At 43.1% G+C, this 144179-nt stretch overlaps 1 protein-coding gene and 1 pseudogene across 2 annotated transcripts; both read right to left on the bottom strand.

The window, feature by feature from the left end:
• Positions 1-14297: 14297 nt before the first annotated feature.
• On the bottom strand, positions 14298-15259 carry LOC147437865 (uncharacterized; annotated as a pseudogene).
• A 39990-nt stretch (positions 15260-55249) lies between these two features.
• LOC147437864 (DExH-box ATP-dependent RNA helicase DExH6-like) lies at positions 55250-121941 on the bottom strand. 2 transcript variants are annotated; one of them, XM_086487300.1, is made up of 16 exons: positions 121552-121941; positions 83953-84043; positions 82061-82364; positions 81907-81981; positions 81598-81642; positions 81024-81114; positions 80886-80944; positions 80692-80820; positions 59243-59295; positions 59101-59134; positions 58887-58976; positions 57750-58784; positions 56611-57669; positions 56127-56516; positions 55891-55928; positions 55250-55731 (listed from the first exon to the last, which is right to left on the bottom strand). In XM_086487300.1, the coding sequence occupies exons 1-14, from the start codon at positions 121877-121879 to the stop codon at positions 56202-56204; spliced, it is 3708 nt and encodes a 1235-aa protein (XP_086343426.1). In that variant the 5' UTR covers positions 121880-121941; the 3' UTR covers positions 55250-55731; positions 55891-55928; positions 56127-56201. The 2 variants fall into 2 exon arrangements, with proteins under 2 accessions (XP_086343426.1, XP_086343425.1); XM_086487299.1 differs by having other exon boundaries at positions 55250-55928.
• Positions 121942-144179: the final 22238 nt, after the last annotated feature.

The following is a 144179-nucleotide window of genomic DNA, read 5'->3' as shown; positions in this document are numbered from 1 at the left end:
TGTAAAACTAAACCTTTCATTTAGGTTTTCAAGTGCAATGTAAGTAACATGTGAACTTTTTAAGTGGTTCATAGAGTTTTGGGATATTACCTGACAAATACAACTCTCAAGATTCAACACCTAACTCTGATTATGTTTTGCATGGTACTTTCACAAGTCCCAATGGAGTTTTTTTGGTACTTAACAAGGCACAAGTAGATAGAACTACACAAACACCACCATTTAACAAGGATTAAATATGTCACGGTATTTTATATAAATACCAATGGATCTGTATGGGTGCTTCACAAAGCCTAGGGATGGTAAAAACGAGGCAGACCTCTTAGATTCCACCATTTGATTTTGATTATATACACCATGGTACTTTTTGTAGTTACCAATGAGGCATTGTTGGTGCTTCATAGAGCTTATAAATGGTAGCAAATAGGTAGAACTCTCAAAATCCAACACTTGACTATGATTGAGTAAATCATGGTACTTTTTGTAAGTACCAATGCAGGTTTATTGACCAGGTACAAATCTTAGTGATGGTGGTGGAGATCACAAAGTCCTCCATTAGACTAGGATTAAAGGTACTTTGTGAGGCTAAGTAATATAGTATCTTTTTATATGGTAGTTCAAATTCAAGGTACAACCAAGAGTACCCACATAGGCACTTTGTACATATTTTTGTATAACTTGGTAGATTTTATAGTACCTATCATAGGTACATTGACAAATTATATGCCTTTATCTTTCAAGGTACCTTTCATAGGTCAATACTTTGAAAGTACATATGCCCTATTTCCAAAGTACCATGCATGTATTTGTACATTGTGAAAGTACATGTCTTTTTTTCCTGAGTACCATGCATTTGTACCATGGGAAAGTACATATGTCTTTGTTGCAAAGTGCCTTTCATATATGCTCAGTAAGTTCTTATGATTGGTACTTTGAGCTTGTCCTTGGAACTCTCATAGGTACTTAGAGTGTATCCTTGGTACTTTTTTGACATGGACTAATATTTACTTGTTAAGTATGGTGCAGAAAGAACTAATTGAGCTGGCAACATCAGAAGTTACATGTGTTGCTCAAGTCACATATTGTGAGATCTTGCTCGCTCAAGTGAAGAGAGGTGACTCAATGTTGCTATGATTGATAGTTGGCGAGCATGGGAGTCACCGACAGGCCAAAGTGATTTTTCCAGGAGCATGTGTTGCTTGTGTTTTAGGTTTTGTGGCTTCCAAAGTAGTGTGTGTGTATACACTAGCATGTGGTGATGCATACCATGCTTTGTGTTTTGTTGGATGTGTTGGGTCAGAGAAAGAATGTGCCAACCCTTCCTATAAGCAGAGTATTCTGGAATTGACAAAGTCGATGCATGTGCATAATGGTTGGTTTTCTATTCTCCATGTCTATTAAGATTAATAGAATTTGTTAAAAATGTAAGAAACTTTTTCTGATTACACAAGCTACAACTTTTGTGGTGTAGTTGTGCAGGTTCCAATCATATGCCATATGTGGCAACATTACCAGCTGAGTGCCAAACCTGAATGTTGATTTAACTCCGGACACCCACACCATAGACATAGACATGCAATTTGATGATCAGTCACCTCCAGGTGGCAAGGAAGGCTCATCCTTCGCAAGTGACAAAACTCTGGCTTGCGAGGAAGGCTCGCATGTGGAAATTGACAAAACCCCACCTGCTGAGGTGGAGCCCTCTCAACAGACAATAGGTGAACCAAAATCAAAGGAAACTGAACCAATGGAGATGTTGATGGTAAGATGACAGATTCTATAGCGCAAGAGGGGTGGAAGCGGTGCAATGCATTGGTTCATGGTGATGCAGATCCAGATTCCCTTGTCTCCCTTAGTGATATGGTGAACAAGTCAAGGAAGCGAAAGAAACATGCTGATGGTAAGTTGTTTTGGTTGTCTAGGACTTGGCTCCCTACAGGCAATAAATGATTTTTATTCATGTGTCTCTTTATGGTGCAGCTGGACAGTCCAAAAATATGCGAGCATCAAAGATGAACCACTCAAAGCAGCAAAGTAACAAGGCTGAGGAAGAGAATGATGGTGAGACCTCTTTTACTCATGGCTTGTTCAGGGAAAGCATCTCAGCATGTAGAGGAAGTTTGTAGGGTCAACCTCATTGATGGTTTTATCTCTATAGCTTATGTTCATGCTCATCAGCGTGTAAGTTGCTTGGGTTTTGGTTTCAGGTGGAAATGGAAAATCGATGAGCAAGTAAGTTCCGAAGTCGCTGCCTCCTGCAAAGAAGTCCCCCAAAAAAGTGTTGGGGTATAAAGCCCAATGTGGTCGCCCAGGTAAGTGGGCGGGCCGCCAGGTATGTACACATGTTCTTTTGTAAAAACCTAATAAGAACTCACTATACTCTACACATTACAGTAGAGCGATTTCACCATATCGTCGTGCTCTTCTTCTCGCACTCTCTCTCGCGTCGCACTTCCGCTCGTACTCCTTCAACTGGTATTAGAGCTCAGATCGAGGCTCGGGGCAGCACTGCAGGAGGCTAGAGTCACTAGCTCAGATTGGAGTGAAATTCGACAGGCGAAGACACGGACCCAAATCCTATGGGTGAGGCCGAAGGGCTTGGTGTTCTCAAAATTTCATTCTAAGGTCATCTCGGCCACCGTTCGGCTTCGACAAAGGTCTGCGCAGGCCATTTTCGACTACGTGGTCTCGACGGGTGCAGATCCGACTCTGCAAATTTGGGGTTTTTGGCCTACGACTGCAGGTGCTGAGGATATCGACACTCCCAGAGTGTTGATTTGTGGCTGTCTACACATCGAAGGACGGCTCACAGTTCTTGGAGGCGTGTCACATACGACACGGGCGCATCTACACACAGACTGTAGGCGACATCCACTAGTTCATCAGGTAGCTTGTGTTTGCTGCTTGATATTCCAGATTTCATCCTGACATTGCAGGTACTTCCACATGGGATGTATTGTCAGAGATGATGTATGTCTGTTGAGGGTTTGTTGGCTGTGAGTCACGCAGCAAACAACCGCCGCAGCGGTTACAGCATACAGTGGGAAATTTGTGGATGTATGACTTTGTGGGAAGTCTATGTACTGTCAGATTTACTGCACCCTTTGTTGAGGGTCGAGTGAGGTTTTATTGAGCTGGGGGATTCTCGAATGTTGAGATCCTTTCGGTGATACAGGTCTTGGAGCAATCCCTCGAGCACCCTTAGATAGGCAGCTAGGATGTATTGACTGTGAGTTAGACAGCTGGGATTGCATCTTTGCTTTACTGCCATTGAGGCATTGTCGCAGTCTATGCTTACAGGACAGTGACAGGACAGTCAGAGACAGTACAAGTGCAGGACAGGTTTACCTTTGCTTACAGTGTCAGAGAGACAGTGTTTTTTGAGCTGTTTTTTGGTCTGTTTTTGAGTACACCAGAGCCATTTTACAAAGGAGACTCTGCCAAAATTTATGCAGAATCTAAAGCTTTCTTGGTTCATTTGACAGGTTGATATTGGTTCAGAGGTCAGTTTACAGGGGAAACTCTGCCGAATTTTTCCCAGGAAAGTAAACTACTGTGAAGCGTAGCTATGGCTGGATCACAGGACACTGCTCTTTACAATATCAAGAAGCTGGATGGAACCAATTTCCCATTGTGGAAGAAGCAGATTTGACACGTGTTGGTACAAAAGAAGCAGATAAAACCTATAAAGCTCAAGGGGATAAAACCAGAAGATATGGATGAAGATGAATGGAGAGAAATGGATGAATTGGCACTTTCTACCATTATGCTGACTTTGGCAGAAAGCGTTTACTTCAATGTAGTAGACGAGATGTCGGCTTATCAAGCATGGTTAAAGCTGAGTGATCTTTATGAGAAGCAGAGTGCAGCTTCACAGGTATACTGACTTAAGAATCTTGTTGACTTGAAGATGAAAGAAGGGACACCTATGTCCAATCATCTGAATGAATTCAACACAATCTATAGTCAGTTGTGAGCTCAAGGTGTCAAGTTTGATGAACCTGTTAGAGCTATGTTCCTGTTGATCACATTGCCAGAAAGTTGGGACACTTTTCGCACAGCTTTGAGTAATTCTGCACCTCCAGATGGTTTGAACATAGAAGGTGTAGAAGGAAGTCTGCTTACTAAAGAAACCAATAGAAAGACAATGGACAAAGGCAAAGGAACAGCCTTAGTTGTCAGGGGAAGGACCAAAGAAAAGTACAAAGATGGAAAGAGGAATCAGTCTCGTAGCAAGTCCCGCAGTGCTAAAGGCAAGAGTGACATAGAATGCTACCATTGTGGCAAGAAGGGTCACATGAAAAGAGACTGCAGAGAATGGAAAGCAGAAAAAGGCAAAGAGAAAGCTGAAGACCATAGTGAGAAGAACAAGTCCTCAGTGAAGATTCAAGAAATAAATGTGACAAACACTGTTGCAGAGGATGACAGTCTAGTATCAGGAGACATCTACTTCTTGAAGAATACAATGGACTCAGCTCTTCTTACAGCATCTGATGGAAATGCACTGAGTGACTGGATTATAGACTCAAGGGCATCACTTCATGTGTCTCCAAACAAGGAGTGGTTTACCTCTTATGTGACAACTAAAGATCATGTTCGGCTAGGCAATGGGCAGACATGTGAGATCTTAGGTGTTGGAGATGTTCAATTGAAGTTTCAGAATGGCTCTTCTTTCACGCTGAAGAATGTGAGACATGTTCCCGCAATTACAAAGAGCTTGATCAGCACAGGTTTACTTGATGATGCTGGCTACGTCACCACTTTTGGACAGAACATGTGGAAGATATCCAAGGGTTCTATGACAGTAGCACATGGAGTAAAGTCTGGAGGACTTTACATGATTTATGTATCAAATGTCTCTAAAAATGTAATCAATGTAACTGAGCAGCCGAACGTTTGTTTGTGGCATAGCCGGTTAGGACATATGTCCAAGAAGGGAATGGAAATCTTGTCTCGTTCTGGTTATTTGCCTGGCTTTTCATTTAATGATTTTGAATTCTGTGAACATTGTCAGTATGGTAAGCAAACACAGTAGCCACATAAGCATAGAAGCAGTAGAAGAGATACACAGTTGGCACTTGTTCATAGTGATTTGTGTGGACCTATGCCTAACCTATCTCTAGGGGGAGCTTCTTAATTTATGACATTTATAGATGATTACTCGAGGAAAGTATGGGTTTACTTTCTCAAGCACAAGGATGAAGCGTTTAGTGTTTTCAAAACGTTTGTGACACTTGTGGAGAATCAGAGTGGCAAGAAGCTTAAATGCTTACGCACTGACAATGGTGGAGAGTATGTTTCGAAGGCCTTTCAGGACTTTTGTGAGTCAAAAGGTATAAAACGTGAACTTACTGCTCCTTACAATCCTCCTCAAAATGGTGTTGCTGAGAGGATGAATAGGACCATACAAGAGAAGGTCAGAAGTATGTTGTCTAATGCACAGCTGCCAAATGGGTTTTGGGCTGAAGCTGTATCAACAGCTGTTCATCTTATAAATAGATCTCCTAGCAAGGTTTTGCAGAAGGATTCAGTGCCAGAGATGGTATGGTCAGGCAAAATGCCCTCATACAAGCATCTCAGAGTCTTTGGCTATGAGGCATATACTCACGTTCCAAAGGAATTTAGGAACAAACTTGAGCCAAAGAGTAGAAAGTGCATCTTTCTAGGCTATGGTAATTCTGGTGAGATGGGGTACAGACTTTGGGATCCCGAATCCAGAAAGGTTGTCCGCAGCAATGATGTTCACTTTAATGAATCCAAATATCATTCTAAACCAGAGAGGGTTGAGGAGATTAGAAGAGTTGTCTTCCAAGAAGATGGACCTGCACGTGCAAGACATAATGTCAGGGCTCAAGAGGAGCAAGGACAGGATAGAGTGGAACCACAGGTTGTGGCTGAGCCTGAGCCACCTATTGTGTGTAGATCTGGACGTGTCACGCGACCTCCTGATAGGTTTATTCCATCTATGAACTATGGCATGTTGACTGATTGCAATGAGCCTTCATGTTACAAGGAAGCAGTGCAAATGAAGGACTCCGGGAATTGGCAATTGGCCATGCAGTCAGAGATGACAGCTCTGCATAAAAACTAGACATGGAAGCTAGTTAAATTACCACGGGGCAAAAAGGCTCTACCTTGTAAATGGGTTTACAGGTATAAGATCACCGCTCATGATAGTCAGCCAAAGTACAAAGCAAGGCTTGTTGCCAAGGGCTTTAAGCAAGAACAAGGCATTGACTTTGATGAAGTCTTCTCTCCGGTGGTCAAGATGACTACATTGAGATGCTTTCTTGCATTGGTTGCCATGTTAGATTTTGTGTTGCACCAAATGGATGTCAAGACAGCGTTCTTGCATGGTGATTTAGATGTGGAAATTTACATGCAGCAGCCAGAAGGGTTTGTTGAGAAAGGCAAGGAAGATTGGGTATGCCAGTTGTTAAAGAGTCTTTATGGCTTAAAACAATCACCGAGGGCATGGTACCATAAATTCCACAAGTTTATGCTTTCTCAAGGCTACAAACGTAGTGAGTTCGATCACTGTCTATATACAAAGAAGGCTAAGGATGGCAGTTGGCTGATCCTTATTTTGTATGTGGATGACATGTTGATTGCTGGCAAGCACTTGGAAGAAATTTCAGCTTTGAAGTCAAAGATGGAAAAACCGTTTGACATGAAAGACATGGGTGAGGCAAGTCATATACTTGGTATGCGCATTGAGAGTGACAGATCAAAGAAGTTGATTTGGTTATCTCAAACAGAGTATATTGACAAGGTTTTGCAACGTTTCAATATGGAGAAGGGAAAGGCATTGAGTGTTCCATTGCCACCATATGTGAAACTTAGCAAACAAGATTGTCCTGTGTCTAAGGAAGAACAGGCTGAAATGGATAAGATTCCATATGCGTCTGCAGTGGGTAGTTTGATGTATGCAATGATTGCTACTCGCCCAGACATTGCATTTGCAGTGGGAATAGTAAGTCGATACATGTCAAACCCAAGCAAGAAACATTGGGAGGCAGTGAAAGGAATATTGAGATACCTGAAAGCTACAAAGAGTATGCGTATATGCTATGGGAGTCAGGAGCTAAGTGTAAAGGGTTTTACAGACTCAGATTATGCAGGTGACTTAGACAACCGAAGGTCTACGTCAGGGTATGTCTTTACATTGGCTGGTGGAGCAGTATCATGGCGTTCTAGATTACAATATTGTGTTACTCAGTCTACTACAGAGGCTGAATATGTTGCAGCATCAGAGGCATGCAAAGAATCAATTTGGCTTAATCGACTAGTAACATATTTGGGAATCAAAGAAGAGATGCCTGTGTTATATTGTGATAGTCAAAGTGCTATACAATTGGCTCGCAATCCAGTTTATCACTCAAAGACAAAGCATGTGGATGTGAAGTATCATTTCATCAGGGAAATGCTCGAGGATAAGCAACTTCAGCTTGTCAAAGTTCACACCACAGAAAATCCTGCTGATCTACTGACAAAAGGACTCCCCTCAGAGAGCTTTGCGCATTTTCGCAAGCAGTTAGGTGTAGGGTAGTACATCACTTCTCTACATCTCTTGTATATTAGCTTGTATAGTAGCTTCTCTCACACTTAAAGTACCACATTGGACTTTAAGTGGGAGGTTGTTGGGGTATAAAGCCCAATGTGGTCGCCCAGGTAAGTGGGCGGGCCGCCAGGTATGTACACATGTTCTTTTGTAAAAACCTAATAAGAACTCACTATGCTCTACACATTACAGTAGAGCGAGTTCACCATATCGTCGTGCTCTTCTTCTCGCACTCTCTCTCGCGTCGCACTTCCGCTCGTACTCCTTCAAAAAGTACTCCCCTCCAACATCCCAATATTATTTCCCACCCCCCAAAGCCTCGTGTTTGCAAAAACTGTGACACTGAAGACACTTTGTGTCTGCACTCTCTTGTAATGAAAAAATATTTGATTCTTCCTTTTGAATAGAAATGAGAATTTTATGTTGGCCTCCATTCCTCTATCTCTCAATTTATTTCAATCGTCACTCTTGTTTGGTTAAAAAGTGGTTAGTCTACTCCTTGAAGTATGTAAACCCATGTCTTTTACAGAGATACCAAAAGAAAAGGGGACTCTCAAATTGCCTGTCGAAGAAATGATAATTATTAGAGATCCACCCCCCTAGATTCCAAAAACCATCGATCACTGCCATTTGATATCTCCTCACGACCAGCATTAGTGTTTGATCTTAACAATATCCTCTATACTTCATGGATTGAAGATCCTTATAACCCGGTTGCTCAGCCACCTGATCTTGAAACTGCTAGGTTCGGCCTCATCATCGAAAAGGATGACAGGTTTGGCTGAGGCTTTGAAGTATTTTTGTTGTAAGTATGATTTGTGCATGCCCACAGAGCGGGAATTGTTGTTCTTCAGGTACCTCTTTGTTCCCAAGGATGCAAAACAATTCTTAGCTTGGACTATGGTTTGGAAAATATTTACTCTGGAGTTCAGCAATGCTGAACAAAGTGGACAAAATAATCAAGGCAGCTTTTGGGGGGGCTTTGTGACTACTTCAACAGATGGACTGGACGATAGTTATATGATGTAGACACATTCAAAATGGTAGGTGGAAAACCAGTCTTTTTCAAGAATCTGCGAAATTTTCTAAAGCTGGTTCCGCGATACGTTTTGAGAAATATGTGATCAACAACGGTCTTTATAAATGCCATTATAATTTTCTTGGTTTCTACATCATTGTACCTGGCCTAGAGGATTGGAGTATTGAATTCTTATCCAAGGATTTGCAAGAGGTTCTTGCCAATTGGTGTGATGCTACGGGTTAGTTAGCCGAGGCTTTCACCTTCAATGTGAAGCCTACATCAGAGGACAACTATGTTAAAGCTGCACTCAAGCGAGGTGGAAAGACAACCAGTTTTGGAGAATACTTGACGGGGGCCACATTTGATGCCAATGAAATCTTAGCCCTAGTATCTCATCCTTAAAAAGCTCATGTAATTTTAGGAAGCCAAGCTTTGTAGAAAACCCATGTATTACTATGTTTTGTCATCACAACTTAACGCTCTCTACTAACCCATGTATATGCCTACTTCCCATGAGGGATGGTTTTTTGGATAACATTTTGAATACCTCTATACTGAGTGATTAACATGTAACTTATCGGCCTCCATACCAACCATGATCACAAATAAAGACCTCATTAGCATACAAACTGGAATCCACCAAATATAAGTGCACTACTGGCTTCCTCTCATACGGGGGCCTTATAAACTGTGCATCATATATGGTGGGAAAATCTAATAGGTGGGGGTTGTAGGTATACTAACACCCCTCTCATGAACACCGGAAGATGCTTTATGTTGCCGTGCATCCATTAGGAAAAGTTAGACTCAAAATTTGGGCCTTGTAAGGAATGCCACATCATCATAGAGAAAGATAAGGGAAATTTTATTTTCTTCTTTTTCATATATGTTTTCTAAAATTTTGAATATCACCCTCATTACAAGGTACGTTAATAAAACCCAAAAAATAATCCAGTCATGATAGCACTTCATTGTCGAATATCAATATCGTATATCTCAATCTTCTGCATTTGAAAAAACTAGACACTGCTTTCTCAATTCATTCTTTCCCCCCATTTCCTTTTGCATGCTCTAGCATGTGAATATTGAATGTTCTTTCCTCCATTTCTCTCACCTCCCCCTGCAACAACCAATTTTGATTAATCATATTGCACTCGATGCTTATAGGCTCTCCACATAGAATTTGTATGAGGAATCAGAGAAATGTGTACCATATTCATATAGAGATGTGTACCATATTCATATAGAGGTCTCATGAGAGTATGAGCCCCTCTACAAGAAAAACAAACAATACACCATTCATGAAGCTTTGAAGGAGAACTTTAGATCACAAGGCATAAAACATGTGTATGTTTGGATGAATAGCAAAATGTATCCTAAGAATCCCATCACAAAATCTACTCCACCTTTCAAGGATATAACCTGTTTGGCAAACTATGAGGGAGATGGTCACAATGGCTTGTATGGCTACCAAGTAGTTGTTGGCAAAAAAATTGATGTTTTGGAGTGAGAGAGAGACATTGCATGTAACGAGAATGTGCGCTTATGCTAGAGAGTCGTGCAATGTTCTCAGCAAGTTGAAGGAAGCAAGGAGACCATCAATGAGCTTACACAATAACTCATAGGAAAAAAAACAGCGCTAGGTCTTTAACAAAGAGAAAGAAGATGACGAGACACCGAGGACTTGAAGATTGGCTTGGGAGGAATTAAGAAAAGAGTGCAAGCTGTCAAGTAAGTCCATCTATCCTTTTTAAGTTTGAAATCATAAGCTTTCATACATATCTCTTATTTTTTATATGCATTCCCAGATCTTTATTGCACCCCGACAAGGAAGTGGAGTGCATCGCAACCACCTTCTCGATTCTTTACGAGCTCATATTGAATCGGAAAATTTTTGTTGTCCTCTTGGATGACAAGTGATATGGTAAGATCGTTGCCAAACAACTTGACAATATTTTAAGGGAGAACCAACTCCATGCACGGGACGTTCAATCAATTTTGGATAAGGTCGATATTTTGACTAAAGGATATGCTATCATTTACAAGTACGTAGCATCATTTCCAGTTCTCTTTCACTAGGGGAGGGTTTGGCTTTCTAACTCCTCCTACTTAGGTCTGTTAAAAAATAAGTAAAAAAGATTCACATCAAGCACACACTACTTCTAAACGCTTTTTCTACTAAAAAAATTAGACGGAAAGTGAATGAGGAGGTGCTTCAAATGCTAGGAAGTTCTTTTCACATTGAATTGAGATACCGATCGCCAAAAGTGGAGGAAGTGGTATATGACAAGTATAAAAAAAATTTTAATGATTTTATTGCCTTGCAAACATACATTTTGCAGTTGTTCGATGTTACTGTGAAGAGTGCAACGGTGTCCTAAAATTTGTCATCAAGGTAGATGAGTGAGAGCTTGTAAAAGAATTGAAGGTTGAGTGAGTCACAATCACACTCATGAATTGAGCCATGATGCAAGCATTGGATTAGATGCCCCTAGAAACTATAGTGTACAATGTGAGCACAACATTTTTCTTCTTGCTACCTTCAAGGTGAACTGGCATTATGTCTAAGGCGAGCTGACGTTATGTTTGAGTAGTATGCTTTTGAATGTGCATTATAAAAAACTTAAAATTACCTTTTCAGGTAATGGCTAAGAACTTTGATATATTGAATTAAGTTATCAAACTAGTATCTAGGAAATAATAACTAAACAAAAAAATGGAAAGAAAATTGGATGGGAGGGCATGGGCTCCTACACAGTTGAGTGGCATATGGCTGGAGACCTAAAGACTTTGAAATGCATGGACAATGTTTCCAAAGGAGCAACGAGAAAAAGCCCTTGCTTGTATTGCATGGTAGGGGGTTCATATCTTGGGCAAACCTTATTGGAGAAGAGCCCTGTATAGGCATCTTTTTCGCTCAAACTTTTGACACATTCTAGATATCCCACTATCTAAGTACACATATGCACGATGCATGCATTGTCTAGAATAATAAAAGAACAATTTCTTCTCTACATTTGTTTTGCATGGACCACTTGACCTCTCTCTACAAATCAAAGGGCAATCTCAGCCTTAGAGAAAGTGTTCTTAGAGATGGATTTTCTTGAAGAACGTGTTACAATAGAGCAAGATGAAAAAAGGTCTAAGAATGGTCAAGATGTTTCAAAGAAGCTATCTATTGGTGGTATGAAAGCCCAACTCTTCCTATCAATTCCTACAAATGGAAGACAACGTAAAAGCCAAAGTGCACAAGAAATACAAGCATTGAGATTCAATAAGTGAGAAAATTTTCACAATATTGCAGTTGATCATGTAGATAATGGTGCAATCAGGACTTGCAAGTCAAGCTACGAAAAACCTTGGATGTAATACTGAATTTTTGTGAATTGAACTCATGGAAACTTATCAGTGCCTAGACAAATTAGCATATCATTCACTACATGGTAATGTAATTGGTTTGATGATATGCTAATATTTTGAATTACAAACATGTTTTCTTGTAATGCTTGTGATTGATTTGTGTGCATTACATTATATGTAAACATATGCCTTGGTTTGCAAGGCATTGGACTAGATGACTCTATAAACTTTAGTGTGCAATATGAACAAACATTTTTCTTCTTGCAACCTTCAAGATGAGTTGACATTATTTTTGAGTAGTATGATTTTGAATGCGCGTTACAAACAACTTAAGTTACCTTTTCAGATGCCAGCTAATAAATTTGATATATTGAATTGGGATCAAACTAGCATCTAAGAAATAAAAATCAAACAAAGAAATATAAAGAAATTGGATGTGGAGAGGATGGGATCCTACAGAGTTGAGTGGCACATGGCTGGAGACCTAAAGACCTTGAAATGCATGTACAAGGTTTTCAAAGGAGCAACAAGAAAAAGCCCTTGCTTGTATCTCATGGGAGGGGTTCACATCTTGGACAAACCTTATTGGAGAAGAGCCCCAGATAGGCATCTTTGCGGCTTAAACTTTCGACCCATTCTGGATATCCCCCCGAGGGATTCACTTATACTTAAGGGGGATGTCACCCTGGTGCAACCATATGGGAAAAACCCTCTATCTACGGACCCCATAGCACTAGCCCAACCCCCTATATACATATTCTAAAGAACCCATATACCCCCATTTCTATGGTGCTTCTATAGTCAACTTGACCCCCTAAGTAATCTATCTACAGTTTGCAGATATTGTCATTTTTAAAAAATTTGCTAGTTTCCTTTGTACATTGACATTAATTATAAAATACTGTTATTTTTAGAAATTTTGATAGTTTCCTTTACACAGACACTAAGTTCAAAATCTCATGCAGTGTGAAAAGGGAAAAATGGTCCCCCTATGGCTAGAAAAACTTCCATTTTTTTATAGCAAATGTTCTCTATTGATAGCATTGCAATAATTTTTAAAATCTCATCATTGCAACCAAATTACAAGCTAACAAGAAATATTTTTTAAAAAGGAGGCTCCAAAAAAATAATCTTCATTCCCAACTTGTCGTGGTGAGAAATGCAACAAGCAGTTGCAACCCCTAGCATTCTACAACTGTTGGCTAGGCTAGGAAGCCAAAGATTTTGCATCTTGCTGATAGACTGAATCTATGTTTTTTTGCCCACACGCAACTTGTAAAAACACCATCACATGCTTGATATTCGACATATCAATCTCTCAATGTTGTTGGTATCATCATGAGAAAATATCGAGGCTAAGAAAGTAAGCAAGCGCATGATAGAGAGGGGCAAAGGGGCATGCTTTCTTGGTTTCGGCTCCTAAGTGATTGAGTTACAATGCAAGGACAATTACTTCATGCATCTGCACGTTCTTCACCTAGTAGCAAGACAAAGTGTAGCCAATGCTTACACCAACTTCAAAGTGTTGCACATAATGCAGCTTCTTGCTAGGCTTCCACAAACAAGCAATTGGAGTAGAGTGATAAAGCACATCAATTTTTGTTGCTAATTTCTATCCAAACGCATTCAATAGAATAGCTTATGAGGACATAAGAGATGTTTTCGACATCATCACATATGCTAAAAGGTCATATATTCAATCAAGTGTCCACATATCCTACTCTTAATGGCCTCCTTTAGAGAATGATTACACCTAAAGAGCACTAAAAGCAAATATTGGATCTCGACATGCATGACTAAGAATTTCAGTGTTGTCATAGAACTTCCAAAGAAACATACAAACACTATGTGATAATTCAAAAGATTTGGAAAAAATGCATCCACCAATATGTCTTTGAAATATCACCTGGAATGGGAACAAGATTGACAAGGCCATCAAAGATGAAAATGGCTTGCTCATTTCACTTGAATGGTTTCAAAATGGCTTTGTATAGGTATATTGTGTATAAAACATTTGAAACTCCCCAAAGCAATGGCAAATAAAAAACAAGAAATGAGGGAATTTGGAAACGGAGTTTTTGATCCAATAGGCCCTGAAGTGGAGTTTCCTTGTAACTATGATATCAAGAGGGACACAAATCATATCAATGCATCAATACAGATCACTCGACTAGCCCATGAACTAAAAAAATTTGAAATTTCCACAACCATGGAGTGAATGATGGGCGAAGGAGTGAGCACATTCCCAAATACAAAAGATAAAAATGTAGTAAAGCAACATCCAATGCTAAACAAGTTACAATTCCGCCTCTAAATTTTTTGTTGCATCCTTATAAACCAAAAGATTTCAAGCATCTAATAGAAAGTATCCCTACATGTTACACAAAGAGGAATGCATTCCGCATTTAAATTGCTAACTTTTCTCTGGTTTGAGGCCGAGAAGAAGTCTGCTATCTTTCTTGTTGGATCAAGCAACAGCTTCTTCCTTGGCTTCAACTTCTTATTGGAATGCCCCGTGGAGTTCACATTCTCATCAGGAGTAGCATTTGCACCATCATTGCTATCAGAGTAGTCCTCCTTAACCTAATGTAGCACATCATTGAGGTCCTCTGCAAGGAATTCATCAATGCGTGGTTCTCTTTTGACATCATTCTTTACATCTTTAATTCATATTGTTTTGTGATTTTTCTTAAGCATAAAGGCATGGGCAGCCATCACTAGATGCTCAAGGAATAGCTGTGAAGCATGTGCTATCAGATTGCTTGCTTCGGCTACAAACCACATGAGTATCCTTGTCTAGCTTAAGGATTGGTTTTACTCTGGCAAGAGGGAAGGACAACCCCCCATTCTCTACCAATCCATTACCTTCATCTTTCTCATTGTCGTGGGCATCTTTAGCTTCATCTGTTGCCATGCATTGTTCCTCAACCTCAGCATTCTCTGGCTCAATTACCTCCACATGTGAAGAAAAGCTTGGTGTTGCACACTCCTTGTCTCCATTTCTATCGGGACTTCCCCTAGCCTGAAATTTCTTCATGCGAGTATGGTCTGCTTGAAAGCTTGAGCGTCAAGCCCACCACTACCATAAGGTAGAGGGGGAGCCACACGTGAGGTGCAAGGAGAAGAGGGATCCTTATATATTTGATTCTTTTCATGAGAAAGAATCTCCATAGCACTCTAAGGGATTTGGTGAGGGCATGGACCGAGACAAATTGCCCAACATCTTTAAGGCAAGCTTCGGTTAGCTCTATGTGTTCCTTGCAAAAAGAGAAATAAGTAGAGGTCTTCTTGGATTTGGGGGCTTCGACAGACGCCATAGCTTAAAATCTTGTACTATTAGAGGCAAGAGTTTAAGCGGGATGCATTGGCGGCAATGGTTTTCAAACTTCGGCACTCACACATGGCCATGTTTGGGCAATGGGAAGGGGTCCCATAGATAACACGATCCCATCCATAAGGGATCAATGGTCCACTTTACAAGGTGCCAACAAGGGGTAATCTCAATTCTCTAGGGTTTGTGAACTAGGAGTAAAATGTGCACATCATGGCTATTATTGCGACTATTGTGAGTTGCATGTCATGTGAATGTGAGCTCAACAGACATTATGAAAAGGGTGCATTGCAGATTTTGTGAGTTTATGTGATGCCCGTGTGGACTAAATGTGGACTCACTAGACATTGCGAGCTATGTGTTCATGAGTGAACTAAGTGAGCTCATATGTGAACAATTTGTGAACTTTGTTGGCAAGAGGCCACAACATCCAATTTATGGTGTAACTTTCCTATATGAAATCATAAGAGCAAACCCATGCCAAATGGTAAATCGATTGCCTTGGAAAGGGTATATTATGTAACAGAAGCCCTTTATTCCAGCATTTTTCCCCTGCCCCTAGCAATAGCACAATTAAATATCCCTTCCAATCTTGAGAAAAGTTTTGGTTGAAAGGTATCATTTCATGTCAAGGGCAATGTCTGGACAAGGCTAAGACTAAGGGGGGGCATGGTCAGCTAGTTGGCGTGCTAAGAATAGAGGTTTCCTAAAGATATATATGGAGTCTATAAAAGGGAGTGGTTGGGTAGCGAATAGCCATGCAGAATTCCCCTTCTCCTTTCAGTGGTACAGAGAAAGCTCAATTTCTAGGAAAAAGAACCTTTGGCCACCTCTTTTAGCACTATTGGAAAAGTTTATGGCTTAAGGGGATTACCACAAGGGGCCATGAGTTTTGGGCAAGTTTTGAAAGGCCTAGAGAAGTCGCTCGATGAAGTAGAAAAGAGAGGTGAGAGATGCTCAAAGAAGCGTTTACAATAGAAGGGGTTTAATGACAAAAGACAGGTTACTTGTAACTCCATGAGTACGTATTGCAGCCTTGGCAAATCAAATTTACAGATCAATGAGGGTGTTGAGAGCCGTTGAAGAAGGCCAAGATGGTATGTTGCTATTGCTTCACAAGGAGGTTGGTGCTTGTTATTGCTTGGCCAAAGGTAATGCCTAGATCAATGAGGGTGTTCAAAGCTGCTGAAGGAGACCAACATGTTAACTTGTTATTGCTTCACAAGGAGGTTGGTGCTTTGTTATTTCTTGGCAAGGTGTGGTGCTATTGTTTACTTGTCAGCAAGGTGAAATGGGCCACATTTAGCACGAGAATTTGCCATGTTTGTGGTCATTGCAAATATTCCTTATCGTAACTCCGTGGTGAGTTTTCATAAGCCCAACCTGCTATATTGATTGTGTAAAGGCATGTAAACACACATCAATTGTGTTTACCGTAGGGAAAATCAGGCCGACTATGGCTAGCATCTATAGCATGAGCTTGTATGCCTTGGAGAGGAGGGCGTTTGTCTCCAGATGATTGGGTGAAAAGCTGTTTATATAGGAGTGCAAGGGGGCATATACAATGGCTACGGATGAGTTGTAGTAATGAGAGATAAGAGCAACAAAAGGGAAAGCACAAGGGGTCTTGGGGTTGTAGGTGGACAAGTAAGTAGGATGAGTTGTAGGCGAGGAGTGTGGTGTTTTCACACAAAACATAGGAGAGGATGCTAGCTGATGAGATGTAGGTGTGAGAATGTTAACTGAGCCGACGTCAGTTAACAGGAGCTGCTAAAGATCGAAGCCTTATGAATGCACATCAAAGATGAATATGAAGAAGCAGTGAAGATTGGAGTTACACACTTTTCATATTTTTCCAAAATGGCCATGTATTGTAATTTCCCAATTTATTTAGCCACTGTGATAATTGTAACATGTTACGGGTTCAATAAGAGTTATAAGATGTAAAGAATAGGTCAGCTAGTGTACCTAGGTTGCAGATACAGTAAGTTATGGAGACTCAAAGGTCTTGGACACTGAGACATTACAAATTTTAAACCTTGGCTAAGGTATAAAAGCCAACTTTGTAAAGTTTTGATTAAGTTTTTGGATAAGAAATACACAACGTGAGCTAACAACGCTCACTTCTCTGCTTCTTCTAATGCTTTCTTCTCCCTTGTCGGTTGTCACATTGCAGTGCCATTTGTTGTGTTGCAACCACAGGTAAGAGCTCTATGCACTGACGTAAACATATCATGGTAAATCATATCTTTTGGCATCGCCAACCTGCGGCCTAATTTCATCATAAGTAAGAATTTAAGCTAGGAAATCACAAAGTAAGCATAGGTGAGGTATTGGGGCATCATTGTTAAACATTTAGATGCATTTGGAGTCAAAAACGACCAGGTCAAAATCTCACTGCTGTTAATAAGCCCATTTTTTGCACTTCATCAAAAGTGAGATTTGAGACCATAAGCATGTGTGCTTAGGTCTTTTATACTTGTCCTAGAAGTTTTGCAACATTCAGATGTCATTTGATGCTGTAACGATCATGTTTTGTTTGTCGATTAGTGACTAGCTTTTGATGACTTAGGTCATTTGAGTGTAGCTTGTGTTAGATGCGAGTTGCCTGTTGTTTTTCAAGAAATCGACACCCTCTTGTAGCCTCTATGCACTAGTCGAGTCAGATTTGTACCATGGATTGACAATTATATTTGTGGTTCTCGCTATGTTTGCAATAAGATAAGAGTGAGGTTAGGACACCCACCCACATTTGGCGCCGTTGTCGGGGACGAATAGACCTAAAATAGGGAAAAGAAGAGCGTCTTGCGTAGTTGTCCTTAACTTCTTCTAGGTTCACCTAGAGTTAAACTTTCTCTTTAAAACCACATAGCTTAAGAGTGTCGTCTTTTGCTGTGTAGAGGTAGCTTGAAAGTAGATTATACTTGCTAAGTACCTTGTAGGATTGTAGAATTAGGTTAGGATTTTGAGAATGATTGACGGACAAGACAAGTCTTAAGATCAATGCTTAGGAAACCTTAAAAAACAAAAAAACAAGTGTTTGTGGACACCTTTCACAACCCAATTGTACTAAAACCTAGGATTAGGGTAAGTAGAATCCAAGGTAGGATCTCAAATCATTGCTCACTCCAAAAGAATCATCTGTGAGTTGTTTATGTGAAGTTGCAAAATTTCAAGTCTACGGCTTGAAACAGCATGAAAAGACCGAATCCGGCTGGAGATTATGTTCATAAAAGTTGTATGAACCAGTGGGTAAGCATAAGGATGCATTTGAGGTAAATTTTCAAAGCTTGCAAAAACTCAAATTAGTTACATTTTATTGAGAATTTAGGCCAAATTAAGTTTTGACTTGACTTAGAGGCTTAAAACATGTCACAAAAAGATTGACCAGTGAAAAATTTGCAAAAATTGTTCATTTTAGGTCAAAAGTAACTAAGTATTTTTTTTGCTTTTCAGTCAAAATGGATCAAGGTTGATACCAAAGACTCTTTGCATGATTACAAACATCTTTTGTGAAGGCTGATCACAAAACAGACTAAAAACTTTAAAAAATCTATACTAATTGTCGAGAAATTGATTTTGACTTGATAATCTTATTCAAATTTGGTGAAACGTGACACAAAGGCTTAAAACATGTCACAAAAAGATTGAGTATTGAAAAAATTACAAACATTATTCATTTTAAGTCAAAAGTAAATAATCACATTTTTTGCTTTTGGGTCAAAATGGATCAAGGTTGATATCAAAGACTCTATGCATGATTACAAACATCTTTTGTGAAGGCTCATAGAGTTTGGATCACAAAACATGCCAAAAACTTGATAAACACTGAAATCTATACTGATTGTCGAGAAATTGAGTTTGACTTGATAAATCTTGTTCAAATTTGGTGAAACTTGACTCAGAGGCTTAAAACATGTTACAAAAAGACTAAGTATTGAAAAAATTACAAAAAATATATATTTTAGGTCAAAAGTAAATAATCGTGTTTTTTTCTTTTGAGTCAAAATGGATCAAGGTTGATACCAAAGACTCTATGCATGATTGCAAACATCTTTTGTTAAGGCTCTGGATCGCAAAACAGACCAAAAACTTGATAAAAACTGAAATTTGTACTGATTGTCGACAAATTGAGTTGAACTTGATAAATCTTGTTCAAATTTGGTGAGACTTGATTCAGAGGCTTCGTTTAGAGTGTAGAACATGTGTGTATGCTTAGGTGACAAAAAATATACTAAAATTTGCCAGAAGAATCGTGATTATTTACTTTTGCTTAGTTTTCAAGTGTCTTTTGCCAACAAAGCATACCACAAGTTCTATCATATTGTATTGAGCACTCACATCAAATTGGGTAAAATTTGGATCTGTAAAGTATAAATTGTGGCCAATTTTGTAAAGACAGTCTATAGACACAAAACTGCCGACACATTGAGCACAAATTGAGCAGGGTTTATCCAAACTTGGTGAAACTTTGCTAGGGAGCTTAAATTGAGTTTCTTTACCTGTTTGCATCAACATCTTGGCAAAAAATAAATAAAAATCCAGAAGTAAATAATCGTGATTATTTACAACTACCCCAGATTTGAGACTTTTTGCACAACTGAGTATACCACAAGGTCAAGCATAACAGGTAGACTCCACATATCAAATTTGGAGAAATTTGGATCACAAAAGTGAGACTTAAGTTAGATTCTTGAAAACTAAGTCTGCGGACACTAAACAGTTGATAACTTGGATAAATCTTGTCCAAATTCAATAAAACTTAATTAAAGATTATAAAAATGTGTCTATATGGAAAAACAAGCCTAAAAAGTGAGAAAAATTGAGAAAAGTAGATAATCAAATTATTTACTTTTGAGCTCCAGAGACAAGATTTTGGACTTTTGAGTTTGTACCGTGTTAGAACAACATAATACAAGGCCACTGATCAAGTTTGAATTCCATCGGGTCCAAATTGATACATGTTAACTCAGTTCTTAGGTTGCAGATTAGTCCTTTAGCTCTTTGCAAGGATAGAATTTGGAAATCTCATTTGTAGACTCACTTAGCTCGGATTGAAGTGATATACACAAACCAATCACAATAGTTAGCAAAAATTGAGCAGTTTGAGCGAACGATCAAAACTCTATCGAAATGGGATTGAGCATATAAAAGTTGCAGTTCAAAACGGATTTTTAGTAAAATCAAGCCATTAGGGTAGTTTCATGCATGGAACTTGCAAATGGGGCACAAATCACATTGGATTGCAGGTTAGGTTATTCAAGACCTAGATTTTTTTCATTTCAAAGGCTGCAATCAATTCTCACACTTTTGAGCTAGAATTAATCAACTCTTGTGAGTCTAAGAGCAATCAACTTCCAAAAGTAATTTGGCAAAAGTAGTCTTATCAAACTCGAGCATGAGTAATTTTGGTAATCAACACCAAGATCTGCTAAGAGATAGTTCTTAGAGACCAAGATGACATGGAGTCGAGTCGAGCAGAGAGTTCGAATGCACGAGAACCAAAGCTAACCAGTAGCAGTAGTAACACATGCACAAGTGCAACATAGTGAATTTTACAGCAGCTATATCGCTACAATGGAGATAAAGTTTTGTATATAGATTCGGAAGGCCATAGGTAACTTATGACTAGCAAAAGCATCACAGGAGCCACGATCCTATTGATCAAAGTAAAGCTAAATTCAGAGAACTCCTATATGTTCACATTTCAATGGAGCTAGGTATTGCAAGCTCAAAGACGAGGTGCATATAGAAGTGCAAAAGATGGAAATCCAAGTGGTTAGCTAGAAACCTGCACAAGTCCGCAAAGCATCCATTTAGTGCATATGCAATCAGGATCGTTGTACATGGATTACATTGGTCAAATCTAGTCAAGAGCCAGTAATGGAAGATACAACAGATCAGCCAATTGAAGCCAATCTAATTGGACAACCGAGTCAAAGACAGTATAAAGGTCAAGATGGAGCAGTCTACAACCTGATGCTCGGTGTTTTAAAAGAAGTGCCGACAACTTGGCGAGTATAGAAGCTGAAACTTCTCAGCTAGATCTTGACATGATAGAACCAAATGAAATACCACCAGTCTTGGCATATTGCTTAGATTGTGGAAGAAAAAGTTGACATTTTCATTAAGATTGTCCAAGAAATCTAGACAACAGGGACACATCAATTGCCAAGCAAAGCATGGAGGAAAATTGGAAACATGAATTGCAATTTATCACCGAAGGTCAAAATGTGTGTAAGGTTTGAAAATGATTATTCATCCACTGTCAAAAGTGTGCAATCATTCACGAGTCTGACAGATCAAAGCGAATGATGTTAGCTTTGTATGGCACACATAATTCATATTCACACTATGTAGCCCAAAAAGGGCAACTGTACAAAAAGGATCAACCAATGTTTGAACGACCCACATCCTAGATCACAGAAGTGCGTCCAATGATAGATCAGATTGGATGGTTCATTTCAAAGGATAGAAACTATCATAGCCCATCCTCTCTAGAGCTGAACCCGAGTGAAACTAGAAATCTGTTCAGAGCCAAACTCTCCTCCATCGAAAATCATACTTTGATGTTATGACCAAACGAGCATATACTTTGACCAAAATAGTCATAGATATAGACGAGATTTTAAGATCTATGATGACTTGGTTCCTTAAACCACAGAAGCTCATATCATAGGAGACCCATGGGATAGATAATATCAAGGCAAAGATAATGCTATCTATAGATTGACTTGGGGAATAATTTGTCATGTTTCACGGAGATACATAGGAAACTATGCAGAAGGTTTACAAATACCATACATCAATAATGCTACCCAAAGTGTTCCTTAATGCCAAAAGGTGAGACTAAACCATAACCAAACAGTTTTGAGATCTCGTAATGGAGCACGCTATAGTGATCACCCTAGGAAGGGGGGAGCTACAAATCGATCAAGCTCAGCTCTAGTACCAGAAAATGCTACACCAAAAAGAAGCCCTAGAAATTCTAGCCAACACATCCCGTCAAAGCAAAAACCATTGAAAGATCATATGATTGTTGGAAGTTTCCCATTGACCCAAAACCCATCAAAATCTCCAGAAAAATGCCGGTATGAAGATCATGAGGGACAAAAGTTTCAGTTGATCTCCATAAGTTAAAGCCAAAAGCTTACAAATTCCATAGTGTTCAAGCAAGTGCATGTGACCAAGCTCACATATGCATATCGAGATACAGACAATAATGAATACCAACTGGTTCATGACCTTGTACAAGCCCCTATGGATGCTAAACCTGAAGTCAAGGACTATCTGAAGATGATGCAAAGCCTCAAGCTGCCAGAACAGGTGACTTAAAAATCAAAATCAATGAAAGCTAAAGTCCAAAAGGCTACACAAAGGTACCACCAAAATCTCCTCCAAAGAGATAGATTCTACCAGAAAGTACAGTGGATCTTCTAAGATCAATAGTTACTCAAATGCATGCAAACGATGCTCAACAATTGCAAGAAAAAGGTGCAGTATCACAGTCATACGAGTCAACATCTAGCTGAATTAAATGGTCAAAGAAAATAATATGTAGAAAAATCTCAACCCAAGGACACTGCCACAAAAAAATCAATCAGTACAAAAAGAAATGTTGAGATGATCAAGTGCAACATTGTTGGTGAGAATGAAGAAAAACTCTCAAGCAAAGTAAAGCTAGATTTCTAGTTAAACAAGAACCTCATGTCTTTTTGTACTTAGAAAAATGTGGCCAACCACAGTTGGAAGATGCTCTTGAATTTGTGAGCATATTTGGAGACAAACGAGCACAATGTTGGGGAATCGTCTCCATCGTCATTCAAATAGGTTCATAGATCATCATTGCCCAACTCCATGTGATCACAATGAAAGATCTTATAGATAACATCATAGTAGGACTGCCAATGGCCCGGAAGATGTAAGAGATATGGAGTTCAAACATGACGGAGTCATCACAGACAACAAAATGAAGACCAAGAATGGTCACTTGTGGATGATAGCACAAAGTCCTCAAGCACATTTGAAATAGAGAATGATATCAAAGCAGATCTTATTGAAGATGATTCATCTCCATCTGACATAACCTCAAAAGAGCTTAAAGTAGATTAGGCATCAAGAAGTGTAGATCAATTTGAGCAAAGAGCAGCCACAAAATATATTAAGCAGAGAATGCCACAAAGACAAGAAGTAAAGAAGATCAAAATTGCAGACACCCAGGAAGCAATGGGAAGTCCAAAGATCGAGTCATTGCCAGCTAAATCAGCTGATGAAAGTCAGATTGGAAAACAGAGTCTCAAGCCACCCTCCATAGAGAAACATTTAAATCAAGATGAGATCATGACAAAAGTAGGACAAAAATATTCAAGAGCACCTCTAATGAGAATAGTTATAGTCCTCGGTAGTGTAAATGGAGCAAGTGTTAGATGCAATGCTCTATTGGATAAGAAGCAAAGTGAAATATGGTTGTACATAGCATCCAAAGGATCCTCCAACTCACTCCATGCAAACATGATAGCAGAACAATGCTAGGTATGCATACAGGTCAAGAAGACATGGTTGCTATTCTTAGCATCCAAAAGAATGAAGAGTAGGTAAAGTTTCAAATAAAGCCTTCAAAAGAAATTCTTGTAGATGTCATCCTTGGACATCCTCTCTTTCCCAAGTGTTAGCAATCAACAAATATAGATACCATTAATGCTAGATTCAAATTTGCAAAAGTCACAAGAATCAACGACAAATCTTGCAGACAAAGGGAAAGCCAAAGTGGACCTTCCATCGATTAGCACAAAAGGTGTGACAACATATGCCTCTACATCAAAGAATTCTCGTGGATCAGCTTCTTCAAGCAAGTCAGGCTTTCAAAACTTCAAGTCAATTGCTAACCCAACTGAAACCTCTATGAAGACACCCAGAAAAACAAAGATATTTTAGCCAAAGTACTCAAGAAAGAAAATGACTGTCAAGTGAGTGTTTGTTTCGAGTAGTTTAGTCAAAGTCAATGATCCGGTTTGGATTAAAGACAAGAAATCAACACAAAAAAGCAAACGCATGAGATGGATAGCATCACAATGGAGCTTAAAAGAATAAGAGTACTATAGAGGTAATAGACATATATGGATACCAAAACAATAGGTAAGGGCATATGAAGTAACATCAAGACCCTCCCAAGAAAGAAGACCCACAAGGTATCAACCTCGACAATATCGTAGGATATCTAAGAAGCAAGTATACAAAAGAAAAACATCGAAAGATGCTAAAGTCTACCACAACTCTCAAGAGGATACAAAACAAAGATGGATCTCAAATAATCTTTCTCTTGGACAAGGATTCTACACAAGTTATACAAAGATTTGGCTACCAGTCAACCACAAGCCAGCTGCGACTACATCAAACCTGCATGAAGATCTCAAGAGCTCAACAAGACCTAGAGCTAAGCAAAGTCAACAAAGGAGTTACAAAGGTCCTCAAGAGATTTGGATTCTTAAGTCTTCTAATGAACCAAGTCAAAATCCAAATGTCGATAGTGAACAGAGTCCTACAACAACATCAAAGACTCCTATCGACATGCCTAATTGGAGAATCAATCAGATAATGGATTCTTCACAGTCAAAGAAGGACAACCCAACCAACAAAGCCTTTGATTCAAAGATGATAAAATAGGTATCGAAAAAGAAACCTTAAATTCCAACTTGGTCCTTCACTAATCCTCTTTTTGAGGATCAAGCTTACTTTTACCTAAAGAAATGTTTGTAGCAAGCACAAGAATGTAAAAAGTCAAGTCGCCAAGGTGCAAAAAATACTCTTTGGCATAGTCAGAGTGGCTGTTGAGCCAAAAAAGAGCAAAGAGTTAGTCCCAAAGCTTTATGTCTTAATAAACTTTGTACTAAGAGTCGTAGTTATTATGCTTACGCTCAAGCTAGAAGAGTTGAGAATATCTAAGTCGTTTTACTCATGTTGGATGATGAGCATAAGAGTCGAAGTCTATTAGCTTATAATTGGTGGAGTGTCGTAGAGTCCAACACTCACACACGGTGCACAGTAGGATGAGAGCACATATCCTCGACAACGAAAAAATTCTTAAAGGGGTGCTAGTTTGCAAATCCATGTCATATGCTTTTATAGCTACACCATCGTTCTGAAAAACCCCTCAACATCTTTCATGCACAACATATTGTTTCCCATGCATTTCTATGTATGCATATAGAATGTCCCATCATTGGACATATGCATTAGACACTCTTTTTTGCTTCCACCTATGCACCTTGAGTGGACTACAGTAGGCAAACCAATGTTCTATCATGCTACCTTCATATACTTACTATCCTCTTATTTTAATATCTATCAGCAAATAACCCCTTCAATACTTTATTAATATTTTCCATGTTAATCAGTACTTCATAATACGCGTATCCCAATGGTACTTTTTTCCCACTGGGTTTATTCCATTTGGTCATCCATGTATTAGACCCTAATTTAGATCCTCATTGTTCTACTTCCCTTGTACATACTTTTCATAAATAAACAACAGCCTCATCATTATGCTATTACAATGGACAAATGCGACATCATCTCTCACACCAATGAAGATGCTACATCAAATTAAACCTCATCAACAAATTCAATGACAAATGAAGACAATCAGCCCATCAACAACCAATCAAAACCTTTCATTGCCTCCACGGACACTTCTCGACAGTGCCCGAGGACGGGCACTAAAATCGAAAGGGGGGAATGTTAACTGAGCCGGCATCAATTAATGGGAGCTGCTAAATATCGAAGCCTTATGAATGCACATCAAAGATGAATATGAAGAAGCAATGAAGATTGGAGTTACACACTTTTTACATTTTTTCCAAAATGGCCATGTATTGTAATTTCCCGATTTATTTAGCCATTGTGATAATTGGAATGTGTTACGAGCTCAATGAGAGCTACAAGATGTAAAGAATAGGTTAGCTAGTGTACCTAGGTTGCAGATACAACAAGTTGTGGAGACTCAAAGGTCTTGGTGGGCGTCGGGACATTACACATTTTAAACCTTGGCTAAGGTATAAAAGCCAACTTTGGAAAGTTTTGATTAAGGTTTTGGATAAGAAATACATAGCGTGAGCTAACGACGCTCAGTTCTCTCCTTCTCATGCTTCTTTCTCCCGTGTCGGTTGTCACATTGCATTGCCGTCTGTTGTGTTGCAACCACAAGTAAGAGATCTACGCATTGATGTAAACATATCATGGTAAATTGTAGCTTTTAGCGTCACCAACCAACGGCCTAATTTCATCATAAGTAGTAATTTAAGCTAGGAAATCACAAAGTAAGCATAGGTGGGGTATTGGGACATCATTGCTAAGCATTTAGATGCATTCGGGGTCAAAAACGATTAGGTCAAAATCTCACTTTGTTAATAATTGCGTTTTTTGCACTTCATCAAAAGTGAGACATGAGACTATAAGCATGTGTGCTTAGGTCTTATATACTTGTCCTAGAAGTTTCGTAACATTCAAATGTCATTTGATGTTGTAACATTCATGTTTTGTTTGTCGATTAGTGACTAGCTTTTGATGACTCAGGTCATTTGAGTGTAGCTTGTGTTAGATGCAAGTTTTTTGTTGTTTTCCAAGAGATTGACACCCTCTTGTAGCCTCTATGCACTAGTCGAGTTAGCTTCGTCTGATGGATTGACAATGATATTTGTGGTTCTCACTATGTCTGCAATAAGATAAGAGTGAGGGTTAGGAAACCCATCCATAGAGAAAGAAGAACATCAAGATGGAAGCACAAGGGGGGTTGGGGTTGTAGGCGGTATGAAGAATGAGTTGCAGGTAGCATGGAAGCTAGCAGACCAAATGTACGAGAAAATGATGGCGGGTGGAAGTGTGGTGCTGATTAAAAATGGCACGAAGGATTGTAGGTGAGCGAGAAATGGAAGGAGCAAGAGGAAGCAAAGGTGCCGATGAGAATAGTTGGACCTGTAAGAGGAGGAGATGGAAAGAGATGGTGGTTAGCAGTTAGAGAGAGAGCGTGAGAGACACAATGTGAGAGAGAAAGAGAGAGAGACATGCTAAAACTTGTTCATTCATTGAGATGCTCAATTACACCATAAGACCTCTCTTTTATAACTTTCCCATGCCCCTTGGCACTTCCCTCAAGGTGACTCTTCATTCCTCCCATAGACCTTAGTCTAAATCCTAGAGAATAGTGCATTGTATACATTAGGTTTTAACACCTGGCACAGTCCGGTGGTGAAACGTTTTTTCAAAGACCATACTTATGAGTCGATACCCAAAATCCCTTCTTTCAAAAACTCAATGCTCATAGAATACTATGATGTAAAGTGTAGTGCCTGGAGTCTACTCCAAGGTACACATATACACCACAATAGTCCATGAAACACCGCCCTATTTCCCCCCAAGCATTTAGAAAATGTAAAACACAGTGCCTGGAACTTAATCCAAGATGCACAAATACACTTTCTAAAGCTATATATTGCATTACAATCACCAAACCGGGTATAGTGTGCCTTCCCACCAAAAGTGTGAATACAAGTGCACCATTTATTGGCAACATGCTAGGGCTGGAAACCCATCAAATAGAGATACATCCATTTGAACTCATACAAGAGAAACTTGTAGATCCATAAAGTAATTAGAAAATCTCCACTCCATTGAGTAGATTCCAGCTTTGAGCCAATCACTTCAAAATAAGCTTCATTGTTTTGTAAATAAGGATCCAAATTCATCAATGAAAAAGCCTTTGCTTTGACAAACACTTCTTCGAAAATATTGTGAGCTTTGGCTGCAAATGGTAAAGTTATGCTTTCAACAAGCACATTGAAATCCAAAAACATTAGCTCCATGTTATTTGTGCAAAGAGAAACTCCATTCCTTGATGAAATTTTGACTTCAAGACACCAAACATGATCTCCTTCTAGGCTTACAATGAGAAAAAGCCATAAGATCTTTGCATCATCATGCACAAAAATAAGCATTAGTTTTCTTAAAATCACATTTCCTAGCATGGATAAGCATACAAGCCCCATCATACTTTACATAGGTACCAATTGTGTGGATAAATACACATATCCCATCACACAACATTGCCTCAAGAAAACATTCATTTAGCATAGCATCAGTTTGTGAAATAGGTTGCTTCAAACACATCACAATTTGTTTCTCATGTTTGGACATTTCATCAAGAAGAAATTCATTTTGGTTAGTTTCCATTTCAACATCATGAGCAACACAAAAATCTTCTTCCAATGTGAGAGAATTCACAAAAGCATCGATGACATCATTTTTGTCATCAACAAGAAATGAGAGATCATTTCATCTTGATTTTTCTTCAATGTTCCTTCACAAATTTCAACAAAGCATTCATTTTTAGAGTTGCAATCATTAATTTCTTGAGCCACCTCATGGTGCTCAATAAACAAATCCATGTCATCGTCATCGTTTAAAACATCAAAATTATGCAATTCTCCATCAAAAACCGATGAAATCTGACCCACAATGCTTTGGTTGATGGTGCAAGATGTGAGTATAGAGCTACTCGGGGACTCTCCTTGGCTTTTTTTTCTTATAGGGTCCTCTCTCTTCACTCCACTATCCATCCCATTCCTATTATTCCCATGTTCATCATGGTTATCATCATCATCAAATACCCCCTCATCTGCTAGGGTATGCCATGCTCTCAATAATTTTTTTTAAAATTTCCTTGTATGAAGCAACCCATGCAAAATTTTAGCTCTCTCTTTCAAATCTTTGATGAGATCCAAATGCAAGTATTTATGGTACAAGTTTTTACCATTAACACAAAACCAATTGAATGCTCTCTCCAATGATACTTCAAAGTCATCCACCCATGACTTTGACTTATACAATTTATTGTGTATAATATCATGCTCGAGAACATAATTTCTCCAACAATGTCAATGAGCAATGTCGGGCTTTATGGTCATCATGACTGCATTGCGAAGAAGGTTTTTGTTTACATCGTTTCCAATTATGGTCATCTTGGCCGCAAAAAATACAAGAATGCTTACATTTGTTTACCATGATGCCTTCATTTTACGTCTATGATGTTCTTTAGATTATGTAACATGCACCTTCAAATCTCCCATCATCATGTTGATGACGAGCTTTGCAGCGAAAAAAAATTCGGGCATATATATTCTATCGACCACTTTTACACACATATATGTTTTCTTTTATCATTTATGAGCCTTTGTTAAGAGCATGAGAATTGCCTCTTAAAATTAAAAAATATTAATTATCTTTCAAGGCATCAAGACCTGCTGGCTGCAAGCACAAACCGGTTTGCTAACATCACCATTTTTTGGTTGCTTTGGTGTCATGGCTGCACAAAGGGATGTTTCCTCAATCGATTGCCGCTCTTAAGAGAAACCATTATGCTGCTAGTAGGGTACACATGAAGACCGGTTCCATCTTGTCGATTCTTCCTTGCAGCAGGCCGTTATGTGACAGTACTCAGAGAAAACACACAAATTGTTAAATACACAGTCATGTAGATGTGCTAGTGTTTGTTGCACCTCTTGGCATCCCAGTGAACATCGCGTCTTGCTCGAGAGTTGTTGGAATTGATTGGTCTCTTGCAAATGGCACGATTAAGATACCCTCACAATTAAAAGTAATGGTAAGGTTAGATTAATGAGAGCTGTGAACAACAAGAACCGTTACCCTAACGGTTCCACCTCTGTGTAGCACTCCATTATCGCAGGTTCAAATCTTGATAATGTTGGAGAGGTGTAATTGTTTTGCCTGTGTAAGAACTTAGCAAAACTTGCAGTCAGAACGGAACTTGAACTCACGTCATGTGCAAGGAGCACTCTTGACAAACTGATGTAACCGACTCACCATCCTCCTTACATTGCAAGCAAGTTTGTTTCGCCTACATATAGTCAAGCACCACTGCAGGATCGCCAAGTGTAAGAGGAGGAGATGGAAAGAGATGGTGGTTAGCAGTTAGAGAGAGAGCGTGAGAGACACGACATGAGAGAGAAAGAGAGAGAGACATGGTAAAACCTATTCATTCATTGAGATGCTCAATTACAACATAAGATCTCTCTTTTATAACTTTCCCATGCCCCTTGGCACTTCCCTCAAGGTGACTCTTCATTCCTCCCATAGACCTTAGTCTAAAGCCTAGGGAATAATGCATCGTATACATTAGGTTTTAACAGGACCTTTAAGAAGCCAAGTCACTCATTGAGCATGTGTAAGGCATGGCTATGGCAACACCAAGGCTACAAGAGGATGGAAAGTTGCAAAGGAAGAGAGTTGTAGGAAGTTGTAGAAGAACTTGACAATACATCATATCTCCCAGACTCCCTTTGACAAAAGGTCCAACAAAATAGTCTAAACATTGAAAGGGATTAGGGAGGGTTCACCTAGTCTGAAACAAGAACTAAAGAAACATTGTAGCCAAAAGTGGTAAAAAGATAGTAAGGATGGTGAAACAATGAAGAAAAAGGAGGAGAAATGTAGTTGCTAAAGAAGAACAAAAAATTCGGGAGGTAATCATTGGAAAAGTGAAAGTAATAGTGACAAGTGCTATGATGACATCTACGGGTATTTTAAAAACCCTAAGAAACTTATTACTAAAGAAAAAATATCTACACAATAATGTCTTGCCAAAACATGGTGGAAAAATGTGTGTACATTGTTTTGGGGGGGAAGAGAGAGAGAGAGAGAGAGAGAGAGAGAGAGAGAGAGAGAGATGTAGCCAAATATTTACACCAAACTCATTTTTCTTAATAGGTCATCATTGGTGTAAACCATACAAAAGGAAGGGATATGGTTTAAATAGAAAAGATGAGGAATGAGTTTCCATTCCCAAAATGGTACAAAATTTAAGAGGGATAGAGACTCTTTTGGGAGGGAGAATTTTATACAATCTAAGGGGTTGGTGGTGTCTTTAAGAGAAGAATGTGATGCAATCAAGGATGTACTCTTCCATAAAGATGGAGGAAAAACATGGGTAAAGGGGAAGTAAAGAAAGAAAAATAGGACTACTCCAACACAAGGACCTCTAGGACTTTAATTACAAAACATAGGTATAGGAGAAGGGGTGTCGATGGAAGTGAAAAATGTACCCTTCCATAAAGATGGAGGAAAATCATGGGTAAAGGGGAACTAAAGAAAGAAAAGATAGGACTACTCCAACACAAGGAGAGCCTATAGGACATTATTACAAAAAATAGGTATATGAGAAGGGGTGTCCATGTAAGTGTGGTAATACCTCATTCAACCGGAGTCAGGAGGATGCCTGGTTATGACTGTCTGAAGGGTGTCGAAAAAAAGAAAGGGTGGAGGTTGTCCATGGAAAGGAATTTGTTGAGTCTGGATGAGTTCAACCAACAAATTACCCGTTTGGGAGATGTGAAAGTTTGAGATTAATGGATAGCCATTTGAAGAGGTGTTTATTGATGGAATGGGCTAAGTTGAGCCAACGTCTTTGGGGTGAAAAGGGTACTTTGACAAGAGTGGGGGGGGGGGGGGGGGGGGGGGTGTGTTAGATTTATTTTCAAGGAGCAATGATCTAGAATTTTAAGAAATGTAGAGAAAGCATGCCATCAAAAGAGGGGAGGGATATCCTTTCCCTCTTGGTCTAAAGAAGAACAAGTTGTGAATAGACATCGACCCTGAAAGTGAACTCTTTAATCATGTATCTTTTAAGATAAAAAAGGATAAAGGAAATTTTTTGATGCGTGGGGTGCTAGGATTGCCTCGCCCCCCACCTACGCTAGATATAAAGAATTAAGAGGGGTTTACCCCTATTTTATATGCTTATGGTACCCTTATAAAAAACCCCTCTTCCTTACACTCATGTGATACCATATGGAACCACATAGTGAATCCCTTGAGGATATTCCACTATCCAAGGTACACATATGCACGATGCATGCATTTTCTAGAATAATACGAAAACTAATTTTTCTCTACATTTTTTTTTGCATGGACCACTTGATCTCTTCCTACAAAGCAAAGGGAAATCTCAGCCTTAGAGATAGTGTTCTTAGAGATGGATTTTCTTGAAGGACATGTTACACGATAGAGCAAGATGAAAAAATGTTTAAGAATGGTTGGGATGTTCCAAAGAAGTTGTTTATTGGTGGTATGAAAGCCCAACTCTTCTTATCAATACCTAAGAATGGAAGACAACATAAATGCCAAAGTGCACAAGAAAGATAAGCATTAAGATACAATAGGTGAGAAAATTTGCACAATATTATAGTTGATTATGTGGACAATGGTCCACTCAAAAGGTATGGAAAACCTTAGATGTAATATTCCAGTTTTGTGAATTGAACTCATGGACTGATGCCAACTATACTGATTTCCAAGCGATTGTGGATACTTCCCACAAGAAATTTATCAGTGCATGGACATATTTTGAATTGAAAATATGTTTTCTTGTAATGTTTTTTATTGATTTGTGTGCAATACATTATATATATTCATATGTCTTGGTTCACAAGGAAATATGGCAGCTTGGGTATCTGATCTACACAAGGCATGGAAAAAATCCACTACTACCAAGCTTGTACTAGTTATTTCAACCACACTCAACACGAAGGTGGTGTAGACAAAGCCACTAGCTTAGAGGAGCTACATAAATGGACATATCAAAAACTTATGTACTAATCACACCTAAAGAAACAAGTGACAGACAATCAAAATGGCCATGCAATGGGATTAGCCAAAAATCGACGAAGGAAGAAGATATGGGAGTTATCCTCTGGCAAGATGACATATTGATTGGTGGCTACAGAAAGAATCTGTGGTGAGGGTTTTGACAACATCGCTGCAAGTTGTGCTATAGCTCTTAGCTATAGAAAGATCCAAACACAAACCTTGATGTACGAAGAATTCTTGACGTAATTCAACTTTCCATAGTGTGAAAGATGTTACAACAAAATACAACAATTTGCAAGGTATCATAACAAAATGTGTCACAATTTGATTCATAAAACAAATACATTCTGATTGTTTTTAGTCATCAAAAAACATTACAAAATTCTTTGACCTCTGGGCCTTAATCAAAGGTCACTCTTCCTCATGCCTTGGTCTCTTCAAAAAACATGTCTCATCATCAACATCTGTCGCGACATATTGAAGTCAAGAAATTGTCTCTCCTTATCCATCTCAATATGTGGGACATATTCTATAAGTTGAAGTGGAAAGATAGATAGCCCTAGAGTGATGGGCATAAAACAAAGCACGGGAAAAAACCTCCTAGTGAGGGAAAAATGCCCCGGTGGTCCTAAGTGTGTTCACACACATCACTACCACATGTATATGGTAACAAATCCCCCCTAAGAGTGATGCGGTGAATGAGAGTCGGCACATAAAGTATAGGAAAGTGCCATGCCTTGAGGACATGATCAGTCCACAAAGGGGAGTAAGCCCTAAGCTTTGCGGAAAGATTTGAACTTCTCACAAGACAATGCCTTTGTGAAAAGATTTGCAAGGTTGTCCTGTGTTTGGCACATATAAGCCAAGCTGATCTCTCTTGCTGAGAGCCTCTCCCTGACATAGTGGTAATGCAACTCAATGTGCTTTGTGCGAGCATGAAAATTTGGGTTCCTTGAAACTACCAATGCGGTTTGACTCTCAGTGTAGATGGTGTTGGCACTGTTGTGTCCAACAACCAAATCAGCCATAAGGCGTATGATCCATACACATTCAACCATACCTGTGAAGACTGCCATGTACTCAGCCTCACAATTAGAAGTGGCCACAATAGGTTTCTTCTTGCTCAACCATGAGATACATGAACTGTCAAGGATGAAACAAAACCCACTTGTGGACAATGGGAATGGCAATATGTTTGCAATCCTCAAGTCCAAATTTACATAGCAATGTAAATGTGCTTTCTATTGGAATGTTACAAAAGCCTCATTTGACCAAATGAGTGTCTGCCTTCTCATTACCAAGCATGAGGAGATTGCTTCAACCCATACAAAGCTTTCTTACATTTGCACGCTTTATCTTTGTGCCCTTTAATGACAAAACGGCGAGGCTGCATTACGTAAACTTCCTCAATAAGTCACCATTCAAGAAAGTTGTAACAATGTCTGACTGATGTACATCTCAACCAAAATGAGCTGCCAATGCACATAGAAAATGCACAGTAGTCATACAACAAGTGGGAGCAAAGGTCTCTTCATAATCTATGCCTTTTTGTTGTGCATAATTGTTTGCAACAAGTCGAACCTTACAGAGATCAATCTCACCATTCGGCTAGCATTTCAACTTGTAAACCCACTGTGTACCAATGGACTTTTTGCTAGGAGGCAAATCACAAAAGTCTGTGTGTCATTTTCTATAAGTGCATCATATTCTGATTGCATGGCAGCCATCCATTTTTTTGAATTTTGTGCTTCATCAAAAGACAGAGGCTCCTCAACATCACATAAACTAGACACAACCAAAGCATAACAATGTGATGCATAAGATGCATGGTGAGAACTTGAATGAGTACAACTAGACAAAGGTGCATCCAATTTATTGTCATACGAAATATGCTCCAGTCATTTTGGCATACATCTAGCTTGCTCATTCTCAACCTTTTCCTCATCAAGTTCATCATGTACATCTGCATCAGTAATAAGATGATATTTAACATTTTTAGAAACCCCCATAGGTGTACATTTGCCTCATTGGAATTTACGTTCAAACTTCCACCACTCAAAAGAGGCAACAATGTGTCATAAATGTCCTATGAGCTTACATTATTGTCTCTAGTACATGACAGCAATGATTGACCATAATCTTCCACAAACATAGCATCCCGTGAGACCAAGATACACTTTTTTGGCAGATGATACAACCTGTAACCTTCATAACCAACAAAAATGCATTTGATAGCCTTATCATCCAATTTTTTGCGTTGCGTTTGTGGCACCAAAGCATAAGCCAAACAACCAAAAACGCGCATGTGCTCAATAGAAGGCTTTCTATTATGCCATGCTTCATACGAGTCATAGACTATAAAGATTTTGTAGGACACCTGCTAAGTCCATAATAGCCTCAACTCAAAAGGAATGTGGTAAAGCTTGACTTTTGACCATGCAACGTGCCATTTCTGTAAGAGATCTATTTTTCCTCTTAGCAACACCATTTTGTTGAAGTGTATACGTGTAAGGTCTCTGACCCCGATCAAAAGAGCACCATTGTACCTTGAAATGAATATAATGGAAACAGTTACTATGTTTAGCAGTTTTTTGAATTCTGTCAGTGCCATGATGTTTAGAATGTTTTAAAGCTTCGAAATGTGAATTAAAATAATTTTTGTAAAAAATTTTCCAAAAATAGTAAGTTTTTGGTCACCCGACCCGTCTAGTTTTAACCGTCTCGAAAAACTGCACCCGTACCCCGAATTTGAAAAAATGCATTTTCAGACCCGGGGGCTGCTAAATATGGCAGGTACTCGGGCCGGTATGCCTTAGTTAGAGCTTGATATAGCAATTTTCGGCATCAAAATTTGACTCGTATGATTCGTTTTAGCCTAGAACCAAATTTTCCCAAAATTGTCCGGGGAGGCTCCAGGGACCCGAGGCTGTGTGGGAACAGGTTCCAGCCCACTCCAGATCAGCTTTAGCAGCTAGGGGGCACCCTCTTGCCTTGTGGGAGTCTTGGGAGAGTTTCTAAGCTTGCTACTAAGTGTGAGAGTCAGTTAACCAAGCCAACTAGACACTTGGTGGGTAGGCAACTGGACTTGCCATGCTTAACTAGAGAGGCTCCCATATGCAAATAGCGACCCAGATCGATTTTCAGCTTGAGGAGGCCTATTTAAAGGTGTGCTCACACACACACACACACACACACACACACACACACACACACACACACACACACACACACACACACACACATGCTCACACACACACCCAGTATACACCCACACACCTACACACACCTTGGGGAGGTGCTACCGTTACGCACACAGTTTTTGAAGGAGAAGCAAGGAGGGAGATGCTGCCGAAATTCTCATCTTGAGGATTCATTGGATCAGAAAAACTAGAGGATTCTCAGTCCCTAATCACAGTAATTATGGTTTAATTCCGTCTCTTCTTAATTCTCATCATTATTCTCCCAAATTGTTCGTCTACTATGCCTACTTTTAGCTATAATTCCCAATAGTTGCTTTCTAAGTTTACATAGCTATACTCCATTACATAATCATCATTTAATTAGCTAAATTATGCAGCCATTCATCATCCTTAATCAAGGATTAATACATGATTAGGAAAGATTCTCTCTCTAGGCAGCATAGTTAATAAATTGTCTGCTGCCGGTAATAAAGTAGATTTGATGGAATTCATTCTTTTATCATTCAATAGTATTGCAATTAAATTAGACTCAAGATTTTCTCACATTAAAATGTGATTAAGGCTGAAAATTAAACCATCATTAGGCAATTAAGAAGAGAATTTTCTATCACACATGCCTGCGGTAATTCTGCATCTTCAAATTTCTCTGGGAAAGTGATTGAACTCGCTTATTTCATCTCTCTTGTAAATCAATTAGTAAAATTCTGAATTTCTTAATCATCTAAGCCAAGTGATTAACTTAGAGCTAGTTCCCATAGGGCAAGTAAAGAACTACCCATAAAAATTGCTAGGTCTCGAAGGAAAAATCAAATCTCTTGCATAAGGTGGATTCATTAATGATTCTAATATGCCAATTGGTTTGTTATGATGCTCTCGGACTTTAGCTCTTTTTCAAGTTTATCATTTAAAGTAGTGAGTAAAATGGCTCCGGTTAAGAGAACTCGCTTAGGTGGTGCCCACGACCACGAGGCGGGAACAAGCAATGTCAATGGAAAGGGAAAAGCTCCCATGGACGAACCAATACCGGCCATCTCACGGGCCATTGACGAAGAAATGGAAGAGGTAGGTCATAATTTTATTCAAGTCGTTTGAATTAACATTGCACACATTTAGTTAGGAATGAACATATCCCCCAAACATGTTGGAGAAATCCGATAGAAACCTCGGCACTGAACTCATTTGTACATTAAAGTCTAAAGTAGGAAAGAAATGATTGATGGGTATGTTGTTTGCAATAGGAAAGAATGTTTGCTAGGGAAAATTTAGCTCGACATGTTCATTTTATTTCCAATGTTGAATCAGTCATGACCCCCCTACTGATCACAGGGGACAGAGTTCCTCGTTAAGGGCTCTTGAATCCACGACTTGCTTTCTATGCGGTGGATACCCACGACTTGCTTTCTATGCGGTGGGAGTGTCCATGTCGTGCTTTCTATGCGGTGGACATACCTAGTTGTATGGGTAGCTAGGCGACAATGGGAGGAGTAAACTCTCACTGGAGGGGGGATGTTGTACCTCCAGAACATTGAAATTTTAATGAATAAGTTTGAGTAGAATTTTTACTAGAATACTGTCTTGGTGTTGTTTGCAATACTGGTTAAAGGGTTGTCTTAACGAACAATGTGATTCGGAACTAATCAAGGAATGTTTATGTTGATCAATCATTGTGGTAGTAATTAGGTCACACAAGGAAGTGTGAGTGTGGGGGTGGAAAGTGGGGGCTTGGCTCAGGTTGCCAATGCCTATGAGATGGGTGGTCCCGATTGGTCGGGAACTCTCTGTCCCCATAGTGTTCAATTCAATATAAGTAATACTCATTGCCCCTAGAGCGGTGAAATCTCGAGAGTACGTACCTCTGAAACATGGGGAAAAAGGCACTCGGGGTTTCTCTCCTCTTGGAAGGTGGGTCTTAGGATCGCTAGATAGCTTAAGTACGCTTCCCCTGCGAGGTGGAGCTAGATCTCATTGCTAGTAGGCTCGAGCTCCACTCACTTTGTGATGAGAGATCGTCCGCTAGCTGAACCCTGAACCACTTTGTTTGCTTCCGCTATAGATCTAGTGGCCACCAGGTTCACCATCAGATCCGCTATTTGATATGGCGAGGTGGGGACCTCACACCTGGTATCAGAGCCTAGGTTAGGACGGGAAATGAAATCGTATTGTTTGAATATTTAAAAAGGAACTGAAAGTATATAGGTAGCTGATCCAAATTCCTTGCATTGGTGTTGCAAGAAGACCCCATGCTAGAATATCAGAAGTTCCAAGTGTTTGAGCTTATTTATGAGCAAGCTCGAAGATCCCCAGTTTACCAGTTCAGGCGAGATGTCATGGAGATACTGATGAAGGCTCATACGCCACACTCCACTCGCATTGATAGAGGATGGGAACTTGATTGGACATTTCCAGGAGAGGTTTACTACATCAACGCTCGGAAGCTAGGATGCCTGGCTACCGATTTGAAGAAGATACGTTGGGGAGAAGAGTTGAGGGTAGTGGAGTTATTCTACTTGCTACCTACCCGATTAGACCTGACTGTTTCGGGCGACTCCAATTAAACCATCAACGACTGACTCTTGATAAAGGTCACTGAGGTGATCCCAGCAAACGGAGAAAACTTTTGGAGTATCAAAAGGGGAATTCCGGCTTGATATCTTAGTTTATTATCCACTCAAGGATGAGTACAGAAACTATTTCACGAACAAAGTAGTGCATCATGTGAATACCATCTCCTAGGCGTATTTTATACGCAATCCAAAAAGCCATGTAATAAGTTGAACATCAATTATCCTACAGAAATAAGTTGCTCATTGATATCCTTCACACCAGTAAGGAAAGTGTATATCTCATCTTCCTCATGCATAATCTTTGAATCCAGCTCTTTACGCAGCAATGCAATTTTAGCCTCATTGTGACTTGCATAAAGACCAGCTAGAATATCCCAAGTCTGTTTTGCACATTTTGCTGAATGAATATGAGGAGTAATAGTGCGCTTCATAGACAACACAATCAATATCTTTTACATCCCAACAAGCTTGCTCAGCCGTAGGTAAAATAGCTATGGCAACAGTAATCCTACAACCAAAACCTGCAACATCGCTTACATCCTCATAACCAGGATGTACTTCAATGACCTACAAATATTCCACATTCCCTTTGACACAAGGACATGTTGCATTATATAAGCCCACATTGGGTAATTGTCCCCATCCAATCTATCCTCATCATCATGAACACATCTGTGTTGTTTTCAACCAAGGAAAATGTTGCACCTGATCTGAAAACTGCCCAAAAAAGAGGAGAAACGAAGCACAAAAAACACATGCTATATAGCACAAATCATAGAAGACTGTAAGGGGTCTATTATGCAAAAAATGGCACTTACAAAAATTCTACACAAAATGATGAAATAGTATGTGCAGTACTGCTTTTATTGGAAACGGAAGCCAAAATGAGACCAAAAATTTGAGCAGACCTAGCCATTCAAGCTTTCTCAAAGTATTTGTTGACCTGCTGACACTTGCCAAAGCTCACAACAATTGGAAAAACTGAGCAGGCGTATGTTGGAGCTGCTAGCGACTAAGCCCGGGAGGATGTAACCTACTGTGATACCAATTGTTGAGATTAGGGTTACAAAAAAACATACACAGCTTGGAGAAGACAAAGGAAGCTCAAGGCACACAATAGAGAGTGTATTACTTAGTGTGCAATGGAAAGATGGAATAGCCCTAGAGTGATGGGCGTATATACAATGCACGGGAAAAAAAACCTCCTAGTGAGGGAAAAAATACCCCGGTGGTCCTAAGTGTGCTCACACACATCATTACCACATGTATATGGTAACATGATGATCATACCTCTTCTATGGTGGCCCATAGTTCAAGTTGTGCCTCGACATTTTTGGTGCTCTTTCCTCCAAGAAGCTTTCATGTTATTGTTCTTCTCATCTTCTTTCTTCATTCTTTAGTTTTTAACAACATGCCCTTTCTTGTCACAATAAAACCACTTACCTATAAATGTCTTCTTCTTGGGATCTATTGTAGAGTCATTTGGCGTGATCTCCTCATGTCTACAAGAAGGAGATGAGGGGTGCATGAAACATGCAAGGAAGGTCGTGCATATGTGGAGCAAGTTTGTTGTTGGAGAGATTCAAGGCACGACTGTGTGTAATTTCATCTACAAAGTTGATAATTGAAGTCATGTGGGAAAGTACGCCTAGCCGGGAGGAGGCTGTTTGTCAAACATAGTGAAATTGTATCTTTGTGGGCTCGTTGAACTCGCTCTGGCAAGTAGGCAATAATTTGTCACATTGGTGGCATCGTCTTTTGTGAGATGTGGTGAGCATGGTGACTACATTTTCTCATGTACATGCAGCCCGCCATCATTGATTCTTGCAAAGAAGGTGGTTCCCATTTGGGCACCCAAACGGTCAAGGTTGGGGCCACTTGAGTTAGCTTAGTGGTGCATGCACACCCCATGAACCCAAAGATTTTCGCTATGGATTCGATTCTGAAAACTCGAGAGGTTCTTTTGCTCTCTCCATTTGTAGCAGGCCAGTAGATCTATTGTGCAACCTACAGATGGACGAGCCATGCAAGCCAAAGTCTTGAAGAAAAACTATGTAAGTGCATGATAGAAGCACACAATGGCCATAAAATAAAGAAAATCTATGCAAATTCATTGATCCATTGGTCCATTATGCATGGCAAGCAGTGGCTTTGGGCACACCAAGCATGGAAGCAAGTCTTTCATGCTAGCCTTGGCTCATTACGGATCGTATAATGTTGGGGTAAAGGCACTGTACGTGGGGCTGGACATTCGGTGTCCAACCGCCCACGTGTGTAAACTTCCTTATTCTTTCTAGACATAAGAATAAGGATTATATCACTTAGTACTCCCTGAGGTTGCTCCACCCACACCATCTTGTGCGCGTGAGCTGCAAGCAGTGAAATCTGAAGGGGATCGGGGAGCACCACAGATGGAGAGTGAGAGAGAGACAAGGAGACACACACACAATGTGGGTGGGGATACTGTGAAGTGGCAGCTCCCCCTATACAGTATACTCACTATAAGTATAGGGTAACAGTGGGCGGGCGCCCATGACCTGGGCGACCGGTCAAGGCACATAGGCCTTAACCCCAACAACCTCCCACTTAAAGGCCAATGTGCCTTTAAGCAAGATCTACTAGTGTACAACTAATAGAAGGTGAGATATTCTCTCAACCTATGCCCACTGACTCTCGATGAGCTAGTGCATCCGGCTCTACCGATAGACAAACATCCCGCTGTGGAAGCCACACAGAGCTAGTTCCAAGCTCTGCAAAGAGTCTATAAGAGCTCATGCACTCCTGCAAGTATCGGTCCAATACCTGCAAACCTCCCCTATGCTCTATGCCGAGATCAGTCATCGAACAACTAATCAACCCTGCTGCAAATGCTCCCACTGCAGCTGCTATGTCGGGCCTCGAGATCAGCATCTCGTACATGAGGACACCGAATGTTGATGCAACCCTGGCAACCTCTGCCACCTCCAACTCAGAACTCAACTCATGGCAATCTTGTCCCCTATCATAGAGACCATGGCACTCTGACTCCGAGCTCTGGAGTGACTCCTCGTGCCCACCACATATCACATGTGTACCAAGAGTATCCATCTGTCCTGAATCTGCATCAAGCTCTGGCATAAGCATATCAAGAAATGACGCCACAATAGCCAACATCTCAGCATCCATGTGAGTCATCTCTGTCATCACCTCTGATGACTGATCCTGTTGTGACTCACTAGAGCTATCCCGCTCTACCTGTGCGTCCGTAGACGCAACCTACACAACAAGGTCACTGCTCTGCACTCCATGCAAAGCATCCTGCAACCCACAAGCAAAGGAGACTCGCCTGCTCTTTCGCTCTCTACCTGGCTGCATGATAACAGAGACAACACCGTCTCTCCCGTGATCCACATGCAATGGGTAACCTGTACCACTCCTGGCACCTCTCGCAATCACTAGCGAACCCAAATGCATCACAAAATCTCGCTCTCGTAGCAAAATTTGACATCCACAATCTCTAAGCTGACCAATCGAGATCAAACTCACTGTCAAATCTGGTACATAGCGCACATGTCGTAACAAGTAAGATGCACCACTCGGTAATGACAGTCTCACATCTCCTGCACCTGCTATCGCATGCACCAATCCATCGGTCAAACGTACACTGCCAAGCATCCCGCTAGAATAGCTACAAAACCATTCACAATGCGGCGTGACATGGAACATAGCATCTGTGTCTAGCAACCACTGCGAAGGGAGTGCACTATCCACATGTATAGCATCTCCTGCATAGCTCGAGGTAAAAGTGACATCCCCGTCACTAGTATACTCCGACACTACATCTGCCTCAACTGTCAAAGCAACTGAGTCCATGGCATCACAACATACATCTCTGAGACTGCCATGTCTCCTACGATGTCGCATACGACGAAAACAGCGTCGTCTAACGTGTCCAGAATGACCACAATACCAACATGTCACCTGTCGAAGTACTCGTGAATGTACATGTCTCACACGAGTCCTTGATGACTCAGATCTATCATACATATCATGTAATTTGCGCCAAAGTGCTCTCGAAGTAGTCTCATACATAACAAGAGCATATACAGATTCCGCAAGGTGCAAAGAGAGTGTAGATGGTGCCATCTCCTCTAGCTCCTGCCACTGATCGTCAAACATGGTCGAAGGTCTACCTGCATCACCACTCAATGGTCGATGCAACCCTCGTTGTGTCAATGCATCAAGCATATACTCTCTCCATGCTGCAAAGTTTGACCCATCAAACATGCACATTTCGGAGAGATTATAATCTGAGCGATCACTTGTCTCTGCCATGAGCACAATGTAGCAAACTAGAAAGCAAAACCACCTCACCAACAACACCTGGAAATTGTCTACAAATATGGCCAGAAACACAATGTAAAACCTGTGAGACACACTCCAAAATAGAGCTCCCGCAATGTCAATACAAGCCTCGCATGCTCTAGTATCACACTGCAATCTGTGAGCTAAATCACCAAGCCCACACTGTGCGGTATCGATGCATACACACGCACAAATCTCCCACCTGCAGAGAACACCGCACGGAAATGCTGAGTGCAACCTGCAATCTCTACCTAGATCGCATAAATGATACGCATAAAACTCCTGGGAAAATTTCGCCAGAGTTTCGACGCACAATGGCTATCAACACAAAATAACCATTGTCCTGCAAGCTCAATACAATGAGCAATCAATGCGCATCAAACTACACTCAACATACATGCATAAGCTCTCCAAAACTATGGCAAACAATGCTCGAGATCACAAGACTCTCCCACCCGAGAGCAAACCACTGTCTCAAGCAAAGAAAGATACACAACTCCTCACTCTTGCGAGAGTGGATACAAAAACACAAAACTGTGTCCAAACTGACAAAACCTGTCAAAGTGAGAGTAAACACTCGATCACAAACTATGGCGAGAATCTGGAAAAAATCCGACAGAATTTCCCCTGAAAACTGAGCAAAAAACTCAAGTACAATCTCTACCATAAACCATAACACTACTCAATGCCAATGAGTAGAAATGCCAAAATGGCTCCACATTTTCACATACAATGGCAATCCGCACTCAACGTACATCAACGGAGTGACCGCGCATAAGCAAGCGCCAAAAGATTTGCAATCCGGAAACTTATTCAATGCGAAAACAATGCTCTCAAGAGGGCTCACCGGCACTTGAAAGTGCTCGTCAAAATGCATGTATAAAATGCATCAACCATGCGCCATAACCATATGCAAACCATCCGCAAAGACCATGAATCCAAGCACAAAATCACTGCCAAAGTATCCTGTGAAAACCAGTGAAAGAAGCTCCACCTGTGTGCTCCAAAAAACTGCGTCTCTCAAGAGCCGCCTCGATGGTGTGTAAACGCCTCCGTACTTCGTTGCCCAAGTCTACCAAAAACCCTCAAACCACAAGCTTAACACAAGCTGCAATTGCATCTTCAGCTCAGAATTTATGCACTCAATTTCAAGCATCTCGCGTGCTTCCAAAAGTGCATCAAACTCGCACACAATGCGACAACAGAAAATCTGGAATTTTCTGTATACAGTCAGTCTGAGCTGAATATCAGCAAAACGGTGAGAAATTTGCAAAAAGTTCTTCTGCAAAGATGTAGACCACGTCGAAACGGATGGGCAACGCAAACAGAATTCTCATATCTGCATTCTAGAAGGAGAAAAACGAATCTGAAAACAGTGCTGTTGCGCACACAGTTTTAGGGCAGCACCTTCACTTACACACAATCTTCCACACTCCTTTCTGAGCTTCCACAAGAGCATACATCACTCTCAACTGAGCTCACAAGCTCCCATTGCATTCTCACAGCAAGTCTTCTGCTTTCTTAATCTCTCTACCGTCGAGAGAGAGCGAGCTATCGCCTCGAAGTTCTCAAAGCCGTCGTGCTCTTCGCTGTCACCATAGCTCTGATACCAATTGAAGGGGATCGGGGAGCACCACAAACGGAGAGTGAGAGAGAGAGAGAGAGAGAGAGAAGGAGACACACACACGATGTGGGTGGGGAGACTGTGAAGTGGCAGCTCCCCCTATACAGTATACTCACTATAAGTATAGGGTAACAGTAGGCGGGCGCCCATGACCTGGGCGACCGATCAAGGCACATAGGCCTTAACCCCAACAAAATCAAGGTCTGACAATGCTTGGGAATTGATCAGGAGCGCACACACACACACACACACTCCCCCTCCCACATTCATTAAAGCTAGCAAAGCCTGCATCTCGTCAGACTGTAGTGTTTTTGCCATTTTTGTGGCAGTCAATGGAATTTCATATATTTTTTTTAATTTCAATCTTACCCCTTTTGTGCAAGAGCCCACTCCCACGGGGCCCTTGACAAACCCGGCCCCTTGGCTCTCACACACCTGGCTCACACACATGCTCGAGAACGAGAGAGAGAGAGAGAGAGAGAGAGAGAGAGAGAGAGAGAGAGAGAGAGAGAGAGAGAGAGAAAGTTGTGAGAGAGAGCAAGCGAGTGGAGAGAGAGCGAGCAAGTGGAGAGAGAGCGAGAGCAAGGATTTGCAGTTTCAAGATCGTGACTTCAGCGAGTAAGCCTAGGCATCGTCCGGCATTGGCCCAATTTCCTCGACGTTCTCCTCCGCATTCAAGACTCCCGTCCAGGGCAGGAGGCGTCCTCGACATCGGTTTCAACATCGATTTGGCGTTTCTTTGACATCGACGACTAGATGATTCGCATTGGCTTGGCATTGGCGATTTGCAGTAGCTCTCGGCATATCAGAGAGCTAGGACATCCCGGTTGAGAGAATTTCTCCTGGAGAGCTTCAACGATTTTCTCGGCATTCCTCCTCTACGGCTTCGAGCAGCAGCTATTGGCATCAAATTTTTCCATTGATTTGGCGGATCAAATTTGGCAACACTCTTTATAGCCTCAACGGCTCAACATCGGATTTGAGCATTGATGGCTTGGGGAATTAGTGTCAACACCATCAGGCGGCTATTCAGCTAGCGTACTTTTGCACGCAGTGGAAGACGGCATTGACGACATTTTCCTTGGCTTCAACTCAGCAAGAGCAATTCAACTTTCCTCTAGCCCCCATCCGGAGTGGCCCAGCTCCGACATACTCTCCACGGAATTTCTCAACATTTTCTCAAGTTTTTGGCTTCGATGGTACATACCGACACATACGGCTCTAACGGCCCATTCCGGAGTTGGTTTTCCCTCGAGCGCGCTCAGCTCTTGGATGATGTACATCCTAGTTCTGAGGATGTAGACAATGTTGAGGATGTTGCAGATCTTGCTTTGTTGTAAGGGTTGTTGCTGTTAGAGTTGTTTTGCCTACAACAGAACAAGCTTGTTGGGCTATAAAAGATGGGAAGGCTCATACATTGATTGCATTGTCTGTGAAGTGCACTATTACTTCTCACATTCATTCAGCTAAATCTGCAAAACAGGCTTGGGATATTCTGGCTGGTCTTTATGCAAGTTGCAATGAGGCAAAAATTGCATTGCTGTGTAAAGAGCTGGAGTCGAAGATTATGCATGAGGAAGATGATATGGACACTTTCCTTGTTGGTGTCAAGGATATCAATCAGCAACTTATTTCATCAGGTGAAGTCATTTCAGACAGTTCCCTTGTGCAGACTGTTCTTGATGCCTTACCAGATTCTTACCAGAATTTTGCTAGTACTTGGAGACTTATAACCCAAGGAAATCGTGAAGTTGTCAAGTTTGATGCATTATGCATATTGTTGTTGCAAGAGTTACTTTCCAAAAAAAAACAGGACTAAAGAGCGTGCAGTTGAACAGACCTTTATTGTTGCTCAAAGAAAAGGTTGTAATAGTAATGCAACCACTTCTCATGGTTCTTCTGCAAGTGAAAAATCACATGTTCCTAATGCTTCTGATGGCAGCAATTCCTTTGGTAATTCTGGTGATAAGGGCAAAAAGAAGATGTGTTGCCATTATTGTAAAGCTAATGATCACTTGATCAAGCAGTTTTCTAAGTTGAAGTCCAAAGAGGCTAAGAAAAAAGAGGTTGGTTTCACTACAAATGTAGTTATTGTAAAGCTAACGATCACTTGATCAAGCAGTGTCCTAAGTTGAAGTCCAAAGAGGCTAAGAAGAAAGAGGCCGGTTCCACTACAAATGCAGTTATTGTTGAGTCTTCTATGAAAGGAGACTGTGATATTGATGTTGGTACAAAATGGGCTTTTAGTGCAGAGTGCACTTATAATCCTGTTGTTCATGATGCATGCATGTCAGTTGTTGCAGATTCACATGTGTGGTATTTTGAGGGTGGTGCTACAAAGCACATTACATCAAATTGTAATTTTTTCACCTCTCTTGAGTATGTCCCTCACGGGAATTCAGTTACTTGTGCCAACAATGCCTCTTATCCGGTTCAAGGAGTTGGAAATATTGTGCTTACTGCTGCAAATGGCAGTTCTTTCACACTTGTTGATGCACTTTATGTACTTGGATCAAGAAGAATCTTTTGTCTGTATATGCACTTGCTAGACTTGGTCTTGTAGTCAAATTTGTGGATGACAGATGTACAATACATGATCTCAGTTTTGTGATGAAATTGTTGCCATCTGGAATTTTATGACATGGGCCGTATAAGCTCACTTTGTATGGCAAGTGTGGGTAGAATTTTTCAAATGCAGTTGTGGATTCTAAGGCTATTTTAGATGAAAAACTTTGGCATCCACATTTTGGTCATCTGAATTTTGCAAGTTTGTAGAAAATATGATAGGGTTGCTTCTTTGTCACCTCTTGAAGCACCTATCAAACATGTTTGTGAAGGCTATATTTTGGGTAAGATGCAGCATTCTAAGTTTCCAAAGGATGGTTCAGTTAGGGCCACATGCAGGCTGCAGCTTGTGCATAGTGATGTTTGTGGGCCCATGCAAACTTCTTCCTTGGGAAATTACCTTTACTTCGCGATTTTTATTGATGATTACTCCAGGCATGCATGGGTATATCCACTTAAGCGAAGTCCAAAATATTTATGTGCTTCAAACTATTGTTGGCTGTGACTGAAAATGTCTCGAAATGTACTATGGACACCCTCCGTTCCAAACAACACGAAAGTTGAAGTTATAGTTATTCCATTATGTCAGTTTAACATGCTTTGGAATCTAGTTTTTGTGCTTTGGACTCAATTTATGTTGTGGGTAGTGTGTGTGTTTGGTTGTGGCTGTGGATGGTGCCAGACACGTAAGTTAAGTGTTTTTGAGGCCATGTTGTGTAGTCATTAGAGACCTCTATTCATTACAATCATGTGTTTTAGCATTCTAGCACTAATAAGTAACAATATAGCTACCAACCAAGGTACTTGGTGTACCTGATGTGCATGCAGGTATTTTAAAAGGGAACTTTTAAAACACCCACAATGGTAGTTTAGGGTAACCTATCTGCAAACAGATACATGTGAAGAATGTTGAGAGACTAACAACAGTGATACTTAAAGTAATTAATTTACATATATATTCAATGCATGTTACTTTAGTACCTAATCTGCACACTTCTGCATTGTAGAACATGCACTAAAAACCTGTCATTGGTACTTTGAGACTACCTGAATACCCCCTTCAGTACCTAAACAAGCAGTTAGATCCTTGAAACCTAAACTGTAGTAAGTTTTAAGTTAATTTGAAGTACACATGTTGGTACAGTAAATGGGAGATAGACAGTTTATTGTCAGCACTCTGATATCATGTGAGAAATGGCGATGGGGGAGAGAAACACACCACACATGGGCTGTAGAAAGAGAAAAGATAACCACAAGGCTACATTTGTGATTAGGTGTTTTGGGAGGACTCGGGTACAACAAACAAAAATTGTAGCAAAACAACTATTTATTAGGATCAAAGATACAAAGACCTACAAAACCGTTGGCATGCTGTTGTACACATTTTTGTAAACCTCGAGATAATCTAAACTTATGTGGCTCTCCGTGCAAGGGTTCCAAAGGTGTCTTGATGGATCGAACCAAGTGTGATGCCAATAACACTTTTGGTTGGTCAAGAGATATTTAATAAACATCCTTGGTACCATCGACTAGCTCATAGTAGTAGCCCTCAACCAAATAAAAATTCGGAAAAATGAAGTTGTCCCAAGAATCTCTTAGAGCTCGTGTTGTTTTGTATTTCTCCTTTGAGCACCTCAAGAGGTAGAAGTCTGCTCCGTCTTCCTCCATATTCGTGGCAAAGTTGTCACCTACACGCAAAGCATCACTAATGGCATCATGATGTCCACCATACATAGGCAAATCTGATCCTTCATCGTTACTTGACTGATCACTTTCTTATCAGTGTTGTCCAAGGGTTCGATGGCAATATACTGCCAGTTTTTTCGACATGTGTGTTGTTAAGGCATCGCCTCCAACGTTGTGACATACAAAACTGACAAAAACATAAGAAAGCTCTGTAGCGAAGTGCACACTTGTCAATCCTAGAGTGTCCATTCACATAATGCAGAGAGTGTGGCCCTTTCACTCGCTTGCAATTCTATTTCCTCTCCCTCGTCACATTTGCCGCTTCGACGTCCAAAATATTTCGAGTCACCTCTGACCGGGTGTTTTCCTTATGAAATTTATGTTTCAATAAACTAACCACATCCTTGGCACACTTCATGTGCCATGCATCAGGTTTCAATTGCTCATGTGTCATAGCCTTTTTGACAATTGCACCGGCCCCATCATGCTCTCCTTTGCCATGGCCCAATGCAAAGAAACTCCATAGCATCTCAATGCCAGTCAAAGAGTAGTACCTAGATCAATGACACGTCTCAAAGGCTAGGAGAAAACAAGAAACTAGATATCATGTTCAAGAGATTAGAGAATCTAGAATATCTTGACATGAAGAAAAAATAGCCTTGATGCCTTGAATTGAGCAGCACACCTGTCTGACCAGACCGAGTGCCGAAGGAGTTGAATCCTTGCTCTTGTAGCCACACACTATGTGACTGCATGCAATGCTGCACAAACAATGTGTCATGCTCTTTGTCATCAGGGATGTAAAATATATATACTTCAACACCCTGTCAGCCTCGTCTCGAACATAGGTGATATGCACCAAGATTGTGACTTGTGAAGAGTACCAATGTATTGATTGGATTTCATTTTTCTCCTTGAAAGAGTAATTCTCAGCAAAGTCTATAACAAAGACTACAACATCTCTCGGAAACCTTTGAATGCAGTCTTTGAATTGCTAAGATTGCCACCTGGCAATAACATTGTGTCTGATGTAAGTGGTTAGATGCTTTTTAAGGAAGGATGTAAAATCTGCACATCCCATTTCCTTGACTAGTACATCCTTGCGCTTCTTGCCTTTTTGATGGGCTGATGCAATGTCTTCAAACACCTTTACCAAAATCTGGAATGCATTTTCAGATTTTTCTTTTGGACAGAGCACTAACCGCTGCGATCCACATTGATCACAATCTCCCCTTTAGACAAGAGAGCTTATGAAACGTAGACTCATCTGGCTTCGGACATAATACGATCTCAGCCAACTTGTTGATGCTACTGTGCGTGTACGCAATAGCTCCACACTTCCTAGATCCTCTTTTATGAAGCATACTTGAACTTGCAGCCACACCCTTCACTGTGCACTCTTGTCTTGCTTTGTCTCATCTAGTTGAATGCATCCTTGAGGTATATTATCTGTATGTGAGCAATGCAACAACAAGTGTACCTATCCTTCAACTTGCAAACAAACCAAGGCTTCAATCCCTCAAAACATCTGAGAGAGATCTTGATGTGTGAATATTGCATTTGGAATTTCCTATAAAATTCCACCTGTCCAATGAAAAGAGAATCTCATCAAAACTTTGAGCCTGTGAAGAGACGGTTAAAGTCATTGCAACTTGAACATGCTACTTAACATGATACTTTTTAAACCTTTTGCTAGGTACTAAAGTACTTAAGCTAATGTAAATGGTACTTTATGAAGTACTAGTTTTTGCAAAGTACGTAAGTCCTTGAAATTGATAATTTAATAAGTACCACAGACAACACATTTAAAGTACCTATATACCTAGAGTTTGTATTCCCAAAGTACATGCTGGTGGTCGCATGCTAGCTTTTACCTAATGTCAAGGTACTTTGGAAGCTTCCAAGTGGCCCAAGAGAGTCTATTGGTATGTACTTTCATAGTTGTAAAAGACCTATGAGTTTACAAAGGTGGTTTTAAACTACCATTAAATGTACTTTAGTTGTCCAAGAGGACCCTAATAGAACTTATGAGTCTACATTGGTTTGAGCACCAACTCCTTTGACATGGTAGTATTACTAGCATCCACATGTAGGTACTCTAGGTAATCTTCAATGTGATATATTTTTACAAGGTACATGTAGCAGTATTGGTAGTGCTGAAGTACCTATTGTATGCACTTTGGCCCCATGCATTGTTTTTTGCCTTTATGTATACTTGAAGTACTTGTTTGCCCTCATGCTAGCTTTTACCCAGGGTGAAGGTATTCTTCATGGTTCTAGGTATTTTAGGAGATCCATGAGTATATATTGGTGGTTGAAGAGTTTGTATACACTATACCTATGGTGCTTGCTATACTGATAGTAAAATATATTTGAGTTTATATTGGCGCTCCAAGAGTACCAAAAATTTGCCTTTGGGAGCATACACACCTCTGGGGCTTCACAAACAACATTATACATGATGTAATAATACCTAAATGCAGTCACCATCTACATACATGGTGCCTATACTAGCGCATGCAAGAGAACAAAATAATTCTAGCACTTTTAAAGCATACCTGGGACTCGTCAAATGTATTGGATGCTTTATGTAAGATTTTCACCCCAGACGCTTCCGACACACATCTTTTTTGTTTGGGGACACTCGCGTCTCCGTCTGCCAAAAAGCAAACACAATGTCTCTTATCTCTTGCGTAATACAATGACTTTGAGACTGTTGACATCGGCATGATTGCGATGGAAATGCTCCTGCTTCAACCTACTGTAATTGTGAACTAGCTACTGGAAAATTTTGTTGATGCAACCCTGTGAACCTCACCATTTTCAATTGCTTATAGACCTTGATGGATCCCCTTCGCTATTCACCAACACCAATAAAACTCTTTTTAGCTTATTGAGTATCAAGCATAGGCATTTCCATTGTGATTTGCCACAGTTGATTGATTTAGATCAGAAAGTCAAGATTCGACTCCATTGTTTGCGTATGTTTGATGAACGGTTTGGCACTCCGTCTATGTCTTCATCTACATTGCATGCACAATCTTTAAAGAAGACTAGAATTTTTCCAGTCACTTTATATGGAATGGGTATGTTCATGTTTTTGTGTTGGAAGTCTTTTCAGGACTTTTCATCCTCGGAGATTCTTGAAAAAGGTAGACGCTAGACTATAGACGAAGTTGAAGCATTGAAGGAGCCGCAGAAGACTTCGTGTCGCTTTTGGCGCAGCCCAAAGAAGCAAGCGTTGCAGACCTTTATGAAGTTCGAGTATCGCTCGACCCACACATCATAGTGGGCCGGTGACGAGTCCTTTCCAGGATTCAGCTCCTCCTCAGACAAGGATACTTTGACTTTGGTGATTGTGCCTTGTATGTTGTAGTATAGATTTCTCTAATCCATAGTGCAGCCGTCGAAAAGCTGGCTTCTCTAGAAGAAACCGAAAAGTGGCTTTCTTAGCTTCACAATTCATGTCTTTTGTAGCTTCTTGCTAGCAAAGCACCATTGTTTTGCAAATTATACTCATATCTTCAAGCGTTGACAAGCATAATGTATCCCATTCTCTTTTTCTTTGATGACTCGTTTCATCATGGCCCAATATTGTTGCATCTTATGTGTGGCTTCCTGGCAAAACGTGGTTGAATAATCAGTGCGGCCATGAGGGAACATCCCATCATTTCTTGGATTGTCCTTGACATGATCCTGAGATGAGTGAGACCACCCCATTGGATTTTGAAGCTTGCTGATGGTAACCAAAACCATTGTTTGTAATTATTGGATGCCCGATAATGTGAATCATTTGGAGGATGTTGTTGGTGTCCAATTGCTGCTTCCAAGGACGTGGACTACAATTCAAGCTGAAGGATCTGCAATGCTGCTGGTGCAACACCATCCCCTCTTTCAAGGTGCTCTCACCACACAAAAATGTTGCTACTAAATTCTCTCCCAGCCTATTGATGCTTCCATCCACGAGTAGCCATACACCTTGAGTGTAGTGAGAAGGTGATGGTTGTTGAATGTCTTGCTGCCACATCTGAGCTGGGACAGAGTAGACAAGAGCCTTGCCCGTTTGAAGGTTGGAGCACACTGGTTGCAATTTTTGAGTGCATTCACATCATTCCAAAACACTCATTAAGACAGATGGATGTGCAAGCCAAGCATGCTTACTTCAAGAGATGGGAGAGATGAGGACAGATTGCTGAATAGCATGCAAGGATGAAATGAAATGAAATGCTATATTAACATCTTCAAAAGACCAAAATGACCTATGAGACCAAAAAGTTACAATTGGTGAATCTAATACCATGTCTGAGTACGGAAATTACCAAGTTACAAAGTTACCAAGTTACAAAGAACTAAGACTAAAACACTAAGGCATTAAGGAGAAAGGAAATAAGGGGGGAGGGAAGGCGGGGGGGCGGGGGGAGGTTTGTGGGTTCAGATGAAATCTCTCATTGATCGCTGTCGGATCTCATCAACTTCCTCCATGGTCAGAAATCTGGTTGGGCATCTTGCATGTCGAGCTAGAGTGATCTGTATCTTCTGCTGCAACCTTCGTCGGTAGTGGGAGACCCCCCGAGGTCGTGGACGTCTTGATCTGTCAAGTTCAATGGCTCTGTCAAGCAGTGTACCTCTAGTATGAGTGGGCTGTAATGACTGCTCCGTTTGCTCTCCTCTCTCTGGTGTAAAGAACTCTGTGATTCGTCTCTGAGACTATCTTTCCCCTTATGTCCTCAACAAGCTCTCCCTAAGTCTACGCAACTCTAGCAGAAACAATCGAGACAGAGAAACGCTTAGCTACAACAACACGCATGGAGAGAGAGAGAGAGAGAGAGAGAGAGAGAGAGAGAGAGAGAGAGAGAGAGAGACGCTTAGGTACAACAACACGCATGAAAGGTAGATGGATATACATTTCAAGAAATCGTTAAAGTGGTTGGAGCCAAGGTTTGAAAAAAATAAACATAAAAGAGTAGTCTCACAAGAACAATCTTCAAAAGTGTGCTAAAGAACCATCCATAAATGCCTCACAAAGATACTTTTTGCACCACCTTTTCATACTATCACCCAACTGTAAGGGTGTGAGAGCATCACCAAGAAAAATACATGTCTTCTTGAGGATTAGGATTGACCCCTTCTTCAAGAACTCCTCCGCCAAGAAGGTGAAACGTAATGTAAGTTGAGAACTCTCTGGAACCTTCACTCCTCTTGCCCATCCTCCATGTCGCTGTGTGTAAAGGCTTCTCCATCCCCATCATGGACAAGAGGATTGTGACCTCTTTTTCAACATTGTTGACATCCTTGAGGCCAATGAATGTACATGTGAAGCACGTCCCACCTCCTTTGCTCTTCTTCAACAATCATGTTAATGATGGTAGGTGTAGAAGAAGCCTCTTCATATTTTCCTTTCTTAACGACCTCAATCCACTTCTTGGCCGTCTCCACTTTTTGTGTCTTGGGGATGACCTTGACCTAAGATGACTTTCCTTCCTCCTTGATGAAAGCACTTGCTCTTTGATAAAATGTTACACATGTTTTGCCTTACATTTGCTCAAACAGACATGTCTCATTTGTTGCAACAATACAATTCACACACGACATCCAACCATATTATGACTTAACATGTGCATATCATACAGAAGTCACTGGGCTAAGTTTCTACAGCTCACTACGCCCACAATGCCAAAAAGACCAAAAGGTTCCATCTGTGAGAGTGCTCTTATGCAGAGCCAAATTTTTTATACTCGTGATCAGATAAAACATGGAGTGAAAGGATGACATGACAAAAGTGAGCACGTCGAACTAAAGGATGCTGCTCAAGGAGTGCCATGAGATCCTCGAGTCCTTATTTGAGCACTTTGAGAAATATTCACAAATTCTACTTGTGTTTTTGTCAACCACTTAATGCCTTCCACACCTTTGCTTGTCCTTTTCACCTGTAAATTGCCTTGCTTCTTCAAAGAATCATATTACACCAACCTGTTGGATGTGCCCTCTTCATAGCATCATATTGCTGTCAAAGAGTCTATCCAATCAGAAAAAATGAGAGAGAGCAAAAGGAAGAATGTGACTGCTCCTGTTAAATGTGTAGAGTATGTCGTGCTCTCACCGACCCACAGAACATGTTATGCTTTTAGCTGCACCACTTCGAAGCATATTGATAAACCCACAAACCTCTCCACATTAAATCACTGTAGGGTAATACACGACACTTCTCCCAAAGTCAGCAATCGCGAGTAAACCACACCTTGTTTCCTACCCATATGACGAGCTTGTATAGATTATTGGCGATAGTGGACCCTACAACCACACAACATTTCAAGAACACCTTGGGGCATGCATGCACATATGGAACTTGACAAAATAACACAACACAAAATAACACTACAGTGCAGATATGTCTAATGCCATCATAGGCGGTGGCCTAAAAAAGCCTTCCATGCTAAAAACACCTCAACAATTTATATATACCATTGCGGACTTTTCTCTCCAAGGGGACTCTGGCTTACTCTTATTCAGGAGTTCCTTTCCACCTTTCATGCGTCGTAAAAAAGGGAAGATTCCACCAAACTGCCCTCACACTACTGGTCGCTTAGTTGGATAAAATCCCCTAATCATTAATTGATCGAATTTACAACATGTCTTCCAACATTATGTTAATGTATGAGTTCCATTTTCTATGCTGCTGCACACGTAACCACCAAGTCCTGTCCATAGGCGGCATCCGCTTAGCAGAAGAATTGTTGCAATAGAAATGCTTTTGGGACACTTTTTGACGCATTTCCACAAAAAGTAAGCCCACAAAACCTACTGTGCGCATGGCGATCCGCTGAAAGACAGAGGCGAGAATCACATTAGGTGCCATGGAATACAACCTTTATACATGATCTGAACATCATCGTGGCACCCCAAGGCAGCAGTAACTTGCCAAACAGCAATAACAACCAAAAGGATCTCATGCTGCACTAAAATAAGATGACCGAACAACCTGGCATGCTACTTCTGGCATCGACCTTGTGATAGAGCCTGTAGACCAAGCTACAATTAGTAAAACTAATTTATTTAATTGCATTGAAATACCAAACATAAACGTTGTCAAACCGCGTGCAAGGAACAATGTCAGCAATCTCGGGGAAAGGATGATGTACTTAAATATTTTTTAAAGAAAAAACAGTACTTGAAAAGGAATGAAGCAGCAAATTGTGGAGGATGCACGTTTCTTACTTGACAATGATTCGGCAGCATCAGTAAGAATATGTTCTGAGACCAGCTATCACGTCTACAATCATCGTGATAACCTTAACATAGAGTATCTCCCCGCTGTCTCTTCATATAATGGCCAGTGACATTAATAGATGTTTTAAGTTGCAAATGTGCTTGCTTGACCATATTATGAGGTGCACCTTTTTGCCGGGGCAAGCTGCTGCTGGGCTGGCTCTCCTCCACAGCCTCACTCGTCTGTACCTCTTCGTGCATGGTTGCTTCTTTATGCTGAGTGTTTGAAGAGCGCGATAATTTCTTGAACTGTACAATTCCGTCATAAGAGAGCAAGCAAGCAATTGCGAAAACAGAGTTCCCCAGGAGAGGGGGTAGCACCTGGTGTGGATTCTTCAGCTGAAAATTACGGAGCACAAATGTTCAAGATTTCCTATAAAAGAGAAAATAATAGACGATAGATGAGAAATCAGCAGGAGAAGAACGTGCATACTTTGAAGGCAATCGCTGCAGCAAGTCGCTCCCTTAAGCAGAAGAGTTGGGCAGCCTCAACAGCAGTTGCTTCAAACTTGAGCCACCGATCCGCAACCACTACAACACGCCTGTAAGGATCTGACATCAGATTCTTCTCTCGATCCTCCATCTCTGCATCCTCTTCATCGCTAACATCACTTGAATCATCCCCTTCATCCACATCCCCTTCCAATGGTGCAACAACCATCTCTAGGGACAACAAAAGCAGAGGATGCGGCCTCACGATAGTGCAGTTTCTTATGTACATCCACGATTCCCCACGTGTGACTTCATCAAATACCAGAAACGGATTGTGCTCCATTTTATGCTCAGTAATAGGGTTGAAAACGAGAGAATGGGGATGGATTTTCACTTTCATGCCCTGGGCAGTCTGAACGACAGGTTTCTTGCCAGCAACAGGAAGTAGGAGGCTACCAACCATAGGATATGAGTGAGCCACTACCAACGCGCGGACAATGCCTGGATCATGTGCGTTTAAGCTGCAAGCATTAGGCTCATCAGGTATAAATCCTTTTTTAGCAAGCTCCTTTTGCAACTGCTGTCGCATTCCAGCAATCATAGCCATGGTCGATGGAGACAAAAAATGCTTTTCACAGAAATTGGTGACCTTATTTTCAGCTTTTGCTTTTTCCCAACGATTGAAAGCAGCAACAATGGCTAAATCATCACTGAAACTACCATAGTCATTCGCCAGTGATTTCTTTGCGATGAGAGCTCTTTTCCTTTGCTCCGGCAGTGTAGGTAAAATGAAGGGGTCGCGATATCCTGACGCACAAGCTATTGTTAAAGCAGGGCCAAGACAATTTAGAAGAATACCAAGCAAAAGCATTTTGCTTGTAGATGGGTGGACAGGTAAAGATCCCAGTTGTTCTCCCAATTCTGTCAACTTTTGATCAGGAGTCAAGGCTCCAATATCTTGAAGAAGTCGAATAGCATTACAAATTGACAACTCATCTGGAGGCTCTAGGGCCTTGCAAAGAAACGCTTTAATGTCATGATTTGAATCCAGCAGCTTCACCTGTTATCAGAGAGAGAACTTGCATAAGAAGGTTGCGGACATTATTCAGGGAAGGGGAAAGCTTTTAGCAAGAGATATACCTGCAGACATAGTTCCTCGACAGACATCCGTTTAATTTCTGGTACTTTGAAATCTGGCAATGAATTTGCCCGTACCTTCGAATAAAGATGGTAGCATACACCTGGTTGGCAACGTCCTGCTCGACCCTCACGTTGTTTTGCACTAGCTTTTGAGATCCATGTCGTTTGAAAGGTGGAGACATTGCTGTAAGGATCGTAACTTTTCTCTTTCACACGGCCACTGTCAACAACAAACACGACATCATTTATCGTGATTGCCGTTTCTGCAATGTTCGTCGCAAGAATAATTTTTCGAACGCCACGATTTGGCGTTTGAAAGACCTTCCTTTGCTCAGCAGATGGAATCATGGAATGTAATGGTAGTATCAGAAACTTTTTTGGATCATTAAAAAGAGAGGATGCTTCTAAGCATGCTCTCGTTCGTGCAATATCTTCCCAGCCAGGCAAAAAAACCAAAATAGATCCAAGGTGGTCGGGAGGAATTCCTGCTGTAACTGTCGTACAGATTTTCCGTAGTAACTGCTCAATCAAAAGGACATCAATCTCATCTTGATCGATGCTGCTAAGATACTGCTCAAGTATCTCTGCTTTTTTGGCAGCAAGAGCTGGATCACCTTTCCGATTCTTATGATTGAGGAGTATCTCTTTGACCTCTGCTTTTCCATGCCGCTCAGCCCAATCCAGAGCAGAAGTCCCATCATGTGAGACTAAATCCATGTCAGCACCTCTAGACAGCAGTAGCAACACTTCTGAAACTCTACCTTTACCAGCAGCAACCATTAAAGGAGTAGTTCCTGTCAAAGAATGCTGATAGTTGCAAATACTTTGACTAGAATTTCTAGCAAGCATATCTATAAAAAGGTCAAAATCATCTTCCAGCCAAGCTAAACCAATCGCCTCATCCATGGCAGCAGCATCCTCCTCACTTAAGGGAGAGCCTGTGCTTATTTGGAGAGAAGGTTCTTCACAAGACAGCACACAATTTTTTTTGGCCCTCGTAGCAACTAAAACATCCTCCAAGTAGAATGACTGTACCTGTACATCCAGTCAAAGAAACACCTTCCAAGTATTAAAGTGAAAAATGATTTGTCGTGCAAAAAGCATCGACTTCATTGTGTCGGTCTATCAATGACTTACAGGATAAGTAAATCCTGGAATCTTGACAACTGGGCAATTATTGAAGTAGCTTGAAAACAGCTCTACATCGATAGTAGCGCTCATAAGAATCTGTTGTCAATATCAACAAGCAGGTCAGCACCAATAGTTTAACTGAACTGAAGTTTTCACACAAAACTGCAACCACCGACCACACCAACCTAACAAAATCAAGAAAAACAGGGGAGAGACTGACCAACCGCAGTTCTGGTTCAGCCGCCAGGAGGTCCCTGCGGTACAGAAAAAAAGAATAAAGCTTTGTAACTAGCTTAATAAATATTCAAGACACAAACTACAGTAATTTAAGTGAAGCTCTCTCTACCCAAACTACACCTCACCTCAGTGTTAAAAGGATAAAATCAGCATCACAGTCTCGCTCATGTATTTCATCCTGCATGTACAAAAGGCATAGGATCATGCGTCTAACCGGAAACATAATATCGTATTAACCGACAATTCCGTCAATCCATGCTAGCAAAGTGTTCTGTTGCCTCGCTGCACACTCACATGAGGTGATAAGGCACAAATTTTCCATTATTGCAAATGAATTAACTGTTCCTCTGAATGTAATTGGCACAGGTCTCCTCTATAGAGCAACAGCACGCTTATTCTCAATTTATGCCAGCAATAACAATGCATACATGCCATTTCATACTTGAATACAGGATAGGAACCAAAACAGGCCTTTAGACACAATACAAACCACCCGGCAGAAACTTACATAAACAGCACGATGACAACACCTTGCACTTCTACCCGCTAATTGTAATGGTACTAAATACGTGCAAAACACCTTTCATACTTCATTTCTAGAGACAGAATCCAGATGGCACGCGGGGATATGTAACAGGGGCGGCAACCATGTGCCAACGGAAAAGAACAGACTAAACAACTTTAAGCACTTCAAATGGCAAGTGAACTGAAAGAGAGAGAGCGAGAAATGAAATGAAATGAAATGTTATATTAACCTCTTCAAAAGCCAAAGTGACCTATGAGACCAGAAAGTTACAATGTGGTGGATCGAGAAATGAAATGAAATGTTATATTACTCTTTCTCAAGCTCCAGGTCACGCAGGAGACATATCCTGGCCTCTGTTGATACTCTGTTGTATCTCCCAGTCTCGATCCGCAGCTGGTGTGAAGATGTGCGTATCTGGCCAATAGCACAGCGTATCCCATGAGACAAGTGGGTACCAATGTATTTGGGTCTTGTCACAAAACCGTCCTCCGTAAGCTGAAGAAGATGCTCTCTGTAGAAAGCCATCTTCGTGCCCAGCTCCCGTGCTAGCTGTATCCATGTCCTCCTGGTGTCTAGCTGAGTCAGGTCCTAGCGGATGAGCCTCGTGATCTCGGCTATGTGAGAGTCAGAGAGGGTGCATCCAGTGAGTACTCAAAGGGGGGCAGTCTGTCTATGCTGAACCCATGCGCCTGAAACCATGATGTCATCTCCCGATTCCAGCATGCTGTATCTCCATGCATGGCTACCTATCGAGAGGACTCAAGTGCAAGGCGGGCATGTCTATTTCTGGGAAGTTCCCACATGCAGTACATGAAAAGCATTAAGTTCTAAAAGCATCACGCCTCCCAAAAGCAGCCAGCGCTAATCATGAAAATCCGTACAACTGCCACGTCAACATGCAACGGCGCAAAACGCGGAAATTCGTTTAGTGCCACATCAACATGTTGGCAAAAATTGTTGGATGTCCGTACAACTACACATCATCATATTTTTACGCTGGGTCTTTTGTGGCTTCTGTTTCTAGTTCCTTGGGCCCCATCGGACGGGGTCCCATAAGTTGGTACAAATGTCTTTATAATTAGGCCCACTTGGCGAGGACTTGCAAGTTGGTGAAAACTTCTTCTGCTGCTTCTTCTTAGGGTGCTGCTTCTTCTTAGGGTTCAGGCCCCTCGGCCAGGATCTATAAGTCGGCTCAAGTCTTCAATGGCTTGACACATCAGTAGTTTGTGACACCCCCCCTTCTTGCAACAAAGTAATCGTCCGCGATTACAGCATATTTGCAGAACAACTCAAGTTAGCTCAAAAATTTCTGAGGGACAATCACTTTTCTCATTCCAAATTAAAGCTCTTGATATCCTGGGTCGTTGGCTTCCCAAAAAAAAACCATCCAATAGATATATATTCTCACATATGCATGTTACAAGACATAGAAACATATAGCCGCCGATGAACACACCCCCCGCAAATAACCATTCAGGTCTGGGCCATGACCCTTTCAACGACTCCCTCATCACTCCAACAAATAACCTAAAAAGGTCCGAGCCATGAGATATAGAGGCCTTTTACAACCAAACGCCCCCCATACCGCAGCTTGCATCATTTGGAGGTGTTGAAAGTAACCACTACTCAGACTTCTAAATACTCCCCCCCCTAAATAACCATCCAAGCCCGGGCCATGAGTAAATACAACACTTTTCAAACATTCAATACTCCCCCCGGAAATAACTACAAGGGTCTGCCCAAGGGCCCTTATAAACAGTAAAAAGGATGCCCAAAAGCTCCAATTCTAAGATCTCTTGCACCCAAACGCTTCTACAACCCAAAGCTCAGGTAACACTACCAGGAACCAGCCAGCGCAAAACGAGGGAATCCGTACAACTACCACGTCAGCACTATCAATGCAATTTACCGAAAGCTGCCCCAAACTTCAAGCTTTCCATATTTAGGTTTTAGGCCTTTCAATTGGTGCTCCATAAGTTGGTGGGGGTTAGGATTTTATCCCTAACCCATTAGGCCCCTCGGCCCATCTTCTTGGTTCTTGTCCTCTCGGCCGGTTCTTTCCAATTTGGCATGCCACATCAAAACTTTGTAGCACAGCCTTGCAAGAATAGGGGCCTTTGGTCACTTTTCCTTCGGAAAAATAGGGCACAGAGAGAGAGAGAGAGAGAGAGAGAGAGAGAGAGAGAGAGAGAGAGAGAGAGAGATGAAATATAATATTAACGTCTTCAAAAGGCCAAAATGACCTATGAGACCAAAAGGTTACATGTGGTGAATCTAATACCAGGTCTAGGTACAAAAAGTACAAAGAACTAATAGTGGGTAGGGGTGGGGTGAAAGTTGATACAAAGGGAAGACAAAGGGTGAGCTGATACAATGGAGCTCTTTGACAGACGAGGCATCATATACATATACATCAATATCCGGGACGGCTCTTATGTCGCGCCAATATGGTATGGATTCTCTATCGCAGTGTGCGTCGATATCGAGAGGGCCCTTTCATCCGTGGGCGACAGGACCGCCCCAACTCTATCGCCCGATCAAGCAGTATGCCTCTGGTACCTCTGGTGTTGTTATGTTGTGGGGACTGCTCGAACTCCTTTGTCTGACTGAAAGAAAACTGTGATCTTCCGCTGTCGCTGGATTTCTCTCATTGTGCCCCTCTTCAAGAGGTCTTCTCTGGGTTTGCGAATCTCCAGTAAGTATAATCCGAGGCATCTCTGATCCTCGTATCTCATGACCATAGAAAGTGGCCCAAAACCCTCTCTGAATAGACAGTGAAAGCGGCCTCGTATCTCATAGTATACTGGGAAGTGACATATGTAATGTAGCTCTGTCTCTGGCTCTATTTGGCACATCTGACAAATTCTGGACTCAACGGGTACTCCTCTAAATCTGTCTTTCTCGATCTCTAGCTAATGTGAGGATGTGCGTATCTGACCAATAGCACATCGTATCCCGTGGGATAGATGTCACAAACGGGAGCGCATAACAATATAAAATACATTCGGATAAACAGACTTTATCACTTAGTACTGAAGCCAAAGGATATAGAGAGAGAGAGAGAGATAGAGAGTGAGAAGATCGACACAGTACTGGGGACCAGAAGATGGGTTGGTCCCCCCCCCCGTAATAGTATCTTTATTACTGAGGAGAAGTCTATACAAGCACTTGAACCGAACGTATTACCACGTTCGTTCTAGAATAAGACTTGATGGTTCCCGGAAGCCTCGGCTTCCGATTCCTAGGGCAAAACCCTATTCCAAGGAACTTCCGTTCCTTATTCCAAATCCTTGAGAACCAAGGTTCTCGCCTCTGGATCACACCTTCCAGACTCAGGGCATGGCATCCCTGCAACTCTTTTCCGACTCTGTTTCCAGAGTCCTGTTCCTACAGAATAACTCCTCTTTCTTGGACACGAAGTCCTTTCCTTGGGAATTTCAACTTCCGGATCACATCTCGAGAGTCTACCTCTCTTCAATCCGTGGATCTGCTTCCCAAACTTGGGTACGAAATCCTTGGGCTGAGCTAGCTCTAGTTTCTCAGAGCGCTTTTCTCTTGCAGAGGCTCATACCTTCCTCTGCTCCTACTCCCTCACTAAGAGGAAGTACACCTGCAAACAAATACTCAGAGTTCATAACATGAAAATCGTTACCTTCAAAGTCTTGACGGTCGAAACGCAACTCCGTTCTCGAAAAGCAATTCCCCAGAAGAGATCTCTCCATAGAAAATCCTCTCTTCCAATCCTACACACAAAAGAGGTGTGTTCTCGGGTTCCTTCTCGTAAATCAGCCCCGTCTACGACGTTTATGGGCTGAAAACAGAGAAAAACAGCAACTTGTCGCGATGGAAACACGCTTCATAGACACTTCTTCGCAAGGGAACTCGCGCACTGGGTCTTGGCGACATCTGGTACACTTGGGGCAGCCATGGGCATCACCGGCAGCGTGTTCTTTACGGCGTCTGAAATCTGCAGTAGCATCTCCTCCTTGCAAAGATTGGTCCTTCCCTCTAAGTGAGGGCATGTGATGCTTTTATAGCTCCTAGCCACGGACACGAATAGCTGCTCGCGTAGAGATCGTGGCCGTTTTTTTTTTTCTTTTTTTTTTTTCAAAAATCTTTTTTTTCATTTTTTTTTTTAATGTTCTGCCAGAAAAAGAGAGAGAAAACGCTGGCTGATCTGTTGCCTTATTTATCAGATGGCTGCCCACTTATTAAGTGGGCGGCCGGCGTATTTTAAAAATAATCTGAACCTGCCCAAAAACTCAATAAAACCTTATAAGTTAAAAACAATGCTTTCACAGCACTTCCCAGGCGTCCCTGGATGCAATCACATGCACAGTTGCAATGCAGACATAGACTTTCTCGCGAGAAACCATCTGCTTTCCCGAAAGGCAATCCCGCTTTTCCTCAAAGTTTCCTCTGAACCCATCTTCATTCAAGTGCTTGCTTTTTCCTTGTGCACAATTCTAACACAGTTCGGAATTTCCTCCCGACTATGGATATTCCCTTTCCGATGCACCCGTCACCCACCTTGTGACGCATCAGGAATACCCATCACCTAGTCCTTTCCTACCGAACTTACGATACAATCTCCTTCACGATGCTCTATGTCACCCATCCTATGACGCATCAGAGATGTCCGTTCCCGGATGGTCGGATACTTCTTTCCGATGCTCCCTGTCACCCATCCGATGTGACGCATCAGAAGTACCCGTTCCTCGTGGCCTTACAGATATTCCCGTTCTCAGTGCTCCCGTCATTACTTTGAATGACGCACTAGGAATACTCTGTACTCGGACGTCTCCAGTGAGAAAAGCCCTCTCACTTAAAATTCCAATAATTCATTTAGAATTATTTTTCCTTGGTGTTCCAAGCGAGAAAACCCTCTCACTTATAAATCCAATAATTCATTTAGAATTATTTTTCTGTAAGATAAAGCCAATTTAACAACAAAAGATGAGTATCCATGTATCATGGTCTGATCACAAAACCATCCTCCATGAGTTGGAGAAGATGCTCTCTATAGAAAGCCATCTTCGTACCTAGCTCATGTGTGGGTTGTATCCATGTCCTCTTCGTATCCAACTGAATCAAGTCATGTCTGATGAGCCTGGTAATCTCTGCTCTTGAGAGGGGGATGGAGTGTCACCAGCGTGTGACTACTATCTATCCTTTTTGTTGATTTCTTTCTTATTATCTATTTACTTTCACTTTTTGGAAACACCCCTCGGGAAATCTAACTGCCCTACATTGCATAGCTAGTGTGGAACTGTCCAAAGGGAGTCCAGGCCTGAGGGCAAGAGAGCACTAAGGTTGGACAAGGACTATGGTTAGCCAAGTGGGGTCATTGACTAGCCAAAGTGGAATCCTTTGCTACAGAGGCTACATTTCAGTTATGGATGTGGCCGCAGTGTACAAAGAGGGTCGGATGACCTAGAAAGATACAATGGCAGCATCTCCTAAAATTTAGGGAACTGCTATTTTGGGACCTGAAAACGTCTTCGCGTCATACGTGCAGTTTGACATGGGGATCATTTTGTTACTCTGTGGCCAAGTCAACAGAGGCTGCAGGTGAGATATTTTTAGACCCGAGGGTCTAAAGCGGGAAAATGCACAAATGAGTGACACTTGGCACTCTGAGGCCAGTTTACTACTTATAGAGAAGGCAAAAACGTGATTTATAGCTGGGAGGCTCATTTTGCAAGTCTCTGTCACAGGTTAAGAGCTATGGAGTGCTTGCTTTCCCTCTTATGCACAGTGCGGTGCCAGGAGTGATGCCCTGCACGCTACGCACTGCCCTCTCTCTCCCCTTTGGCAGTATGTTATGCCCCTCTAGTGGGCTCTTCATTTGACCAATGTACAGTTGTGTGGGTTCATGCGCGATTGCCGAGGCAAGAGCCTCTTGCACAGGTACTGGATTAGCTAGCGGCTAATCCCCCCGCAAGTACAGGTGAATTCGGAGAGGTTTCACGCCAGAAATCTCGTCCGATTCAAAGGGCAAGTAGCCCTACAGGTGCGGGAGCTCGAGGACTTGCTACGGATGCGACCGGCACGCGAAACGGAGCCCGAAACAGTAAATTACAGCCTGCTGTGTATTTTTGCAGGTTTAGGGTTTTGGCCCTAAACGGACCCTAATACCCCCAGGAGGTTCGGGGACGCAAGGGGACCACTGAATAGGTGATCTGGCGCATTTTCAGGGCTGAAAACAGAGAATTCAGCGTGCTGCAGATTCTCAACAGGTTTTGCAAAGTGCCCGTATGCGTCGGGAAAGTCACTCAATGCGTGGGAATACTGACTGTGAAGGGTTCTAGTACAGTTATGTTGCCGAAATCGGGCTGGAACAGTAGAAATTCAGCCGAGTTTGTGCGGGGCAGCTTGTAGGAACCACAGCGTTTATTCCCTCTTTTGAACAATAAAGAAATACTGAAAGGGGCGCCTAAGTTAGGGGCCAATCTGGTGTCCGTCTACTCATACAGGTGCAATCTAGCAGCCTATATCCCTCTCCCCTTTGTTGTGTCTTGAAAGTACAGGTAAAATAGACGACTAATCATGGGTGAAAGCTAAATCAAGGTTTAAAGTAAAGTCTACCGCCCTTTTCGGATTGAACAGGCCGGTTTCATGGTTCCATCGACGGGATTAAATCACTTTTTCCCATAGAAGTGAGCCATGGTCAGGTTGGGCTTGAAGACACATGGGATCATAGACCAGACACAGGGAATTGCAATTATGGCTGACAAACCAGATGAGGTGACTGAAGAGGTTTCCTCTTCACAGGGTCAATAGACACATGAAGTGGGTGAGTAATCAAGACCACCACAGACGGATGATGATATATTCAGGACCCAGTTGGCTACTGCTGTGGCTATGTTCACACAAGTAATGCAGAACCCGAGGTTTTTAGCCTTTCTGCAACCTCCTGTTCCGTCTCAGCAAGTTGGGTCACTGGATCATATTCAAAAGCCTGTTAAGGCTCGAGCACAGGTGATTCATACCGCACAGTCAATGGAAACACCTGTACACTTGATGGAGAACATGCAGTCTCCACAACCTATGCCTAAGGTGCAAGAACAGGTGGCTAAGATGCCAGTATTTCAAGCTGTACCAGTTCAGCCCGCCACCTTTCAGCAGTCTATAGCTGGTTCTAATGGGTAGGGAAGCAACCTACAGGCTATGCAACAGGTCTTCCCACCACCTTCAGTACACCCTCGCTATTTTGGAGGTGGATCCGTATTCCAGAGCATGGCTGGTCATGCACCTGGAAATCAGTTTTACACGCAAAGAACAGTGTTTGAGGGTGCTCAAACGATGATGCCTAACCCCATGTACAGTGTCATGGGTACGCAACCAGGGTTTCAGAGCACTCAGGGCCAATTCGGGATGCCACATTCAAATTTTGGTATGGCTGGAAGTACAAATCAGCAGCCAAATATGGCATTTCCACGTCAACTTAATTGCGGTCAGGGAACACAAATGAACTCTAACAGTGTTCCCATGTTTCAGTCACTTCCATATGACAATTTAACACCGCTGGAGAGGCCAACTCCGTACAAAGAAGGTGGCAAAGGTGTGACATTCACGACCTTTACAGGGTTTGATGACAGGAAGAAGGCTCTTTCATTCCTCCAGCAGTTTGATAAGGCCTATGCAGGGGGAAACTTTACAGAGGCTTCAAAGGTCCGCAAGGCAACCACTTTCTTGACAGGGAATGCGGGACAATGGTGGACAACTTTATTGCTTCAAGGGCAAGCTCCGTCCACATGGATTTACTTCAAGCAGATTTTTGCAGCAGCATGGTTATCTGATGACTTTGAAGCAGATGTCATGACAGAATGGCACCAGCTAAATGCTGCCACTTGCAGAAATCTGGATGATTACAATCGGAAGTTTTGGAAAGCTCTACTTCCAGTAACTTCCTATAGGTTTGTGCCATTAACAAAACAGATTGAAAAATACTGTTGTGGCCTACCCAAAGGATTGAGAAAATACTGCACGAAGACAAAAGTCACTATTTTGACGCAGCTCATCGAGGTAGCAAACACTGGCAATGGTTTGCTCAAGGGAGAAGATTGTGAATTTAACACTGGCGTCAATGCAGGATCAGGCAAGAAAAATTCAGCCAAGAAGCATGTTCCCAATGAGGCTCCTAAAGGGATTCAGGAGTTAGCCAACGCAGGGAAAGACAAAGCTACGACTGAATCAGAAAAAAGACCAGCAAAGAAACGGAAAAGAAGTTTTCCTCGCAAGTCAGAAGAGCAAAAGAAGGTCCTTAGGACAGAGAACAAATGCTTTATATGTGAGCAGCCTGGCCACATTGCTTACAATTGTCCTACAAAGAAAAGGCCAGCTGATTCTGATGACAAGGAAGACAAGAAAGGAAAGAAGCCCATGGCTGGTCTAGTGCCAGATATGGTGGGCGACAAGCCAAATTCAGATGCAAGTGAGCTTTGCAGAGCATGGGGAAAGGTCAGGGATCAAACAGTGCTTATCTTCTTTGATCCAGGTGCCAAAGCCAACTTCATTTCCCCAGAATTGGCTTCAAAGTTGGGAATCAGACCTAAAGAGATGGGGTATACAGCAGAGGCAAATTTGGCATGTCCTGGCCATACAGAGGCTGTGACACCCATCATTGGAAAGTTGCGTCTACATATCCAGTCCTATGTAGATGCTGAAGAATTTTACATCATGCCACTGGACGGATGTGATGTGTTGTTAGGTATTCCTTGGTTGTTTCGTGTACAGGGAATCATCGATGCCTACAACAAACAGATCACTGTACAGAGCAGGGGAAAGACTCATATTCTGGATGTAAAGCTTAAAGGGGAGTCTATTCCTACTGTATCAGCTTCTGCTATTATTTCTGTAATGAAAAAGCATCTTTCTGCGTACTTGGTTTTTGCACGTGAAGTGTCAGATTGTGATGAATCAAATTTATCTGTGCTAGATAAAGAAAGGTCAATGTTTTTACAACAGTATAGTGACTGTTTTTCCGATTCATTACCGTCTCAATTACCGCAAGAGAGACCCGAGGAACATGCGATAGATTTGGTGCCAGGCAGTAGCCCACCAAATAAGCCTCCGTACAGGGTTAGTGCGGCTCAGCAGAAAGAGATAATGGGCCAAGTACATGAGCTGTTAGAAAAGGGGCTGATTCAGCCCAGTTCATCTCCATTCTGTTCTCCAGTGTTGTTGGTGCAGAAAAAGGATGGCTCATGGCGAATGTGCATCGACTACCGTGCACTGAACAAGAATACCATCAAGAATAGGTTCCCTATACCTAGAATTGATGATATTATGGACAAATTAGAAGGAGCAGCTATGTTTAGCAGGATAGATCTAAAGAGTGGGTACCATCAGATCCGCATTAGATAAGAGGATGTGCACAAGACTGCTTTTAGAACGACGTTTGGCCTTTACGAATTTTTAGTGATGCCCTTTGGTCTCACAAATGCTCCTGCTACGTTCAATAGGATGATGGACAGAATTTTCCGTCCACACCAGCAGTTTGTTGGTACATTCTTTGATGACATGATAGTATGCTCAAAGAATGAAGAGGAGCATAGGCATCACTTGGCCATTGTGTTCAAAGAGCTACGCAGTCATAGGTTGCTCATCAATGCAAAGAAAAGTGAGTTTTTTCTGGAAGAGATTCACTTTCTGGGACACATTGTCTCAAAGGATGGTGTCAGAATGAATCCTTCAAAAGTTGAAGCGATCAAGTCATGGCAAAATTTGTAGACGGTGCATGATGTCCGAAGCTTTTTGGGACTATGCTCCTATTACAGAAGGTTTATCCGAAATTTCGCTGAGATTGCTTCACCTTTACATGCTCTTCAAAAGAAAGCAGTCACCTTTAGATGGACACAGAAAGAGATTTCAGCTTTTAATCTCTTAAAGGAAAAGATGACTTCGGATCCAGTCATTGTGTTGCCAGATCTTAGGAAGTCATTTGTGGTCCAGTGTGATGCCTACGGTACTAGCATTGGTGCAGTGCTAATGCAAGATGGCAGGGTAGTAGCCTATGACAGCAGAATTTTGCAAGGGCCAGAGATGACCATGCAGGTCTATGAGAAAGAGTTACTGGCTGTGATTCATGCGCTCTTAAGTTGGAAACACTACCTGCAGGGTGCAGATTTCGTTGTCCAAACGGACCATCAGACCTTGCGATACTTCTTGACACAAACAAAGTTATCTGAGAAGCATATGCGATGGGCAAATATCTTGTCCATGTTCCATTTTCAGATTGTGCATGTGGAAGGCAAGAAGAACGTTGTGGCTGATGCCTTGTCAAGGAAGCCACAAATTTCAGCTGTGTCAATTCCTTATCATAATGAACTTGATGATATGAGAGAACAATATGCAAATGATGAAGATTTTGCAAGGGTCTTCGAACAGCTAATGAATGGACAACGTCATGAACACTATCTTCTCAAAGATGGGTTCATGATGATGCATGGCAGATTGTGTGTCACAAAGCCATTGCGACGCAAAGTTATGGAAGAGAGTCATGTCCCACCGTATGCAGGGCATCGTGGTATTGATGCTACAGTTAAAGCGGTTGAGACATTCTTCTATTGGCCTACATTGAGAAGGGATGTGGATGCCTTTGTGCGAGAATGCCTAATATGCCGAAAGGTCAAGTTTGACAGGAAAAAGGCACCAGGGTTATTGCAACCACTACCTATTCCAGATAAACCATGGGAAAGTATTGCTATGGATTTTATCTTTGATCTTCCGAGAACGCAGACAGGAAACGATGGTATTTGGACCATTATTTGCAGATTCAGCAAAAAGGCTCATTTTATTCCTGTCAGCGTGTGACTACTATCTATCCTTTTTGTTGATTTCTTTCTTATTATCTATTTACTTTCACTTTTTGGAAACACCCCTCGGGAAATCTAACTGCCCTGCATTGCATAGCTAGTGTGGAACTGTCCAGAGGGAGTCCAGGCCTGAGGGCAAGAGAGCACTAAGGTTGGACAAGGACTATGGTTAGCCAAGTGGGGTCATTGACTAGCCAAAGTGAAATCCTTTGCTACAGAGGCTACATTTCAGTTCTGGATGTGGCCGCAGTGTACAAAGAGGGTCGGATGACCTAGAAAGATACAATGGCAGCATCTCCTAAAATTTAGGGAACTGCTATTTTGGGACCTGAAAACGTCTTCGCGTCATTACGTGCAGTTTGACATGGGGATCATTTTGTTACTCTGTGGCCAAGTCAACAGAGGCTGCAGGTGAGATATTTTTAGACCCGAGGGTCTAAAGCGGGAAAATGCACAAATGAGTGACACTTGGCACTCTGAGGCCAGTTTACTACTTATAGAGAAGGCAAAAACGTGATTTATAGCTGGGAGGCTCATTTTGCAAGTCCCTGTCACAGGTTAAGAGCTATGGAGTGCTTGCTTTCCCTCTTATGCACAGTGCGGTGCCAGGAGTGATGCCCTGCATGCTACGCACTGCCCTCTCTCTCCCCTTTGGCAGTATGTTATGCCCCTCTCGTGGGCTCTTCATTTGACCAATGTACAGTTCTGTGGGTTCATGCGTGATTGCCGAGGCAAGAGCCTCTTGCACAGGTACTGGATTAGCTAGCGGCTAATCCCCCCGCAGGTACAGGTGAATTCGGAGAGGTTTCACGCCAGAAATCTCGTCCGATTCAAAGGGCAAGTAGCCCTACAAGTGCGGGAGCTCGAGGACTTGCTACGGATGCGACCGGCACGCGAAACGGAGCCCGAAACAGTAAATTACAGCCTGCTGTGTATTTTTGCAGGTTTAGGGTTTTGGCCCTAAACGGACCCTAATACCCCCAGGAGGTTCGGGGACGCAAGGGGACCACTGAACAGGTGATCTGGCGCATTTTCAGGGCTGAAAACAGAGAATTCAGCGTGCTGCAGATTCTCGACAGGTTTTGCAAAGTGCCCGTATGCGTCGGGAAAGTCAGTCAATGCGTGGGAATACTGACTGTGAAGGGTTCTAGTGCAGTTATGCTGCCGAAATCGGGCTGGAACAGTGGAAATTCAGCCGAGTTTGTGCGGGGCAGCTTGTAGGAACCACAGCGTTTATTCCCTCTTTTGAACAATAAAGAAATACCGAAAGGGGCGCCTAAGTTAGGGGCCAATCTGGTGTCCGTCTACTCATACAGGTGCAATCTAGCAGCCTGTATCCCTCTCCCCTTTGTTGTGTCTTGAAAGTACAGGTAAAATAGACGACTAATAATGGGTGAAAGCTAAATCAAGGTTTAAGGTAAAGTCTACCGCCCTTTTCGGATTGAACAGGCCGATTTCATGGAGGGTGCATCCAGAGTACTGAAATGGGGGTAGCCGGTCCATACTAAAGCCATGTAACTGAAACCAAGATGCCATCTCAGCATAACAACATGAGCTATCTCCCTGCAATGCCAGTTGTCGCAAAGACTCTAGTGCTAATCGAGCATATCTGTCTCTAGGGAGAGCCCAAGTGCTATGCATAAATTAAACGCATCGAGTGAGTGCCTCCACTGCCAATGGAGGAGCAGCGAGCTCCGCCCTAACAATGTGATGTGGTATTGAGGCCTTGGCCCTAATCATCCGAGAAATCATAGACACCAATGGCTTCTCCATCCATCAGTACTGCCAGCTCTGCTATGATGATCAATTGAGGGCCCCATATCTCCACTCCATACAGCATGACCGATGTGACCAAAGTGTCAAAGAGCCAAAGCTTTGTCCGAGGTTCCTGGAACTGAACCTACGAACATATCCTCTCAAGTCTCCCCAATGCTGCATAGGCTCTGGTCAATCGCATATCTGCTGCACGCCTCAGGGAAAATACAGGACCACTGAAAACCGCCCCAAGATAAGTGTATGTATCTGCATACTCCACAATCTCTTGACCATATGTAAAAGTGGGGGCGGACCTCCTTACCCACTGCGCCATGGTGTTAAACACCATTACCTTGGTCTTACCAAGGTTCACAGACAATCCATTGTCCCTTGCAAATACATGCAGTGCATCCAAATGACGCTGCATGAAATGAAATGAAACATTAACGTCCTCTAAAGGCCATATTGACCTATGAGACCAGTGAGTTACCTCATGGTGAATCTGATACAAGGTCTACATAAAAAGAAGAAAGAAACTAACTAAACAGAAACACTACTAGAACTGTAAAAGGTGGGTATCAAATGCCTAAGAGGTACATATAGAAAAAGTGGGTGTGTAATATATATCTCAAAGAACATATAGAAAATGGTGGATATGTGTATCGGAATACGGACATGGCTTGCATCGGTAGCTGCATGATCGTGTCGATGTCCTCTATGGTGAGAGTCGGCACAGGGCGTCTCCCATGTCTCGCCAATATAGATCTGATCCTCTGTTGCAACCTCCTCCGTCGATGGGAGCATCCTCTCATCTTGGGCTTCCTGGATCTCCCCAGCTCTGCTCCTCGATCACTCAAAAAGCGGAGGTCATTGATGCCAAATATAGGGGCAGATAGGGACGCCCAGCTTTTTATGGCCCTGTTTGCCTACTTATCACGTGGGCAATCGAACACTCTTAAGAAAAGGTCAGAAACTGCCAAAAACTAAGTTAAGCTGAAAATCATGCTTACACAATCACAACCCAAGAGTCCTTGGATGCAGTCTCATGCACAGATGCAAAGACTCCTTATAGAAAAGCACTACTTTCCCGAAAGGAGTCTGTGCATTTTTCAAAAAGCAACTCAATTTCCTCAATGCTTGCTCTCAACACATCTTCATTTAAGTGCTTGTCTCATCTCTTGTGCACAGTTTTGACTCGGTCCTGAATATCTCTTGACTATGGAATATTCCCTTTTTGATGCTCCCGTCACCCACCCTTGACGCACCAAGATTACTGAAACAGGTCCGTAGGGTGGTAGACTTTAGCTTTCACCCGATTCTTTACTTGAAAAACTTTACTTGAACTTTACGACACAGAGGAAGTTCACGAATAAACATGTGACTAGAATTAACACTTCACACAAGCCACGGCCAGGTAGCTAGAGCGCTACCAAGCAGACAACGACACCCTGTAGGCCCCAAAGACTCGTGGCCCTTTCGGTATTTCTTTATTCCTATTAAACTTGAGATAAAACCTGTCAGTTTCTACGAGCTGTCCCACTTTTACTGGGCTGAAAATGGCCTACTCTAACCCAACTTCAGTAGCATAATCACAGTAGGAGGCTTCACAAACAAAATCCCCATGCCAAAGGTGACTTTCCCATAGCACTTTCCCAAACTTGGCGAGAATCTGCAGCATGCTGAATCTCTGCTTTCTGCCCTAAAAATGCACCAGATCCCCTGTACAGTGATCCCATCACTTCCCCGAAGCTCTTGGGGGTATTAGGGATCAATTAGGGTCGAAACCCTAAACCTGCATAAATACACAGCAAGCTGTAATTCACTGTTTCGGGCTCCGTTTCGTGTGGCCGGTCACATCCGTAGCAAGCCCTCGAGCTCCCGCACCTATAGGGCTACTTGCCCGTGGAATCGGACGAGATTTCTCGCGTGAAATCTCTCCGAATTCACCTGTACCAACGGGGGATTAGCGACTAGCTAACCCAGTACCTATGCAAGAGGCTCTTGCCTCTCAATCGTGCATGAACCCACAAACTGCATATACAGATGAAAGGCTCTCAAGCGGGGCATCACGTTTCTGTATTCAGAGGGGGAGAGAGATGCACGAGAGCGGAATCATCGTGCTACATAGAGCAAGAGAGAAGGCAAGCTTTCCATTAAAGCTGTGATCACCTACACCCACTCCTCACACACACACTGTAGTCACTTCAATGATCAAAATCAGCCCCCTCTCACAAATTTGGGCGCCCCCTCTTCATGCAAGTTGGCAGATTGCTCTCAAACTGCCAAGTGTCCAATATGCCTCTTTTGAGTTAATTTCCTAGTACCCACAACTTATAAGTGTAGCGAGGGGCCTAAATAACTTTGAATTGAGCCTAAGACAAATACCTTCATAAGTTCAGAATAGTCTGAACTCACGAATTTGAATTGAGCTTAAGACACCCTTTTATTGCTTGGATTTCAGTGCCGACGACTGGCCCGACCGTCTCGTGGCAACCTGTCCTTTTCGATTGAGGGAGAAACTCTCGATCATCGGCCGTTTCACACTGGCCACACAATGTCCGTCCATTTGTGACTTCAAAAAGAAAGTCACAACAATTAAAGAAAAATCAAGGGAAAGAAACCAACAACTAAGGTTAGTAATTGCCACAACCTCGTGACAAATACATGTCACTTAGTCCTTTCTCACCAAACTTACAAAAAAACTCCTTCGTCGTGCTCTATGTTATGTCTTGTTGACAAGAGAGGGGATCTAGTCTAAGACACCATCGAGATGGGCGTCCTGCGTCCGGACGGACGTAGTGTAAACCCGGCCAGTTTGGCCAGCCACTTTTATAAAAGGGAGGCACGGAGGCCAAGACCTCCAACGAAGTGCCAGATGTTAGCCCGTGGGGCTAGGAGTGTGTGAGGTCACCTCGAAGAGGTGAGGCCGAGTGATATGGGACGCTCGGTCTTACAGGTGCACGCAATATGTCCTCGGACGATGGCCCTAGCACGAGGGTGTTGCCAAATGGTGGCTATGGTCGGGTGGTTTGTCCAACGCGTGTTTATAGGCGGTCCGTGTAGCATGGAGATCCTGTCCGAGTTGTCCGTTTCATGGTATCGGAGCTGGCTTGGCTACAAGAAAGACCACATGCACACCTATGGATCGGTTCGAGAGGGATAATCTCAATTTCATGTTTTTTGTTTTGAAATGTTATCTATTTATCTGTTTTTTCTTCTCATGAGCGTGTGTGCAAGTGAAAATTGATATTCTTTTTGTTGCTTTTTTATAAAACTCAGAGATCTAACATATGCGATTACTGAATTTTACCAATTTTTGACAAAAATCAAAGGATTTTTATTAATACCTTCTTTGCTGAATTTTCAAAAAATTCAGAGAATATAGCCATACAGTACCTTTCTCAATCTCTCTTTGTATTCTTCCCCTTACAAAGCGCGCGCACGCACACACACACACACACACACACACAGAGTGTGTAGTACCTCTCGTTGCTAGACAGAGCATCGTTGCAACGTGGAAAGAGAGAGAGGTCAAAGAGGAGAACCTGCTAACACGCGCTCCTGCCGTTGCCTTCCCACCTCCGGACATCACGTGTCACGATTGTGACTATGTTAACAACAATACATCTACTCCTAGTTGCAGATACGCGAAGTGCCATGCCAAGCAGAACTCCTACGCTTGGATGGTCACACCCCTTCGCCCAAAAGACGTGCCTCTTCGTCAAAAGCCACACTCCTTCGACGACTGGTCACACCCCTTCACTCTACAGGTGCGACTCTTTGCCCAATGGTTGCAGCTCTTCGCCGAAAGGATGTGTCTTTACGTCTAAAGTCATGTCTCTTCACCAAGAGACATGTCTTTTCATTTATGTCTCTTCGTCTCCTATATAAGGAGCCTATTGTACTCAATTTTCAACAAGTCAATCAATCAATCAAACACAGAGTCTTCTAAGTCTTGTCTCGAGTACAGTTCAAGTTTCGTAAGTCTTAATCATGAGTTTAAGTACTTAATAAAGGATTAGTACCTAGAATCCTTACAGTGGTATCAAAGCAAATTTTTTCCCGGGACCCGAAGGTTGTGAGCCTCTCACCCTTGCCGCTACACTCTACCCCCTTTCCCAGAGTTACATGGAAGCAGAAGAAAGGTGGTACGCATGTGCATACGAGCATATGAGGTAACCTAAACGTTATTTCTCAATTCTGTAAACAGAACACAGATGTGTGTGCGCACGTGCACCTACCCGTGAATGGTGATGCTGGTGGCCCTGATGTTGCCCTTTCGAGGGATGTACCCTTTGGCTGCCCCTTCGTGTTCGCACCCTTTCCCACCGGCGTGCCTCTACGTGCTCGCACCCCTTGGCGTATGATTTGCTGGCTTCCCCTTCTGATTTTTTTTGCTGGCACCCCTTCGTGGCCACACAAACACTCGCACCCCTTGCTAGTGGAGAGACGCACCCCTTGGGGTATCAAATCACACACGCCCCAAGCACGCAGCGTTTTTTTTCTCAAGCGGCAACTCACAGCAATTCTTACGCTGGCTGTTTTGGTTACGTAAAAAAAGACCAGCAGCGTTTCATTTTTTTTAACAGAAGCTATATCTCAAGTAAGTGGCCACTTTAAAAAAACCTCCAAGTGCGTGCCAAACTTGGCCGGCCAACCCCAAATTATTACTAACCAATATGAATGCACCCCTGGACAAAGTATTACTTGCGTAAAAACAATCCCCAGCATGACGTTTCAACACAACAAACTGCCTTTCGCCACTCTCCCACCCAACACAAGTGCTGGCAGTTTTGGCCTCTGGCAACTGCATTAACCACCTCCCTAGCCACGAGGTAATTACTATTCCCAACACTTCGACGACGGACACGGAACCCGGAACGTGTTCGAGAATTAATTCTCGAGCCGCAGTACATACCAGTTCTCCAACAAGAATACAGGTTGTATGCGACATCGTCACGCCACAGTTCAATTATTCCCTCGAAGCGATCGGCATGGCCGAATCACAAGATGGCGACGACAATATATTACCCAAGGATCCGATAGCGGTTCTCAAAAAGCAGATGGAACCAATTTCAACAAGCCTCGCATCGATTCATACTCACTTGGATCAGATGCGGACGCAAACCTTTTCTCGGAGTCAACCAACAACTTCTCGAACAATACATGCATCTTCTTCCGACGCTTCAGTTGTCGACCAGAAAGAACCACTCAAACATAAGCCTTCGGAACCGAAATTTTCTCACCCAAAGCATGGTTTCTCAGAGACAATCGACAAAGTATCTTAATGCGAGCAACAAAAGTCTCAGCATGAATATTCTTGGAAATGTTACAATTCTAAGCAGCAAACTTCTTATTGGAATCATCAGCAACAAAAGCAGCAATATGAAGCTTCCAACAGATCATCAGCAAAATCAAGATGGGCTTACTTAGTGGCACATATATCCGACCCTAGTCGAGTACTCGGTCGTGAATGCTGCGACGCTGGACAAGTTCCCCCTCACGAGCCATGCCCTACATTTAAGTCTTTCTTATTCGATGGTGGTAAAGTTGAAGATTTATTGATCCTTTCCTTGTGCAAGAGGATCCTTCAGAGGTCTAAGAGGCGACAACTCCCTCAACCTCCCCCTTCTCAATTGGAAGCCTTAATACCCGTTGAGAAAGCTGAAAATTCAGAAGATTCCAATTCTTATGTGACAACAAACAAGCACATAACCCCTTCGTTGACCGTGATCCAGGCAAGAAAATTCGCCTCATCACCGCCCTTGCAGAATACAGTCTTTGTTTCTGAACAGATACCAAATGCAGTGGTGAATGATAATTTTTCAAAGTTGAAGACTCCATTCCTTACCTTCAATGATGCAAAGGATAAAGCAGATACAGACTCTTGCAGCACCACTTCAGTCGCTACAATTGAATCATTGGACAGAAACTGTTCTATTGATAAACCTTTACAGATGGATCTACCTCCAAACACTACTATGTCTCAGTCTACGACATCCCTTCAGGAGGATTTTACTGTTCCAGATAAACCAATGGAATACCTTACAGATTTTCAACCAGTGGTCATCACTCAACAGAAAAATCAACTCAGTTTACCAATAGTTTCACTTGAAGCAGATAAAGATTCAATCTTCTCGTGGACAAAGCTCGAAGTTACAAATAACTTTGACAAAGACACTTATCAAGTTGCAGATATGATCAGTTTTCAGTTTGGCAAAATAGTCATAGTCAATAATAGTGCCATGACGTGGGACTTAACAAAAAGAGCTTTGGATGCAGAAGCACAACAACAATACATTTCCTTCTCCCGGAGTTTCTACAACTACCCTGGGTTATATTTAAAGAGGGAGGGAATGTAACGATTGTGACTATGTTAACAGCAATACATCTACTCCTAGTTGCAAATACGCGAAGTGCCAGCCAAGCAGAACCCCTACGCTTGGATGGTCACACCCCTTCGCCCAAAAGACGTGCCTCTTCGTCAAAAGCCACACTCCTTCGACGACTGGTCACACCCCTTCACTCTACGGGTGCGACTCTTCGCCCAATGGTTGCAGCTCTTCGCCGAAAGGATGTGTCTTTACGTCTAAAGTCATGTCTCTTCACCAAGAGACATGTCTTTTCATTTATGTCTCTTCGTCTCCTATATAAGGAGCCTATTGTACTCAATTTTCAACAACTCAATCAATCAATCAAACACAGAGTCTTCTAAGTCTTGTCTCGAGTACAGTTCAAGTTTCTTAAGTCTTAATCATGAGTTTAAGTACTTAATAAAGGATTAGTACCTAGAATCCTTACATCACGTCAACGTGAGAGCTTCCCAAAATTCAACTTTTTGCAAAGGAAAAGTGTGGACAAGACCTATTTATGTGTGGAAACTCTAGTTTTCCACCACGTTTCGTCATGGATTCCTCCAGCTCACGTGCACAACGTGAAGAAGCGCCAAGTAGCACTCAAATTCCATTTATGCAGGTTTTGTATACATGGATTACAAGTACTTTCCAGAGCCTCGATCAACGTATATATGCTCTAGAAAATGCAATGTTTAGACAAACATTTTCTTATACTCTCTCAAAAGGTGTTGTGCAAGGGTTTAATGCCTGTGTCATCAATATCGAAAAAACAGCTCACTCTGCGAATTTCCGAGAACGACACCCATCTTCAGTAACTGCGGACACAGATTGCTGCTTTTGGGCATTCAGAGAGTGGTCCTACTACGACAATTCCTTACGAGACTACCAATTTCTTAGGAGAAGAGAAAGAATGTATGGAATTAGCTGTAAATAACTGGCTTCATTAGTGGACTACGTACTTCAATCTCCATGGAGAGCATGATGACAGAGGATCCAAACGATTCCTCTCTTTTGGACCATACGGCCATGTTCAACTTGGCCGGACGTGCCCATCTTGATGCTTGGGGACATAACAAGGATGACTTGGCAGATAGTCCTCTATGGAAATACCAACCTTCAGTAGAGGAGCCTCTCTTACTAGCACTCTACCCAAGTATTCAGTTGTTGAGTCTTGTGTGGTGCCTACTGCATAAGGGAGCCAATCCACTCTCCATAGCAGATCAGCAAGATTGTGAATGGAAGTCATAGGATTGGGTGTTTTTAGCATAGTCATGGGTACTCAGGGCGATAGTATTCTACCTAAGGACTTCTATGAGAAGAAGAATGGTCGCACCATTGTAAACTCACCAATGTGGTGATTCTAGTTCATCATAGACATCCGTATAGAGGTCATTGTGGCTTATATGCATGAATGAATTTGCATTTATAATAAGTAATGTGTGAGAAAACTAACGCAAGTGCCAAATTTGGCATAAAATTAGTATAGATAATTTGTTGCATTTGAGCCATACCTTGTAGTATAAACACTTTCTATCCCTTAAAGGCATGACAACATTTGTGGTCTAAATAGCTTGGAATTGCTCCTGGTACATATTTAAGGGATCCTACAGCGACCATACGGTACTGAATGGGAAGACATTATTAGAGGTATTCCCTCTCCTTATATCACATTGCCTCCCTACCCCCATGGAGCCTGGCATTGCGAATCAATTCCCAATTTAAGGCTTGTATATAAGATCCATCCATTCTCCTACACAGCTGAAATTGTCTTAATGGTGACCTTTTACATTTGTATTATTTTACACCCAGAGAAACATGGTGATGTTGTAAACTGATTTGTCTTACAAACCATTTTCAGCCTTTAAAAGATTATGCATAATGCATCCTTCTTTCAGTGCCTCCTGAACACAGCCATGTTTTATGTCACTGATGAGTAAAATGAAAAGGGGCCACCTTACCACAATAAGGTGAGTTGCAGTTGCATTCTACAACTGATTTGTCTCACAAGCCATATTCAGCCTTAAAAAGATAATACATGATGCATCCTTCTTTGAGTGCCTCCTGAGCACAACCATATTTATTTTCACAGATGAATAAAATGAAAGGGGCCACCTTACCACAATAAGATGAGTTGCATTCAAGTTACTCATCACATCTCCAGAACCGCACACGAGCCTCCTTAGTATTACACCATTTGTGCAGAACATGAGTGAGGAGTGTGGTCCACCTTTTGATTCTAATTTAATCTGCAATTTCCACTCTGGTAAGTGATCACAGCAATGCTCAAGCAATATTGCATACAATACGATACCTGATATCCCACAGTCTGGCCAATAGGTTCTCCGCGTTCCGCAGCAATCCGCTCAGCAACTGCTAGCCAGCATATTTTCCAGTGAGAAACCAAATTTTACTACCTGACCATAACAAGTTGTCAAGAAACACACACAACCTGATGATGCTGAGATTCTGCGAGGCTGTGCACAGATGATCCTGCATGGTCTACCTTGGCTCCACAAGTGATCAAGAATGTATTGTGGTACCTGTCATGGCATGTAAGTGCATAGCTTCAGAAAATGTGTTGTATTAGCCTTAGAGCAGTCTCAGCAAGTCAAGTTCATCATATGTAGCTTTTCATCATGAAAGCCTAATTTGAGACCCAGTCCCCCAGACTGCCTCCATATTCTTTAGACAAAGAATTTGGCTCCTGAGCATGTCTCAAGCAGAGTCAAACTAAATTCAGATCCAGCCATCATTCTAATACATAGAAAGACTTGAGGTCATAAAACACTTCCAGATTTTCAAGAAAGGCATCAACCTTGTAAACCTTTTTCCCTTCTGAGTCCTGACAAACCTTTATTGACGATGCATATGGTCACTGAAGTGAAAGCTCTTGAATTTGTTTGTGTCAAAAGAAAGTCAGATCCAAGGCAGAAACATTCTAGATTTTTCCTCTGACTACGTTATGCACTATGTCTTAAAAACCTCCCTTCTCTCATAAAAAGAAATGCTAGAAAAGGAAGAACCTGTGTCGTCTTTCCACATCCAGTCTCTCCAGCTATCAGTACAACCTGAAGCACATAAGAAACTTCTGCTAAGGTCAAATAGCTCACCACCAAAAAAAAGGCCAAAAACATCACATGGTTTGAACAGAAACAAGGTGAAGATCACGTTGGCATTTAAATCAAGTCATGTACTTATGTAAAGAAGCCATTGACAAACTAACCTAAAGAAGATTTCAATTGTTCACATGAAAAGAAAGGTCCACACCGAGTACGAAATAATACAACTCTCTTTTCTAAGGCTTGTTTTAGAAAGCCAAAAAGAGCAACAACCTGGTTTTTTTCTATTGTAGATATTATTTCATCCTTGAACTTGGCAATGGGAAGCTTTGCTCTTTCTTGAGTTATCTGTCAAAATGAAAGAGAATGAGAGTTGTGAACGATAAATGTTTTTAGCAGATACCTGACAAAACAAGCGTTACAGAACCTTCTGCAATGCAGGCATGCTCTGCAGCCTTGAACTAAGCAAGTCAACCTGTTTCTTTATATCTGTCTTGATCCTAAGTACATTATTGGCAGGCTTTTGCTTTGACTTTTGTGCCTTGCTCCTCCTTCCTTGTGTGTCATCAACCCTCCAGGATCCTTCTGTCTCAGTGGGGGGGTAAGTGACAAAAAGCTGCAGGATTGCTGCACGTGCATCTGCTGAAAATGTAAGGGAAGTTGCTGCTGCCTTATTCTTTCGAAACTTGTCTTCAGGCTTCCATACAAAAAGCCGACGATCATCTCCTTTACTGCATTGCTCCATGCAGCAGTATATAAGTAGAAAGCAATTTTCACTTCTTCAAAGACAAGTCTAGCAAGTTGTGTAACATCGCATGCTAGCACATTTCACTTCTAATAACACAAACCAGGAAATTCACTGAGCCTTACGTATTGTTTGGATTGACACAGTTTGGAATGCATGACTGACTGAGGTTATAAACTTTACAATAACTCGACTGATAAATGAAGCTTTTGTTTTCACATTTCTACCTTTCAACAGGTACATTAATTAAAAACACAAAAAAGGAGATTTATGAGCACAAGGCAGTATATCACAACTCCACACTTTACTGCTTTTCCCATAACCTGTTCTACAATTGTATGAACCAAATTTATGGCATGCAAGTCAGCCAGAGCTTTAATTTACAATAAAATTGTAGCGGATATCTGCTAGAGAGAGCCGCAGGACAAATCTCAGAGGAACAAAGAGAAGGCATGTTTTACATGCTACCCTTAGAGCGCTGGAATGAATGAAGCTGGGACCTGCATCAGGTACAGCCAGAGCTTCACTTCTACCTTCCCATAGCCTTCATATTCTCCCCTACCTGTTTCATTTTCACCCTCACCCCTCCTGCATTTCATCAGTGAATGTCTATCATTGATTCACCACCTCTTATGAGCTCAACAATCCACCATCACTTAGTCGTTAGCAGCCCCTTTATCTCCTTGCTACTCCAGTCTTCATGCGCTTTGAGTTACCAATTGCAAATAAAATAAAAATCAAAAAAATTACTTTGTGTGTGCATGCATGAATAACGCTAACCTTTTTCCCCTTGCAGTTTATTGCTTGGGCCTGTTCAAATCCATGTAATTCTCTCTTTGCATTTAAGTCATGCTACTTAGCAAATTGGTAAGACCTCCCTTTGCATGGTTTTTTCTTATTGTAAATAATCCCTTTGACGAAAAGACCTTTGTATAAACCATCCTCTAAACCTCATTGTCGTTGGAGCCAAACGCTGGTCACCAACACTAAAGCTCGTCTTACACCTACTGCCTCTGCCTACTATACCACATCAAACTTGAGTGCCAGTTGTTGGAGTAAGTGCCAAAAGTTGCGATCCAGGCATACTCACGTTGGTTAGAATGGTGAGTTTGAGGGAGGGTGTTGAGGTACAAAATTAACATAGGGCCGCTTTACCAATGTCTATGGGAAACCCCCCCCCGGCTCGTTAGCTCGTGATCTCATCTAAGATGTCATCTCATGCTTGCATCACTACTTATCAAGTTACTTCCCCTCACTTGGATATATACCCAAGGTTTCTAATGAATCAAATAAGATCTTGTGCTCATTGCCTCTCTGTATCAATCCTGAATTTCAACACACACACACACCCCTTTTCTCCTCAAATGAGACTGTTTCAAAGAAACAGATCGTGAAAAGCCTCAGTCAAATAATGGATCCTGCAAACTACAATGAAAATTTGTCTCTTCAAAAAATTTAATGAGAAGTATATGAGGCTCGTCTTTAAGTTTAAAAGAGGCTAGTATCACCCAAGAATGTCCCAACAACACCTTCGAGCAAAACCTACAAAAAAGAAATAATGTGAATATTCATACCCGTAACTTCTGGACTTCAAGCCCATTTTTTTACACAGAGTGTGAACGATTGCTCTTTGATGGTTGTCCAATTCCGACTCAAAAGCCATCTCTGTAAGCAAACAACACGTAAATGAACCAGAGGTTTAGTTATATGGTTGCCTGATCCTACTTCAAAATCTATTACCATATTCAAACAAAAATGCAAGCGCATTAATCAATCTCTCTCTCTCTCTCTCTCTCTCTCTCTCTCTCTCTGCCCCCCCCCCCCCCCCCCCCCCCCCCCCCCCCCCGGGCCCCTGCTCCCCCCCCCCACGCCCCCCACCCCCGGTGCTCGCTTTGCTCTCTGCTCCCCTGCTCGCTGCCCCCTGCTCTGCACCCGCCCCTGCTCTCTCTCTCTCTCTCTCTCTCTCTCTCTCTCTCTCTCTCTCTCTCTCTCTCTCTCTCTCTCTCTCTCTCTCTCTCTCTCTCTCTCTCTCTCTCTCTCTCTCTCTCTCTCTCTCTCTCTCTCTCTCTCTCTCTCTCTCTCTCTCTCTCTCTCGCGCGCGCGCGCGGCAGAGGCAGCGCTGGAAGAACATCAGAGGCAGAGGCAGGTCGCGGAAGGCTGGAGCGGCGCCAAATAGAAGCAGGGGCTGGCTCACATGCTGCAGCAGAAGCAGAGAAGGCTGGAACGGCGCCAGATAGAAGCAGGGAAGTGGCTCGCACGCTAAAGCAGAGGCCTCTCCCGCCTCTTCCCCCCCTGCCCCCCCCCCGCCCCCTGCTGACGTGCTCTCCCCCCGCCCCCCTTGCTGTCCGAGCGTAGAGAGAGAATGGAAGTAACGAAACCAACGTAGAGAGAGAAGCAGAGAAGTGTAGAGAGAGAGAGAGAGAGAGAGAGAGAGAGAGAGAGAGAGAGAGAGAGAGAAAAAATGGTTTTTCAAGCGTAGAGAGAGAAGGTTTGCGAGCGTAGAGAGAGAAAGAGGGAAGCCACGTAGAGAGAGAGAGAGAGAGAGAGAGAGAGAGAGAGAGAGAGAGAGAGAGAGAGAGAGAAAAAAATCCCTCTCCCTCTCCGGTGGCGGCCTTCCAACCATGAAGAAGCAAAATGGCAAAGATGACCGGGTGGAGGATGCCATCCAAAAAGGCAAAGAAGAACTGAGCGAGTCCATCAGCATGATCAACCGCCACCTCCTAGGTACTATCAACATACTCGACGAGCGCGTGGCAGCACAAGAAAGCACAATACATACACTCGAGGATCGCGTGAAGGCTCAAGATGAGGAAATCGCACTATTCAAGAAAGAGCTTGCAGAGGTGCGATCGCAAAATGTCCTCGAAGAGGGAGAGCTTCAACCCTCAGTAATTGAAGAGCTTCACACGATTAAGGAACAAGTGCGGGCCATCAAAGAAGGTGGGGAGCAACAAAAAGAAATGACGACCTCGTGGGTAGATGTCATCACAAAGACCCAACAAAAAGCAGAAAAGGCCGAAAAATGATCGAGATTGTCAAGAAAGGGAAAGGCAAGGAAATAACCCCCACCCCCACACTAACCATCATCAACTTGACACTAGAAGAGGAGCAAAGAAGACGTGTGCGGGCCTTACACGTAAGGATATGTGGCCTCAGAGGCCAAGATAATGTGGAGGAAGAGGTCAAAGAACTCGTGACTCTGGTGGGGGTCAACAAGCAGACGCATACGAGGGCCTGGAGAGTGGGCACAAAGAAAAGCGGGAGCAACGGAGAAACCTCGAAGGAAAGGGCACTCATTCTCCGCTTCCCCTCCATGGAAGCGAAGAAGGATTTCCTGAAGAAGAGACCGACTCTAAAGAAGACTGACATCTTTCTTGGAGATGACCTCACCCTCTCGCAGATTGCTCATATGCAAGAAGTAATGCCGGAAATTAGAGTAGCAAGGGAAAAGGGGAAGATTGCTTTTTACACAGATGGAAAGGTGGTGATATTGGAGTGACGTCCCGCATGACGGTGCGAGACCTATGGGACCATACTAAAGATGGCAACCTGGAATTGTAATGGTTCACTTCGTCTTGATGTAGGGGCCTTTGAGGATAGCTTCACGAGGAGAGAGATCATCTTCTACTCTGAGACACATCAAGCCCTTGGGCAATCCATGCCACAGGTGAGTGGATATAGATGGGAGACAGCCTGCAGACAAGAGACCAGATCGGAGCATCGAGGACGAGGCTCAGGGGGAGTGGCAGTTCTATTTAGGGAGGAGTTGTAGCCATTGATATATATAGCGCGCAAGGATGAGCATGCTAGGTACATGTGGGTGAGGCTCAAGGCAGAGACGGGCAGATACCTCTACATTGCTATCTGTTACTTTCCTCCTAGCAGGTCAGTATATGCATCACCTAGGGGACAATTCCCCTTTGCTATTTTGGATAATGACATATGGGAGTTTTCTAAGGATGGTGACATTATCATACTAGGGGATTTCAATGCTAGGACTGCCCACCACCAGACAATATTTTATGATACTTCCGAGGAAATGCTTAGGGAGCTGGACGATACAGAGATGGGTCTATCCAGATTATCACAAGATGAGGAATACACGGAATATGGCAGATACTTGATAGATATGGGAACCGTACATAGATTGGCCATTTTGAATGGCCTACAAAGATTTTCGACAGCTAGAGGTTTTACTTGCTTTCCACACCGACATGGTGCTAGCGCAATGGATTATGTTATGGCCCAGCCAGGTCTCATTCCATTCTTTCAAGATTTCATGGTGGGCACTAGGCCAGTTGGAATAGCAGTTGATCATGCTATCTTGTCCTTCACCCTGACGTTTCAGTTCAGCATAGCTCCATTAGGAGAGGTCCCTACACACATCCGGTATACCTTCATGAGGGAGACGGACTCTGTGTATATGGATGAGATATACACGAAGCTATGCACCCAAGAGCCAGGACGGCCACTAGATGAACTCACTCAAATACTGACAAAGACGCTCCATGATGCAGCATCAGAAGCATACCCCCACAACCAGCCTACACGGAGACGATCTGGAAAAATGCCCCAGAACAGTTGGTATGATGAGGAGTGTAGAGAGATGAGGATCAAGTTACAGAGGGAAGTGCTCATGGGTATTACCACACATAAACAGTCACGGATTATCTTTCGCCGCCTAGTGCGACGAAAGAAAAGGGCTTATTCATCCCAGCTAGAGCAAGATCTGTATCAGTTATTTATAAGTCGGGACTCAGGTGAAGCATGGAGGCTATTCCACGAACATTCACCACCACCAACGGTCACCTCCACTGAGACATGGGGGGAATATGCCACATCTCTCTACACAGCATCAGGACAACCACCTCTACCGGACCCACTATAGACATGCCCGGAGACATGTTCTTTCTTTACTGCCGAGAGGGTAAGGAAAGCTATTGACAGGATGAAGACAAGGAGAGCACATGATCATGATGGTCTAGTAGCAGAGCACTTCATCCATGCCAGGGATATGCCCGCAGAGCTCCTGGCTATGATGTTTAATCGAGCCATGTATAAAGGCTTCCCTGAGACTTGGAGTATATCCACGATTGTGCCTATTTTCAAGTCAGGAGATCCCATGATTCCCGCGAATTATCGCACCATCATGGTTGGTCACACATTAGCTAGGCTATATGCATCCATTCTTGAACGAGAGCTGAGTAGATGGGCAGAGCGAGAGGGCATAAGAGCACCAGGGCAAGCAGGTTTCAGGAGAGGTTTCTCCACTCTTGACCAGATTCTGACACTCAGAGCTATTATTGAGGAGGGTAGACACCATGGCAAGAGGATCTATTGTAGCTTTGTGGATTTCCACAAAGCTTTCGACACAGTGCCGAGAGCCACACTCATACGCAAATTACAAGACATGGGTGTGCCTACAGAGCTGATTTGGGGGATTCTGGCTCTATACAGGATAGTGATGGGGAGGGTACGCACCACTGAGGGAATGTCGGACATGGTCCTCTCCAATATTGGAGTAAAGCAGGGATGCCCCCTACCCCCGACTCTTTTTGGGATGTATGTGGATGAGTTTTCGAACTATGTAGAGCATCAGGGGGACAGGGGGCTCAGCTAGCAGGGACATGGATTCCGCTGTTACTATATGCTGATGATATTGTGTTGATTTCTGACTCACCAGAGGGGATGCAGCGTCACTTGGATGCTCTGCATACATTTGCTCGTGACAGTGGATTGTCTGTCAATCTGAGGAAAACCAAGGTTACGGTGTTCAACACCACACCACAGTGGGTCAGGAGGTCGGCACCCACATTTATGTATGGCCAGGAGACTGTGGAGTACACAGATGCATATACTTATCTTGGGGTAGTCTTCGGTGAACCGGTGTTTTCACTAAGGAGAGCATCAGAGACTAGACTGACGAGAGCATATGCAGCGTTGGGAGGACTGGAGAGGATGTGTTCGCAGGTTCAGTTTCAGGAACCGCGAACAAAGCTTTTGCTTTTTGACACTCTAGTGACTCTAGCTATGCTCTATGGAGTTCAGGTATGGGGACCCTCAGTAGACCACCATGGGAGATCTGGCAACACAGATGGATGGAGATGTATGGAGAGGCCTCTGCTCTCTATGATCACTCCGATGATTCGGGCTAAGGCCTCAGTACCACATGAGATTATCCAAGCCAAACTAGCCGCCCCCCCCCCCCCCCCCCCCCCCCCCCTCGTGGTGGAGGTGTTGACGAGATCAGTTTCTTTTATGCACGGTCTATGGGATCTCTCCAGGGACAGATACGCTCGGCTTGCCTTGGAGTCGTCTCGACAACTAGCTCTACAAGGCGATACAGCATGTTGGTATGGACAAATGACAGCATAATTTCAGTCGCAAGGTCTCAAGATGGATAGATTACCTCCGCTTCAATACTCCCTGGATGCACCCTCCTTGTCTCTCACACTGACAGAGATCACCAGACTCATACGTCAGGATCTGATTCAGCTAAATACCAGGAGCACATGGATACGGCTGACACAGGAGTTGGGCACGAAGATGGCCTTCTACAGAGAGCATCTTCTCCAACTCACAGAGGACGGCTTTGTGACTAGGCTTGCATACATGCACACACTTATCTCATGGGATAAGATGCGCTATTGGACAGATATGCACATCCTCACATCAGCTCCAAATTGAGACTGGCCGATTTCGAGGGGTGCCAGCAAGAGCTAGGATATGTGACCTATGCAACTTAGAGCCACAGACAGAGCTGCACTACACGTCACTGCCCGACATACTATGAGATACGCGGCCGCTTCCACTGCCTGTTCAAAGAAGGGTTCGGACCTTTTTCTAGAGTCATGAGATACAAGGATCAGAGGTGTCTCGGATTGTTCCTGCTAGAGCTGCGCAAACTTAGGGAGAGCTTGCTGAGAACGTCAGAGGAAAGACAGTCTCAGAGACGAATCACAGATTTCTTTACACCAGCCACAGGAGAGCCATCGGAGCAGTCATTACAGCAAATATCAAAGCCTACTCATACTAGAGATACACTGCTTGATCGAGCCACGGAACTTGGCAAATCCAGACGTCCACGACCTCGGGGGGTCTCCCACTACCGACAAAGGCTGCAACAGAAGATACAGATCACTCTAGCTCGACATGCAAGACGCCCAACCAGAGTACTGACCATGGAAGAGGTCGATGAGATCCGACAGCGATCGATGAGAAATTTAATCTGAACCCACAAACCCCCCCCCCCCCCCCCCCCCCCCCCATTTCCTTTCTCCTTAGCGTCTTAGTGTTAGTTCTTTGTAACTTTGTAATTTTCGTACTCAGACATGGTATCAGATTCACCAATTGTAACTTTTTGATCTCATAGGTCATTTTGGCCTTTTGAAGACGTTAATATGACATTTCATTTCATTTCTCTCTCTCCCTCCCAGCTAGCTACTTAGTTCACACCTCCCAGTTTAGGATCCCAAAGTGCTTTTATTTTAACATTTTGTCATTTCATTTTGTTACTCTAACTTTGTATCAAATTCACCACATTGTAACGCTTTGGTCTCATAGGTCATTTTGGCCTTTTGAAGACGTTAACATTTTGAAGACATCTCTCTCTCTCTCTCTCTCTCTCTCTCTCTCTCTCTCTTTTTGAAAAAATCACGGCTATATATTACTGAGTACAATATGATCCCCAACGGATGCCAAAATAGCCTGTCACGTGGGGTGTACAAACTGAATGCAAGGGTGAGAGCCACTATAGTGACAACTCGGCTAGTACAATCTCATGGTGGTCTGTGTGATGAGTGGAGTAGAAACCACTGAGGGGGGGCATAATGCCATATAATCTGACCACCTGTAAGTGTGAAAAAGAGTGGAGCTCGGGCCCAACGCCGAAGAAAGGCAAATCGTCGAGCCTCGGCTGCTCTAGATGTACCTGAGGAAGAATCCCACTACCAAATCAGGGTGTGAATGATGTCCAGCCAAATGGCAGTAAGGATATCCTAAAGGAGCTGTGGAGCCGCACTGAGAATGTGAAGACAACGAGCTCTCCAAATATTCCATAGTGTAATACTAGTCATGACTGAAAAAACTTCATCACATGTCTGAGGATCCCCCTGTCATGCGATCTGTGGTAACATAGCCAAAGTTCCTCGCCGATAACCAGTCGAGGTAAGCATAAGAGCTGGATCTGTGTCTGAGCCCTCATAGAAAAGATGCGGTCCGGGCATCGACATCAACCATGAGACAGAGCCCCAAGTGAGAAATTCATCCTGAACACCTGCTCTGCTAAGTAAAAAGCAAACCGGTAGCCACACTATATGAGAAGAGGAGCATGACCAAAGACAGTCGGCTGGTGACTCATGTAGTCGCGAAGGACATCGAGTGCATAACGGATCATGACCCATAGTAGCTAGCCAAGTCCCAACTGGAAGTCCTGCATGTGCAATCATCCACATGAAAAAAGAAATATGACGAGCCGCATGTATATCCCAGATGGCTAACCAAAACTGTTGTAGATAGGCATGGGAGAGACCTGAATGTAACTAGAAACGCATACGAGTGGGCTGCTCTGGGTGCTGTCTCATCAATGCTAATCTTCCAAGTCTGACAGTGTACTCAAAAAATGATACATGTGCACCAGTGGGGTTAGAGTGAGGCCAATGCCACTCTCCTGGGTCCCAATAAAGCTGAGATAAGGCACGACCCTCCCACACCCAAAGCCTCCAAAGGGCGGCATCAGCGGATGCGAAACGGGGGTCAACACGACGCTTTCCGCGAGAGCCAACTACTCGTATGGCCTCCCATCGAGCGCCGGGGTAGACAAGGTGCGGAGAGGTGGTAGCAAATGTCAATCTAGCATGAATCCCCTGAGAGGAGTCTGAATCAACTGTGAACAGCATGGTGTCTAAACGAACTAATAAGAGAGCGCTCTGAGCAAAGAGACCTTCCCAGCCACTATGTGGAGGCATCTGAACCGTGCCTCGCATGACTGCGTCCCACTGTGAAGGAATGGTGGAGTCAATCTCAAGAAGTTTGTCTGTCACCCCGCGACCAATGTCATAATGTTCTGCTACAAAATCCGCATCCAACATACGCATCTCATGAAACAACCGCATAGAGGCAGCAGGGCCAGTGTCCCAAGCAGCCCAATCAATGTGAGTCCTCTCTCCAAGCTGACGGGGTGGGTTAACCGAAGAATCAAGAACTGCATCATTCCAAATGAGAGGCTGGCGCTCAATCTCCTCACGACATGAGGGAAGTGAGCGTATGAGAGCTCGTCGCATGGAAACCCAAATCTGAAGGAGTGATCGGATGAAGGGTGAGAGAGTGCTGGTGGACAAGGGGGCATCCGTAAAGAGAAAACGATACCCTGTACGCCAAGTATGACCATCTCTAGTGCCGAGGCGTGGAGTTGTTGTGCAAATAGCGGCCTGAAGAAGCATCTTCCAAGGTTCTTGGCCGGAAAAAAGACCTCAAACAATAAGCTTGGTAAGAAGGGTGCGACTCTGTAATTCTGGATCAATAATGCCAAGGCCGCCCTCTGACCGAGTTCGAATAATCGTGGACCAGCGAACTCGAGCACGAGTATCACTAGTCCCATCTGTGCCACTCCATAAAAAGTTCCGCACTAGTCTGCGAAGCTGAGCTATCACTCCAGAATGTAGCATCCAACAAGAGACCGTGTACCATACTATAGCCAGAATGACCTGGTTAACGACCAATGCACGGCCAGCCAACAACAAATGACGTGAAGACCAATGACATAGCTTCCTGCAAATAGACTGTAGAACGGGTGCAAACTGCTGCTGTGAGGAAACGTCAAATCCAACCTGAAAGCCCAGATATCTACATGTCTGACCCGGCTGCAGCCATGTGAAACCATCAGCTACCCCCCAAGTAGGTATGTCATCACTGCCAACCAGTAACCCATAGGATTTATGCCAGTTAATACGTGCACCACTGGCAATGCAAAAAACCGTCAAGGCCTCCCGCATGGCATCAAGAGCTGCTAGCAAATAGTGCAACATCAGCATAGTGTCATCAGCGAACTCCTGATCGATAAGGTCCGGAGCCGAATGTACTGACATGGTCAAGCCACGAAATGCATGACTCTGAGCACGAAGAAAATCTGACATAGTCTCTCCAACAAACAGATACAGATATGCTGCTAAAGGACATCCCTGTCGGACAGATCGAGAGAGCTCCAAACTGCGACTAACACGACCACCAATAGTAATAGCACTGCTCGCAGTCCTCAAGAGAGCGGAAATGCCTGCGATCCATCGCGAGGGGAAACCCATCCTGGCTAATGATCCTTCGAGAAAGTCCCACTCAACACGGTCGTATGCTTTCTCAAAGTCAAGAATGAAAAAAGCGAGAGGTTCAGAAGATGATCTGGCCCACTCTACTGCCTCATAAAAAGTGAAGATATTATCGAGTATGCATCGATCCATGACAAAGCCTGTCTGAGAAGTATGAATAATATCTGGTAAGAACGGTCGCAAGCGATGGCTGATCAGTAACGCTAATATCTTATAGACCGAAGGGAGTAGGGTAATAGGTCTCCACTGGCGGAGCTGAGTTGTGTCACCCCCTTTCGGAATAACAGATATGAGACCTGAGCAAAGATCCGGATGCATATATTGTTAGGGAATAAAGGCCTAAGTGCCTTGTACTTATAACTTATAAGTTAAAAAGACTTATAAGTGAGGGGGCCCAAGTGTGAATGGCCCCCTAGTCACTTACTCATATACTCTAAGGTGACTCATATACTCTAAGGTGAAGCCCAAATGATTTTAGCGTGGCTTTTTCCAGTTTTCAACGAGCTCTCTCTCTCTCTCACGTTCTTCTCTGCGTGTGCTTCTACAGCGCCTCTCTCCTCTTCTCCTTCACTCTCATTGCATAGGACAGCAAGTGGGCTCTCTCTCCTGCTCCCCCACACATGGTATCAGAGCGTTAGGGTTTCCAAGAGAGCCATCTTCGCAACACAGATCAGAATTCTGTTTTTGCTCGCTGCGGGAAGGATATTCAACCGTTTTCGATCAACTCTGTCGCGAAGGGATCCTCTCACCGTGTAGAATCGACCTCCGGTGACAGTTTCCCCAAAATTAGGGTTTCAAAAACTGGCGAACAGCAGCCTATTTCTGCTGAAATTGACCAATTTCGGGGTCAATTTGATGCAATTTCATTAGGGCAAGTCTCACAGGTCAATCTTACAGGTGTTTCCACCAACGAGGTTCTGAAAATTCAGCAAAACAGGTGTTTACAGGTCTGATTTTTGCCCTAAAACAGGGAATTTCAGTAAGCAAATGATGTATACACCTTGTGGAAACCTTTGGTAAGGGTTTGGCAGTGAATGTATGCAGTTTTGGGGTGATTTCGCGTGAAATTTGCTCGCTGTTTTTCTGTAACAGCAAGCTGTTTTTTGCCCGATTGCGCACATTTGGGCGTGTTTAGGTCGGCAAAACAGGGTTTCAGTGTTTGCAATCACTCAGAATGGCTTCTAGCAGTGAAAGTGGCAATTTGTTGCACATTCGCAAGCTTGAAGGTGCCCATAACTTTGCTATATGGAAGAAGCAATGTTATAATGTGATGTTGTAGAAGAAACAGGCGAAACCTATTAAGTTACAGGGTGTGAAACCGGTTGATATAGAGATTGAAGAATGGGAAGAAGTGGACGAGTTGGCTCGCTCCACGATCATGCTTTCGGTGTCTGACAATTTACTCTTCAATGTAGAGAATGAGCAGACAGCATGGGGCATGTGGAAGCGTTTAGACGAGTTGTATGCACAGCAGAGTGCTGCCAGTAAAGTGTATTGGCTCAAGAAGCTTATGGATCTCCGCATGAAGGAGGGCACGCACATGTCGGTGCACCTCAATGAATTCAATTCTATTTTCAGCCAACTGACAGAGCTGAAATTCACGATTGATGAGGAGTTCAAAGCTACTTTTCTGCTATGCACATTGCCCGAGAGTTGGGATGTATTCCGGACAGCTCTTAGTAACTCAAGTGCGTCACTTAAGTATGCAGATGTAGAGAGTTCTCTCCTGATGGAAGAGATGAACAGGAAGAACACCACAGGTGGGTCTTCTAATGCATTGCACTTGAGAGGCAGGTCTCAACAGAGGGAGAAATCTGACAGTAAGGACAGGGCACGCAGCAAATCTCGTAGGAAAGATGTTGTGTGTCATCATTGTGGAAAGAAAGGGCATTATAAACGGGAATGCTATGAGTGGAAGAAAGAGAAGAACAAGGGTGCTGAAACTGATGCAAAGGACAAGGGAAATGCCAAGAAGAGCATTGTGTTGATTGAGGAAATCAATGTTGCTAGTAGTTGTGACAGTGACAGCAGCACTGATGTACTCAATGCCTCTTCTGTGGATGCACATACCCTTGCTATGGGTTCTGATGTGGACATGCATACTTGGATTCTTGATTCAGGTGCCTCCTTTCATGTAACACCTCATAGGGATTGGTTTACACAGTACTCAGGTGAGGTGCAGGGCACTGTTTATTTGGGAGACAACTATGCATGTGACATTGCAGGTATTGGCAGTGTCCAGTTTTCCTTTGCTGATGGTATGACTTTTGTTTTGCACAAAGTGCGTCATGTGCCACAACTCAAGAAGAGTTTGATTAGTACAGGGCAGCTAGATGATGCAGGCTATCACACCACTTTTGGTGATGGCAAGTGGAAAATTTGTAAAGGGGCCCGGATTGTAGCCAAGGGTTGTAAATCGGACACTTTGTATCCTTTGCATGTATCTAGTGTGCGTGACCATGTTGTCGCCGTAACCGAGCAGCCAAGTGTTTCTTTGTGGCATGGCCGGTTGGGACACATGAGTAAAAGAGGAATGGAAACTCTGTCTCGTTGTGGTTATTTGCCGTGTTTGAGGTATGCTGATTTTTCTCATTGTGAGCACTGTATTTATGGTAAGCACAGTCAAACACCGCACAAAAGGTCTATTTCTTTGAAGTCTGACAGGTTAGACTTAGTGCATTCCGATGTATGTGAAATGCCACAGTTGTCCTTAGGGGGAAAGAAATATTTTGTCTCGTTTATCGATGATGCTACACGTAAGGTGTGGGTGTATCCAATACGTGCTAAAAGCGATGTTTTGGATACTTTCAAGAAGTTTCTTGCGTTTGTTGAGAATCAAACTGACAAGAAGCTTAGGTCTTTGCGCTCAGACAATGGGGGGGAGTATGTATCAAAAGCATTTATTGACTTTTGTGCTACTAAAGGTATTAAAAGAGAGCTCACGGCTCCTTTTAATCCCTCTCAGAATGGAGTTGCAGAGAGGTTGAACCGGACTATCCAAGAGAAAGTTCGGAGTATGCTATCACATGCTGCATTACCTCATGGTTTTTGGGCAGAAGCTGTACAAACAGCTATTCACTTGATTAATCGCTCACCTAGCAAGGCTTTGGGTGGAAAGGTGCCTGAGGAGGTGTGGTCTGGCAAGCCACCCTCATATGCATATTTAAGAGTGTTTGGTTGTGAGGCCTATGTTCACATCCGGAGTGAATTGCGCACCAAACTAGAACCAAAGTCTCATAAATGCATTTTCCTAGGATATGGTGAGGATGGTGAAATGGGGTATAGATTATGGGATCCCGCATTACGGAAAATCATACGCAGCAATGATATCATCTTCAATGAGAATTGCATGCACAAACAGCCCACAAAGGTCGAGGAAGTGCGCCGGGTTGTTTTTCGTGAAGATGTTACATATGGACAGCCAAGAAGGCCCAATGTTCAGCAGCCTTTACATGCTAAAAATGGTGCTGAAAATCAGCCATTAGCTACTGAAAATCAGCCCCAACAAGTTGCCATTGATGCACCACAGGTAGGGGAACAGGTTGATGCTCCTAGACCGCCCGTTGTTGCGATGCAACCGGCTGAACAGCCTGCTGTTTTTGATGGTTTACAGGCTGAAAATCCACCTGTTATGGATCATTGGGTGCGTAGGTCTACTCGGGTGACAAGGCCCCCCGATAGATATGAACCGTCTTTGGACTATGTCATGCTTACCGATTGTGGTGAGCCGTCTTGCTATAAAGAGGCTATGCAACGGGAAGACAGTAAGAAATGGTTCAAAGCAATGGTTTCGGAAATGCAGTCTTTGGAGAAAAACCATACATGGGACTTGGTTGATTTGCCTAAAGGGCATAAGGCTCTGCCATGTAAATGGGTTTACAAGACCAAGGTCACATCTGATGCTTCTTCTAAGTACAAGGCACGTTTGGTTGCTAAAGGGTACAAGCAAAAGCATGGTGTTGATTTTGATGAGATTTTTTCTCCTGTTGTAAAGCTTGCCACATTACGCCTTGTTTTAGGCCTAGTTGCTTCTGAAGATATGGAGTTAAAGCAAATGGATGTCAAAACAGCGTTTTTGCATGGCGATTTGCTTGAGATGATCTATATGATGCAGCCAGAAGGTTTTGTGTCAAAGGGGCAAGAGAAGAAAGTATGTAGACTCTTAAGAGAAGGATCTTGGTAATGCTAATCATATTTTGGGCATGCGTATCTCTCGAGATAGGATCAACAGGCGTCTGTATCTATCTCAACGAGATTATGTCAATAAGGTGCTACATCGTTTTCATATGGATGGGAGAAAGGCACTTGGTACTCCGCTGCCTCCATATGTAAAACTGACTGCACATGACTGCCCAAACACAGATGATATGCGGGCTGAAATGGCCAAGATTCCTTATGCATCAGCCGTTGGCAGTTTGATGTATGCTATGGTTGCTACACGTCCGGACATTGCATTTGCGGTGGGAGTGGTAAGCAGGTACATGAGCAATCCTGGCAAAAAGCATTGGGAAGCAGTGAAGTGTATCTTGAGATACTTGAAAGGCACTAAAGACTTGTGCATTTATTTTGGGAAGAGTGAGACATCTGTGCATGGCTTTACAGATGCAGATTTTGCTGGACATCCAGATTGCAGGAAGTCTACCTCTGAATATGTGTTTACATTCACAGGAGGTGCAGTTTCTTGGATTTCTAGACTGCAAAAATGTGTTGCTTTGTCTACCACTGAGGCTGAGTATGTGGCTGCCACTGAGGCATGCAAAGAAGCTTTGTGGCTCATGCGTTTGGTAGAAGAGCTTGGCATTAAGTCACCGGTTCCTGTGCTACACTGTGATAGTCAGAGTGCTATTATGCTTGCAAGGAATCCTGTTTTTCATGCCAAGACAAAGCACATAGAGGTGAAGTATCATTTTATCAGGAGTGTGCTTGATGACAAGAGCATTACACTTGTCAAGGTGCACACAGATGACAACCCTGCAGATCTTTTGACCAAGAGTCTTCCAGCAGAGCGGTTTGCATATTGCCGACAGATGATGGGTGTTGGATGAGTAAGTGCATGATCAGCTGTTGTATCATAGTTAGCTGATTCTTTGATCTCCCAAGGTACATTGCCTTTAGGTGGGAGGTTGTTAGGGAATAAAGGCCTAAGTGCCTTGTACTTATAACTTATAAGTTAAAAAGACTTATAAGTGAGGGGGCCCAAGTGTGAATGGCCCCCTAGTCACTTACTCATATACTCTAAGGTGAAGCCCAAATGATTTTAGCGTGGCTTTTTCCAGTTTTCAACGAGCTCTCTCTCTCTCTCTCTCACGTTCTTCTCTGCGTGTGCTTCTACAGCGCCTCTCTCCTCTTCTCCTTCACTCTCATTACATAGGACAGCAAGTGGGCTCTCTCTCCTCCTCCCCCACATATATCCTAATGCAAAGATGTCCTGACAACCGCGAAGCAGTGGTATATGCAATACATCCCAATAAGTCAAAAAGAAAGCTCTAGTGAGGCCATCCTCTCCTGGGCAGGAGGATGGATCTAGACTCTCTCTCTCTCTCTCTCTCTCTCTCTCTCTCTCTCTCTCTCTCTGTGTGTGTGTGTGTGTGTGTGTGTGTGTGTGTGTGTGTGTGTGTAAGGTGCAACGGAATGATTGTTGTATTTTCTCAAGATTAGTGATCTTTATTGCTCAAGGTTCCTTTTAGTTCTTAAGGAAAGAGAGAGCTTTCCGTCTTATGGAGAGTGTTATGATCACAAACAAAGTGAGTGGATTGTGCGTGCAAGTGAATGAGACTGAGAAAAGGAGAGAGAAGAGATACGACACCGAGAGGTTGTAAAACCTTCCTCTGAAGGCCCCACTCTCGTCGGCGAGAGTGGTCTACTTTTGATTGCACGAAGGTGTACAATGCGTATGCAATGGACGACGACGGTGATAACGACGACGACTTGGGCTGAAAGCTGTGGATCTTCTATATGCTGAATTTCTTGGACTGTTTCGGGCTGAAAATGGACTGTTTTCTTGTGGTGTTTATGGCTGAAAATGATCGCTTCCTTCGGGGTTCATGCTGCAGATGAAAACGCTGATGCTTTGTACCTGCTGAGCTGCGTTTTAGGGTAAATCTGCACCTGCTGAAAACGCTGCCAATGATGAGGAACACCTCCTGAAAAACGCCACCAAAAGGCTAGAATTTGCAGCCTGCCTAGCGTTAGTGAAAACGCCAATGGCTGCCTGAGCCTGTCGCTGACCAAGTGCCAAGAATTGGAGACTTATGGCGATGGTTGGCTGTAGGGAGAAAACGCTGAGGCTGTGGTGTAGATGCAAAAACGCCGGGGATGGTTGAAGATGCAAAACGCCAGGGATGGTCTGAGGGGGGGTATTGCTGAGAAGTTGCCTGTTGAGTGGGGAACTCCTGCTACCTCTTCTGCCAGAAAGTGCTAACTTGGGTTTGCTTATATATTAACTTAGCAAAATTGCCCTACCTACTTTTGTTGGAAAGTCACTTAAAAATAATAAGTGAAAATACCAATAAATAGGAAAATAGGCTAAATGCACTGGAAAATTCCCCTAACTGATGCTTATGGATTCTGATGGGAATTCCGATGATCATGCTGTGTGCGACCGGAGGATATGCATCTATGCTACGTGACTGGGCATGCACGGTCTACGAATAGACTCACAAAAGTGCCAGATCACTGCTAATCTAGACTTGACTGAACGGACTGAACCCTGCTGTGGTATAGCTTGTCCACGGACACATAGGGTTGAGATTTGTCACGTGACATCCCCTCCTTTTCAAAGTGAGGTACTGGTACCAAACTGTATGGCGTCGAGGGAGATCGCCAACCGCATCCGGAATCCTGGAAGGGACTCTTCGCCAGCCCACTCCGATGTGTGGGTCACGCGGTACTTGAACTTCATAAAGGTCTGCAACGCTTGCTTCTCTGGGCCGCGAGAAAGCGACACAAAATCATTCAAATCTCCTTTCTTGCGTCAACTTCGTCGAGTATCCAGCTTCTTTCGTCTTCAAGAATCTCCATAGCTAAAAATTCATGAAACCGTCTCCAACACAAAACCATGAACATACCCATTCCATGTAAAGTGAAGGGAAAAAATCTTGTCTTCTCTAAAGACTGTGTATGCAGTGTAGATGAACATAGAGACGGAGTGACAAACCGTTCATCAAACACATGCAAACAATGCGATCGAATCTTTTCTTTTTGATCGAAATCAATCAATTGTGGCAAATCACAATGAAAATGCCCATGCTTGGTGCTCATACTATCATGTGCTCTTTCGGAAACTATGTCCTGTCACGGAAGAAACATGGAATGTGACTTCCTGACATACAAACTTTTCAACTTTTCATGAATAATCCGCATACATTCGTGCCCATCCATGAGAGAAACGTGCTCAACATACAATATGTCATGCCTAGGAAAAGGGATCACATAACGATGCTAACTAAAATACAGGAAACCTTCACGAATGAAACACTCGAACAATGCATGCGGATCAATCATGCGAACACATAATACTTCCTGTGAGGGTTCTGTGGACCAAGGCTAAAGAGCCAAGATCGGTTCGTCTTGAATGATCGAATCGTCCTGTGGGGGTTCTTTGGACCTTGACACGAAAGCCAAGATCAAATCTTCGTGACTACTCAAAGCTACAACGAGGTTAGCTTCGCTAGAAAAAGCATCCACTAACACATCATCCTTGTGACCAATCACATCATCTTCATGCAATTCATCATGTTTGTCTTTTTCATCCAAATCATCATGCAAATCATTATCATTCAAATCATCATGCTTCTCATAATCATGCAGATCCTATGTGTCATGCTGTGGAGAAAAAGAGACTAAGAGAGTCTCCTTATCTTGAATCCTTTCAACCTTGTCCTGCATATTAGCAATGAGAGATGGAGAAGGAGCAATGTCCTCTCCATGAATGACAATAGGAGAATCACTTTTGGCATTGAGAGTTAAAGTGTTAGTCAGAAAATCCATGAGAGCGTCATTATCACGAAACCATCGAATGCCCAAAATCATCTCACATCCTAAGAGAGGAGAAACAACAAATCTTCTAGTGAAGGCAGTCTGTTTAATTGCAAAGAACACATCAAGGCATTCCTCGGTGATGAGAGCGTCCATACCAGGACGAAAGCCAGAGACCTCGATAGGAGATCTCAGACTTACTTCGAGGCGGGCTCTCTCAACAAGAGAGGGGTTGATCACATCATGCATACTACCTGGGTCAAACAATATGACAAAACGGTGCCCCGACGTACGACCATAACATTTAATGAGTGAATCATCAATGGGAGGGTCCTAAGAAACTTTGGGCACAACCGTGTTATCATTCATTGCATTGACAGATGTAGTGGGTGCTGTGGGTTCTTTACATTCATTCGATTCAAGCTTAGGACATGTTCGTTTTATGCCACCCTTAATGTAACAATGAAAACAACGACCTTCCTTAGAATAAGTGCTTTGTTCTTCTGACGTGATATATCCTCCTACAATTCCTTGTGCTACCTTTTCATCTGGAGTAAGCTTAGGTTTACCAGTTGTGTTAGCCTTACCCTTAGATTCATTGGAAGAATTCTTTGATGAGATAGTGTTGGTAGATTGGTTAGAAGAGTTATCATTCTTACCATTCTTACCGTTCTGAGGAGTCTACGAGGTACTTGTGGAAGTCTTGTTCTCCTTAGGCTTTCCCTTGTTGTGCTTCATCTCCTATGCGAGAGCGATCGCTACCGCCTTGTTGAGATCGATTGGATCGAGTACCTCGACATCGTACTTGATATACTCGTCCAATCCAAAGAGAAAAGCCTCTTTGCGCTCTTCATCCGACATGCGTAATTGGGTACCTAGCTGCAAAACACGATTAGAAAAAGGCATAGCCGGCATACCATTTTGCTTGAGAGTGCACCAATCGTCCTTCAATCGTGCGAGGTACTGAGGTGGCATAAACCGCGCCTTGAGCTTGTCTTGGAAATCAGCCCAATCGAAGGAAAGGGGCGTGAAATCGTCGGCTGCCTCTAGGTGAGCAGCTAGCTGTCCCTCTTGCCATGCATGGTACCAATTGATGGCATCACCAGCAAGGTGCATAGTTGCCGTCAGAACTTTGCTATTTCTTGTCTTCTTAGTTGTCGCAAAATAAGCATTAAATTGATGCAACCAAGAATGAATAACTGTAGCATCCATCTTACCGTCATACTTACTGAAAGTCAACTTTTCTGTAACTGGATGGTTGGAATCCGCGTCATGGCTTGCGCCACTTGACGAACTCCCACGATCTTTGGGTGGTTCGGTCTTCGAGGCTAGGCTTTTGGCAATCAATTCTTGATTGCGAAGCTCCCTTTGAGCTTCACGCTCGGCGTCCTTTTCTACTTTTCGTGCATTCCGTTCATCGCGCTCGCGTTCGAGAGCAAGTCGATTTTCTTCTTGTTTTGTGGCGAATGCAATGCGCTCACGTTCCTGAGCAAGTCGATTTTCTTCTTGTTGTGCGGCCAATCTTGCGTTTCTTTCGTCGCGCTCGCGATCCTTGGCTTCTTGTGCACGGTCCTTTGCTGCTTGTTCTTCTGCTTTGCTTGCGAGTTGTGCCAATGCAACTCGATTCGTTTCTTGTTGTTGTGCCATCATGTCCAACATCGACTTGACCATCATCTCCATAGGAGTGAGGACAACTCGTGGCGTAGATGGCGAAGGGGGAGGGTTGGAAAAATCATCTCCAGGTAGGGACGAGTCTTCGTCGCCTCTCTCATGCTCATCACCTGTATGCGAAGTATCCATTCCGCTTCGGGTGACGACCATGCACTATGATCTTGGGTTCTTAAGCTCGCGAGGAACTTGGGTTCTTGAGGGTCTTGAGGTTCTTAAGGTCCTTGATTCGTGAGAATCTTGGGTTCTTGAGGTTCTTGAGGTTCTTGAGTCTTGAGGGTCTTGGGTTCTTGGGGTTCTTGAGGTTTTCTTTCGCTTGCAAATCGCGTTGAAGAAGGATCTTCTCTTCACCCGAGTTCTACCCTTTTCTGCGGGCGCACCCCTTGGCAGCCTTGCGCTCACACCAAGGTTGCTTTTTCCCACCTCACGTCGATTGGCCGGCCGCTAAGTGCACGGTCCGCTCTCAATGAGTGAAAAGAGACACAAGGGGAGGCTGGACAAGCCCTTCTTTCTTGGGATTCCTGTCACTCTTCAACAAAACACGATTAGGAATCGCCACGCCCAAGTAAACTTCAGTTCGTGCAATCGCAACAAGCAAAAAAAAAATTCTTGTGGTTCTTTCCTTGAGTAATGCAGAAAGTTCTGATACCAATGTAAGGTGCAGCGGAATGATTGTTGTATTTTCTCAAGATTAGTGATCTTTATTGCTCAAGGTTCCTTTTAGTTCTTAGGGAAAGAGAGAGCTTTCCGTCTTATGGAGAGTGCTATGATCACGAACAAAGTGAGTGGATTGTGCGTGCAAGTGAATGAGACTGAGAGAAGGAGAGAGAAGAGATGCGACACCGAGAGGTTGTAAAAACTTCCTCCGAAGGCCCCACTCTCGTCGGCGAGAGTGGTCTACTTTTGATTGCACGAAGGTGTACAATGCGTATGCAATGGACTGATGCAATGGGACTATGCCGGTGACGACGACGGTGATGACGACAACGACTTGGGCTGAAATCTGTGGATCTTCTATATGCTGAATTTCTTGGACTGTTTCGGGCTGAAAATGGACTGTTTTCTTGTGGTGTTTATGGCTGAAAATGATCGCTTCCTTCGGGGTTCATGCTGCAGATGAAAACGCTGATGCTTTGTACCTGCTGAGCTGCGTTTTAGGGTAAATCTGCACCTGCTGAAAACGCTGCCAATGATGAGGAACACCTGCTGAAAAACGCCACCAAAAGGCTAGAATTTGCAGCCTGCCTAGCATTAGTGAAAACGCCAATGGCTGCCTGAGCCTGTCGCTGACCAAGTGCCAAGAATTGGAGACTTATGGTGATGGTTGGCTGTAGGGAGAAAACGTTGAGGCTGTGGTGTAGATGCAAAAACGCCAAGGATGGTTGAAGATGCAAAACGCCAGGGATGGTCTGAGGGGGGGTACTGCTGAGAAGTTGCCTATTGAGAGGGGAGCTCCTGCTGCCTCTTCTGCCAGAAAGTGCTAACTTGGGTTTGCTTATATATTAACTTAGCAAAATTGCCCTACCTACTTTTGTTGGAAAGTCACTTAAAAATAATAAGTGAAAATACCAATAAATAGGAAAATAGGCTAAATGCACTGGAAAATTCCCATAACTGATGCTAAGGGATTCTGATGGGAATTCTGATGATCATGCTGTGTGCAACCGGAGGATATGCATCTATGCTAAGTGACTGGGCATGCGCGGTCTACGAATAGACTCACAAAAGTGCCAGATCACTGCTAATCTAGACTTGACTGAACGGACTAAACCCTGCTGTGGTATAGCTTGTCCACGAACACATAGGGTTGGGATGTGTCACATGACTCTCTCTCTCTCTCTCTCTCTCTCTCTCTCTCTCTCTCTCTCTCTCTCTCTATATATATATATATATATATATATATATATATATATACCAGACCTGGTATTAGATTCACCACATGTAACCTTTCGGTCTCATAGGTCATTTTGGCCTTTTGAAGACGTTAATATTACATTTCATTTCATTTCTGTCCATCACCAGACAGTATTCTATGATACCTCATTGGAGTTGATGCGGGAGTTTGATATTACAGAAATGGGCCTATCTAGATTATCACAGGACCAGGAGCACACTGAGTATGGCAGATACTTGATTGATATGGGGACTGCACATGGATTGGCCATTTTGAATGGCCTACAGAGACTCCCTTCAGCGCTGGTGGTTTTACATGCTTTCCACATCGGCATGGCGCTAGTACAATCAATTATGTTATGGCTCCGCTAGGACTCGTTCCTTCCTTTCAAGATTTCGTGGTGGGAACTAGGCCGGCTGGGGTAGCAGTCGATCATGCTATCTTGTCTCACTCTTATCGTTTCAGTTCAACACAGCTCCATTGGGAGATGCCTCCACACATACTCGGTATCCCTTCACGAGGGAGACGGATCACATGTACACTAAAGAGATATATAGGCAGCTATGCACTCAGGAGCCAGGACGATCACTAGATGAGCTCACCCAGATTCTGACAAAGACGCTACATGATGCAACATCAGAGGCATATCCCCACAGCCAGCCTACACGCAGACGATATGGAAGCATGCCTAAGAACAGTTGGTATGATGAGGAGTGTAGAGAGAGGAGGATCAGATTATTGAGAAAGGTGCTCATGGGTACTGCTATACATAGACAGTCACGGATTATCTTCCGCCGCCTAGTGCGACGAAAGAAAAGGGCTTACCTATCTCAATTAGAGTGTGATCTATATCAATTGTTTATGAGTCAGGACTCTAGTGAGGCATAGAGGCTTTTCAATGAGCACTCTCCACCGCCAGCCATCACTTTCACAGAGACATGGGGGGGATATGCTACATCTCTCTATACAGCATCGGGGCAGCCACCTTTGCCTGACCCTCCAGACGCATGCCCAGAAACATGTACTTTCTTTACTGCTGAGAGGGTAAGGAAAGCCATTGATAAGATGAAGACAGGAAGAGCACAAGATCATGATGGTCTGGTAGCAGAGCACTTTATCCATGACAGAGATATGCTTGCAGAGCCTCTTGCTATGATGTTTAATAGAGCCATGTATGAGGGTTTCCCTGGCTCCCTGAGACTTGGAGTATGTCCACTATTGTGCCTATCTTCAAGTCGGGAGACCCTATGCTTCCCGGGAATTACCGAACCATCATGGTTGGTCACACTCTGGCTAGGCTATATGCATCAATTCTTGAGCATGAGTTAAGTGGATGGGCACAGAGAGGGCATACGGGCAGCAGCACATGCAAGGTTTAGGAGAGGTTTCTCCACACTTGACTAGATTTTGACACTTAGAGCCATTATTGAGGAGGGTAGACACCATGGCAAGAGGATATATTGTAGCTTTGTGGACTTCCGCGAAGCCTTTGATACAGTGCCACGAGCCAGACTCATATGCATATTGCAAGACATGGGGGTGCCCAGAGAGCTGATCTGGGGGATCTTAGCTTTATACAGGACAATGATAGGGCAGGTACGCACTACTCACGGCATGTCCGACATGGTTCACTCCACCATTTGGGTGAAGCAGGGTTGTCCCCTGTCTCCGACTCTCTTTGGGATATATGTAGATGAGTTTTCCGATTATGTACATACAGAGGGTGATAGAGGTGCTCAACTTGCAGGGACATGGATTCCATTGCTATTATATGCTGATGATATTGTGTTGATCTCCGATTCTCCAGAAGGGATGGAGCGTCATTTGGATGCACTGCATGTATTTGCACGGGATAGTATATTGTCTGTGAACCTTGGTAAGACCAAGGTAATGGTGTTTAGCACCACGGCGCAGTGGGTAAGGAGGTCCGCCTGTAACAAACTTGGACACTCCAAGTCAAGAATCAACCGCGACAGCACCGGTGAATTGTTTTGAAGTGGTTATTTGGTGCTGTCGCGGTTGATTCTTGACTTGGAGTGTCCAAGTTTGTTACACCGCCCCCACTTTTGCATATGGTCGAGAGATTGTGGAGTATGCAGATACATACACTTATCTTGGGGCGGTTTTCAGTGGTCCAGTATTTTCCCTGAGGCATGCAGCAGATACGCGATTGACCAGAGCCTATGCAGCATTGGGGAGACTTGAGAGGATATGTTCACAGGTTCAGTTCCAAGAACCTTGGACAAAGCTTTGGCTCTTTGACACTTTGGTCACTTCGGCCATGCTATACGGAGTGGAGATATGGGGCCCCTCAGTTGATTTGAGATCATCATAGTAGAGCTGGCAGTACTGATGGTTAGAGATGTATGGAGAAGCCCTTGGTGTCTGATTTCTCGGATGATTAAGGCCAAGGCCTCAGTACCACACGACATTGTTAGGGCGGAGCTCGTCGCTCCTCCATTGGTAGTGGAGGCACTCACTCGATCACTTTCATTTATGCATAGCACTTGGGCTCTCCCTAGAGACAGATATGCTCGATTAGCACTAGAGTCTTCACGACAACTGGCATTGCAAGAAGATAGATCATGTTGGTATGCAGAGATGGCATCTTGGTTTCAGTTACATGGATTTAGTATGGACCGGCTACCCCCATTTCAGTACTCTCTAGATGCACCCTCCATCCCCCTCACTAGGGCAGTGATTACCAGGCTGATCAGACAGGACTTGATTCAGTTGGATACGAAGAGGACATGGATACAACCTACACATGAGGTAGGTACGAAGATGGCTTTCTATAGAGAGCATCTTCTCCAACTCATGGAGGATGGTTTTGTGATCATACCAGGATACATGGATACTCATCAAGGTGGTACCAAACGTACTGTACGTGGCGTATATGTACGTACTGTACGTTGTTCCGTACAGGAAAAAATTTTACATACGTAAAAATACGTACTCTTGTAAAAAAACCGCAAAGTACTAAATTTTCTAGGACATTTCCAATAAAAAACAAGAGAGAAGCCAACAACTTATACAGACATTCAAAGACACGTTTTACAAGACAACCATATACTATGTAACTATTGCAAGAGATTTGGATTTTTATTTTAAATCAGCATTGTACGGGCTTCCCACACACCCCAAACCCAAAATTTAAAATAATAATAATAATAATACTAATAAAAACGACGTACGGATCGTTCCGTACGGTACGGATCTGTACATAACGTCCGTACGGTACGGAACGGATCAGTACGTATGTTTTGATCCAACCTTGATACTCATCTATCTGAAACCGGCCTGTTCAATCCAAAAAGGACGGTAGACTTTACTTCAAACTTTGATTTAGCTTTCACCCATTATTAGTCGTCTATTCTACCTGTACTTTCAAGACACAACAAAGGGGAGAGGGATACAAGCTGCTAGATTGCACCTGTATGAGTAGACCGGCACCAGATTGGCCCCTAACTTAGGCGCCCCTTTCGGTATTTCTTTATTGCTTAAAAGAGGGAATAAATGCTGTGGTTCCCTACAAGCTGCCCCGCACAAGCTTGGCTGAATTTCAACTGTTCCGGCCTAATTTCGACAGCATAACTATACTAGGACCCTTCATAGTCAGTATTCCCACGCATTGAATGACTTTCCCGACGCATACGAGCACTTTGCAAAACCTAGCGAGAATCTGCAGCACGCTGAATTCTCTGTTTTCAGCCCCGAAAATGCGCCAAATCACCTGTACAGCGGTCCCCTCGCATCCCCGAACCTCCTGGGGGGTATTAGGGGCCGTTTAGGGCCAAAACCCTAAACCTGCAAAATTACACAGCAGGCTGTAATTTACTGTTTCGGGCTCCGTTTCGCGTGCCGGTCACATCCGTAGCAAGTCCTCGAGCTCCCGCACCTGTAGGGTTACTTGCCCTTTGAATCGAACGAGATTTCTGGCGTGAAACCTCTCCGAATTCACCTGTACCTGCGGGGGATTAGCCGCTAGCTAATCCAGTACCTGTGCAAGAGGCTCTTGCCTCGGCAATCGCGCATGAACCCACACAACTGTACATTGGTCAAATGAAAAGCCCACTAGAGGGGCATAACATACTGCCATAGAGGAGAGCGAGCAGTGCGTAGCGTGCAGGGCATCACTCCTGGCACCCCATTGTACATAGGAGGGAAAGCAAGCACTCCATAGCTCTTAACCTGTGGCAGAAGCTGAAAATGAGCCTCTCCCAGCTTAAAAATCAGCGCCACTTCTTGTTGCATGAGGAAAGTGCACCAGAAGGTGCCACTTGGCACATTTACAAGCATTTTCCCATTTCGGGGCTGCCGCCTAAAAATCTCCCAACCGGTTGCCCAGTTGACTTCACGGCAGAGTAAGAAAATGTTCTCCTTGTCATTCCGGAGGTAATGACGCAAACACATTTTCAGGTCCCAAAATAGCAATTCCCTAAATTTTAGGAGATGCTGCCATTGTATCTTTCTAGGTCATCTGACCCTCTTTGTACATTGCAGCCACACCCAGAATTGAAATGTAGCCTCTGTAGCAAAGGATTCCACTTTGGCTAGTCAATGACCCCACTTTGGCTAACCATAGTCTTTGTCCAACCTTAGTGCTCTCTTGCCCTCAGGCCTGGACTCCCTCTAGACAGTTCCACACTAGCTATGCAATGTAGGGCAGTTAGATTTCCCGAGGGGTGTTTCCAAAAAGTGAAAGTAAATAGATAATGAGAAAGAAATCAACAAAAAGGATAGATAGTAGTCACACGCTGGTGACATACCCCCCTCTTGAAATCTCAAACGTCCTCGTCTGCATCTATGTCGTACATGCTCACGGTCAACACTGATGTATTCAACACCTGTCGACACATGTACGACAAATACATACTCATTGTCAACCCTGGTGTATTCAACACCTCGTGGACTCATGTATTGCCTGCGTGTGAACCCTGTCCCAATGACATAGTGGTAGCTTCGCACTATGCCATTGCTTTGAGTCACTAACTTTCCAATGACAAAATGGCAGCTACACATTTTGCCACTGTCTTATAGTACACGTTGGATCCCGTAACACTTTCGAGCATACCCAAACCGATAGTTTAAGAATGCAGTTACACATGTACTCTTTAATAGAAGGAATTACTGTATTCTTGACAAACTGACAAGAAATACTCACTTCTATAGCACCAAGCACACTTTTGGACATTCCATAAGAGCAATTGCCAAACTGACAATCTGTACAGCTCTAACATTCATGTAACAGGTATTTCATTGAGCTCACTTTAAATACCATGTACACCATTTCTTTCAAAAGCCATTGTCACACTGACAATCCATGTAGCTTTGAAACTCAAGGGGTCAAGGTAGGTTGCAAATCGAAGGCTTCCAAGTAAAGTGATAACACAGTTGGTGATTCTGCAAGTTCACCTTCTTCCATCCACTTAGCATCCATTGGTGGATAGTTTCTGAACTTTACCAAGTAACGCCTAGCAACCTTGCCTTTCACTTTCCTTTCTTTGTGTGCCAAAATCTGTTCCGGGACCAAGATCTCGTCAAGTTCCTCGACTTCCGACTGATCTTCAACTGGCATATCTTCTGGCACATCACCCACGTAGAGTCTGAGAAGACTCACATGAAACGCATTGTGAATCTTCCAACTGTCAGGCAATTTCAGCCTATATGCAACATCACTGATAATGTCGCACACTTGAAAAGGCCCATAGTATCGCATGCTGAGCTTTGGAAACAGTCTTTCCTTGCCCTTCATCTTCTTTAACCTTGCCTTTTCAAAGCGTAAAAGCACCCAATCACCAAGTGAATAGACCACTTCACGACGATGACGATCAGCTGCTTTCCTTTGCTTTGCCTGAGTCTTCTCTAAGGCCACTTTGACCTTCTTGTACATTTCATCCATGTCCTGAACATACTTATCTGCTTCAAATATCTTGTCCTTTGTATGCAGAATGGGAGGAACTTTCTTGCCACCTTCAACTATCTCAAAAGGTGCCTTGCCAGTTGATGAATGCACCAATTATTGTCTGTGTTCTTGGAAGATCAAAGATAAAATCCATAGCAATACTTTCCCATGGTTTATCTGGAATAGGTAGTGGTTGCAATAACCCTGGTGCCTTTTGCCTGTCAAACTTGATCTTCTGGCAAATTAGGCATTCTCGCACAAAGGCATCCACATCTCTTCTCAATGTAGGCCAGTAGAAGAATGTCTCAACCGCCTTAACTGTAGCATCAATACCACGATGCCCTGCATACGGTGGGACATGACTCTCTTCCATAACTTTGCGTCGCAATGGCTTTGTGACACACAATCTGCCATGCATCATCATGAACCCATCTTTGAGAAGATAGTGTTCATGACGTTGTCCATTCATTAGCTGTTCGAAGACCCTTGCAAAATCTTCATCATTTGCATACTGTTCTCTCATATCATCAAGTTCATTATGATAAGGAATTGACACAACTGAAATTTGTGGCTTCCTTGACAAGGCATCAGCCACAACGTTCTTCTTGCCTTCCACATGCACAATCTGAAAATGGAACATGGACAAGATATTTGCCCATCGCATATGCTTCTCAGATAACTTTGTCTATGTCAAGAAGTATCACAAGGTCTAATGGTCCGTTTGGACAACGAAATCTGCACCTAGCAGGTAGTGTTTCCAACTTAAGAGCGCATGAATCACAGCCAGTAACTCTTTCTCATAGACCTGCATGGTCATCTCTGGCCCTTGCAAAATTCTGCTCTCATAGGCTACTACCCTGCCATCTTGCATTAGCACTGCACCAATGCTACTACCACAGGCATCACACTGGACCACAAATGACTTCCTAAGATCTGGCAACACAATGACTGGATCTGAAGTCATCTTTTCCTTTAAGAGATTAAAAGCTGAAATCTCTTTCTCTGTCCATCTAAAGGTGACTGCTTTCTTTTGAAGAGCATGTAAAGGTGAAGCAATCTCAGCGAAATTTCGGATAAACCTTCTATAATAGGAGCATAGTCCCAAGAAACTTCGGACATCGTGCACCGTCTTCAAATCTGGCCATGACTTGATCGCTTCAACTTTTGCAGGATCCATTCTGACACCATCGTTTGAGACAATGTGTCCCAGAAAGTGAATCTCTTCCAGAAAAAACTCACTTTTCTTTGCATTGATGAGCAACCTATGACTGCGTAGCTCTTTGAACACAATGGCCAAGTGATGCCTATGCTCCTCTTCATTCTTTGAGTAGACTATCATGTCATCAAAGAATGTACCAACAAACTGCTGGTGTGGACGAAAAATTATATCCATCATCCTATTGAACGTAGCAGGAGCATTTGTGAGACCAAAGGCCATCACTAAAAATTCGTAAAGGCCAAACATCGTTCTAAAAGCAGTCTTGTGCACATCCTCTGATCTAATGCGGATCTGATGATACCCACTCTTTAGATCTATCCTGCTAAACATAGTTGCTCCTTCTAATTTGTCCAGAATATCATCAATTCTAGGTATAGGGAACCTATTCTTGATGGTATTCTTGTTCAGTGCACGGTAGTCGATGCACATACGCCATGAGCCATCCTTTTTTTGCACCAACAACACTGGAGAACAGAATGGAGATGAACTGGGCTGAATCAGCCCCTTTTCTAACAGCTCATGTACTTGGCCCATTATCTCTTTCTGTTGAGCCGCACTAACCCTGTACGGAGGCTTATTTGGTGGGCTACTGCCAGGCACCAAATCTATCGCATGGTCCTCGGGTCTCTCTGGCGGTAATTGAGACGGTAATGAATCAGAAAAACAGTCACTATACTGTTGTGAAAACATTGACCTTTCTTTATCTAGCATAGATAAATTTGATTCATCACAATCTGACACTTCACGTGCAAAAACCAAGTACGCAGAAAGATGCTTTTTCATTACAGAAGTAATAGCAGAAGCTGATACAGTGGGAATAGACTCCCCTTTAAGCTTTACATCCAAAATGTGAGTCTTTCCCCTGCTCTGTACAGTGATCTTTTTGTTGTAGGCATCCATGATTCCGTGTACACGAAATAACCAAGGAATACCTAACAACACATCACATCCGTCCAGTGGCATGATTTAAAATTCTTCAACATCTACATAGGACTGGATATGTAGGCGCAACTTTCCAATGATGGGTGTCACAGCCTCTGTATGGCCAGGACATGCCAAACCTGCCTCTATTGTATACCCCATCTCTTCAGGTCTGATTCCCAACTTTGAAGCCAATTCTGGGGAAATGAAGTTGGCTTTGGCACCTGGATCAAAGAAGATAAGCATTGTTTGATCCCTGACCTTTCCCCATGCTCTGCAAAGCTCACTTGCATCTGAATTTGGCTGTGGCCCACCATATCTGGCACTAGACCAGCCATGGGCTTCTTTCCTTTCCTGTCCTCGTCTTCAGAATCAGCTGGCCTTTTCTTTGTAGGACAATTGTAAGCAATGTGGCCAGGCTGCTCGCACATGAAGCATTTGTTCTCTGACCTCAGGACCTTCTTTTGCTCTTCCGACTTGAGAGGAAAACGTCTTTTCCATTTCTTCGCTGGTCCCTTTTCTGATTCAGCCGTAGCTTTGTCTTTCCCTGCATCGGCTGGCTCCTGAGTCCCTTTAGGAACCTCATTGGGAAAGTGCTTCTTCGCTGAATTTTTCTTGGCTGATCCTTCCTTGACGCCAGTATTGAATTCACAATCTTCTCCCTTGAGCAAACCATTGCCAGTGTTTGCTACCTCGATGAGCTGCGTCAAAGTAGTGACTTTGGTCTTCGTACAGTACTTTCTCAATCCTTTGGGTAGGCCACAACAGTATTTTTCAATCTGTTCTGTCAATGGCACAAACCTATAGGAAGTTACTGGAACTAGAGCTTTCCAAAACTTCCTATTGTAGTCATCCAGATTCTTGCAAGTAGCAGCATTAAGTTGGTGCCATTCTGTCATGACATCTGCTTCAAAGTCATCAGATAACCATGCTGCTGCAAAAATCTGCTTGAAGTAAATCCATGTGGACGGAGCTTGCCCTTCAAGCAATAAAGTTGTCCACCATTGTCCCGCATTCCCTGTCAAGAAAGTGGCTGCCTTGCGGACCTTTGAAGCCTCTGTAAAGTTTCCCCCTGCATAGGCCTTGTCAAATTGCTGGAGGAATGAGAGAGCCTTCTTCCTGTCATAAAACCCTATAAAGGTCGTGAATGTCACACCTTTGCCACCTTCTTTGTACGGACTTGGCTTTTCCAGCGGTGTTAAATTGTCATATGGAAGTGACTGAAACATGGGAACACTGTTAGAGTTCATTTGTGTTCCCTGACCGCAATTAAGTTGACCTGGAAATGCCATATTTGGCTGCTGATTTGTAATTCCAGCCATATCAAAATTTGCCTGTGGCATTCCAAATTGGCCCTGAGTGCTCTGAAACCCTGGTAGCATGCCCGTGACACCATGCATGGGGTTAGGCATCATCGTTTGAGCACCCCCGAACACTGTTCCTGGCGTGTAAAACTGATTTCCAGGCGTATGACCAGCCATGCTCTGGAATACCGATCCACCTCCAAAATAGCCAGGGTGTACTGACGGTGGTGGGAAGACCTGTTGCATAGCCTGTAGGTTGCTTCCCTGCTCATTAGAACCAGCTATAGGCTGCTGAAAGGTGGCGGGCTGAACTGGTACAGCTTGAAAGACTGGCATCTCAACCACCTGTTCTTGCACCTTAGGCACAGGTTGTGGAGACTGCATGTTCTCCGTCAAGTGTACAAGTGTTTCCATTGACTGTGCAGTATGAATCACCTGTGCTCGAGCCTTAACAGGCTTTTGAATATGATCCAATGACCCAACTTGCTAAGACGGAAGAGGAGGTTGCAGAAAGGCTAAAAACCTTGGGTTCTGCATTACTTGTGTGAACATAGCCACAGCAGTAGCCAACTGGGTCCTGAATATATCATCATCCGTCTGTGGTGGTCTTGAGGACTCACCCACTTCATGTGTCTATTGACCCTGTGAAGAGGAAACCTCTTCAGTCACCTCATCTGGTCTGTCAGCCATAATTGCAATTCCCTGTGTCTGGTCTATGATCCCCTGTGTCTTCAAGCCCAACCTGACCAAGGCTCACTTCTATGGGAAAAAGTGATTTAATCCCGTCGATGGAACCATGAAACCGGCCTGTTCAATCCAAAAAGGACGGTAGACTTTACTTCAAACTTTGATTTAGCTTTCACCCATTATTAGTCGTCTATTCTACCTGTACTTTCAAGACACAACAAAGGGGAGAGGGATACAAGCTGCTAGATTGCACCTGTATGAGTAGACCGGCACCAAATTGGCCCCTAACTTAGGCGCCCCTTTCGGTATTTCTTTATTGCTTAAAAGAGGGAATAAATGTTGTGGTTCCCTACAAGCTGCCCCGCACAAGCTTGGCTGAATTTCAACTGTTCCGGCCTAATTTCGACAGCATAACTATACTAGGACCCTTCATAGTCAGTATTCCCACGCATTGAATGACTTTCCCGACGCATACGAGCACTTTGCAAAACCTAGCGAGAATCTGCAGCACGCTGAATTCTCTGTTTTCAGCCCCGAAAATGCGCCAAATCACCTGTACAGCGGTCCCCTCGCATCCCCGAACCTCCTGGGGGGTATTAGGGACCGTTTAGGGCCAAAACCCTAAACCTGCAAAATTACACAACAGGCTGTAATTTACTGTTTCGGGCTCCGTTTCGCGTGCCGGTCACATCCGTAGCAAGTCCTCGAGCTCCCGCACCTGTAGGGTTACTTGCCCTTTGAATCGAACGAGATTTCTGGCGTGAAACCTCTCCGAATTCACCTGTACCTGCGGGGGATTAGCCGCTAGCTAATCCAGTACCTGTGCAAGAGGCTCTTGCCTCGGCAATCGCGCATGAACCCACACAACTGTACATTGGTCAAATGAAAAGCCCACTAGAGGGGCATAACATACTGCCATAGAGGAGAGAGAGCAGTGCGTAGCGTGCAGGGCATCACTCCTGGCACCGCATTGTACATAGGAGGGAAAGCAAGCACTCCATAGCTCTTAACCTGTGGCAGAAGCTGAAAATGAGCCTCTCCCAGCTTAAAAATCAGCGCCACTTCTTGTTGCATGAGGAAAGTGCACCAGAAGGTGCCACTTGGCACATTTACAAGCATTTTCCCGTTTCGGGGTTGCCGCCTAAAAATCTCCCAACCGGTTGCCCAGTTGACTTCACGGCAGAGTAAGAAAATGTTCTCCTTGTCATTCCGGAGGTAATGACGCAAACACATTTTCAGGTTCCAAAATAGCAATTCCCTAAATTTTAGGAGATGCTGCCATTGTATCTTTCTAGGTCATCTAACCCTCTTTGTACATTGCAGCCACACCCAGAATTGAAATGTAGCCTCTGTAGCAAAGGATTCCACTTTGGCTAGTCAATGACCCCACTTTGGCTAACCATAGTCTTTGTCCAACCTTAGTGCTCTCTTGCCCTCAGGCCTGGGCTCCCTCTGGACAGTTCCACACTAGCTATGCAATGTAGGGCAATTAGATTTCCCGAGGGGTGTTTCCAAAAAGTGAAAGTAAATAGATAATAAGAAAGAAATCAACAAAAAGGATAGATAGTAATCACACGCTGGTGACACTATCCCACGGGATACGATGTGTTATTGGTCAGATACGCACATCCTCACATCAGCTAGAGATCAAGACAGGCAGATTTAGAGGAGTAACCGCTGAGTCCAAGATTTGTCAGTGTGCCAATAGAGCCAAAGACAGAGCTACATTACATGTCACTACCCAGTATACTATGAGATACGAGGCCGCTTTCACTACCTATTCAAAGAGGGTTTTGGGCCACTTTTTAGAGTCATGAGATACCAGGATCAGAGATGCCTCGGATTATACTTATTGGAGATTCGCAAACACAAAGAGGACCTCTTGAAGAGGGGCTCAATGAGAGAGATCCAACGACGACGGAAGAGTACAGATTTCTTTCAGTCACAACCAGAGGAGTTCGAGCAACCCCCACAACATAACAACACCAGAGGCACCAGAGGCATACTACTTGATCAGGCAATAGAGTTGGGGCCGTCCCGTCGCCCACGGATGAGAGGGCCCTCTCGATTTCGACGAAGATTGCGACAAAGGATCCATACCATGCTGGCGCGACATACGAGCCGTCCCGGATATTGATGTATATGTATATAATGCCTCGATTGTCAGAGAGCTCTATTGTATCAACTCATCCTTTGTATTCCCTCTGTATCAGCTTTCACCCCACCCCTACCCACTATTTTCTTTTCAGTTCTTTGTACTTTTGTACCCAGACCTGGTATTAGATTCACCACATGTAACCTTTTGGTCTCATAGGTCATTTTGGCCTTTTGAAGACGTTAATATTACATTTCATTTCTCCATCTCTCTCTCTCTCTCTCTCATATATATATATATGTATATATATATATATATATATATATATATATATATATATATATATATATATATATATATATATATATATATATATGTATATGTGTATATATATATATATATATATATATATATATATATATATATATATATATATATATATGTATATGTATATGTATATGTGTATATATATATATATATATATATATATATATATATATGTATATGTATATGTATATATATACATATATACATATATACGTATATATATATATATATATATATATATATATATATATATATATATATATATACATATATACGTATATATATATATATATATATATATATATACATATATATGTATATATGGTGCTAAGGGCTCATTCTCTCGCATGCTTCCTGGAGAAGGTGCAAAGATTGGAGTACCGGCTTGTACTGTGTTAATGCAATATAAAGAAATACCGAAAGGGGCGCCAAGGTTTGGGGCCAATACTTTCTAGGGTGGAATTTTGCCACTCCATGTCGCGTGTCGTCTCTCTCTCTCTCTCAGTTCAATTGTTATTGAAGTGCTAAAAGTCTGTTCAGTCTGTTCTTTTCAATTGGCACGTGGTGCCCGTCTTGTGACAGTGTTATCAAATCATCAAGCGTGTGCTTTTCTGAAAGCATACCGGTCCCAAAGAGCAAACCAAAAGTCTACTGGAATTTTATGTGAAGAATCTTCGTGGCCCGACCTCGGACTTATTAGGCACTTCCACCCTTCAAACATCGCGCATCAGGCCCTTCTTCATCGCTCTGTTACGGGGCATGAGCCATAAAGAACCCAAGACATTGAATTCATGGATTCGGTAGAATATTTGCAGTTTCTGTTCAACGACCTTCTTGACATTCTTTTGCGGCATCCTCAGCAGAATCTTCCGATGCTGCAAAGTTTTCAAAATTTTTGAACTACATGTTTACCCCTCTGATGCCCAAGGTGGTACCTCCTCCTCCGGCACCAGAAAGTACGAGAGCTTCCAACTGGCAACCTTCTCAGCCGTCTGTACCGATCGGGGGAGTCTTCAAGAATATGGTGCGGCCATCTGACCCTAATCCAGTGCAATCGCCTTTGCCCCCACCTCCACCACCACCGCCACCAGGCTACAATGGTTGGAGCCCATATGGATACCCTTTTTAATGCATACCCGGGATATGCGCCTAACCAACCCAAAGATTTCAAAGATGGCGGCACGACAGTCAAATTTTTCACTTTTTCCGGGGTGAAAGATCGCAAGAAAGCATTGCAATTCCTACAGTAATTCGACAACATCTATGCTTTGGTAAACTATACAAAAGAATCCAAGATTTCTCGAGCAGCGGGATTTCTTAAAGATAGTGCTATGCAATGGTGGAGTTCAATCGCAACACAACTGCATGCTCCAAGGACCTGGCAAGCTTTCAAGACAGGTTTTGCACGTAGTTACATGACTTCAATCTTTGAAGTCCGGATTTTGGCAAAGTGGGGCAACTTGAAAATGCTTGCCACCGAAACCATGGACGACTATAACCAAAGGTTTCTCGAAGTGTACCTTCCGATGTCCTTTAAGTTCATTTCCTTGGAGGACCAATGCGAGCGCTACACCATTGGACTACCATCACCATTGCAGGAATATTGTCTCTCCAAGCAAGTCTCTACCATGCAAGAGCTTATGGACCATGCCGCGGTCGGCTACAAGCTCATGAAAGGAAAGTTAGAGTTTACCAGAGATTCCCAAGGAGGACTTTGTGTCCGAGAAAGCAGAGTTGTTCTGCAAGAAGAGGACTTTGGGAACAGAGTCGGCAAAAGAGTTGCAGGGATACCATACCCTGAGTCTGGAAGGTGAGATCTGGAGACGAGAACCTTGATTCTAGAGGATTTGGAATAAGGAACGAAAGTTCCTTGGAATAGGGTTTTGCCCTAGGAATAAGAAGTCGAGGCTTCCAGGAACCATCAAGTCTTATTCTAGAACGAACGTGGTAATACGTTCGGTTCAAGTGCTTGTATAGACTTCTCCTCAGTAATAAAGATACTATTACGGGGAGGGACCAACCCATCTTCTGGTCCCCAGTACTGTGTCGATCCTCTCACTCTCTATCTCTCTCTTTCTCTCTATCTATTTCTCTCTATATCCTTTGGCTTCAATATTAAGTGAAATTCTATTTATACGAGTATAATTTATATTGGTATGCGCTCCCGTTTGTGAAGACAGGGAGAAGGAATCCTCTGCTCTTCGAGGCCAGCATCAAAGATGCCCTACCTCTGCATGAGGCCGTCCACCATAGGGATGCCCTGAGGAGAAATGCCTGCTGCCCATGATGTGCTGCCCAAGGAAAACGCTGGGGCTGAACTAATGTGCGGGAAAGTGCCGAACTGATCTAAGCCAAAAACGTTGGCTGATCTGCAGCAAAACGCTGGGCTGATCTGTAGAAGAAACGCCAGGGGCTGTAGCAGAAAACGATGGGCAGATCTGCCCCTCCTAGCCATCACCCGTGACAGAGCTGCCCTCTAGGGGCGCCCTCGTGCCCCCAGGGCACTGCACAGGATCTAGAAGTGACCCCCCCCCCCCCGCTCCCTATATAGGCTCAACATCAACCTGCCCGACCCAGACCTCCAGCCCCACGACCTTGTTAAATGGGGGAAAATAGGAAAAGGGCATCATAAGCCTATGGGAGACAGAGGGAAAAATAGGGGAAGCCTAGGATAAAATATCCTAGGCTTCCAGGAGCCTATGTGACCATGGAACAAAGCCAAAACCCGAGCTAAACATGTCTAGACATGACCCAACATGAGTGAAAAACCTCACACTGGCCAGGCACAACCACAAAACAGCCCTCACTCCCTAATCTGCTTCTGGGAGATACCGGAGCTACCACCGGACAGGAATATGAACTCTTAACACTTCCTTCACATAGCGTTTTCGTGTCTACTCTCTCTCTCTCTCTCTCTCTCTCTCTCTCTCTCTCTCTCTCTCTCTCTCTCTCTCTCTCTCTCTCTCAACAATTAAATGAACTTCTGAAGAAGGGTCTTGTTCAACCTAGTACTTCTCCTTATCGATTATCGTTCTCTAAACAAGATTACGATCAAGAATAGATTTTCGATTCTTCAAATCGATGATACCTTAGACAAGCTACAAGGAGCACAAATTTTCAGCCATACAAATCTCAAGAGCGGCTACCATCACATTCGTATTGCTCCAAGAGACATACATAAGACTGCGTTTCGTACAGTATGAATTTTTAGTAATGTGTTTCGCTTACTACCGCTCCAGCAACTTTCAATCGACTCATAGACCTCTACTATTGAGGCTGAATATATTTCAATCACTGAGGCTTCCAAAGAAGCCATATGGTTAGCCCAACCGATCAGTGAGCTTGGATTGCCTAATGACACGCCTGTCCTTGGATGTGATAGTCAGAGTACACTCTATTTGGCTAAAAATGCCATGTTTTGTGCACGAACCAAACACATTGATGTGACATACCATTTTATCATATAGATGCTTGATGATGGTTTGGTCTCATTGATCAAAATCAACACGCATGAAAACCCTGCAAATGCACTTACCAAGAATTTGTCTAAGGCACAACATGAGCATTGCCTATAGATGGTGGGAGTTACATAGCTTAAAGGCGACTCTCTAGGCCTTTAAGTGGAAGGTTGTTGGGGTAAATGCCCAAACGTTACTCCCGATCTCCTCCGAACCGTTTCTGGCGAATAGCTCTGCGAAGCTCTATTTTTTGTATATTTTTTGGCCCGTCACTTTGGGCCTGTAGAAGCATTATACTTCATTTATTGGCCTTTGGGCCACTTGGACTAGTTTTAAAGGTTTCACATTGTCCAAGTGGCCAAATGGCAATAAAAGAGTCCAAAAAACCTATCACTTGAGTTTTTAGACTTCACAAAACTTACGTAGCCTCTTCTCCTCCTGCAACAAGTGCTTGCTCTCTCTCTCTCTCTCTCTCTCTCTCTCTCTCTCTCTCTCTCTCTCTCTCTCTCTCTCTCTCTCTCTCTCTCTACACACCACCTATGTGCACATGCGCCGCCGTCCAAACTCAGTCCGCAAACGTCCTCTTCCACATAAGCCCTACCCGCCGCAATAAGCGGAAATTCTAAAGAAAGCATGCTAATTTCTAAGACTTCCAAAGACGAGACCCTTTTGAATCATCCGAGGTGGTCGAATAGCTTTGTTAGAATCAAGTCCTCTGAAACGTCTTCCTGGTTTCCATGCAATTCCACAAAATTTGTATATTCTGAATTCAGCTTGCCACCTACTAAATAACCTGCACTATTTTATAATGTTGACATTTCTATAAGTGTTTCCCACATCAAATCTTTCTGGGCTTGAAAAATGACCTTTATGAAACCAGGCTATCACGATTTTATGGAAAACGCACATACACTCACTTTGCATATGTTTCTAAATATATCTATACATATACCTAGATGAATCCAGATTCACCTTTAGTGCAAGGTATAGGCTCATGGTAGTCATCCATAAGACAATATAACCATCAGCTCCTAAACATGCATATTGATTTGACAAACTCAAAAGACTGCAATTCGGGGCAATTGGAACATCGTGAGCCACGTGAAACTTTTGTGTTTGACCAAATCAAAAAACTTTAAGTGTCTGGCATCATCTTTTGAAATTCGATAAGAAGAGTGAATTCTTCCTACAATAGTAGACACGAAATGCCCTTGGATGCTGTCAGCATTACAATGCAATCTACGATGTTAGACATGAGATCCCCTTGGATGAATCAAACTCTTAGCATACAACGGCACTGGCAATTTATTGCTTAGCATTCAGGAGCATGCTCCCTGTTACTTAAAATGATTCTATTGAGCTGAAGCATGGCATGGAGGAAGTACAAAAGAGAGCGTACTCTGGTCGGTGCCTGAACGAAATTCCTTCAAACGTCGTGTGATGGTTATGCGGCTGCTCTCAGAGACAGGACGCAATCCGGGGGCCAAGTTCGCTCCACCTCCACCTTTCCGCCCACCGCCCTTCATCTCGTCGCAGGGTGTTTCACTGGGCAATGTGACTTGCTCCGAGGGAGGGCAGGTTTCAACGTTGGTAGAAGTTTCGACGGTGGTGGAGAAGAAGGGTAAGAAGGGGACACCTCTGCCGATGCGGAGGGAAAGAGGAGGCAACCCCGCTGCGCTGTATCCGGACACGATGCTTCGCGTGACGTATCTCACCGTCGCCCTCATAAAGCTCTCCCAACCTCGCTACCTCCCTGCATCACTGCCGAGTTTATATGTTTCCATTTACGAATTTGATGGACTTGCGTGCGTTCGAACCCTAAGGGTACAACTAGAGTGCTTCGTTAGCTTGCATGACTGCAAGGGCAAAGAGAGAGAGAGAGAGAGAGAGAGAGAGAGAGAGAGCACGTGCGTGCGCTTATTATTTGTTTACATTGCAGTCCCAAATTCTATCTGCTACTCAATCAGGTGACTTGGAATTGGCCTCCCATTCTGAACGGAAAAAGCATGAAAAAAGCTCAACCATCTGCTATATACTTTAAAAGTCTCATGCTTTGGTGATTTCCTAAGAGGTCTCACAATATCAGGTTGTTTGGGTGCTCTGTTTGATTTAATGTTAACCTTTGAAAAATTTGATTTAACATTTGTGGTATCTTATGTTATTTCATGAGGACATAATGTTGCAATAACTTGGTCGTGAGTACTGTCAATGATGCTCTTAGCAATATCGGCAAGGTTAATAGGACATTACAAAAGCATAGCTGGTCGTAGCAGCAATTAGCACATCGGCAAGTTGTAGGCAAAGGTATCAAAACTAAAGGGATGATGGATCGAGGGACTACTAGTTTAAGTTGAGGTATCTCTGGTCAGGCCCTCTAGTTATTTAACTGCTCATATAGCCCGAACGTCCTGATCTCGTCAGCCTCCTTTCCCAGGTAGCCTGTCGACCAGCTTAGTACTGCGCTGGGCGAGATGATCATGTGGTTGTTGCTAATTAGCATGCATGATTGTCAATGTCGCTAGCAGTGAGTAGCACGTGTATCAGATACATCAGATAAGCTTGCCATCATCATCAGATACGTCTCTGAACTATCAGCTCCAATAAGTAATTTGATCACTACTGATCAAGGCCCAGCTATAATGACCCGTCGGAATCAGAAGGTGAATAAGCACTGCTCTGACAAGCAGTCGTCCAATACTGCTCCAACCGCTGCCAATATAAGACCAGTTTGCAGTCAACAACCGTAGTTCGCGTGTCCACGACCAAATCAAAGCCAAGACTGTTGGTCGGATAGTTGCAACAGCTCCTGCACATGGAGTATTCCAATATTGGGTGGTCAAGCATGACCCGCGCTCAGCTCTGCAAAACAGTACTACAACATCACAACAAGCAACGGCCGCGCATGCACGGCAGAGGCATGCAAAGCCAAACAATAGGGGAGGCATCGGTATCTACACGTCGTCGAAGGAGCATATTGTGAAGCACAACAATGAAAAAGGCAGCATTTATAATACCACAAAGACAGTGCATCTACTGGATGCTCAACGTACTACTCCGATATTGCAAGCTTGCGTCAAGCAGTAGTAGCAAGAGCATCTGTTGGGCCTCCGCCAGCTAAAGTAGCTGGTATTCATCGCGACGATCTTATTGCTGCACCTAAACCTAAATCCGAGAGAGAGAGAGAGCATGATGGGTTATAATGCTCAGCAACAGTACGAGCTGGCGGCCATGCAGATCAAGACTCCCTTGGTTGTAGCCAAAGAAGCCCAGGAATGGCGGCCGCCCTTGGAGACAGCATGCAGCAATATTGACAGTACGAGGTTGTCCATGGCCACCATATCCAATCTGGAGATAATAGGATCTCTTGGCGAGGGAGGCTATGGGCGGGAGGTGAGTTAGAGATACGACCTTGCGAGGCAGAGCATATCATGGCCTGCAAGATCTTGGTCAAAGAGCTTTCTGCTCATGAAACTCACCGCAAGCACCAACTTCGGCTGGCTGGGGTAGAGATCCGCATCATGCGGCGCCTATCTACTCACGCGATCGCAACAATAATGTCGATAGTGAGGCTGCATAGGGTGCATTTGACAGATGGCGATGGGAGGCCTTGCGTAGCAATGGATTTGTGGGAAGGTGTTGACAGCCGGGTCAACAACACAACATAACTCAAGTTTCGTACCAAAGTCTTATCTTTTGTGAGTTATGAAATGCTGCGGATTATGGCTATAAACGTCATTTGTAATGAGTAGTTATTCTAGTTTCAGAAGCCGGGGTGCAATGGCACTTCCAGATTGTAAATACAAAGCCATTCGACCCTTTCAACCCCATTTTTGGTTAAACCTAAGGTAGCCTAGTATATAAGGTACCTAGGTCATTTTGTAAAGGAGACTTTAATCATAATCAAAACTTTAGCGCTGCCGTCTACTATGTGTGAGAGAGAAAGAGAGTGAGCGTGAGCTTTATCCTCTCGCTACGCCCGGCTCGCTCAACACATTGGAGATCCGACTGCACCATTGTTGTAGGCTCGAGGAGAGCTACGCGACAACACCAAGCATTCCACGCGAGATGAAGTGCACACGCTGACGCATCTACGAGCTATTTGTGGCCGTAAGTGTATCAAACGATGTCTGTTTTCTGCGTGCTAGTAGTCTATAGAATCGTGGTGACATAAGCTACGCATAGGTACTCATAAATTTCAGTTCCGGGCACTTTCAAAATTCTGCTCTGTCATCCTACGTGTTTTCTGCAGATGGGTTTAGAGTGAGGGTTTTGAGTGTAGAAGCTTAGGGACAGGTGTATCCTAGTGAGGGGATGGTGTTCCTTAAGTTTCGTATGAATCTGGCATGATTAGGTGAGTTACCTTCCGTATGTGTGTGTGTGGCTAGGTGGTGTAGTTGAGAGCAGTGAGGTTCTTGATTGTGGTTTAGTTGGCCTTCCAAAGTGTTGTATGTGTAGGATGGTCTCAGCCTCACAAGCTAAAGGGATTTCCTCCGTGTGCCTATCGTGCATCTGTGTCCTCGATTAACATTATGTTGATCTAGGTAGTGTTTGCATGCACTTCATGGGTGTGTGAGTCGCTCCTCTAACATTGGCGTCGCTACCGGGGACACAAGGACCTAAGTAGGTTTCCTACTAACACTCGTGTGATGGTTTCTTGATTTAGTTTCGGCTAAAGAAATCGTTTTTCTTAAGTGGATCCAGAAGAGGATATTCCGCGATCAAGTGGATAGCCAGGAAGCGTGTGTCTTGCCGAGGGTCTGCGACTAGATAGGTTTAGTTAGGATCTGTGGATTAGAGTAGGTGTTGGTGGTCGAGTGATTTGTGAGGTGATAAAAGCGTTTACTAGTCTGTGTGTGGCAGTGAAGCGTTTTTCTACTCATAGATGCAAAACCCCATATGATTTGTAGGAGTAGCTTTAGGTAAGTGATCCGATTATGATCTAGAGCTATTCAGCACTGAATTATTTGCTAAAGTGCTTGATTGCATTTGAAATCACGGAAAAGTGTGCTTTTGAGGGTAAAAATGCATTAAACAAGCTTTTGTGGATATTTTTGTATGAATGACTGATGTTGTGCATATGAAAGAGCATTTGCAAGGGTTCTGTGAAGAAAACCTGCAATTCTGTAAACATAGACATCCTACGCGTAGGATGTCTCAAGGGGGTTCTGGAGACCAAATTTGAAAATTTTGATTGTACCAGTGTGTTCAGAGGGTAGGTTTTACCCTAGTAACATATTGACTTGGGTGTTTTTCCCTATTTTTGTTGACCAAAAGCCAAAAGGCGGAGTTAGAAAACGTAAACTTTCAGAAAAGGCTTAAATTGAGTGATTTTTGCATGTTTTTGCAATTGTGAAGCATACTTGCACTTGCTGAGAGCATAAGGAAGCATCACGGACACTTCAGTCTGAAAAAATAAGCAGTAGACATCCTACGCGTAGGATGTCTCTACAGGGTGATCAGGTGGAAATTTTGAAATTCTGAGGTTACCAGTGTGTTTAAAAGGTAGGTTTTACCCTATTTTCACTTGGAAAGTGGGAACTTGACCATATCTTGACAGGATAAGGCCAGATAGACTGAAATTGCCAGACATCCTACCCAATTTGTGCCAAAACATTATTTTGAGACCAAAACCATAGGGTGACTTCATGTGCATGTTATACATGATGTTTTGAGTGCATGTGAGTTTTCAGCTCATTTGGGTGAGAAAATTGGGTTTAAGCAGACTTTAGTATGTTTGACTGAAAAAGGCAAGGATAGCTAGTTTTGGGGTCTTTTGACATCCAAATTAAAATCTAAGCATAGCATTGGGTTGCTGACAACAAGGGGAAGCTGTGGCTCAAGTTTGGGGCAATTCTAAGCACTTAGACATCCTACGCGTAGGATGTCTAAGGCATGATTTAGAGGCCAAATTCAAACTGTGGACATAGCAGGGTGTTGTATAGCCTTAGGCAAGCCTCCTAGTCAATTTTGGTCCAATTTGGAGTTGATTTGACTTAGGAATTCATCAGGATAGACATCAGGCTTCTGGAGCAGATTCTCGATCATTTGACCAACCTATAGGTGTCAAAATCAAAAAGTAAAAATAGTTGTGATTTTAGCACATCAAGGGGAAGCTACAGTGCAAGTTTGAGCTGAAACAGAGCAAAAAGACATCCTACGCGTAGGATGTCTCCAGGGTTATAAAGTGGTCAAAATTCTACTTTGGCCATATAGGGAGGTTCTAAGTGTCTCAAGGATTCCAGAACTTTTTTCAAAAGTGAATTTGGACCTTGTTTGGCCTATTCACCAAGCAAAGATAAGAATTGTCAGACATCCTATTCTTGGAGTCCACTAGAAGCTCTTGCAGCCTAAATCTTGACCTATTGGCATCCAAATTCAATTTTGAGTATACCATTGGGTTGCTGGGCACTAGGAGAATCTTGGGATCAAGTTTGGACAAAATCTGAGCAGTTAGACATCCTACGCGTAGGATGTCTCCAGCTTGATTTAGGACTCCAAACCAACCTATGAGCACACCACTGTGATCAGCACATCAAGGAGAAGCTGGGGTGAAAATTTCAAGTCATTCTGAGCAAAAAGACATCCTACACGTAGGATATCTCAAGGCCATTTTTAGGTCCAAATGAAATTCTGAGCATACCATTGGAATGCTGGACTTAAGGGGAGTCTCTGGACCAAATTTTGTTAAATTCTGAGCATATAGACATCCTACGCGTAGGATGTCTCTAGGCCAATTTTAGGGTCCAACTGTAATTTTGATCATACAGGGGTGTTCCCAGTGTCTCAAGGATTCCATAACTTTTTTCAAAATTGAATTTGGACTCATTTTGACCAGTCTAAACTGCATTTCACTGTTTTGGCCATAACTTTCACAAACGGTATCGGATCAGAAAAGTTTTTATATCAAAACGTAGCCTGAGAGCGGCTCTACAGATCTTAGAGCAAAACTTGAACTAAATGCATGCCTACGACAACCACTTAGTTCAACTTTGAAAAAAACATCGTTTGAGGCCTCAAAATACATCCGCAAGTTAGGGGTGTCTGAAAGCGACAATTTGCGAGAATTGTGACGAAACAGTTGCGGTTTTGGACATAGTTTCGACTTTTCCCTAACCAAAGAACTTGAACACGGTGGACTAAGTCTACTTGAACCAAGCAAAAGCTCTTAAGCCCAGAAATCATGTCTACCCTAGATTCAAACGCAGCTTACACAAACTTGGAGATCCCGACGATAAAGGAATATCCTCCCACAATGGATCTTCCAAACTTGCAATTGATAAAGATCCATCTTGTTGAGAGAGTTTGGATGATTGGTCATGAGAGTGAAGGACTATATACATACATTGACGACAATGAGGTCAATCTTTATAGGTGCTCAGATCAATACCTAGAAGAGATAACGGATTACAAGCTCTTATATGTCTACACATACGGAGTCGACTGTCAATGGAGATCTATAGTTGTCGACAAGTATGGACGAGAATACAGAGTTGTAGAAAGCACAAATCCACATATTGTACTAGAAAGAGGTGGATATTTGGTCAATGAAGGACCACAAATGCCTCCACCAAACACGAGAATTCCTATAGGAATTCCAAGAAGAGAGCCACCAGGATTCCCTTCAAGAGCGATAACGAGAGACGGATTGGAAGAGTCTCTGGTTAGACTTGTAGACAATCGACGAATTAGACTATCCCAAGTCCAGAAATGGGTAAACAGAAAATACTCCGGAGATAAAGATCTGAGAGATCACGTAACGGCCTTTAGAAGAGCGATTAGAGCAGAGGAAGTTTCAGATTTTGCGACACAATTTGCGGGATTTGGATTGACTCTAGAAGATGATGCAGCTACATGGTTCGACTCGGTGGAAAAATGGGATTTTGAGACCCTAGATGAGTTGTTTGAGGAGTTTATTGAAGAATTCTCGCCAAAAGGCATTGCTCACAACACGGTCTCGCAAATCGATAGATTCAAACAGAAAGAGAATGAATGAGTACGCAAAGCATCATTACGGCTCAAGAGATATGTTAAGCTCTGTCCGAGAGTGGAATTACCTACGTAAGGACGACTGATGTTGATCTTTATCCAGGGAATGAGACATGTGGGCCTTCAGAAGGATCTGCATATGATAAGGAGGATGACGCTAAACGAGTTGATAAAAGAAGCTCTTTATCTAGTGGATAACTGTGAGGCATACAAAGAAAAGGACTTAAAGAATCAAGGAGATGACACATCCTCTCAGCACAGTGCTTCACAGATAAGTGAGTCCATTGCCAAGCCAACGACACCTATTGATCAAGAAAAGCTTGTCGATGACTTGGTCAAGCGGTTGATTCCTCTTGTAAGGTCTGATTCGGGAGAGCCGAAGTGGTGTGAAATTGAGAGAAAATGGACGAACCATACGGAGGAAGAGTGCTATTATAGCATGGAAAATGCTAGGGAGAGGTATGTACAACCTGTTCCAGAAGCACCTACTCCACCTAGATACATTACGGGGAATGCGCCAAGACCAGTAGGAGTTTTAAGGCCACAGCTTGTCTTAGGACAACAACCTCCGCTGCCAGGTGCTAGAATGCAGGTAGACATGAGATGCATGCCAATGATGGAAGTATCAAATAAACCAACGCTAGTACCAGCTACAATGTGGTATAGCAACCAAAGTGGGTACTACCCTTCGGAGCAACAAAATATGAGAGAAACACATGGAGTGGTGAGGCCGGTACAACCTCCACCTCCTGGGTTTCAGTCGAAAGAAAGAAGGTATGAAATGGACAAAAGGACATATTGATTCATTGCAAATAGCGGCTTATCTAAGTCAAAGCTTGCTTATAGCCAAGAGGAAATGCTAAAAGAATCTCCTCAACCAGAGAGATTGTCACAAAAGTTGTGACAACCACTTCGTCAAACAATGTCCTCATACAAAGATCACTGAAGTAAATTCCTATTGTCTTGAGTGTGGCATCACTCACATGATCCCCGATTGCCCGAAAAACCCAAACCAAATCAAGAAAATCACAACAAATGTATTAGGGATTGTTCAGCTACCTAGTAGCTCAAAAAATGAAAATGTCGTCACAATTCAAGTGGTTACGAGAGCACAAGCTCAAAAGAAAGCTGATGAGAATCCAGAGACAAAGAACACAGAAAGTGACACGAGTCCAAAGAGAGATGAGGGACCAAAGACAGACGCACCTAGTGAAAAAACCAAGAGCAAACGAAATAGTTGGAAAGCTAGAAAGACTAGGATGAAAGCACGTAGGGAATGAGAGAAAAAATCCCTACCTGAGAAGCTTACCGAAGCTGAGGAGAAGATAAAACAACATGAGGAAAAGGAGGCACCTTCTCTTACACAGATGGTTAAACCTCTAGAAGAACCATCCACGGATGAGAAACCGAGAAGTGCTAGTTCAGGAGGATCTGTGTTGGCAGAGAAGGTTAATGAGACATTAGATGCCCTCTTGAAATACTATGATGTGAGGCTCAAAAACAACCAAAACCAAGAACACGGGTGGATGACATATCCCTATGCGGAACTAGAAAAGCAAAGGTTTGAAATGTGCCAGCAAATGATTCCAACAGCCCAAGCTTTACTAGAACCACCAGTTGCAAAACCTGAGGATGTGATCCGTGTCATGCCTACACAAGTAATCCCACCGAACCAGGAACTAAAAGAGCCAGATTCTAGTCATGAGCACAGACCAAACCTCAAAGACCCAGAATTAGAACCAAGGATAGTACTGAATACCACGGATAACTCTTCCAAGGGATTTCACCAAGCTATACCTGAGGATTGTAAAGAGATAGATGGTCTTGACGAATTGTGGAAACAAGTCAGAGAGGCCAATGAAGCCGATGACCTAATAAGACGAGTAGACAAGACTAGTGATGAACGAGGAGTGTTTCTACCACCAATAGAGGAATTTGAGACTGGATCTCAAATGAATCCAGACGTGCGATCGTATTGGGGCGACAAAGGATCTGTACAATCTATGGATAGTCAACCCCATTCGCTAAGAACACTAATGTCCTACATGGGAGAGTACGAGACCAAGTCAGATGTGGTTGCAGTACCATCACAGAGACTGTCTCCCAACAAGGCCATCGATTCAAAGGGGCTAGTAGATATTCTATCTACCCCAGTCACCTGTACAATAATGTTAGCCGAGTTGCTCAGAATAAGACCAAATATGTGGGCTAATGTGGGTAAATGTCTAGAGAAATTTGGTGTAAAAACCCCAATGACTCAAATCGAGGAAGGCATCAAAAAGCTTGAAAAGCCTCAACTAAATACTAGGCCAGTGCCATTAAACAAGGTAGGCGAGTCGAGGGAGAAGAGGGAAACACCACCCTTCCTGTGGAATTCAATGGTGTAAAAACCATGGCAATCCTTGACAGTGGAGCTGGTGTGGCCATTGCAACCAAAGAGGTTTGGAAAAAATGGGGAACACCTGCCTTGATATCCACACGAATGACCCTGCAGCTTGCAGAGGGACACAAAGAAAAGCCCCTAGGACTTCTAGAAAAAGTACTTGTTACTTCTTGTGGCATTGAATATGAACACACTTTTGTTGTTGTTGACTTAGGCAACAAGAACAACTATGACATTATTCTGGGAAGACCATTCATGCGACAATTGAAAATGGTCCAAGATTGGGATTATGACCATATATACCTGAGACATATGGAAACCATAACAAAGATAAACTTGAGGGACCATACCTATAGGGATGTTACGAGAACACCGATTGAGGAGTTTGATTCCACCACAGTAGCAGGATCAGAACTTCCAGCTTGGTTAGGTAAGCTTAAAGGCCTGTGGATGTGTGGAGCTTCACAATGTGGTAGCTTGAAATGTGAGGAATGTATCCTAGAGTGGGTTATAGAGGACATGGACTATATCCCAAAACCATTTCTTGAAGAAGAGTTAGAGCCTTTTGGATGGGAACACATCTTGGCTACTCTGGACGTGTGCGCCGTGGAGGATGCTCCCACAACAAAGTTTTGTGATGAAAATGGCTATGATGTCGTTCCTTATTTTGCAATGAGTGTAATCCAGGAAAACGAAGAGAACCAAACATCAACAAGCTCTCGAAATAAGGAGCAAACAAAGAAATGTGGAGAATCAAAAGATGAAGAAGACGACGAGTTCTATGACTCTGTAGAACACTTCAAAATTCAAGAAGATCAACGACCTGGGAATCAATGTCATTGCTACACGAATAAAGTGCATCAAAAGTGGATTCCAAAGTCATCGGTGAAGACACAGCCACCACAAGCATCCTCATACATGGATCCTAATAAGGATGCAAAGACTCAGCTAGGAGGAATACGACCAGAGCAACGAGCTAACAATGCTCTAATCAATGGGCTAGAAAAGTCCTCCAAGAAACTACCACCCACGAGCAAACAGACAGTAACTTTCCACTACCAGCCAAAAAATCAAGGGAAAGTACAAGAAGTCAACCTTGCTGAGGATAGTAGCGATAGTGATGAATCTTATGACATCCCCTATCATCAACTCAGGCCATCACTATCACCAACCCCTGCAACAACAACCATGACACGTCAAAAGAACAGGACAACAAGTCAAAGCCAAAAAGCTCGAACAATCTAGATACCACAAAGCCAGATCGGCCAAAAACAGATATGGATCAAGAAGACAAAGATCTCTAATGACAAATCACAAGATCCAACACCAAAACAAAAACAAGGAAAGCGTGCACGAACGGGTAAGAATATCACAAAATTGCAAGCTTTCACAACTCAGGTTTGGGCTCCAATGAAGTTGATTCAAGCACAAAAAAGTTAGGAATTCATTTGGATTCCAAAACAACCACAGTATCAACTTTCAAAGCCTAAATCCCGTCCCCAACCAAGCGTGCAAGGGCTGAAGCAAAGACCACTATCGACTCACACAACAAAAAGGTGGATCCCAAAGAAGTCTCTTCAAACACAAACGAAGCACGGGCAAGTATGGGTTCCCAAACGAGCGTCAGCAACAAACAGCCAATAATCGCAAAGAAATGGGTCCCAAAGAAGAACAACAAAACTGTTGTCAGTGCATCGCCGCTTGAATTCTTACAATTCTTCCTACGATTACAATACAGTTAGAAGAGAGCAGGTCGCTTCAATCAAGCAATGATACAGGAGCTTCAAAGACCATTACATTGCTTAGAATAGGGAGCCTCGCCAACAAATGCCAATAAGCAAATTGCTTATACCCACATCTTGCACAACACAAATCTTTTCCATGCATTGATTGTGTATGCATAATAGGGCTACATTACAAGGCCTGCATAGGCACAACTTTTAATTGCCCAAGCACAACACATACCCTTTGCGATACCCTGTCATAAAGGATGACTCCAAATAGGAAGGGGGGAGGCATTGTGAATGCGGACGTAACATTATGACTATTAGAGGGCAATGTTTTGTGAGATGCATTGAATTTTTGCATTTTATTGTGATAAATTTTTGACGAAATTTAGAGTATGTGCCCTCATAGTAGTGTTACAGAGGAGTATGGGGACAAAATCCATATATGAGCCCCTAGGGACATGTGTATAGTGTACATAGCATTTAGATTTCTATTTGAATGATATTTCTTTTGTTTAGTTTTTTAAAGATTTTCTTTGTTTATTATTAAGAAAAAAAATTAAAAAAATCCATAATCCACATGAAGAAAAGACTGACGAGAGGCCTGAGCACTACAAAGAGAAGAAGGTACAGGAAAACGATGAAACTTCACGAAGTATGTCTCAGCAGCCACTACAACAGCTGAAGAACTTGTCACAAAGCAATGTCAACAGGCAACCGACAAGTCATAAAAGTCAGAGTCGAGTAGCTAAGCCACAAAATGAGTGAGGTGTTAGTCCCAAAGCTTCAAGTAATATTCTCTGTGGTCTAAGCGTCTTAGCTATTCTAGGTACTGCTCAAGCTGGAAGAGTTGAGCATATTTACGTTGTGTCGCTCATGTTGGTATAGGTGAGCAAAAGAGTCGAAGTCTAAGTACTTAACTCTAGTGAAGTGAAGGAGAAGGTCCAAAAGACACTCACGTACTAAGCACAGTGAGATACGAGTGGAGAAACTTCTACATCGAAAACCCTTCTTGGAAAGGTGGGAGCTATTGAGACATCTTTTGATGTCACATGTGCTACATTTATTCCTCGAAACACCCATCATCTCCTTCTTTCACATTGCATGCTTTTGGTGACAAATTTCTCATATGCATATAGAGTGTCCCATAATTGGTACTTGCATCAGGCACTCTTTTCGTGTTTCACCCAAGCACTCACCTTTCATGAACATGTACTTCGCGTTCAACTGCTCAACTCCAATAAGAGCGTATACCAAAGGCATTTTTTCCCCACCGGGTTTTTTCCCTTTGGTCATCCAGGTTTTAGACCCTAATCTAAAGACACCTATCACCATCCTCTTGTACATAGTCCTTCTACATCAACAATAAGGAAATGCTACTCAAATCAATTGACAAATGAATTGGAGCACCAATTTCAGATCATAGAATACTTCTCCTCAATGGCGAGACGAAGAATGGCCTACAATGACAAAGCTGCAGACAACACTAACAACATGATTGCAGAGGAACAAAGAAGTCCCCAATGAAGAAGAGCAGACATAAAAGTAATCAGAGGATCTCAGAAGATGAATGGTTATGATGATAGATGTCCGCTCTAATGGATCATAGTTCTTGTTGTGGCTCGACAAAGTTACAAGCAATGCAACAGATGAAGCCAAAACGACAGCAAAGACCACATCGCCATCGACAATTAGGTCATGTCGGGGACGACATGAACGCGGCAGGGGGGGGTGTTGACCGCCGGGTCAACAACACAACATAACTCAAGTTTCGTACCAAAGTCTTATCTTTTGCGAGTTATGAAATGCTGCGGATTATGGCTATAAACATCATTTGTAATGAGTAGTTATTCTAGTTTCAGAAGCCGGGGTGCAATGGCACTTCCAGATTGTAAATACAAAGCCATTTGACCCTTTCAACCCCATTTTTGGTTAAACCTAAGGTAGCCTTAGTATATAAGGTACCTAGGTCATTTTGTAAACGAGACTTTAATCATAATCAAAACTTTAGCGCTGTCGTCTACTGTGTGTGAGAGAGAAAGAGAGTGAGCGTGAGCTTTATCCTCTCGCTACGCCCGGCTCGCTCAACACATTGGAGATCCAACTGCACCATTGTTGTAGGCTCGAGGAGAGCTACGCGACAACGCCAAGCATTCCACGCGAGACGAAGCGCACACGCCGACGCATCTACAAGCTATTTGTGGTCGTAAGTGTATCAAACGATGTCTGTTTTCTGCGTGCTAGTAGTCTATAGAATCGTGGCGACATAAGCTACGCATAGGTACTCATAAATTTAAGTTTCGGCCACTTTCAAAATTCTGCTATGTCATCCTACATGTTTTCTACAGATGGGTTTAGAGTGAGGGTTTTGAGTGTAGAAGCTTAGGGACAGGTGTATCCTAGTGAGGGGATGGTGTTCCTTAAGTTTCGTATGAATCTGGCATGATTAGGTGAGTTACCTTCCGTATGTGTATATGTGGCTAGGTGGTGTAGTTGAGAGCAGTGAGGTTCTTGATTTTGGTTTAGTTGGCCTTCCAGAGTGTTGTATGTGTAGGATGGTCTCAGCCTCACAAGCTAAAGAGATTTCTTTCGTGTGCCTATCGTGTCATCTGTGTCCTTGATTGACATTATGTTGATCTAGGTAGTGTTTGCATGCACTTCATGGGTGTGTGAGTCGTTCCTCCAGCAGAAGGTCACGAACGCCACTTGATGTGATGAATGGGAGGAGGAGTCAGGGGCTCTACATGACGTGCCATGAGGGGGTGCTAGTGGTGAAGGCCATGGTCAGCGCTCTAAGGTTCTGCCACGAGGAGAACGGAGTGTTGCATTTGGATGTGAAACCAGATAACATTCTGCTGCAGAGGAGAGGGAGGCTGGAGACGGCTAAGCTGGCGGACTTTGGGCTGGCGAGAGAGCTGTCTGCGCTTCAAGGAACCTGCAAACTGCTTGTGGAGAAGATCGAATTGTTGCTGAGAGCAATAGCTGTAGTTTTTTTTAGAGATTTTCAGCCACGTGGGTTAATAAGAGCGCACCATTGAGATTTTGGCTACTACGCTAACGAAGTAACAAGCGTGCGCTGAATTGAAATCAAGACAAACGAATGAATTAGAAAAGAACACGTCTAAGTTTCGCAAAAGTATAATTTCTCGGACTAAATCTAACTCGATTGTGTCGATTTCATTCGTATAGGGAACTAGTACGCCCGGTCGCCGAAGGCGGCCGGCCTTTCTCTCTCCCCCTCTCTCCCTATTTATCGCGTGCAAAGGGACTTTTTTTTAGTTTTGGACGTTAGCCTTTAGGTTGCAGATTGCGACACATATAAAGGGCTCCCCCTTCCGCCATATTATGTTAGTAGATGTGTCTACTAATTTGTGGTTGCATCATGTTGACCGTTGGGTCAACAACACAACATAACTCAAGTTTCGTACCAAAGTCTTATCTTTTGCGAGTTATGAAATGCTGCGGATTATGGCTATAAACGTCATTTGTAATGAGTAGTTATTCTAGTTTCAGAAGCCGGGGTGCAATGGCACTTCCAGATTGTAAATACAAAGCCATTTGACCCTTTCAACCCCATTTTTGGTTAAACCTAAGGTAGCCTTAGTATATAAGGTACCTAGGTCATTTTGTAAAGGAGACTTTTTTCATAATCAAAACTTTAGCGCTGCCGTCTACTGTGTGTGAGAGAGAAAGAGAGTGAGCGTGAGCTTTATCCTCTAGCTACACCCAGCTCGCTCAACACATTGGAGATCCGACTGCACCATTGCTGTAGGCTCTAGGAGAGCTACGCGACAACGCCAAGCATTCCACGCGAGACGAAGCGCACACGCCGACGCATCTACGAGCTATTTGTGGCCGTAAGTGTATCAAACGATGTCTGTTTTTTGCGTGCTAGTAGTCTATAGAATCGTGGCGACATAAGCTATGCATAGCTACTCATAAATTTCAGTTTCAGGAACTTTCAAAATTTTGCTCTGTCATCCTACGCGTTTTCCGCAGATGGGTTTAGAGTGAGGGTTTTGAGTGTTGAAGCTTAGGGACAGGTGTATCCTAGTGAGGGGATGGTGTTCCTTAAGTTTCGTAGGAATCTGGCATGATTAGGTGAGTTACCTTCCGTATGTGTGTATGTGGCTAGGTGGTGTAGTTGAGAGCAGTGAGGTTCTTGATTGTGGTTTAGTTGGCCTTCCAGAGTGTTGTATGTGTAGGATGGTCTCAGCCTGACAAGCTAAAGGGATTTCCTCCGTGTGCCTATCGTGTCATCTGTGTCCTCGATTGACATTATGTTGATCTAGGTAGTGTTTGCATGCACTTCATGGGTGTGTGAGTCGCTCCTCCAACATTGGCGCCACTGCCGGGGACACAAGGACCTAAGTAGGTTTCCTACTAACACTCGTGTGATGGTTGCTTGATTTAGTTTCGGCTAAAGAAAGAGTTTTTCTTAAGTGGATCCGGAAGAGGATATTCCGCGATCAAGTGGATAGCCAGGAAGCGTGTGTCTTGCCGAGGGTCTGCGACTAGATAGGTTTAGTTAGGATCTGTGGATTAGAGTAGTTGTTGGTGGTCGAGTGATTTGTGAGGGGATAAAAGCGTTTACTAGTCCGTGTGTGGCAGTGAAGCGTTTTTCTACTCATAGATGCAAAACCCCGTATGATTTGTAGGAGTAGCTTTAGGTAAGTGATCTGATTCTGATCTAGAGCTATTCAGCACTGAATTATTTGCTAAAGTGCTTGTTTGCATTTGAAATCACGGAAAAGTGTGCTTTTGAGGGTAAAAATGCATTAAACAAGCTTTTGTGGATATTTTTGTATGACTGACTGATGCTGTGCATATAAAAGAGCATTTGCAAGGGTTCTGTGAAGAAAACCTGCAATTCTCTAAACATAGAATTGTAATGGAATTTGCCTATTCAATTTGAGAGTAGCGGAATTTAATGAGAGTACTTTCAAGAAATGATTTTGTGAGCATAGCGGGTAGACATAATTGAAGATAGCAACATAATTATAGCAATTAGTTAACTTGGCATGGACAATACTTTTGCAAGAGAGAGAATTTAGAGAACATGACAACAGTTGAGGACCGGATTTATGTGGAGCCGGTCCCCCCTCCAATAGGCATTTGTATTATGATTTCTCCCATAAAGAGAGACTTGTTACAATACATTCTTTGTGTTCCTTGTGACCTAGGTGAAGCAATGAAGATGGAAAGCTTCATGCATCACCATCATAGCATAACCTAAACTTGAAGAAAGCTTTAACTATACCAAGCCTCAGTCCCAAGACCTCAAACACCTTCGAAGGTGGAGAGAGCTAGCAAGGAATGAGGGTAGGGAAGAGGAAGAAGAAACATTTCATACGAGAAAGAGCTAGTTCCTCACTTATCATAACTCTTGTGCTAGCATACATAATAGCATAGTAATGAAGAAGAAATAGATGGCAAGCTCAAGCATTGAAGCATGGCTCTTGGATGGATTTGCACTCCATAGCCAAGAGTGTTGGTGTAGGCTCTCAACCTCTACTTGCTTGGAGAAGGAGAGGGAGCTCTTGCACTTTGCATAGTACACAATGAGAGTGTTTGTGAGTGTGTGTGGGTGAGTATGCCCCCTAAGCACCCCCCTAGCTTGCTTGGGTCGACCCCCCCTTGTAGCTCATGCTTGAAGCTCATTGGACCCCTCCAGGTCTAGCCAATCACAAGCAGGAGCCATTACAAGCAACATGGGTAGCCTTGGGACAAGTGTCCCCCTTTCCCCTTTGAGAGAGAGGACTTGATAAATGCAAAATCAATTAATTAAATATCCTAAATTATCATTGGACCCCTTGGGTGGCCAACCTATAGGCTTCAGGCACACCATGAGGGCAACATGGGGAGGAACTTGACAAGTGTCTTCTCTTTAGTCCATTTCATTCTCCCAAAGTAGAGTGACAAATTCTACTTGGTGTTTGAGAGACGTCGTCATCACAAACATGATTCTAAGCATGCATACTAGTTAAATTTGTGCACAATTAAAAAGAGGATTAGTCTTATAAGACAAAAACATGAGTCATTTAAAAGAGAGTTGTACATTTGCTTACTCTAATGTAGCATTATAAGCATTGACAAGGTTCAGACTATCCTTAAGTTGTACTCCTTGCATCCATTTAGCATCTTCAAAAGGATAATTTTTGAACTTAATAAGATACCGTCGGATTATCTTACCATGTCGTAGTACCTTGTCTTCATGCCGAAGGACAGCTTCGGGTTGTAGCACCTCTTCTTGGTCTTCAACTTCGGGAGGGTCTTCAATAATTGGTTCAGTTGGTGGCTCTCCTTTGTAGGGCTTAAGTAGACTTACATGAAAGGCATTGTGTATAAGCCAATGGTTGGGCAACTTGAGTTGATAAGCCGTATCATTGATGGGCTTCAAGATTTGGAAAGGACCATAGTATCTTTTTGCTAGTTTAGCATAATACTTTTGATGGCCCGTAGGATTTTTGCCCGTCGTTTGCCTTAATCGAGCCTTAGGAAACTTGAGTAAGACCCAATCATTTTCTTTGAACATTAAGGCTCTTCTGTGCTTATCAGCAGCAGCTTTTTGCCTTTGTTGAGAGATGGCTATAGCCTCCCTAATCTTTTGAAAAGATTCTTGTAGGTCACGGCTATACTCATCGGCGGCGAAGATCTTCCCATGTACTTTGAGTAGCAAGGGACTTTTAGGTCTTCCCTCTATGATCTCGAAAGGTGCTTTCCCCGTAGAAGTATGTACAGTATTATTGTAGGCATACTCTACTAGAGGTAAATACTTTTCCCATTGTGAGCGTTGATCTACTTCGGTAACATAATTCTTGAGTAGATCGAGGATCATAAGATTGGCTATCTCACTTTGGCCATCCGTTTGTGGGTGATAGTCCAAAGAGAAATTCAATCTTGTTCCTAGATTTTCAAAGAGACCTTTCCAGAAATTACTGGTCATTCTAGGATCTCTATCTGACACGATGGATGTGGGTAATCCATGGTGCTTGAAAATCTGAGATATGAAGAGAGTTGCCATTTGATGTGCCTTAATAGTCTTTTTGACAGGAATAAAATGTGCTTGCTTGCTAAACCTGTGGACTATTGTCCATATTCCTGTATTCCCATGGATAGACTTGGGTAATCCAAAGATGAAATCCATGGATATACTCTCCCATGGTGAATTTGGAATAGGCAATGGGTGGAGTAATCCAGGTTGCTTCCCTCTATCATACTTGGTCTTTTGGCATTCTACACATTTTGAAACATACTCTTGTATGTCCACTTTCATGGTAGGCCAATAGAAATACGTCTCTACTCCTCGGAGAGTAGGTTGAATACCTCTATGCCCTGCATATGGAGGAGCATGGGATTCATACATAACCTTCTCACGAAGGGAATGGGTAACACATAGCCTATTGCCGTGGAGAAGATAACCATCCTGCAAGGTGAATGGTTCCTCTTTCTTCCCCAAAGCAAGGGCTGACATTATGTCTCTAAAGTCAGGGTCAGTAGCATACTCATCTATCATAGAGGATAGATCATTGTGAGTAGCTATAGACACCGCATTAACTTTTGGTCGTCGTGAAAGTGCATCGGCAACTTGATTGTGCTTACCAGTTATGTGAGCAATATGGAAATTAAATTGCGAAAGAAAATTTGCCCACCTCATTTGTTTGTTGGAAAGTTTGGTTTGCGTCATGAAATACTTGAGACTTTGGTGGTCGGTTCGTAGCATAAATGGAGTCCCCAATAGGTATTGCTTCCATGTATCTAGGGCATGTAGAACAGCTAAAAGCTCTTTCTCATAAATGCCCAAGACTCGTTCATCACTATTGAGCCTTTGGCTCTCATATGCTATGGCATGCCCTTCTTGAAGCAAAACCGCTCCAAGGCAATCACCACAAGCATCACATTGGACCTCAAATGGTTTTGAGAGATCCGGAAGCACGAGGACCGGTTGGGAAGTAAGCTTCTCTTTGAGTTTTTCAAAAGCATTTTGCTCCTTAGCAGTCCATACAAACTTAACGTTCTTCTTTGTTAAGTCGTGTAGTGGTCTTGCTACTTGAGAGAATTTTGCTATGAAGCGTCTATAGTATGCACACATACCAATAAAGCTTCTTAGCTCATGTAGATTCCTTGGGTTAGGCCATGATTTTATTACCTCTAACTTTGATGGATCCATACGAATACCATCATGAGAGATAATATGACCTACATATTGAATCTCTTGAAGGAAGAATTCACTTTTCTTTTGGTTGAGAAAAAGTTTGTTTTCCCTCAAGGCTTGAAAAATCACTTGGAGATGTTGCTTATGTTCCTCCAAAGATTTGGAGTAGATGATGATATCATCAAAGAACACTCCAGTGAATTTACGATATGGTCTAAAAATTTTCTCCATGAGACGATTGAAAGTAGCTGGCGCATTAGTCAAGCCAAAAGGCATGTCATAAAATCTAATATCTAACCAACCCAAATGATTTTCTCATATTAAATTGATCACTTAATGTGGGAGAATAAATGGGAACAAGTGTTAAGATATAGATATGTGCTTATAGATCTATCTCAACACGGGGCCAATAGTAAAGGGGCCCAAATGGGAGATGGTCTATCAAGAGCAAGGCTAACCAATGGAGCATAAGACCTTAGGGTTAGCTTCATTGAAGACCTCCAATAATGTGTGTAAAAGTCCTTTGACCTTAGGTAAGCTAGGGCTGAGCTTGAGGTGGGAACCCGGCCCAAGCTCGAGGTGTTTGTCGTGCTTGAGGTGCTTGTCCTGCTTGAGGTGCTTGTCATGCTTGAGGTGCTTGATTAAGATGCTTGAGGTACTTGATTGGCTCCATGCTTGAGGTGCTTGACTTGGTGCATGATTAAGGTGCTTGAGGTGCCTTGAGATGCTTGCCTGAGATGGTTGTGGGAACATCCCCTAGTCCAAGTGCTTTGTCATGCTTGATGACTAAGGTGCTTGAGCTCCTAAAGTCAAAAAGCATCCCTACAAGAGGGGGGGCGAGCCCTTTTCCTAGGGATTAGAGAGAGAACACACACTCACACTCACAAGGGAAGCCCCAGCTTGAAGAGGCAGCAAGGACACATGTCAGGTCCCTACCTATGTTACCTTCATGTGTTGCTTGAATCCTATTGGCTAGGCTTCAAAGGGGTCCAATGATAAATTACTTGAATTATCTAATTGTTTTTGCATTTATCAAGTCCTCTCTCTCAAAGGGGAAAGGGGGACACTTGTCCCAAGGCTACCCATGTTGCTTGTAATGGCTCCTGCTTGTGATTGGCTAGGCCTGGAGGGGTCCAATGAGCTTCAAGCATGAGCTACAAGGGGGGGTCAACCCAAGCAAGCTAGGGGGGTGCTTAGGGGGTATACTCACCCACACACACTCACAAACACTCTCATTGTGTACTATGCAAAGTGCAAGAGCTCCCTCTCCTTCTCCAAGCAAGTAGAGGTTGAGAGCCTACACCAACGCTCTTGGCTATGGAGTGCAAATCCATCCAAGAGCCATGCTTCAATGCTTGAGCCTGCCATCTCCTTCTTCTTCATTACTATGCTATTATGTATGCTAGCAACAAGAGTATGATAAGTGAGGAACTAATTCTTTCTCCTACGAAATGTTTCTTCTTCCTCTTCCCTACCCTCATTCCCTGCTAGCTCTCTCCACCTTCGAAGGTGTTTGAGGTCTTGGGATTGAGGCTTGGGATAGTTAAAGCTTTCTTCAAGTTTATGTTATGTTTGTGATTCATGAAGCCTTCCATCTTCATGGCATCACCTAGGTCACAAGGAACACAAAGACTGTATTGTAACAAGTCTCTCTTTATGGGAGAAATCATAATACAAATGCCTATTGGAGGGGGGACTGGATCCACATAAATCCGGTCCTCAACTATTGTCATGTTCTCTAAATTCTCTCTCTTGCAAAAGTATTGTCTATGCCAAGTTAACTAATTGCTATGATTATGTTGCTATCTTCAATTATGTCAACCCGCTATGGTCACAAAATCATTTCTTGAAAGCACTCTCATTAAATTCCGCTACTCTCAAATTGAATAGGCAAATTACATTACAAGGCATGACTAGATATTCATAAAGACCAAATGTTGTGCGAAACGCGGTCTTTAGGATATCTTCATCCACTATCCTTATTTGATGATAGCCACTCTTAAGGTCAATCCTACTGAAGTAGGTAGAGCCTTGTAGCTTATCAAACAGATCTTCTACCCAAGGCACGGGAAATCTGTTTTTGATAGTGATATGGTTTAATGCTCGATAGTCCACACACATACGGTATGTACCATCTTTCTTTTGCACTAAAAGGACTGGGAGAGGAACTAGGCCTCACCATCCCTTTGTCTACCAATTCCTATTCTTGCCTCATAATCTCCTCTTGTTGAGCTTGTTGGAATTAGGGTTGCAGAGAAACACACACAGCTTGGAGAAGACGAAGGAAGCTCAAGGCACACAATAGAGAGTGTGTTACTTAGTGTGCAATGGAAAGATAGATAGCCCTAGAGTGATGGGCGTATATACAATGCACGGGGGAAAAAACCTCCTAAAGAGGGAAAAAATGCCCCGGCGGTCCTAGTGTGTTTACACACATCACTACCACACGTATATGGTAACAAATCCCCCCTGGAGTGATGCGGTGAACGAGAGCTGGCACATGAGTAAAGGGAAGTGCCATGCCCTGAGGACAGGATCAGTCCACAAAGGGGAGTAAGCCCAAAGCTTTGCGGAAAGCTTCAAGCTTCTCACGAGACAATGCCTTTGTGAAAAGATCTGCAAGGTTGTCCTGTGTTGGCACATAAGCCAAGCTGATCTCTCCTGCTGAGAGCCTCTCCCTGACATAGTGGTAATGCACCTCAATGTGCTTTGTGCGAGCATGAAAAACTGGGTTCCTCGCAACTGCCAATGCGCTCTGACTGTCAGTGTAGATAGTGTTGGCAGTGTCCTGTCCAACACCCAAGTCAGCCATAAGGCGTCTGAGCCATACACACTCAACCGTAGCTGTGAAGACTGCCCTGTACTCAGCCTCACAACTCGAAGTGGCCACTGTAGGTTGCTTCTTGCTCAACCATGATATACATGAACTGCCAAGCATGAAACAAAAACCACTTGTGGACACTCGCGTGTCAAAACAACCAGCCCAATCTGAGTCCGAAAAAGCATGTAAGTCTGGCGGCAATGATCCCCCCTTGGGATAAAACAAGCCAAGATGTAAAGTGCCACTAAGGTAGCAGAAAATCCTCTTGACAGCCTGCGAATGCTTAGACCCTGGGCTATGCATAAATATGCTGACCTGCGAGACTGCAAACTGAATATCTGGCCTCGTGTTGCATACATAAATGAGGCAGCCAACAACAGTTTGGTAAAGAGTGATATCAGCAGGATCGCCAACATCATGTAGACTCAACTTCAAACCTGTTTCCATGGGAGTGGCATTAGGTTTGCAATCCTCAAGTCCAAACTTACATAGCAATGTCTCTATGTAACTTTTCTGACACAAGGCAATACCACCATCACACTGCTTAAACTGTATACCCAAGTAATGATGCAACAGCCCCAAATCTTTCATCTTGAAAGTAGCATTCAAATCAGCCTTAAATTCAGCAATATGTCTCTCATTTGGTCCAGTGATCAGCAAATCATCAACATAAAGAACCACAATGAGAAATACATCATCCTCACGCTTTACATACAATGTGCTTTCTGTTGGACTGTTACGAAAGCCTCATTTAACCAAATGAGTGTCAGCTTTCTCATACCAAGCACGAGGAGATTGCTTCAACCCATACAAAGCCTTCTTACATTTGCACACTTTGTCCCCTTGTCCTTTTAAGACAAAACCGCGAGGCTGCGTTACATAAACTTCCTCAAATATGTCACCATTCAAGAAAGCAGTAACAATGTCTGATTGATGTACATCCCAACCAAAATGA

This window comes from Adiantum capillus-veneris, chromosome 17, assembly GCF_014529385.1.
Source record: "Adiantum capillus-veneris isolate H3 chromosome 17, ASM1452938v2, whole genome shotgun sequence".
Classification (NCBI taxonomy): Eukaryota; Viridiplantae; Streptophyta; class Polypodiopsida; order Polypodiales; family Pteridaceae; genus Adiantum; species Adiantum capillus-veneris.
Note: the sequence above shows the minus strand (reverse complement) of the source record. Positions and strands in the feature narration are given on the sequence as shown.

Bases quoted from the DNA above. Each gene is read 5' to 3' on its own strand.
- LOC147437864 (XM_086487299.1), bottom strand. From the start codon at position 121,879: ATGAGGGCGACGGTGAGATACGTCACGCGAAGCATCGTGTCCGGATAC. The intron at 59,296-80,691 runs GTAAGGTGGCCC...TTGTACATGCAG, and splicing joins ATGCAACTCATCTTATTGTG to GATGAAATACATGAGCGAGA. The intron at 56,517-56,610 runs GTATGCACGTTC...CGTAATTTTCAG, and splicing joins CTGCAGCGATTGCCTTCAAA to CTGAAGAATCCACACCAGGT.